The sequence below is a fragment of the Cibotium barometz genome, chromosome 34 (genome assembly GCF_041138505.1).
Source record: "Cibotium barometz isolate CiBa-2024 chromosome 34, ASM4113850v1, whole genome shotgun sequence".
NCBI classification, from domain to species: Eukaryota; Viridiplantae; Streptophyta; class Polypodiopsida; order Cyatheales; family Cibotiaceae; genus Cibotium; species Cibotium barometz.
Genome location: NC_141079.1, coordinates 6,089,177 through 6,233,355, shown reverse-complemented (window position 1 = coordinate 6,233,355; position 144,179 = coordinate 6,089,177). Strand labels below are relative to the sequence as shown.

The following is a 144,179-nucleotide window of genomic DNA, read 5'->3' as shown; positions in this document are numbered from 1 at the left end:
ACTTTAATTTATATATATGATGCTGAATGCAACAGGATACAAGCCTCTTCCATAAAAGCCCCTCTACATAATGACCTACCATCTGCGCATCAACGATCGACTCCGATAAAGCATATACTCCTTCAACCCCATCCTTACCTATGAAGTTCAATGCCAAAACCTCACAATCAACAGCTATTCCTGAAGAAGTTCCCATAGCCAAACCATCTCTCTAATAAGGAACTCAAAGAAAAGGCCCCGGAGCCTATGCATCTTCACCGACAAACCTCACCAAAGGAGACAACCACTTGCTCAAAGGCCTCGTCTCATCAACAACCACTCCACTCCACAAGAGACTCTAGCCTCATCATCGTCAACAATGCCCATGAGAGACTCCAGCCTCATCATCGTCAACAATGCCCACGAGTCTCAAACCTGCAACCTTAGTGCTAACCAAAATCAAGGAGGGCCCCAAAACTTTTACATCAATCCATAAGAAAACTCCACCAAGATAACCACAATCACGATATCTTAATAATATCAAGATGTGGGTGGAGAAGCAGCTACTTGTAGCTCAAGGCTACTATGAAGGTGCCAATCAAATTTGGGTGCCTCGACAGTCAAAGCCTCTTCCTCAATGCAGCACTCAGAGTCCAAGGAAAAATAAAAGCACTCCACAACATAGTCCACAAAAGCCTATGCAAGCTCCTCAAAAAACTCCACCAAGTCATCAAGTGTGGGTACCAAAAACACTGTTGCACGCACAAGGTACTACCAAAGAAATATCAAAGCTTGGGTCCCCAAGCTCTTCACAAAGTCCCCTAGGCTTCCACAATGAAGAAAGCCTCAGCACCAAGCACATCGACCACCAAATTACAATGTTCATCAAAGATGGGTGCCTGTGCATGTGGGTCAACAACAAGGATACTATGATGGTAATTCCATCATATGGTTGCCAAAATCAAACAATGTGAAGAGAGCCTCACCCCACTGACTTCAATCCCAATAGCTTCACCTAAAGTTCAACAAGAATGGAGGCCCAAGCAACAGCAAGCAAATCACTCAACCACTCGTGCATTCAGCACCAACACAAGAGCTTGTCTGTTCAAGCAAACAATCAGTGGTCTTCCCTACTGCCTTCGAGCAGTTCGCTTGGGACGTGCCATCTAATAGATAAACTTAGTAAGATGAAAATCGAAAAATTATACGAAGTCCATACCAAGCAATAACGGACTAGTGGGATGCTCGTCGAGAAACTAATCGCTTGGTACTAACCCCTACCAACAAGATCTTATTGTATAGTCCATGATCAACATGACTCGAAGGGGAGTCAATACCAAGCAATATGGGGCTAGCAGGATGCCAATGAGCCTCTTATTGCTTGGTACTCACCTCGTGAGAAAAATTACATGGCAGTATGCCACAAGCCTTCTATCACTTGGTACTGAAACCATGAGCAAAAAGACCGCAAAAGGTCATCAGTACCAAGCGATACGGGGCTAGCAGGATGCCAACGAGCCTCCTATTGATTGGTACTGACCCCGTGAGAAAAATGACCACAAGGGGTTAGTACCAAGAAAAATGTGACCTACAGGATGCTAACAAGACTCGCGTCGCATGGTATTGACCCCGTGACCAACGTGTCCCAAGGGAAGTCAGTAGCAAGTGATATGGGACTAGCACGATTCCCACAAGCCTCCTATCACTTGGTACTAACCCTGTGAGCAAAAAATGACTGCAAGAGTGCCAGTACTAAGCAAAAGGGAGCTACCAATGAGACTCATGTCGCTTGGTACTGACCCCGTGAGAAAAATGACCACAAAAGGGGGGTCAATGCAATATGGGGCATACAGGATGGCAACAAGACTCGTGTCATTGGTACTAACCTCATGAGAAACATGTCCCAAGAGGAGTCAGTACCAAGCAATATGGGGCCAGCACAGTATCCACAATCCTCGTATCGCTTGGTACTAACCCCGTGAGAAAAATAACCACAAAAGGGGTCAATATTAAGCAATATAGGGCCTATAGGATGCCAACGAGACTCATGATGCTGTTAATCCAATTCTAGGATTAACAGGAGCTATCACCATTACCTTACATCAAGGAGTCATGGTAGATACACCAAAGGGTCATACATTCAAGATATGAAGCCATAGTGTCCAAAGCTACAACTTGGACGGGCGCTCGTAACGGTGTGACGGAGTATTTATTGGCGATTCCCGCTTCAAGATCATGTGGCAACAAGATAGGATAAAGTCGTAAAGTGATGTACTTCATGGATATATTATGATAGTAGTCATTGTAATAGCATTAGGCCTCTTATGATGCCACAGTTTAAGTGAGTGTGAACACTTATGGCCATGTATATAAGTGAATATCTCACATAATACAATAGACTCTCCCATTGTGCAATTGAGTCTTGCTCTTGCTAATCTCTCTCCCTAATGCGCATGCTAGTGAGTGTGTGTGAGTGAAGTGAGGTTAGAGGAGGGACGAGGACCTATAGTGTAACGTGGCGATGTGACAACGCTCGTGGAGGCATAGTGGAAGCTTCTCAAGGTGTTGTAGAGCTTGGAGACCTCAAGGGTTATGAGCTCGGCCATTAGAAAGATCCTCACGATAGTTTCGGTTCACCAGGTAATCTCTTTTTGGATGTGTTTCAACAAGGAGGGTTAGGATGAACCATAACATTTTTGGTGCTGCTGGAGCCATTCCTTGGCTTTTTCCATTGTTTTATCTCTAATCTACACATAACCCATTGCCCATTATTTTGATTAATGGTTTTCCATGAAAAAGATGTGGATTTGATGATAATTTGTGTGAGATTTGGTGTAGAATAGCTCTCTTTTTTGTTTTTGATAAGAATGTTTTTTGCTTAATTGTTAGATTAATTTATTGTTTTTGTTGTTGTTTTTGTGGTTTTTCATGTTCTTAGGGCTTTCACATAGTTTGTCTTAGACTTAGTTTGCATCCATTGCATCAAACAATACAATAGAATGCAATTTTTAGTGAATGTTCGCTCTCTTTAGTGTTAAACATAGAACCAAGATCATTAATTTTAGTTTAATTGTGTGTTTGTTGTAGTCCAAGATTAGTCATGGCAAATGATGTTGTGAGTTGAGTTTGAACCCATTTGAGTAGCTCCAAATTAGAGCCAGTGAGTGTCAAATCATCCACATAAAGCACAAGAATGCATATATCATCATCCACAATAAGCACATAAAGATTAGGATCTGCATGAGTCCTCTCAAAATGTAGAGAAAGGATAAAACTATCAATCTTCTGATACCAAGCTTGAGGAGCTTGCTTAAGACCATAAAGAGCTTTTTGTAATAAATACACATCATGTTCATGACCCTGTGTAATAAAACCTTCAGGTTGTGCCACATAAACTTCCTCCTCTAAATCTCCATTCAAGAAGGCAGATTTAACATCCATTTAATATATAGGCTAGGCATAGTGTGAAGCAAGAGCAAAAACAACACGAATAGTAGAATATCTGGCAGTAGGAGCAAAAGTTTCATCAAAGTCTTCACCTTCTTTTTAAGCATAACCTTTAGCAACAAGTCATACCTTGTACTTATCAAGAGTACCATCAGAATGAAACTTGACTTTGAAAATCCACTTAACACCAATGACCTTTTTATGTGAAGGTCGTGGAACTAACTCCCATGTGTTATTAGATTCAATAGAAGAAATCTCTGCTTGCATTGCTTCACACCAATGTGGTAAGAAAAGAGCTTCCTTAACTGTTTCAGGCTCAAACACATCACCAATATGAGACATCAAGGCAATATTTACTGAAGGGCGTGTACGTAAGACACGTGTAGTAGATTGTTGAGCATCTGAAAGTGATATACCTGAATCTTGAAGTAGAGAGCGAACCCATTTTGGAGGACCAGAAGTCCGTGTAGAATCCAATGAAGTAGTAGGTGTCGCAATCGAAATGGATGGAGGGGATGAAGTAGAAACTGATGGTGTAGATGAGGATGAGACTGTAGGGAATGAGAGAGGCTCAAGCTCAAGAGATGGAAATGGATCTGAGAGATATGTAGAAGGTGGTAACTCATCAAGACCAAAAACATGCTCATCAAAGATGGCATCACGTGAAAGAACAATATCCTCACGAGAAGGATCCCAAAAACGGAACCCTTTGGAGTGAGAAGCATATCCTGTGAAAGCAATTGTACTTCTATAGGTCCTGCAAGATCAGCATGAATAAGCTCAAGTATGCGTGTGGCCCTATGAGTAGCCTCCTCTGGAAAAGAAGCCCGATGTTGCTTTCCTTGAGCACAAGAAGAACAAATGTGATGGTGGCGAGGTTTCTGAAGTTTTGGTAGACCTGTAACCATGTCATGTGAGACAAGATGTTGCAAAGTAGCAAGAGGAACATGGCCAAAACAAAAATGCCATAGATCACTATCTTCATTAGAAACAAGTGCTTTAGGAGAAGCAAATAATTGATGAAGATGAGACTCATGTGTGGTGGCAACTGTGCTGTAAAAGAGCTTATATGATAAAGCCTAGCATTTTTATAACCATGTGCCACACAAGAAAGTGACTGTCTTTCAATGATTTCAATCACTTCATCATCAAACTAAACCCCAAGACCTTTAGAAGTAGCCTTAGAGATAGAAAATAAGTTGGCAAACATCTTAGGCACATGCAAAACATCATGTAAGATAGCATCTCCAAAAGAAACATCACCAATACCAATCACAGGGAGAGACGAAAGATGAAGAGATAGACTTATGGTTTTCCAATAAGGAAGAACTATTCGTCATGTGAGAGGTAGCACCACTGTCGGCAATCCACTCATCCGCAGTATGCGTATCAAGATCTTTGATTACCACAAGTGATGTGTCACATGAAGAAGTAGAAGACATAGCAACATATGCAACCTTGACGTTACCGTCTTCCTTCTTGTCTTTGTCTTTGTCATGAGAAGATGTTGATGTAGAAGAACCCTTAGATTTGGATTCAAGTTCAGCTTTTACCTTCTTGGATGCCGCCTTCTTAGCAAAACAACGATCCTCCGTATGGCCACTACGACCACAGAAAGTGCACTCCTTGGAAGAATCCTTTGATTTGTCCTTGTTGTCACCTTTGGTTGAAGAATCTTTAGCATTGGAATTAGAGCCTTTGCGTTGATCATTCCCCTTGCCTTTGCCTTTGCCTTTGCCCTTGCTTTGGGTTACAAAAGCTAAGTCCTTTTTGTTTTGCTTGCGAGTAAGGCACTTATCATGAAGAAGACCCATAGTCTCTTCAAAGGAAAGAAAGGAACTCGAAGAAAGATGTTATCTTTGAACGATTCAAAAGAAGAAGGCAATTTACCAAGTAGCTTGTGGACTGGATTGCTTACCAATGTACCAAACTCTTCAAGTTGCCACTTGATTCGATTGAATTCTCTAAGCTTCTCCACTATGTTGTCAGATTCGGAGATAGAAAGCTTATCCAAATCTTCTTCCAACTTAGCCATCTTAACCGTTGAAATTCTTCCATATTGTATTTGTATAGCATGCCATAATTGTTGAGCCATACTCCTTGTAGAAAGAAATTGAGACACAACCGCCGATGTAGACATGCCATGCACAAGTAAAGCTTTGGCCCATGCATCCATATAGGTTTGATATTGAGAAGGCACCATATGAGGAGAAGTGATTATAGACCACACCCCGGCACTTTCCAAAAGAAGTTGCATAAACAAGGACCAAGTGTGGTAGTTGTTTGGGATAAGATTTTGTGAATCAGAAAGACTTGGAAGGCTCAAAGATTGAGTGAATGGGTTAAAGGGCTGATATGATTGAGTGGGGAGTGGAGTAGTAGTGGAAGTAGTAGAAGGAGGAATCATAGTAGATGAAGTTGCCATAAAAGGCATAGAAGATGTAGGGGGATATACCATAGAGGGCATAGAAGTATGTGGATAGGAAGGCATAAAGGACAAAGAAGAAAGAGAGAAAGGATCCGTAGAAGGTAATGGATATGACGGAAAAGAGAAAGTAGAAGCACCTACTGAAGAAGGAATTGCACCAACTTTCGTTGTAGTAGTTGCCGGTCCAATCGTCGTAGGAGATGTAGGATCCATAGTATCTTCAAGTTTGCCTTTGTCTTTTGGAGTAGAGGACTTCCGAGATCCCATAGGGAGAGGAGGGTGGGAAAACACAAGGGAAGAAGTGTCGTACCTCGAAAAAACACAGCCAATAGATGGGCTGTCCACCAAGGAAGTATCTCCAAAATATGCACAAAGATAGTGCGAAAACGCAGCCACAAAACGCAGCCGATATATGAACCAATAGACTCCGTAGAAACCACCAAAAGAGGGCTGAGAATGTAGCCTTAGGTAGAAGGAGTATGGAGGAGTTGATTGTCCACAAAAATGCAAACACAAAGTGTGTAGCAAAGTGGAATTTTCAGCCAGTAGAAAGGTATAGAAAAGAGGATGAATATGTACCTCAAAACACCATGAAGAGGGCTGAAGTTGATGATGAAAATGCAACCAAGAAATGGCTACAAATCTCTCCACAAGAAGCCTCCAAAATAACGCTACCACATGTAGGGAAAACTAGTTGGCAATGTTTTCACCGCAAGTAGAGTTGTAGGACTCGGATTGAAGTGCTTTAAAAACACACTTGTAGAGGATGGTAAGGGGCTGGTTTGAAGCCTTTTGCATCATTAAATGAGTGCAAGGATGATGAGTAAGGGCTTCTGCAAAAAACGCAAGCAGAAATTCTGCATGCAGGCAGTTTGCGAAGAATAACTCAAAAACGGTGAGGAATTTGCGAAAAGTTTCTTCTGCTAAGTTGTAGACCACGATGGGTATCGCAAGCACAATCCTCAAAAACACATTCTTTTAGCAGAAAATCAAAAAATGAAAAAACACCATTGAAAGCGGGGTTGTTAAAGAGGACTAGAGGTAGAGAGGAAGAAGGATAATGAGGCTCTATGTGCGCCACCACCTTGCTCTGATACCATGTGAGAAAGAAGAGATGAGAGAAGAGACAATGTACTCAATGAACCACTAGCCAACTTGATTAGAAATGAACTACAATGCCTCATATATATAGGCACAAGATGAACGGATCTCTAGAAAAGTTCCTCCACCCAAAAATGTGTAAATAGGAAAAAATGGAAATGAATGCTATAAATCCCAAAAATGCCTAGAGGCTAAAGAGTGTGCCACTAGCGTGACACCATCTGGAGATGACACCTATCCAACAATTCCTACTAAATTGAATTTATGCATGAAAAGATACATAAAGAATTTATTTTAATCCAAAAGTGCTATTCTCATCAATTTTGATTTTATGCATAAATAGATGCATAAAGAATTTTATTTTTAATTCAAAAGAGTTATTTTCATCAATTTTGATTTTATACATAGAAAGATGTATAAAGAATTTTATTTTTAATTCAAAAGAGTTATTTTCATCAATTTTGATTTTATGCATAGAAAGATGCATAAAGAATTTTATTTTTAATTCAAAAGAGTTATTCTTATCAATATTGATTTTATGCATAGAAAGATGTATAACAGATTTATTTTTATTTTGAAAGTATTATTTTCATTGAAATTAAATTTATGCATAGTAAAATGCATAAAAGATTTATTTTTATTTTAAAAGTGTTATTCTCATTAAAATGGAATTTATGCATAGTAAAATGCATAAAAGGTTTATTTTTAATTCGAAAGTGTTATTTTCCTTGAAATTGAACTTATGCCTAAATAGATGCATAAAAGGATTTTTATAAAAGTGTTATTCCTACTACACTAAAGTTGTCTTTATGCCTAATTAGATGCGTAAAGAATCTTTATATCAAAAAATTAGAATTCTCCTACATTCTATAAATAGATGTGATAGGAATCAAATAGATGTAAATGGATGTATGGATGTGAATGTGAATATGGATGTATGAATGTGGAATGTGGAAATGGATGTATGGATGTGAATGTAGATGTGGATGTGGATGTATGAATGTGAATATGGATGTATGAATGTGGAATGTGGATATGGATGTATGAATGTGAATGTGGATATGGATGTATGAATGTGAATGTGGATGTGGATGTGGATGTATGGATGTAGATGCGAATGTGGATGTATGTATGTGGATGTGGATGTATGAATGTGGATGTGAAAATGGATGTATGGATGTAGATGTGGATGTATGGATGTGGATGTGGATGTATGGATGTATGTATGTGGATGTGGATGTATGAATGAGGATGTGAAAATAGATGTATGGATGTAGATGTGGATGTGGATATATGGATGTAGATGTGGATGTGGATGTATGTATGTGGATGTGGATGTATGAATGTGGATGTGAAAATGGATGTATGGATGTAGGTCAATCAACCAGATCCATACTCGGTTTCAGAAAACAACTCTTACTCCTTGTTCCAATATCTTCCACGACGCACGTGTGGGTATCTTCGGCAACCCAGAGCCCGAGCACCGTCGTATGGTGAGCACCCTCTAGGATCTTTCGCAGGTCACCTAGCGCTTCACTCATAGGCCACTTCCTTGGTCCCTCATCCACCGTACCGGAAGCTCACCATTTAAATCGAACCGAGGCTGGTCAAGACCTCAGCCGACCTTGCTACGCGAGACGTCCATTGACTCTCCGTCAGTAGCAGTTGCAACTTTATCAGTTAGGTCTCCACGACCTTAATCACACAAGACGGTCAAAATGCTTCCCCAGCATTCTTGACATAAAACAGTCATTTACAAACAGGTCACAAATACAGTTTCTATATTGAACTCTCATCTTTCCACATTATCCCTCATCAGTCCACATTACTTATTTCACATTCCATTCATATATGTACTCATTCTCATCCAATCACATCATTTTCCATTCATATATGTACTCATTCTCATCCAATCACATCATTTTCCATCTCATCACCTCAGATTCATTCACATCACATATCATATATTCACATCCCAATTCACATGTCATCACATCTCATCCATTCACTAGTATCGACGACACATCATTTCACATACACATTCGCATTCATTATTCTACATACACATCCACATTCGTACATCCACATCATACATCTAATTCCACATCCGCATTCATACATACACATCCACATTCATACATCCATATCCACATCCACATCCATACATCCATTTCCACATCCACATCCACATACATACATCCACATCCACATCCACATCCACATCTACATCCATACATCCATATCCACATCCACATCTACATCCATACATCCATTTTCACATCCTCATTCATACATCCACATCCATACATCCACATCACATTGATACATCCATATCCACATCCACATCCATACATCTATTTCCACATCCACATCCACATACATACATCCACATCTACATCCATACATCCATTTTCACATCCTCATTCATACATCCACATCCACATACATACATCCATACATCCACATCCACATCCATACATCCACATCTACATCCATACATCCACATCCACATCCACATACATACATCCACATCCACATCTACATCCATACATCCACATCCACATCTACATCCATACATCCACAAGATCCTCAACTGATGAGTCCATAGCTCTCGTATATGGATCTGTTGGTTGATCTTGCTGATCTTCAACGAGGATTCCATCTTGATTTTTATAAGTGATTATCTGCCAGGTACTATGAGCTAGGAACTATCGAAAAGGCCCCTGAGTGAACAGGTGGTGAGCGTTCTGGTTGCCAATGATGTCATAGATACTCCGATGAAGAAATGATTGGAAATTAAGATTCAATCGGATACTTGGAAGTTTATGATCAGTAACACTATGTTTTCATTAAATGATTGAATTAAATACATTTGAATCTAGGAAAAAGGCAATTTCATATTGGGTGTGTAAGTGGTGTGACTGGAGTTAAATTTGCTTGAAAATCCGGCTAGGGGACCTGGAAACTCTTTTCCCTGGTACCCGGGACAAAACCTAACCAAATTCCTAATTGGATCCCATCACTACAGTGGTTGGGCATTGGCTAACCCATGGGACTGGATGGGGCTAGGCTGGACTGATGGATCCGTAAATCGAGACTCAATTTCTGTTTAGTTCGATAGATGAAGTAAATCCCGGACAAAAATTATTCTATGGAAAAGAATCAACGGTTGTGCCTCTCAATGAGGAAAAAAGCGTTGGTCTCTATGATCCAAGTACAATCTTTTTCCCTGATCTGACTATGGGGCTTACGGGTTCGATCAAATGAGCTCAGTTAGTTAAGGCTTTTGACTACGTTAGGGAAAAGTTATCCTGGTGGAATCACCCGTGCTTTCCGGGCAAAGGAAGTTTTTTTCGGGTTCGGTTTTGGAAAAACCGATGGATTAGTCTCTTGTCCAGATATCCGTGGGCGAGGCCCCGAGTGTGGGACCCTGCCCCGTGCAAGAAGTGCTACTTCCGCTGCTAGCACCCCTGAAATTGTTGCGCGGTGGGGACAGGGACTCTTACACACCTCATCTATAGCTACCAAAGTAGTTGCTCCGTCTTTTGCACCAAAGGTGTATGGCGGAGAGAATAAGGAGAAGACACAAAAATGTGTGGATGCCTACCTTAACAAGTGGAATACACACTTTGCTTTTCACCCTTTCACTGATGTGCAGAAATTGCAAATGGCACAGGGTTTATTAAAGGGGAAAGTTTTGACTTGGTAGAAGGATCTAAAAGAAGATTCTATTCCCACTACTACTTGGCTAGGATTTGAAGTTGCATTCAAGAAAAAATTTGTCCAACAAGAGGATGAATTCGAAGTTATTGCCAAGTTAGTTAAAAATAGCACGGCTAATCAATCTTTTGATAACTATGTGTAAAAGTTTAGACAGTTGGCTGCTAAAGCCAAGTCTGATGATCATACTTTGTGTGGTATTTTCATCAATGGATTATCTCGTGATTATCAATACGAGGTGAAGAAGTGCAAAGTTAAAATGGCTGCTATTCAGGCTGCTCAGGTTTTTCATAAGACAATGGTTGGCGCCAATTCATCAAAACCAGCGTCAAATGAAAAGAAACCCACTTTCACTTATTCAAACAATGGACAAAAAAGGAAATTGGTTTTCACACCAAAACCAAAAAATGGTGACAATGCCAGCAAAAAACCAAAGTTTGTAAGGAAAAACTCACATGTTTTAAGTGCAAAGAGAAAGGGCATACAAAGAAATTTTGTTCTTTGAATGAAGCTACAACAACTTCGGTGCCTATTCAAAAGGCAGCACTGAAAAAGTTTATTCCAAGGAAATCTGTTCACATTACAGAACTTTAAGGTAAATTCTCTGAAGCTAATGTTTCGCATCTTGAAGGAAACCAATGTTCATATTGTACTTTCAATCAAGATGTTTATGGTCCAAACAAATTATTTCGTATTTATGGATCAGTAATAAAAGGACATCAGGTTCATATTTTGTTTGATCCTAGTAGTACTCACAATTTTATTGATAAATATTGTGGTACAGAAGATGAAGCTGGAAACCATGCAAAATGATCACATGTACAAGGTCAGGATGGCTGGAGGACAAGTCCAATTTTGGAACAAGAAGGTGTCAAAATTACCATTAGACATCCAATTAAACTCAGATAGGCTTGATTTCCATGTCATGAGCTTGGGTCATATTGATATAATTTTGGGAATGGAATGGTTTCATAGCAAAAATAAGAATTTTTCTATCGATTAGGTCAAACATTTGATGTGTTTTCATCACAATGGAAGCCTTGTAACTCTTAAAGGAAACATTATTGTACCCAAGGAAACGTTTATCAATGAGCTGGAATTAATGGAAGATATTTTTAACTATGAACTTTTCCAGTTGGTTATGGATCTAGTGTCTTCCTATATTCATTTTGATGCAAACACTGTTTCTTTAGATGTTTGGGAAAGTAAAGTGTTAAGTTCCATTAAAAGTGAATTTTAGGATGTATTTCCTGATGAATTGCCTCATGGATTACCTCTCCTAAACGAGAGGTGGACCATAAAATAGAGCTAGTACTAGGGGCAGAACCTTTTAGTATTCCTCCGTATCAGCTTAGCCAATCTGAGGAGGATGAGGTAGCCAAACAACTAGCTGAATATTTGAGGATGGGTCAAATTAGACCAAGTAAGTCTCCTTGGGGTGCACCAGTTCTCCTGGTTAAGAAAAAGGATCAAGGTACCTAGAGGATGTGTATTGATTTACAAACGTCTTAACAAGGTTACAATTAAAAATAAAAACCCATTACCTAGATCAGATGATCTTATTGATAGGTTGCATGGAGCTAAGTATTTTACAAATCTTGACTTGCGAACAGGTTATCATCAGATCCGTGTAACAAAGGAAGATGTTCCTAAAACTTCTTTCTGGCCATTATGAATTTTTAGTGTTACCCTTTGGTCTCACTAATGCACCAGCAACTTTCCAACAGATGATGAATGATATATTTCGAGATCTGTTAGGAAAATGTGTGGTGGTTTTCTTAGATGATATTTTGATATACAACAAAACTTTGGATGAGCATGAGAGTCATCTTAAAGAGGTTCTAGGAAGGCTCAGGAAGAAAAAACTGTATTGTAAATTATCTAAGTGTGATTTCTTTAAAAAGGAATTGTTATATTTAGGTCATAAGATCTCTCGGGATGGCTTAAGTATAGATTTGGATCGGATCCAAAAGGTTTTGGAATGGCCAGTTCTGCGTACGGTCAAACAGCTAAGATCTTTCTTAGGTTTTGTGGTATTTCTTCAAAAATCTGTTAAAGATTATTCGAAGTTGACTGTACCTTTTAATATCTTCTTAAAGGTAAAAATAAAAAGTCCAAGTCTCCAATTGGTTGGAATGATAAGCTACAGGAGGCTTTTGAAATTTTAAAAAATAAAGTTTGAGATGCTCCTGTGTTAGCTTTGCCAGATCCTAGCAGACCTTACATTGTTGAGACTGATGCTAGTGATTTTGCGGTAGGCGCAGCTTTATTCTAGGATGGGAAGCCTGTGGCCTTCGAGAGTAAGAAACTCAATGATGCACATACTAGGTACCGAGTTCACGAGAAAGAGTTGTATGCAATCATTTATGCTTTAAAGGCATGGAGACAGCTTTACGGGTCTCAGTTTATGGTCTTGACAGATCATCAATCTTTACAATATATTTGTGATCAATCGGACTTGAAAGGTAGAAAAGCAAGATGGGCTGAGTTGATGCGGGGTTTCGATTTTATGATTAAATACAGAAAGGGTAGCTTAAATCGCATTGCTAATGCATTGAGTCGAATCGGTGAAGTTAATGAGCTTTGCTTCATTGAGATTACTTCTAACTTGTACGATTCACTCAGGGAAAAATGCAGCGCAGATATTTTCTTTGGAAAATATTGGAATTTGGCAAAATCAGGGTCCAACTCTGAAGTAGATCAAAACCTGGTGAAAGGAAAAGCCAACCAATTTTTTCTTCGGAATGGTCTTTTATTCCAAAATGATAAGGTTTACGTGCCGGATGTGCCGAAAATTAAGTTAAGGATCCTATTTGAGTGCCATGACACACCATCGGGCAGGACATCTTGGCATACAGCGTACCTTGGCTTTAGTTAGAAGGACATTTTATTGGCCAAAAATGAAAGATTTTATTCAGAGTTATGTGGTCCAATGTTATCAATGTCAAATAAACAAGGCTGAACGCCTTAAATCTGCTGGGTTATTACATCCTTTGGATATTCCGTCTAGAAAGTGGGAAAGTATTTCCATGGATTTCATTATGGAACTTCCACATACCAGCAGGGGTCACGATGCCATTTGGGTAGTCGTGGATAGATTGACAAAGATGGCTAGGTTTTTACCCACAAAAACAACAGTTAAAATTTCAGATTTGGCGTACCAATTTGTCGAGCAACTGTTTAGACTATATGGTCTACCTTCTCATACTGTGAGCGATCGGGACTCTAAGTTCACGGCTAATTTTTGGCAGGAAGTTTTCAAGAAATTGGAAACAACTTTAAGTATGAGTTCCTCTGATCATCCGCAGTCTGATGGACAAACAGAGCGGGTGAATCAGGTTGTAGAGGATATGCTTCGTGCATATGTCTCTGGAAAACCATCAAATTAAGAAAAGTATCTTCCACTGATGGAATTTGCCTATAACAGTTCTAAACATACGGCTACAGGTTTTAGTCCGTTCATGCTTATGTATGGGTATCAACCCAGAGCACCTATTGATGTTGGTCTTAAGGACATTAAGCTTGATGCATCGAGGGAATTCTTGCATGATATGCAGGAAATGCTGATCGAAGCTCGGGATTCTATCAGGAGTGCTCAGGATAGAGCACAGTTTTATTCTGATAGAGGACGCTCATCTCGGTCTTTTGAACCAGGAGCGTTGGTTTATTTAAAAGTTCCTAAAGACTCTCTAACTTCATCAACGGGAAAATGCTCGAAATTATCTCCTAGATATTGTGGTCCATTTCGAGTTATTCTTCAAATTGGCACGGTTGCGTATGAGCTAAAACTGCCTCCACATGTTAGAGTTCATCCAGTCTTTCATGTCAATAGATTGAAAGAGAAGCTGGGAGGTGAGGATAACACAGTTACTCCTCAAGAACTCGTTAAAGTCGAAGATTTATCTTATGTTCCACATGAACCTGAAAGGGTACTTGAATTCAGGGAAAGAAAACTTCGTAGTCGACTAATCCCTGAGGTTAAAATTTTGTGGAAAGATAGGGAAATAGAGGATTCGACTTGGGAGTCGGTTGAGAATGTTCAGCGCAAATTTCCTTCTTTTCATTGCAAGAGTGCAATGAAATGTTTTAAGAGAGGGGAAGTATGTTATGTACACATTATATGTGCATATACTAGGAGACTAACCCACATTAGGCTTGTGAGCATGGGAGCATGGGAACAAGCTCTAGTGGAGCATGGGTTAGGACTAACCTTAAGGGTTAAGGTTAGGGTCAGGCATCCAAGGGTCACACATGGGAAATGGAGAGTCAAGAGTCACTTGAGGGCCCTCCTATATAATAGGGGCATGGGGCACACTCAAGGGATGTTCTCTTGTGTAGAGGATTGTATCTACATTCTTGCCATTTCACTGTAGAGCTGAGTGCTGTTATATTGGAGTTATACCTCTTGGTGGTATGGGACACTAAGGTTAAGGTATGTGGTACTCCATTATATTTCATGTGTGCAACCCTTGGGCTCAGGGGTGGTTGGGTGGTAGAGTTTATGCCTGATTTATGCATGTTTATGCATGTTAATTATCTAGAGAGATCTTAGGGTTTTAACAGTGGTATCAGAGCAATCTCTAGTTAATTATTGTTGTTTCTACTTTCTTATTCTAATTTTTGGCATTTTTTTAAAAAGTAAATTTTTATATTTACTAAATAAAATTTTATTTTATTGGTTTGTTTTGATGATTTTGCATGGGGATTGTTGATATGGCGATTGAAATGCATGTTACTACTACTCAATGGACGAATCGACGTTGCGGGGGAATTCCGTGAGTTTAATGCTATTTCTTTCCTATTTTTTATGGTTTAAAATAAGCATTAATGGAAAATTTTACCAAATTCCATATATTTTATTGTGGATATTGTTGGTAGAATGGATTCCCTAAATTTCAAAAAAAATAGAACTTTTTTATAATTTTTTTAAAATTTTTTGAGCATTTTTATGGTAAAAAATATATTTTTAATGCATTTTGCGAGTTTTCTGCGAGCATGTTTTCAATTTTCTGCCAATTTTTCTTGCTGAAAAGCAATGTGGGGCAGTCAATTGATGCGTGGGTTCTCTCCCGTGTGCGTAAAGTTCTTCTCTTCCTCAAAATCTGAATTTTTTATCTTCCATTTCTCTCTCGTGCGTGGGAATGTATTTTAATAAGATAATTTAATTAAATATTAATCATAATTAAACACTAATACCTGATTAATTAATCTTAAATCATCGTTCTCTAATCTCTAACAGAGAAGAGAAGAGAAGAGAAGGAGATGGTAGAGAGAGGTAGTATGGGAGATGGTAGAGAGAAGAGAAGAGAGAGGAGATGTATCTCTCCCTCTCTCTAGGAATCGACGCACAGACAGGCGGGGGGGCTGCGCAGCAGCCGCCGGGCGAAATTCGCCCCCCCCCTTATAAATTTTTTTAAAAGGCTTTAAACCCAAAAGGTTATCAGCATTTTTTTTATTTTTTTTGAAATAGATATATTTTTTCAAGTTATTTTTATTTGGAAAAAGCTTGGAAAAAGGGAAAAAATCTTTAAAAAATATATTATTTCTTTGAAAATTATATTCTTTCTTCTGGAAATTTTTTTCCCCTTGAACCTTTTGGCTTTCCGCATTCTCAGGAAATCTTTTGACTTTCCGAATTCTGGAAAATCTTTTGACCTTTCGGATTCCGAAAACTTTTGACCTTTCATATTCCTTTTTTTTTGTCTTTTCATTTTCCCAAAACTTTTGGCTTTCCGTATTCCGGGAAACCATTGGAATTCTGAAATTTTTTTTGACCATTCGTATTCTAAATGCATTTGGGGTGAATTAAAAATTTCAAAAAAAATTCTAGAAAATTAGTGAAAAATTAGGCAAAGGATATTTTAATTTTTTGGAATATTTGGGATTGGTGACTGGCATGTGGTACGTTCATTCGGGCACCAGTGACCATTCAAATTCTTTTAAAAACCTATTTTTTGGTTTAGAAAGTTAAGAAATCCATTAAAATTTTTAAAATTTCATTGGATTTAAGAATTGTCGGGCAAAATTGGAAATTTCGTGGACGATGGGATTCTCATGAGAAATTAGGAATATTTTAGAAATTATTTTTAGTGATCCTAGAAATTGGTATTTTTTTAAAATATCAATGGTATTTTGGCAAATTTACTTGCTAAAAATTTTAGGTTTGGAGTGCCATAAGATGGGTTTTGGTGGTTTTCAAAATTAACGTATTTTGAGGCCCTATAAAATTAGGAAAAATTAGAAAAAAATGGGTAATTCTTTTTTCTCGAGAATTCTTATTTTCGAGGGATATTTGGTGTTATAGTACGTTTTTTATGTACTCACACTAAACAAATGCAGGTTATTCGCATATTATTAATGTGAGCATGCCTTGTATTAATATTTTATTTGTTTGGATTGATTCTAGACGATGTTTTCATGATTTTTTAGCCAATGTCTAGCCACCAAATGCTAATTAAAGCATTTTTCTTATGTGCAGTTGTTTCTAGTGAATTAATTTGCTAGAACTTTTGGTCAAGCGGGGTCAAGAGAAAGGTGAAGAAAAGTTTAACCCAGATTCAAAGAGAACTCATTTACCATGGCTCATATTGACTTCTCGATCAATGACAATGTCGATGACATGAGTGATCATCCCAACTCTAGAAGGGAAGATCATAAGTTCCATGAAGAAGAAGAGGAGGCGGTAGCAAAGAGCGAATTTTTGGAGGTGACACAACGTCTCGAGGCTACTATAACAAAGTGCCATGATGAGATGGAATCACTTAAGGTGTAGATTTTAACTCTGCAGAAAGCTCTTCTAGCCACCTCATCTATAGCTACCAAAGCAGTTGCTCCGTCTTTTGCACCAAGGTGTATGGCGGTGGAGAGAATAAGGAAAAGACACAAGAATGTGTGGATGCCTAGCTTAACAAGTGGAATACACACTTTGCTTTTCACCCTTTCACTGATGTGCAGAAATTGCAAATGGCATAGGGTTTATTAAAGGGAAAAGCTTTGACTTGGTGGAAGGATCTAAAAGAAGATTCTATTCCCATTACTTGGCTAGGATTTGAAGTTGTATTCAAGAAAGAATTTATCCAACCAGAGGATGGATTCAAAGTTGCATTCAAGAAAGAATTTGTCCAACCAGAGGATGAATTCGAAGTTATTGCCAAGTTGTCTTTCTTGAAGTTGCATTCAAGAAATAATTTGTCCAACCAGAGGATGAATTCGAAGTTATTGCCAAGTTGGTTAAAAATAGCACGGCTAACCAGTCTCTGTAAAATGGGTAATGTTGGTATGTATCGACCATGGGTTTTGTAAAAATTTGAAGCTCTTCTTGAAATTTTTGGCACCTGCTAAAGCCAAGTCTGATGATCATACTTTGTGTGGTATTTTCATCAATGGATTATCTCGTGATTATCAATACGAGGTGAAGAAGTGCAAAGTTAAAATGGCTGCTATTCAGGCTGCTCAGGTTTTTCATAAGACAATGGTTGGCGCCAATTCATCAAAACCAGCGTCAAATGAAAAGAAACCCACTTTCACTTATTCAAACAATGGACAAAAAAGGAAATTGGTTTTCACACCAAAACCAAAAAATGGTGACAATGCCAGCAAAAAACCAAAGTTTGTAAGGAAAAACTCACATGCTTTAAGTGCAAAGAGAAAGGGCATACAAAGAAATTTTGTCCTTTGAAGGAAGCTACAACAACTTCGGTGCCTATTCAAAAGGCAGCACCAAAAAAGTTTATTCCAAGGAAATCTGTTCACATTACAGAACTTCAAGGTAAATTCTCTGAAGTTAATGTTTCGCATCTTGAAGGAACCCAATGTTCAGATTCTACTTTCATTAAAGACGTTTATGGTCCAAACGAATTATTTCGTGTTTATGGATCAGTAATAAAAGGACAGCAGGTTCATATTTTGTTTGATCCTGGTAGTACTCGCAATTTTATTGACAATATTGTGGTACAGAAGATGAAGCTGGAAACCATGCAGAATGATCACATGTACAAGGTCAGGATGGCTGGAGGACAATTCCAATTTTGGGACAAGAAGGTGTCAAAATTACCATTAGACATCCAATTGTACTTAGATAGGCTTGATTTCCATGTCATGAGCTTGGGTCATATTGATATAATTTTGGGAATGGAATGGTTTCATAGCAAAAATAAGAATTTTTCTATCGATTGGGTCAAACATTTGATGTCTTTTCATCACACATTGTCTCATTACCTCGGCCTATCAACCCTAAAGGGGTACAAATATTATGGAAGATATTTTTAACTATAAACTTTTCCAGTTGGTTATGGATCCAGTGTCTTCCTATATTCATTTTGATGCAAACACTGTTTTTTTAGATGTTTGGGAAAGTAAAGTGTTAAGTTCCATTAAAAGAAAATTTCAGGATGTATTTCCTGATGAATTGCCTCATGGATTACCTCCTAAATGAGAGGTGGACCATAAAATAGAGCTAGTACCAGGGGCAGAACCTATTAGTATTCCTTCGTATCGGCTTAGCCAATCTGAGGGGAGGATGAGGTAGCCAAACATCTAGCTGAATATTTGAGGATAGGTCAAATTAGACCAAGTAAGTCTCCTTGGGATGCACCAGTTCTCCTGGTTAAGAAAAAGGATCAAGGTACCTGGGAGGATGTGTATTGATTATAAACATCTTAACAAGGTTACAATTAAAAATAGATACCCACCATTACCTAGATCAGATGATCTTATTGATAGGTTGCATGGAGCCAAGTATGTTACAAAGCTTGACTTGCGAACAGGTTATCATCAGATCCGTATAGCAAAGGAAGATGTTTCTAAAACTCCTTTTAGGACAAGATATGGCCATTATGAATTTTTAGTGTTACCCTTTGGTCTCATTAATGCACCAGCAACTTTCCAACAGATGATGAATGATATATTTCGAGATCTATTAGGAAAATGTGTGCTGGTTTTCTTAGATGATATTTTGATATACAACAAAACTTTGGATGAGCATGAGAGTCATCTTAAAGAGGTTCTAGGAAGGCTCAGGAAGAAAAAACTGTATTGTAAATTATCTAAGTGTGATTTCTTTAAAAAGGAATTGTTATATTTAGGTCATAAGATCTCTCGGGATGGCTTAAGTATAGATTTGGATCGGATCCAAAAGGTTTTGGAATGGCCAGTTTCGCGTACGGTCAAACAGCTAAGATCTTTCTTAGGTTTTGTGGTATTTCTTCAAAAATCTGTTAAAGATTATTCGAAGTTGACTTACCTTTTAATATCTTCTTAAAGGTAAAAATGAAAAGTCCAATTCTCCAATTGGTTGGAATGATAAGTTACAAGAGGCTTTTGAAATTTTGAAAAATAAAGTTCGAGATGCTCCTGTGTTAGCTTTGCCAGATCCTAGCAGACCTTACATTGTTGAGACTGATGCTAGTGATTTTGCGGTAGGCGGAGCTTTATTCGAGGATGGGAAGCCTGTGGCCTTCGAGAGTAAGAAACTCAATGATGCACAGACTAGGTACCGAGTTCAGGAGAAAGAGTTGTATGCAATCATTTAGGCATGGAGACAGTATCTTTACGGGTCTTAGTTTATGGTCTTGACAGATCATCAATCTTTACAATATATTTGTGATCAACCGGACTTGAAAGGTAGAAAAGCCAGATGGGCTGAGTTGATGCAGGATTTCGATTTTATGATTAAATACAGAAAGGGTAGCTTAAATCGCATTGCTGATGCATTGAGTCGAATCGATGAAGTTAATGAGCTTTGCTTCACTGAGATTACTTCTAACTTGTACAATTCACTCAGGGAAAAATGCAGCGCAGATATTTTCTTTGGAAAATATTAAAATTTGGCAAAATCAAGGTCCAACTCTGAAGTAGATCAAAACCTGGTGAAAGGAAAAGCCAACCAATTTTTTCTTCGGAATGGTCTTTTATTCCGAAATGATAAGGTTTACGTGCCGGATGTGCCGGAAATTAAGTTAAGGACCCTATTTGAGTGCCATGACACACCATCGGGCAGGACATCTTGGCATACAGCGTACCTTGGCTTTAGTTAGAAGGACATTTTATTGGCCAAAAATGAAAGATTTTATTCAGAGTTATGTGGTCCGATATGTCATCAATGTCAAATAAACAAGGCTAAACGCCTTAAATCTGCTGGGTTATTACATCCTTTGGATATTCCGTCTAGAAAGTGGGAAAGTATTTCCATGGATTTCATTATGGAACTTCCACATATACCAGCAGGGGTCACGATGCCATTTGGGTAGTCATGGATAGATTGACAAAGATGGCTAGGTTTTTACCCATAAAAACAACAGTTAAAGCTTCGGATTTGGCGTACCAATTTGTCGAGCAACTGTTTAGACTATATGTCTACCTTCTGATATTGTGAGCGATCGGGACTCTAAGTTCACGGCTAATTTTTGGCAGGAAGTTTTCAAGAAATTGGAACAACTTTAAGTATGAGTTCCTCTGATCATCCGCAGTGTCTGATGGGCAAACAGAGAGGGTGAATGAGGTTGTAGAGGATATGCTTTGTGCATATGTCTCTGGAAAACCGTCAAATTAGGAAAAGTATCTTCCACTGATGGAATTTGCCTATAACAGTTCTAAACATATGGCGACAAGTTTTAGTCCGTTCATGCTTATGTATGGGTATCAACCGAGAGCACCTATTGATGTTGGTCTTAAGGACATTGAGCTTGATGCATCGAGGGATTTCTTACGTGATATACAAGAAATGCTAATCAAAGCTCGTGATTTTATCGGGAGTGCTCAGGATAGAGCACGGTTTTATTCTGATAGAGGATGCTCATCTCGGTCTTTTGAACCAGGAGTGTTGGTTTATTTAAAAGTTCCTAAAGACTCTCTAACTTTATCAACATGAAAATGCTCGAAAATATCTCCTAGATATTGTGGTCCATTTCGAGTTATACGTTGAATTGGCACGGTTGGGTATGAGCTAAAACTGCCTCCACATGTTAGAGTTCATCCAGTCTTTCATGTCAGCAGATTGAAAGAGAAGCTGGGAGGTGAGGATAACACAGTTACTCCTCAAGAACTCGTTGAAGTCGAAGATTTATCTTATGTTCCACATGAACCTGAAAGGGTACTTGAATTCAGGGAAAGAAAACTTCGTAGTCGACTAATCCCTGAGGTTAAAATTTTGTGGAAAGATAGGGAAATAGAGGATTCGACTTGGGAGTCGGTTGAGAATGAAATTTTCTTCTTTTCATTGCAAGAGTGTAATGTTTTGAGAGAGGGGAAGTATGTTATGTACACATTATATGTGCATATACTAGGAGGCTAACCCACATTAGGCTTGTGAGCATGGGAGCATGGGAACAGGCTCTAGTGGAGCATGGGTTAGGACTAACCTTAAGGGTTAAGGTTAGGGTCAGGCATCCAAGGGTCACACATGGGAAATGGAGAGTCAAGAGTCACTTGAGAGCCCTCCTATATAATAGGGGCATGGGGCACACTCAAGGGATGTTCTCTTGTGTAGAGGATTGTATCTACATTCTTGCCATTTCACTATAGAACTGAGTGCTGTTGTATTGGAGTTATACCTGTTGGTGGTATGGGACACTAAGGTTAAGGTATGTGGTACTCCATTATATTTCATGTGTGCAATCCTTGGGCTCGGGGGTGGTTGGGTGTGGTAGAGTTTATGCCTGATTTATGCATGTTTATGCATGTTAATTATCTAGAGAGATCTTAGGGTTTTAACACACCAGAACTCAACCCACAATGAATATGTATTGGACTTCCAATCGAGAATGGTCTACAAACGGTGGCAAGCCCACATATATCCTTTGGTCCGCACCAATCTCATATTGTTAGAGGTGTGGAAAGCTCTTGGAAAACCCACACTAACTAAAGGAGAAGACACTTACATTAAAATCTCACATGAAATGCGTCTCATAAGAGTTGGATATTTCATTCTTAAAATTTCTATATAAAATAACCTATTGGAGTGCAGATTTCACGTCATAGATACAGGTACACTCCAAGGCCGGATTATCATTGGAAAAGCGTGGATTGATGCCACTCACTGCTAAATCAATTGGCGCGAACAAACGGCTACCATGGAAATCAATGGCCATAAGGCTAGAATCCTCTTGTGTCCCCAAGAGGAAATCATCCACACACCCTCACCCTTGACTGCCCTTTCCACTCATGCCCCATCCTCATCATCGGCAATCTCCCATGTTCCCCCACCTCATGCCTCACTAAATCCGGTCGAAAGGCCACTGTCGACACCATCCACCATTGACAAACAAGCCTCATCTTTGACATTGCCCCTTAACTCTACATCCTCGACCACCCACACTCGAAGCACCCCAACCTCATATCTTTATCATAACAATCAAAGGTGGGTGCCCAAGAATCTTCTTGCCACTCATGGATTGTACAATGGCTACACAAAACTATGGATCCCCAGACGACCATCTCTAAAACCCAAGCGCAAAAAGCCAACTAAGCCGATAAACACCAACCCTAAGACAAAACTTTAACGTTGGCTAGTCCCCAACCACCTGTTACGAGCACAAGGCTACTATGAAGGCAACACTCGCCTCTGGCTACCCAAGCATGCTACTTGTGCTCATCCACCATAACTCCCCAAGAAGCCGCGGACAAAAGGTCCCACAACGACGGGTTCGGCAACCCCAAGCACAGTGAAGCCAACAACGTTGGGTGCCTACCAATGTGCTCAAAGCACAAGGCTTCCATGAAGGCAACACACACATGTCGATCCTCAAGTCACAATCAAAAGCCTCTCCTCCGTGTCGACAACCACCCCATAGCTGAAAGTCTCTCCTCCGTGTCGACAACCACCTCATAGCTCAAAGCCTCACTGACAAAAAAGCCGAAAGCCTCGCCAACCACGAACCTTCATCACTTCTGCAGCGTTGGGTGCCCACCTCTTAGGAGCCCAAGGCTTCCATGATGGCAATTCCATCATTTGGCTCCCAAGGAATACCCCTCAGTAGTTCACCCAAACCACACCCACCACGCCAGTACCTGTCCAATCAACAAAGATGGTTTGGTGACCAACGGCAGGCAGGCGAGTCCCCTCCTCCTCGACAAAATCCTCCAGACTTTCCCACACCCAACCCATGGGCACTCCAAAGCTTAATTCGACCAACCCTTTCAACCCATGGATCCTCATCCATGAGCCTCCACTCCGCCCTCCCTCGACTTCGTCACCAAACCAAGGGGCAGTGCTACAAATGGCTGAGCTTCTCCAACCACTCAAAGATAAACTCAAAGGTAAGTTCACAACTCTAGCCACATGGGCCACTCAGTACAAAACCCTCTTTAGGGGTGCTGATGACCAATAAACACATGTAAAAAAAAAGAGAGAAAAAAAAACGAGTCTCTAGGTGATTAGGACCACGGGCACACCTTTTGCCCTCGCCCATGCACGACACTTACAATTCTCACTGGGCTCTGTCCTATGCACACACATCGCACAAAGCTTCATCATCGGGAGCCATCCATGTACATCTTTGGATGGGGGGACTATGGTGGACGCAAGCTTGGTCCATAGTATGATCCATCGCCTAGATCTTCTTAATCACCCTAGCTTCACCCGAATAGATGTGCTTCATGCCTATTCAATCCTACCCTTAGCTTCTTCTTTAGCTCAAAACCTATGGATCCTCGCCATCAACTACCACTCTTATCAAAACATGATCCTAGCTCCATGAGCTACTATGATAGAAGAAGACAAAGCACCAAATGATGGCAAAGAGATCACACCGTAACCTGATAACTCAACATCCATGGGAGCCAAGATACCCATCACGGTTTCTTGACAAAGATGCTAGAGCTTCATGTACATTGCCATCAACATACATCATCTCGGAGCGCAAGCAGCATCTCGGAGCCTCCTTGTCCCTCTGGAATTCCCCCCTCGCAACTTGCCTATTAACACCATTGTTTTATTAACCCCTCCTTAATAATACCACCTACCACTTGGATACTGGTCATTAAGTATTCCATGCTAGTATCCTCATTCAAGTACTCCGAGTCCTCTAATGAGGATGTCCCACCCGCAAGAGAACAAAAAAAGAAAAAAACCAAAAATAAAATAAAGAGTACTACTAGGCACAAGAAAGCAAGCTCATAAGAGCCCATCAGACTAGATGGATACTTAGTCGCCAATACTTCACTAACTTCTTTCCATCTCACTAACTCCCCCACTCCCTCTCATTTTCGAAGTGACAGGAGAACCAACCAAGTGCAACACTTCCCCACATGCCTCGACAACCCCTCACTGATCATGAGGACGCGATCAACTTTAGGAAGGGCAGTATGTTAACCACATATTGGTTAACACATTCCTACGACAACTATGTCCACACACTTATGTAATGGGTGCCCGTGCTATATTGTAAATCCCGTCATTTGATGAGGGAAATGCCCTAAATATGCTCCCAACAAGTATTGAACATTGATTGACAGACAAGAGGGTCGTGGTCAGTTGGCCAAACAATAAAGAAAAGCCTTGTAACTATAAAAGCCAATTCCTCTTATTTGTAACTCATTCTCCCATTTGTGCAATAGAAATGAAGTGTTCTCTCTCTTCCTCTCTCTTACAACTCTAATCTGGCATGTGTGGTGTGTTTACAGTTAGGGTTTGGGTTTGGGAGTGATTAGTGCTAATCACTTGTTCCCTCTTGCTTCCCTCTTCCTCTCTCTCTCTCTCTCTCTCTCTCTCTCTCTCTCTCTCTCTCTCATGATTAGGGCTACCAACGCGGTCCTCTTCCATGGAGATCCCACACGATCTTCGCGAGAGAGCTTGCATCACCCGTTGGATTAGAGCAACCATCTCGGTGTGACAATGAGTGCGGAAGGAGCGTGGTTTCGAGCGGTTACGGTGGAGCTCTTAAGCCATGCTTGAGCTCGGAGGATAGGCAACTTCCCACGACACATTTGGGTAGGGTTTCCTGACCAAAGCCCTCAAGAAAAAAGGGAAATTACATGTAGCAATTGTTGAGGTAGATTGTACCCTCGGGGAAGCTGATAAAGGTTCTCGCTACTAGTAGTAGTAACACACGTAATGTGGTATATTGTGGATCACTAGAATCTCTATCAGACTTTGACAAAGCAGCTCCTAAAATGACAGTAGAATTCAAGGGTTAGACAATGACTAGAATCTATATCGAACTTTGACGAAGCAATTCTTGAAGCGACAGTAGAATTTTTCAAGGATTAGACAGTGCGATTGGAATCCTTGTGGATAGAGTATCTAAGGCCAATGATGGCCCAAACCTTAGGAAGCACATAGATGTAGTCAGCACATTTGTACTTAAGATGGAAAATCATAGAAGAGTGAGAATAGTTGGAAATACCATGGTCAAGAAATCAACGTGGCTAGCCACTACTAGTTTTGTGGTCTCGTGAGATAAAGGAGATTTTTGACACATATCTAATGCATTTGGGCCATGCCTAGCTATGATAGAACTGGGAAACTAAATGGATCACCATCCCCATCCAATGTGGCAAGAAGAAAGTTAGTGTATCAACAGTTTCAAAATGAAAGATGGATCTTTCAGTATGTCCTCTATATGCACAATAGGCGTGAATTGGTTGAAAGGAGTGGACGGTGATGAAGAAGAACATTCTAAAGGTTTGGATTTCCTATTTGATGTGGATGTTCCACAAATTGTCTCCCTTCATTAGTACTAATATGATCAAAAGAAGACTCTAGAAGAGGCCAGAGAATTGGATGTTCCAAAAGAGATAGAAGCTTAGATTGGCATGAAAAAGCCGATATGAGAAGAACATGCAGAGAAGTAGCCGAGTTCAAAAGAAGAGGCCATAGAATTGGATGTTCCAAAAGAGATAGAAGCTTAGATTGCCATGAAAAAGCCGATATGAGAAGAACATGCAGAGAAGTAGCCGAGTTCAAGAAGCCTAACTTTTAAACATGAATCTACGGATGGTGCGGGTTGGTTCCAATCTTATAGTAGAGTGGTGAAAGACATTGTAAGAGAAAAAATGTATTTTCTTGGAGCTATACAATAATTTCTATCAGTAAAAGATTAAGCTTAAGAAAGATGATGGTCACGTACTAGCAACAACAATGATACCAAGTGAACTCGAACTATGCCAGGCAAGTAAAAGAAGTAATTGACAAATTGTTGAAGGTGGGCTTTATATTATCCAGTTGTTGGTAAGGCAAGTTGGGTGTTGTCAATTGTGAGCGAAGAAAAATGGGAAGGTGCTGGTTTGTACCCTTCATAAGATGTGGTAGCAGTCAGGGATATAAGATGTGATCATTTTTGAATGGTTTCAGTGCGGCTAGAATTAGGCCAAGATGGTTCCCAAAGATAAACAAAAGCCAACTTTTGTCATAGAATTGGGAGTATTTGCTTCTAATGTGGATTGAAGAATACTCCAGCCACTTTCCAAAGGATGGTGCATGAAATTTTCTATGATTATAACCTTCATGAGAGTGTTTGTTGATGACCTCAATGTTTTTGGCAACAAACGCTCAAAGAATCTACACCATTTGATGTGTGTTTAGAGAAGTACCAGGAGGCCAGGCTCAACTTGAATCCACCAAAATATGCTTTCACAGTTAGCAATGGGGCATTGTTAGTAGATCATATTACTTCAGAGGAAGGATAAGTAGTGGATCCCCAGAAGGTGATTGTTATTGTGAGATTATAGGCTCCGCATAACAGCAAGGAATTGGATAAATTTATGGGGCATATTAAGTGGCATACATGCTTCCTCCGATACTTAGCACATGTGGCATGTCCGTTGTATGTACTAAAATAAAGAAGGACACCCCAATATGTAGCATACATGCTTCTTTCGATACTTGGCGCATGTTTGGTATATTTACTAATGAAGAAGGACACCCAATATGTTTGGAATGAGCACTCTGTTGAAAAGCGTTCCAACACTTTTCATGCGCTTAGCACTCCTATTATTGTGCAGCCCTCATATTTTTCATGTCTTTGTTGATGCCTCAAATATTGCAATTGGGAGTGCCCTTATGCATGAAACAAGAGGAGGATGGTATCGACCGATCTATTATGCAAGATGGATGCTCTCCAATGTAGAAAAGAACTACTCCACAACACGGAGGCCTTAGGAATAGTTTATCCAGTTAATAAGTTCCGACATTCTTTGCTGAGCATTCATTTTGTTTTTCATGTGGGTCATTAGGCCTTATTGTATTTGGTGAATAAGCCAATTTTGGTAGGAAAGTTGGTAACATGGATACTGCTCTTTTGCAAGAATTTGATTTCACAATCCAACATAGGCCCAATAATGATGAACATGTTATCACTCATTTTTTGTCACACATAAGTTCCAAACGAACCAGATGAGTTTGGGATGTAGATTTATTTACCCTCGAAGTTCTTTAAATGGAATGATTAGATGAGATGACGTCTTATCTAAGGCACATCATCATCTTCGGATGGTGTGTGCGAGACCAATTTTCGGATTTAGATTTATTTACCTCTTGGAAGCTCTCGCGGAGGCACATTAGGGAGTAAGCAGAGGCCACTTTTCTGGACACATCACATGACGAAAGATCTCTCAACTAGGATTATGGTGGCCGACTGCATGGCAGCACGCCAAAACATGTGATTTTGTCAGAGGTTAGGTCAACCTGCTGCATAATTCAGTATTACTATCCTATGTGAAGCATTAGATTGGGTCAACCTAATGCTTAAGATAGGATGCTCCATAATTCAGTATTACTCTTAGAACATGGGGACTAGATTTTGAGGGGCCGTTTAAACTAGATATGTTATGGTGGCTATAGATTACTACACCAAATCGATAGAAACCAAGGCCCTCGTAAACAATAAGGCCACATTTATGGCAAAGTTTTAAATGAGATGATTTTTTTTGGGACCAATGATATTTATTTATATTAACTGTTCAAAGTCTGGCATACATCACCCCCAAAGACTCATCTCTCTACTCCTTTTTAACCTCATTCAAGATTTTTCAAAGAAATTCACATCTTTCATCCTCACACAAGAAACAAGACTGGTCCTTTGAGATCTGATACCCAGCAATAAGCAAGCCTCCATCATGAGATCTGATACCCAGCAATAAGCAAGCCTCCATCATGGCCTGAGTAGTGCAGCCCGTGGGACTGTTTTTCTAACATACCCCATAAATTAAATGAGATGATTTTACTCTCTAATTAGTTGAGAGATTTTGGAGTAAGTTCCCTTTTCCCCGTAAGGTTTAGGGTCCTCTTTGGAAGAACGTTTTGGTGCAGCCATGGCGGAGCCACAGCAGCAGCGAACATCATGGCTCTTCATGTAGGACCTCCCAAATGGCGGTCTCTTCTCTCCTCTCGCGCACTCTGCGCTTGGTGAACTCAGAACGCATTACTCACGCAAGTTTTACCTTCTACCCTCCCCCCTCCTCTCTTCTACTACGCGCAGAAACCCTCGCCCTCTCACGTCCCATCGCCAGCAGGTCCTTTGGCGCTCAAGCCCTGCAGGCCGGCGCCTCTGTCTCTGACGAGACCCGCAACGTGAAGAAGAAGGGAAAGGCTTCTACTTCCTGGGACGAAGCAGGTGCTCTTTTCTTCTCTTCACAAAATGGAAAAGCAGAGGAGAAGGGGTCTACTTCACAGGCAGGAGATGGCAGAGCTGAGCAGAAGAGCTTCTCTGCACAGGAGACTGTGCAGAGCCGACTACTTCGGATAGAAAGAGAAGCGGAACGTAGCGGCAATGCCAACGCTGCACGTGGCAGGAATGGAGGAAAGCAAGAGAGAGGTAAGAATGCCTTTGATAATGGAAAGTTTTCTTATGCAAGAAATGGAGAGAGAGGGTTTGCTAAGGGCGGGGAAAGACCCACGGCTAGGATTAGGGGTAGTGATGGCGGCTTTGCAAGAAAACAGCCCTCTGGTATGGATGATGGTAAAGGGATGGCTAGGCATAAGGTTCGGGATGGTGGTTTTAGAAAACAGTTCTCTGATGTCGACGATAGTAAAGGGATGGCTATGAGGAAGGTAAGCAATGGCGGCTTTAGAAAGCAATTTTCTGATGTGGATGGTGGTAAAGGGTTGGCTAGAAATAAGGTTTGGGGTGGCGGTTTTGCAAGAAAGCAGTTTTCTGATGTAGATGATGGTGAAGGGATGCCTAGGAGTAGGGGTGGTGGTGGCTTTGTAAGGAAGCAGTTTCAAGATATGGAGGATGATGAAGTCATGGAAACACAACATGAAGAAGAAGAAAACAGCAGGAAAAAATCATTTGGGCAATGGAAGAAAGGGCCAGCTTCATCATCAGCAGCAATGTCGCCTAAATTCTCTTATGCAAAGGGTAGGGAAAAGGCCTCAGCAACCTCTGGCGATGATGACTCTGAAAGGGAAGAGTTTCCTGAAGCCGGAGATGTTTTAAGGTATAATGAGAAAGGCAGGTCAAGAACTGTGTCTAGATTTGTGGATGATGGCTATGCCAGAAAACAGTTTCGTGGTGTTGTGGATGATGATTATACTGGTGAACAAGAAGAGGAAGAGGAAGAAGAGGAGGAGGAGGAGGGGGAGGAGGATGAAGACGTTAGCAGAAGAAAGACTTGGGGGGGATGGAAAAAAGATCTACCATCAACAGGTTCAACTTTGCCAAATTTGAAAGGCGAGGTGATATATGGTGTTGGTCCTGTGTATGCGGCTCTCCAGGTATCCCGGAGAGAGTTCTTTTGCTTGTATGTCCAGGTAAACATGCCAATAAGTGGTGGTAATGCTGGCAAAAAGAAGGACAAGAAGGCTTTGGAGTGGGTTATACGGTCTGCCATTGATAGGGGTTTGGAAGTCAAGGAGATTTCTAAGCATGATCTCAATATGCTGGTGGATAACAGGCCTCATCAAGGACTGGTTTTGGATGCATCCCCACTAGAATTGGTTCTTGCAAGTGAGCTTGATGCTTCCCTGGAACAGAATGGCAAAGCTCCTGTCTGGGTTGCTTTAGATGAGGTGACGGATCCTCAAAATTTTGGCGCTATTTTGCGCTCGGCCTACTTTCTGGGAGCGTCGGGGGTGGTGGTGTGCGCGAAAAACTCGGCTCCATTGAGTGCAGTTGTCAGCAAGGCTAGTGCAGGTGCCTTGGAGGTCATGGAAGTTCGATCTTGCAAGAACATGATGAAGTTTTTAGCTAAGTCAACAGAAAATGGGTGGCGGGTTGTGGGTGCCGCGGCAGCTGGGTCTGCGGTTGTACCTGTGAGAGAGCTGCCTCGCGGACTACCCACCATCTTGGTTCTTGGCGGTGAAGGCAAGGGTCTTCGGACCAATGTGAAAATGGCTTGTGACCATTTGGTGTGCATTCCTGGGTTAGCCTCTGAAAGCCAGCTGAAACCAGTGCCAAGGACAGGTTTTGAGAATGAGTCAGGGAAGGAAGGTGATGCCGTGGATCTAGATGCGTTCGTGGAGCAGCCCCATCAGGTGGAGGAGAAGGCTCCGTCCACACTATCATTCAGGGAAGATAAGCCTGGACGTGACCTAAAAGCTGTAGGGGAAAATTTTATAGCTGTGGAGAGCTTGAATGTAAGTGTGGCAGCAGGCATTTTGCTGCATGAATTGCTCAAAAGTCAATCAGCTGCAGAACGCTCAGTCCATGTAGAGGCTGTGTCAAGTGATGGGTAGTAAGTGAATGCATCGTAAGTGAGAGCTCTGTGCCTGCAGCACAAAGTTATAGAAACAGAAAGGTGGCTTTGATGTTTTCATTTACCACGTACAAGCTGCGCACAAATTGGAACTCTAATTTTGTTACGGCAATCTGGCTTACATAAAGCAGTTGCCTTTTACTGTTGTCACTCAATTTGTCTGACCAAATATCTCTAGATTCCATGGTCTTTCAGTGGTTTGATGCCCATATTTTAAATGTATTGCCAGTGAGCGTGTGCATGGGTGCATTGTGGGGTGCAGGGGTGTGTGTATGTTTGTTGTTTGTTTTGCACAAGAAAAGGGAGTACATTGTGCATCGTATATTAAAATCCACGACAAAACACTTCCAGGGAGAAATTGCAGATGAGGCGTGTTCTGGTATGCCTTCTCTTGTGGAGCCTGGTCCGCAAGTAGGGGTGCCACACTGGGCGGTCTGTGGCTGGCTAGTTGTGTGGAGATACCATTGCCTAAATCACCAAGCAGCTCTCTGACCTTGCACCACCTTTTGTACTTAAAGAGGTGCAGAATAGCCATCGGGAGGACCATGCTGCACCGGTTGCCCCTTCTGCAGAATGGCCTGACTGGCAAATTCTGATGTGTCATGGACAGAGCTCCCTATTATGCTAAGATTTAGAAGGGTGTTTTGACGGGCACATTCTGCTGTCATGGATGGAGCTCCTCACCACATTAAAATTTGGAAGGGTGTTTTGGTGGTATGTGAGCTTGTGACGTCACAGGGGTTGTGCCGGTACTGGCATCCTCCGCTGACATCCAGTTGTCTGCATTACTTGCCTCTGTTAAACCTCATATTACTTTCCTTTCACCCTGAATTGTGGGGGTTCTGGCTCATGCCCTTCAACAACTTTTCTTTATTTTTGCATTATGCTCTGGGTTTATCATCATCTGTCTTATTTTATTTGCGATTACACTGAATCGACGCCCTGAATGCCGAATGGCAGGTCTAAGAAGAGCTAGTTGTTGATTCTATGTTTTGTAGGTATGCCTATCTTGCTGTACTCATTGATCTGCATGCTTTTCAGAGTACGGATGGACTGCCACAAATGGTGGACTTTGCTGTTGAGATGAAGTGCAAAGGTGAATAATGTGGGTTGTCCAATTGTTTGTCTCATGGCCAACATCTAATGCTAGCCAAGTTGTCCGGGTTACCCCAGGGTCCCTTTTTAACGGAGGCCACCTTTTTCTCAACTTAGCCAGGTCTCCAATTCATACCCACTGCATATCAACTCCAAATTTGGTGTTGCCCAAGTTTTATATGCATCTCTATTGCTTTGATGCATGCTAACATAGAACATGGCCCTAGGACAGTGTATGACCATGAGGCTTGTAATTGAAGAAAGATGACTTGAAAGAGAATCAATCACATCTGAGTCAGCCCTTGTGCTCCTGTACTTGGATTTCATTTTTTTTAAAATTATCGCTCTCCTGGATAAAGCGGATACAATTTTCAAGAGATGTTGTAACAAAAGCAATGATAAGTAGCTGCCCTGATAATGTTAATTACAATGGAGTTCCAACAAAGGGTCAGTATCATGAAGGATTTGGCAATACCTCAACATTTTTTGTTCACTTTTGGAGTTTGGTGGTTCAAATTCTTGAGCCCGCGTAGAATAATAAAGTGGGGGTGGGGCTATCAATGTTTTGGTGGGTCTTTTTTTTAAAGCTACCCTAGAGTTTGCATGGGAAGAGCATTTTCAACTCTCAAGCAGACTCTCTCTATTACTCTCTCTCTCTCTCTCTCTCTCTCACTCACACACACACACACACACACACACACACACACACAGACACATGCGGATGCCAGTATGTGTGCACACGGTAGTGGCATGCATGCATAAGCACAAGTACGTAGAGGACGCATACATACATAGATACACATGCACACAAAGATACCTATCACTATGCACATATTTCCATTTGAAATAATTTCCCTTTTCCAATCATGGATAGCTGAAGATTGAACATTTGTCATGAAAGATTGCATCTACATCTTTAAAGACACAGACTTAATACATTATGCAGAAATTTTGCAAGACATTTCCATTGCTTCGGTTGGTGTGAGTTGAGATGTGAATCCAAGCTTTTGAAGCCGCAAAACCTACAAGAGCCCGAATCAAATGGAAAAAGGAAATTGATTTAAGAATGACAACATCATTAAATAATTTAAAAAACATGCATTTGTTATAATGACAGATGATAGTTATGGCTATGGGAAGCCTTAGTACCTTGTCCTCTATGTGAGAAAGTCTCTCTCCAAATATAGTTATTGTTTTAGTAAGTGTGTCCATTTGACTTACCAAGTGCTGCACGCAGGAAGAGAGAGTTTGTACTTTAAGCAACTTCAAAAGGTGATTGCAAAACTAAGATAGGGAATTCAAACCACCACCAGATCATACAAATAACATTTGATGTGGTGAATCCTGGCCTGCTGTGAGTGGTAACATCTAGGCCTGCTGAAAGGTTTGAACCTTGGCACCTTAGGTTAGGAAATCAACTAAAGAAATATGCAAACATATTGGAGGCTAGTCTGAGATTTGAAAGGTCTTATTCATTTTACCGCTAAAGTCATTCCAAGAGTCTGTGTCTCTTCTGAAGTGAGATGGAGAGGTGTTCCTTTGTTGCTCTCAACAAACTTAGCTACAGGTGGAGATGTTGCCTTTGCAAGGGCACTTGAACCATTGGCTTCAAGGGGCTCTTCTCTGGAGGTAAGCTTTATTTCCTCTACAATTTGTTCGTGAGCATTTTCAATAGTTACTCCACCCTTTGTTTTTGTTCTTGTAGTTTCAATTGGATCCTGTAAGGTAGTAGTATTCTTCTCAGAACAACCCATCTTAATGTACTGTTATTGGCTGATTAGAAGCAAATAATTTTGTCATTAACTAGACTTTTTTTCTACTTGTCATTAAATTAATAAATTAGTCATTAATTGGCTTTTTTGACCTTTGTAGTTATAATAACCTGGCATGGCTTAAGTTTGGTATCTAGGGGAGTGTTAACCCCATTGGAACCTGCTTTCTTAGTGCTTTGAGGAGAAGATTGCTGCATTCGGCTGGTAACTTGATCCGGATCAGGAGCAAAACAAGAGAAATCTCCCCGTGGAGCAGCACCTAAATAGAGATATTAAAGGAGAGAATCAATGCAAGGGACTTGGAGGAGAAAGTAATGGTTTCAGTGTTTTGATAATGGATAGGTTTGATGCCATATAAGAAGCTATACCAGGGTTTACTGCCTTGCGAGGCTGTTTCAAGTTACTTTGCCAAAGCATAACCTGCATGTTTATGTTTATGGGATTAGGGGGTCAATACTCTACTTGATAATGAATCCATAGAAATCAGAAACTTACTTGTTCATCTTGGCTTCCAGATGCAAAATGATCCCCTGAAGGAGAGAATTCGGCACAAGTAGTTGCTCCTTCATGGCCCTTAATCGTGTAGAGGATTTGCCCCTCTCTCAAATCCCATATCTTATACAAACAAATACCATTAGTTTTTTTAGTACATTTGCAACGCCTAGCATAACTTTCAAGACTAGGCTACTTTATAGAGATTAATGCTGGAATTAAAAATGAGGTACTATATTTTGATTCATTGTGATTATAGCGCCCCCCCCCCCCCCCCCCCCCCCCCCCACACACACACACACACACACCAACTTATACTTCAAGTCTAGGTTCAGTACCCTTCACAACTATAGGCGGGTGTGAATATGGTACCAAATTGTTTTTTACATTAATTAATTAAAGAGGTGCGAGTATAGGTTGGCAAGACCTTGGTTGAGTGCATTAGCCCATGTTGTACATTCACATCCTTCCCAACACCACTTCTCTTGTAAAGACAATTGAAGTGTATGTACTACATGGATGTGGCACACACACTTGCAACTCAACCTCATACTTAGGTCATTAACCACACCACCAACTCCATCGCTAGTTCCAAAGAGCTATGCGTATAGATGGCATAGTATTAACCCTTAGTTGTGATTTCAAGTGGGTTAATGTGCTTTGTCGACACCAAAATCTCTGCCTCCTCCACAAAGGATTGCTAGCTAAGACCACTATGGGTATTACAACAAATTGAGAAATTGACGTGTATGGATGGATGCTATCTCTTTGTGGCACTATGATATGAAAACTTGGACTATAGGTGATCAAACTATAAATACATCTTTATTTTCCCATGCTTGTAAAAGGAAGGCCTTAGTGATCTTAGTGATGTCCCAACTTAGACTATAGGTGATCAAACTAGAAATACATCTTTATTTGTCCATGCTTGTAAAAGGAAGGCCTTAGTGATGTCCCAATTTTGTTGCTGAGCAAAAATGAAGAAAATTATTTTTTATCTATCTTTGGGGTTATTTCTTTTTCAAAAGCTTTCTACTTGGTGATCTTTTATATTCCCCTTACCTATGTTACACTGAGTCTCCATGGAAGTGTAGGTCCTTGGACTAATGTTTATTTACATTCATTTATGAAATTTCAAAGTTTAGGTGAATGTATCTTCATGTTACATTGTGAAAACTAACCCACTAGTTGAACTATGAATTTCTCAAATGATACGCTTAAAATGTGCTAGAATAGCAAGATTAAACCATGTAAGTGCCTCTAGATATACTTGTTTTGTGAAAACTTAAAAAAAACATCTCATTTTTTGGGTAGATCTTTTGTTTGGGCTAATGTTAACCCTTATTTTTTGTCCTTGCCTAGGCTATACTCTATCCTTAATGTTGTAATTACCCTCTTAGGCAGCATAGGGCTACTCTCAATTCTTCTCCTTTGTAGCTACACATGTAAGCTCTCTCTCTCTCTCTCTCTCTCTCTCTCTCTCTCTCTCTCTCTCCAATTCTTATAGTTTTAAAACCTAAAGGGAATTAACCTCTAGACCTTAGAGGAATTCAAACCAACATAACTTAAACAAAAGGAAAGCCATATCAAGGGTTGACGTTGTGTAGTGCTCCATAAGGCACAAGACCTCATGAGGGAATTTAAAAAACCAAAGCCTTTGGACCCTCAACAACTTCAAGGTGATGCTCATGTATTAAGCTCCAACAATAAGCTCACGTATCCCTAGATTTAGTTTTTAGTTGTCCCAATAACACATTGGGATGCTCTTAGGCATTATTTGTGCAATGTGCTCTTTTGGTCTCATAGGCGATTTTGGTGTAATTTCAGACTTGAAGGATGTAATCTTCTCTTCATTGGGGCCTATGAGCATCATGCCTTCAGCGCAAAATGATAACCCAAAAAAACTCTTACTCCTCTTTACATAGAGGGTACTCTCAGTTGGACTATTGCAAAAATCATTTGTCATACGTTTGACTCCGGTCCCTTTTGAAGAAAACCACAAGGTTGAGATATATAAACCTCCTCATGCAAGAAGGTAATCTTGATATAAAATTGATGTACATTCCATCCATGATATATTGCTAATACAATAATACACTGGATTGTAGTCATACGAGACGTGAGGGCAAAGGTCTCACCATAATCTATGCTTTTTGAGATGTATCTCACAAAAATGCATTTTAAATCATCAAACTTATTAAGTTGTTTCTCAAGCACAAGAGTATAAGCAAGATAACCAAAAACACGTAAATGAGCCATAGAGGGATTCCTACCATTCTAAGCTTCATAAGGGGTAATTGTCTCTACAAGGCCCTAGTGGGGCATTGTTAGCACATAAGTGTGGCACACCTCCAACAAAAAAACATGAGGCAGATCTTGGCCTTTAACCAAGCATAACGTGCCATCTCTATGAGATATTATCTATTCTTTCACTTAGCGACACCATTTTGTCGAGCTATGTAAGGCATCATGCATTGATGTTTTATAGCTCTTTTAGCCATACATGCATGAAACTCCTTTGACATACCACCCCCAATCCCCCTGCGATCTAATTAAAGGGTGCCAAATTTACATGTAGACACATTTTCAACTATAGAAATAAAGTGCCTAAAGCATGTAAAACCTCTGACTTTGCCTTCAATGGATACAACCAGGTGTGCCTAGAGTATTCATCAATAAAGGTCACAAAGTAGAGATATCCCCTATGATCGATGGTATCCTCGTAGGACCACATACATCACTATATGTATAAGCTATAATTTTTTGATAGCTTTTACTGATCCATCTTTTGGAAATGATGCCCATTGCATCTTGCCCAAAATATACCCCTCACGTACATGCTTGACATGGGCTTAAAGCTTGGCAACTCTGACACCATCTTCTGTCTTCATTCGATTTCAACAAACTGCCAAAATTCAAGTGACGAACACGGGCATGCCATAATTAGATTGGAATGAGTGAAGTACAAGTGACGTAACATGATGATAAGGTCACTTACACACCAACTTATAAGATGTGTACACACGCTCAGGGAAAAACTTCCTAAGCATTGAACAAGTACCCTAGCCCATTATTAGCCTACATCCACACATCACTACCGTATAAATGGCTAGATTGAAAAGGGTGACCACTTTTGGTTATAGACTCCATGCTCCAGGTTCTTTTAAAAAAATTAATTTCTACATTGGTTTTTTTTTCAAATATGATTTATTTTATATCCCTTTTTGGTACACCTATAAGGGGTCTCTCTCTCTCTCTCTCTCTCTCTCTCTCTCTCTCTCTCTCTCTCTCTCTCTCTCTCTCTCTCTCTCTCTCTCTCTTCGATTTATTTTTTCCTTACAAATCTAACAAAATAATCTCAAACAAAACTTATGAGAATATTAAAACTATCAAGCATGTGTAATCTTAAAATTGAACTTGTTAATACTAGTCCTCTAATCAAGGCACAAAAGTGACTTAAGGTTGATTTATCAATTTTGAAGAAATAAAAAGAAAAGTCAGAAGAAGCTAAATAACCTTACTTTGAGGGTGGCATCATCACAAGTTGAGAGAAGGAAGTTTCCAGTTGGGTGGAAACAAAGAGATCTCACTATCCTTGCATTTTGCGCATAGTGTTGGATCAACATCTTGCTTCTAATATCCCATATCTGAGACCTTGTATGAATATAGATGCACAAATGGAATACGCAAGCTAGTCAATAGTAGTGAGAACTATCTTTTCAACTTTTCATCTTCTAACCTTCACCATAATATAATTTTAATGCTAAAAAGGTATTCCCAACATTTAATTTGTTGCAATTTCTTTCAAAGTTGGAATAATTTAATGTGCTTCAATTCCCAACATTTAATTTGCTCTGTAATTCCTTTCAAAAAGGAAGATTTGGCAAGTGGAATAACTTAATTGTGGAAAAATGGGTTTCTTGTAGTTGCACCTGAACAGCTTGATCTGCACCACTACTTCCAATGCACGATCCATGAGGATGAAACCGAGTGCAATTTACCATACTACACGAGGGAATTAGTGAAATATAAAGTAAGCATAACTATAAATCAAGTTTAGATAGTATATATTACATCTTCAAGTAGTTTATGATTTTGCAACAATAAGTCAACACTAAAAAAGATAGTAATGAATTTGTGAGAAGATTAATGTGACATAACACATGAAGTGTTTTGCTAATATCACTATAATTCACATTTGATAAATAGGCATACAAATATTACAACCCACCATCAATAAGAGGAATAGTGAACACAAACCACATTGCATTGGAAATTAGGAGGAAAAACCACTAACATTAAAACTCATGATAGAGAGCCACTATCAATTATTGCAATGATAATTGCTTGGTAGTTTTTTTTCTCTGATGGTATATAATATGGAGAAAGCCTAATAAATCCAAAATGAGGGTTAATATGGAAAAAAACTATTAGAAGGAAACCAAAAATGTTGTACTATTGATTGAGCAAGTCAAGGTATGACTCCATTGAAGAAAGGGAAGATGAATTTTACTTCAACCATGTGTAATAAATTCATGGATATGTACCGGAAAGAAGTTAGATTAATTAATCTCCTATTAATAACAGAATTAGTCATAGTTTATGAACGGTCGGAGGCACGTTCATGTTACAACTATTGAACGTGCCTCCGTTCGTCCGGCTCTCTCTATATGCAACCGTCAGATGCGACCCCCTCCATGTCCTGTAACCCCTCTTGCTTTATGATGTGATTTCTCCATCGGTTGGGTACTCCACCGTGACTAGCTACCCCGTTTCTAAACCTTAGTTGGACCGATTTAATAGTCACTTCCATTAATTAATTAATTGATTTTCTTTTTTTAACTCATTGTGGGCCCCTATAAGCCTTAATCCATTATAATTTTCGATAATACTAGAAAGAAGCTAGATTATTATCTATAATATAATCTCCTATTAATAATAGAATTATGGTGATCTCACTTAGAAGCCTTATTCCATTATAATTTTTGGATAATTAATCTTGATCATTTAAAATTTTTATACCCTGCAACATCATTAAAGACGTGCACACATTCATGTCGTTCAACGTCCCAAAGCCTCACTGTCTTATCATCCCCTCCAGAAACCACTAACCTGCACATAACCATTAACTGCATCAATACAAGCTTAATTCCAATTCGATTTCAGCAAATGAAACGATAAATAATGCTTGATTTACAAAATTTCAATAGTTGTTATAATTAATCACCGTCCATTGGAATTGAATTCAGCCGACCGCACCCAATTCATATGCCCACTTAATCCAGCGAGAAATCTCTCCGTCTCAACGTCCCAAATCTGATAATTAACGGCATTTAATTAAGGATTAATTAGTATCCATTAGTCTTTTGATTCATAAGAATTTGTATCCTCCCTACTTGAAGCTTTAATTCGTATACGCCAAGTTTAATTTGAGGATAGTAGTGGCTTAATGCGAGATAATCTCTTCAACAGTCAACTTAATCACCCCTTCATCTTTGATCATTTTGTATCCGTAATGATTTGATGCAATTTTGATGATGATATGTACAGTTGGACAACGGTTCAATTGGGGAAACCGTTCAACTTCACAGTGGTTTCTATTTACGCTTCTTGTTTGGCTAGTATGAGGGCAACATCTTGGCATTCTGTTAATCAGATAGAGGGTCCCATTTTGTTGGTGGGTGATTTTAACATGGGAAGTAGATTTCTGGGAAGAACAGTTAGTGGTCTTGAGAAGGCTAAATGAGAACTTCTGAAGGTGGGTAAGGACCTTTCAGACCTCTCCCCTAAAAAAGGGTTCACCTGGTCTAATCTTCAAAAAGGTCACTATCACAGGGCTGCGAGACTTGATAGACTCTATGCCTCTAGTTGCCTGGTGGACATGTTCACAAACGTCAAGTGCTTTACAGACACTTCCCTCAACATCTCAGACTACTTTCCCTTGATTTGCAATCTTTCGGGGTGGGGCAGGCTAAAGGTAGGGCTGGCTGGCCACACCTGGACACATCTTGTTTCCTAATACCGTGTGTGCAACAAGAGATAAAAGGTTTCATCTCAGATGCCTTCAGGCAATGTGTTTCCCCCTCCAAGGGTTGGGCTTTGCTGGTCAATAGGGTGCATCTATTTGCAGGGACTATAAGCAGAAAGCTGCTGCTTTTCGTCTGAATCGCATAGTGTAGATTAAAAAACAGATTCAAGTTTTCCTTCAATCTAACAAGGGTTTGGTTGATCATACTCTAATTGATCTAAGGAACAAGCTTAGACTTGAGGAACTGCTTGCTGCCAAGACTACTATGCTTTGGTATAGAGAGGCGTGGGCTAGAAAAATTGACACCCCCCACCCTAAGATGTTTTCTTTACTCAAAAGGAAAAAAGCTAGAGATCTTATTCCTATGGTTAAGAAACCTAATGGCCAGGCTGCTGTTACTGAAGAGGAAAACCTTCAAGTCATCAAGGACCATTTTCTTAACTTGTTCTCTACTGTCTCCTCTCCCACTCCAGAAATTATCACAGCTAGAGCCAAAATCGCTCTCACTAGGAAAAAAATGGTTAATCCTTCATTGGCTATGAAATTAGATGCCCCCTTCTCTGAGAAGGAGGTGAAGGATGCTATCACTCACCTGAGACCTCAGAAAGGGAAAATCCCCTAGGGAAGATGGGATCCCTAATGAGTTCTTCCATGCCTTCAAAGAGAAGCTCGCCCCACACATCTTAAACATCTGGAAAGAAGCCATGAGAAAGGGTTTCCTTGCTGATAAAACCAATGTGGGGGTTATTAAGCTAATCCACAAAAAAGGGGAGAAGGATGACTTGGGGATTTGGAGGCCCATAACATGTCTCTCTTCTCTTTACAAAGTCTTTGCACACATTCTGACTAGGAGAATTAACCCCTACATGGATGCCTGGATCCCGAAGGAGCAAAAAGGTTTTATTAAGGGGAAGTATCTCCTTGATGCTATCATAAGTCTTTGGGAGGGCATGGAACATGCTGAAAGCTCTAGGCAAAACTGCATCTTTCTAAAAATAGACTTTGACAAAGCTTACAACAGAATTGATTGGTCCTTCCTCTTTCAATCTTTACAAGACATTGGCCTTAACAGAAAATTCATCAAGTATGTTCAAACCCTCTTGGGGAATGCTTCCTCAAGGGTGGCTGTTAACGGGGCGGCTCAAACATGATGATATAATCAAGAAGAATTGATCATTTTGTAGATCTCTGGGCGATTAAGTATTTCATTAAGGCTACTGCTAATTAGGTTAAGTCCTTGACTATCTAGTAAGGGTTGAAATTGATTATATGATCATGCTTTATGAACAATTTTGTAGCCTGAATTGAATGCAATCGAATATTTGATTAAGGCTACTACAAGTTGATTAAGTTAGTAGGTCAGAGGATTAATGATGGTAAACTTTAAAGCCTTATGATCAGGGCCTGTGATTAAGTTACTAGGTCAGAGTAATAATGATAATAACCTTTAAAGCCTTATCATCAGAGCCTGTGAGAAGGCATTCTCCGTCTGGACTGAAAGCTACTGTTCTTACAGTGCTGCTGTGAGCTCTGATAACACTGTTTTTTCCTTCTCTGTAAAATCACATGTAAATAATCAAAGCTTTGTACTAATTAGCTAGATTTCGACAAATCAAGCTTTATCCTGCACTAATAAGGAACCTTCGTTAAGAGATAGTCCTTCAATTAGGTTAATTGTAGTTTAGATTTCTCTAATCAAGCTCTATATTGTTGAATAGATTACTAAAACTAAATCCTTCTTGAAATTGATCTAATTAAGATATTATTGAGTTAAAAAGATAATCCTTATGAGCCACTTAATTACTGATTACATTTATCTGATCAAGCCACTTAATCCTTGTCTAACGGGTGTGCAAGGAAACAACCTTAATCCTACTTTGATTCTCTTAACTAGGGTAGGGCGTGCTAAATATCACTAATTAATCCTACCCTACTTCTCTTAATTAGGTCAAATTTTAAAGTCTTTGATGAATGGATTAGGGTTAGCTTTGCCAAAATTAATACGCTTCTGGCTAGTTAAATCAATAAATTAAATGGTACTCACGCTGTGGGTATCCAAAGGCGCACTGTTTTGTCTTTAGAAGCAGAAGCCACCACTGTATCCAAAGGGGAGACTGCAACTGCACAAACCTCACCCTGCACTAAATTAAAAAAGTTAGTATTAATCACATGACCTAATTTTAATCAATAAAGCCAGTAAGCTTAACATATTGGATTAACATGCTCTCCATTTAGCTCATTAACCAGTATTAGGGATTCATATAAACAAGCTTTAAGTAGCTCAGGGATTAACATGCATTCTCAATGTGCTTATCTCATGTGTTTAACGTGGAATTAGCATGTACTCATTAAATTAATCAAGGTTGACATAATCAATTACCCCAAGTGGGATTAACATGCACTCTAACATGCATTAATGTGGGTTTAACATGCATCATGCACTCTACCATGCATTAATGTGGGTTTAACATGCACCCTAAGTATGCTTTACCTCATGTGTTGAACATGGGATTAGCATCCACTCATTAAATTAATCAAACAATTACTAAAGAGAAAGAATGAAAAAAATGGACCTCAAACACCATGTCATGGAGCCCCCTCATTGGGTAAATTGCATAGCTAAAAGAAGTCGTGAAAAAATGGACCTCAAACACCATGTCATCAAGGGTTTACTTGCATTATGTAGACATGCTCGTGCCATATCATCATGCCACATCACATAGTGTTAGTGGTATTCCACTGATGTGTCATATCATCATGCCACATCACATAGTGTTAGTTGTATTCCAGTGATATGTCATAGTATTAGTTGTGCTCCATAGGCATGCACATCGGCATGATCAATTTGATGACATGTCATAGGATTAGTTACATCCCATTCACGCTCACACGCGTGAGCACGATCAAGTTGATGAATGCATGAAGTTACTACCATTGCCAAAACGCGTTAGTTAAAGGCTAATCACAATGTCATTAAGGCTTATCATACTGGCAATGACATAGCTGTGCTTATTTATTGAGATGGTGCTTAGGATCATTGACATCGAAGTAGGACAATTAGGCTAAGCTTAACATGACATGCTAGTGTGGCCTTTCCAACTTTCCAACTAATAGCGGCCTCATCCAATGGCCCATCTAATTGGGTCACACTACTTGCAAAAGCATTAAATACATGGTCTTTTAAACGAAAAAAAGGAGCATAGTTTTTAATTTAAGCATGCGTATTTGTTATATGACAGTGCCTGAACCTAACGGAAGGATGAAAATGGATGAGAAGTCACACTCTTCTCTCTCTCTCTCTCTCTCTCTCTCTCTCTCACATGCACGCACACGCGCGTGCGCACACCCACACAAACACACACACATATGTTTGTTGTAGTACAATGCGTGAATCTAAGGAAAGGATGAAAATGGATGAGAAGTCACATTGTTCCCCTTCTCTCTCTCTCTCTCTCTCACACACACACACACACACACACACACACATTGACAAGGATTGCACATGATGGTTTGATTAGCATCTCGAGTATAAAACTCCTAGTTTGGGAAGGGGAGGAGGAGGTTTGGGTAGAATTTGAAAATTATTTAGCAGGAGAAAATGGACAATGTTAATTATTTATACTAATCTATAGCTTACTTAGCCTTTACCTTAGCTGTGAGGTGGGATTTCTATCCGAAGGGACTTGGTGCCTTGAGGGTATGCTAGCCCGCCCCAAATAGTTTGCCTCTATATGGGGAGGAGGTGCAAGGAGAGGCAAAGCATGGACCCATGGTAGGCACCCTAGGAACACACTCACACATCGGGTAGGCACGTTACACGTTAGGCCTTCCCAGGTGCCGGGCGAAGTTCCGTGCTTTGCCTCTCCTTGCACCTCCTATTCGGGGCGGGATAGCATACCCTCAAGGCACCAAGTCCCTTCGGATAGAAATCCGACCTCACATTAGCTGCCTACTTCCTGCCCTCAGTTCATGTGATATTAATGTCACGTGCCATTCACATGTGTGCTTAGCGTGCTCTCCATTAATTATTCATTAAGAAACGTTAAAATAAGGTTAGCAAATAATTAATCAATCACCGCATTAGTAAGTGCTCCCATTACCAAATCAGTTTTTTTTTGGTAATCCCCCCTCTTTTTATTAATATAGCTTATGCTTTCCGAATAAAAAATAAAAAATCAGTCGGTTAACTATATTTTAGTAACACATTAGCAGATTCATTAATTAATTACTGCATTGAATTATTATGGTAGGTATTTAATTAACCACTGGATAATGGATTACCGCTCCTCAAACATCTCAGGTCATTGTATTAACAAATCAATCACCTTAATTAGTGATCCAGATATCGCTGTATTAACTCAACAATCTATCATTTGCACACGAGTAAACTCAATTAGAGAATCAAATTAGCAGGAAATGGAAATCAATGGTTACCTGATGGCCAAGGAAGCGGTAGGGCCGAATTTGTGTTTGGCGAGCCAGATTAGGGCGGCAGAAGAGGCTCCACATGAGCACAGATCCATCCACACCACCGGAGACGAGGTGTTTCATGAAGGGCCTGAATTTGATGCATGTGACCCCTCCCTTGTGGCCAGAGTAGGAGGTTAGCAGGCGAGGCTCCTGATTAATGGAAAGATTAGAAGAGAATGGTGGTGTATAATTACTTCTATAATCTGCCATTAGTGTGTGGGCGCCCAGCATGGGCGCATTCGTGGTACGGTGATGGCGGTAAGAGGGCATGCTAGAGCGCAAAACACACACACACACACGCGCACACACACACACACACACAAAAACCTGCCAATACTGTACGTAGCCTTGTGAACAACCCCTGCATTTGGCAAGATTGCCTCTTTTTCTTTTATCTTCTCCAACTTTTTTCCTTTTGGAAAAAAAGAAAAACAACCTTTGTTATGTTTTAATTTTGGCACCAACCCCACGATCTTGGCACTTCCATCCAGCCTCTCACTCTTAGCAACCTCTCACTCATACATTTTTCTTAGGCGGATTTAAAAAAAAAAACCTTCACATTGTAATTTGAAGAGGAAATTGACCGTTTTGAGAAGGCATTTCTCTATAAATTTTTGTAAAATATTACTCAACCTTGACAATTTTGAAGAGGATTCTTCTCCTTCACCTGCAAATTTAAGTAAGCTCTGCACAAATTTGAACAAGTTCTGGGCTAAGTCGAACCTATCTTTCCCCGAACCCTGCATGAAATAAGAATTAAGCGAGCAAGTTGTTTCTGTAGATCAATAATATTATGACCATCGCAGTTCCACCTTCCACCTCAACCTCTGGATGCATACAAAAAGGGATGACACATTCAAAATGTCTAAACTCAGCAATCTAGCTTGCGTATCCATAATAGTTTGCAAAGCCTTCGAAGAAGGACAATAGCTAATAGTAGAGCAGAATGACAATGCTTTAGCTACTATAGGCCCAACTACTCCAAAGACGTGATGTTTCTCTTGCCACACAAAGCTTGAAAAATAACTCAACCTTAGTGAGCTGATTGGTGCATAAATTGACAAACTACAAATTATATATGCTTGTATGGCATGTATTGATTTTTCCTTGCTTCTCTCTGTGTGAAGTCAATGTATGTACAATGTGGAAATCCTGAAATTGTGACTGAGTATGTAAGGCCTTTAGCAATCAAACCAGGAGTCCGAACATGAAATACATGGACCCCCCTTGGAATAATAATATTCTCTCTTATAACCTCCCCATTTTCTATTGCTGCTTTTTTAATCCTATCTTTGAAGTCCTTTAATTTAGATCTCCATCTCTACAAGATGGTCGAACATGGCTTGGTGCATTACTTTATTGCATATATTAGGGTGTAATCCCATTATATTAGTGCATTCATTAAACTTAAACACAAAGTTCTTTCTCTCATCCATAGTGATAGATGTTCCACAAGCTACCTTCATATTCCTGGAGTGTTTCCCAGAATACCTTCTATAGAACAATCCACATTCCACACATGTGTATCACAGAGCTATTGCAAACCTACACAAACTATTATGTGACTCCATTTGAATGTTCTCCTCTTCCCTTAAAGAATGGGGTAGGCACCATAGCTTGCACTCCTTCCTAACTCATTTATCATCACTCCACATCTCCTTCTCATTTCTGCCAAGTAGCCAAAGCATGTGACAACATTGTAGGCCTCCATTCTTTTAATTGGCCAGTTTGCTTCATGGACCATAGCCTATTTATTAAAAGGCTAGCCCATTCCCCCCAAGAAATTAGGATGCCTTCTTTTTCCAACAACTCTATTTGTTGTCACAGTTATGTACTCTAGACGACGATGGATTGTCTTGTGCATGAACTTCCATTAGTGGTGCTAAGCCTCATTTTCTTCTCACATTGGTGGCTCAATCATTGGTGTATTAAGTTCAAGAGACTGTATCTGAGCCTCTTCTATCACAATAATGTGTGCCACGTCAACAAGCTTATCTCTATGTGCCTTACTATTATATGTACATTATGTGTGCTATGTTATATACACATTATGTGTGCATATACTAGGAGGCTAACCCACATTAGGCTTGTGATCATGGGAGCATGGGAACAAGCTCTAGTGGAGTATGGGTTAGGACTAACCTTAAGGGTTAAGGTTAGGGTTAGGCATCCAAGGGTCACACATGAGAAATGGAAAGTCAAGAGTCAATTGAGGGTCCTCCTATATAATAGGGGCATGGGGCACACTCAAGGGATCTTGGGGGGCTTGGAGGCTTGGAGGCTTGGAGGTTTATGCTATGGTCTCTTGTGTAGAGGTCCATATCTACTCATCTACCATTTCACACTATAGCTACATGCTATTGGATTGGAGTTATACCTCTTGATGGTATGGGACACCAAGGTAGAGGTATGATGTATTTCATTTATGATTCATGTGTGCATCCCTTGGGCTCGGGGGTGTTGGGTGGTTGAGTTTATGCCTGATTTATGCATATTTATGCATAACAATTATCTAGAGAGATCTTAGGGTTTTAACACTTACTAGATCCACCCTAGATTTGGCCCTATACCCAAGTGTTTTCCCAACATAAAAGGCATGGTAATGAGCACTTTTTAGCACACTCATTGCAAGATCCGAAGCACACGCCTCATATAGTGTAATATGTTTTGCATTTAGTCCCATTCACACACACATACATATATGCTTAGGAGGCCTTGATGACATGTCCTCAAAGAAATGTTTTCCTTTGAGACGTTAAATGGTTTTTGTGTGAACCCTAGAATGTATAGAATAACACTGGGATTGTTGTGAGAATTTTAGATAGAATGAATTTTTTACTATCATATCATCATTGTATATATAGCATGATATGGCAGCATAAGGAAAATAGGGTGGTGTCTATTTTTAAAAATATCTCTCAAGGAAAGATAGCCTATAAATAAACCAAAGCACGATGGTGCTGATATCAAGGTCATAAGTTAATATGAACGGAGCCTCAAAGACTGGTAGAGCTAATGTGTTGAGGTTTCTCATTGTGAAGAGCACCTAAAGATATCAACCCTTTGGTGGCCAATTGTTTCCTTCTTCTCATAACATGAGGACCTGGACAAAATGCCTAGTACATAGACCATATGGGAGTTCATTATTATTGTTATTATTATTTTAAAAGAAATGCTTAGGCAAAGCATTGACATTAAGTTTTTTAAGAAAAAGGGAAGGTTGGTAACTGGCGCATGGAAAGCTGAGAAAATCGTGCAAGAAAGAGAGGAGGAAATCATAGGACTCACGAGAGCATCATAGAGATTAAAGCAGTGGAGAAGGATAATACATGTAGCAAAGGGATAAAAGAATGGTAGCATGACTGCGTACCATAGCCACAGCTATAACTTGAGAAAGATTTGGAAGAAAGTATAGGAGGCATGGAGCCTTGCAATTGGCCACTCATCACACGACTGTAGTTGCTTCGAATCGGAAGGACACATGGAAAAGAAGCGATGCTGGAAAGCCAAGCCATCGTGATCGCCAAGAAAAACTATAAAAAGGGGTCGACCTTGTTAAGAACCAGATTTGGTTGTGTATGAGTTTTTTTTTGGGGGTAAAAAAACACTATTGTTTTCTGCTTCTTGTTTGAGTGCAAGAGGAGATTTCGTGAAGAGAAGGTGTTTGTGAAGAAGGAAAGAGGGAGCTGTTATACTTCTCAAACTCAATTCAGATCATGTTGCTGCTATGAAAGGATCTCTCTCCTACTTTGAGGGACTCTCATCTACTTGGATTGTGTATATATTACATAGACTAGATGCCGTGTGGAATCAAGGGAGAATAGATTGGAGAGAAAAAGTTACGCAGTCAGCATACATTTTTTTTGGTTGTGTTGTTTTGAGTTTTACATGAGCTAGTTATTCATAATTAGGTTGTAAATATTACGAGCATATGAACTTGGTTCATGAGCTTGAGTTGACAAAGACATTAGAGGTGAAGTTGGACTGGTTTGCTGAGAGAGATTTCTATATATGTTATGTTGGAATTGATACTTTGTGGAATCAACCTATTGTAGGTGGCAAAAATCAACTATACAATAAAAAAGAGAGGCTGGTTGCTGCAACCACGGGTTTCTTGGATTAGAGATTTTCTAAGAATTTTACCTCTTAGAAAATAATCGTGTCAACATGTTCCTCTCCCTAGTGTTGGGTACTGAGATTAATGAGGTGGAATGTGTCGGTTTTCTTGCTTCCGTGGTTTTTTCCTTCTAAACCAGCAGCAGCTACAAGTGGTTTATCCTTCTACAAGTATTGGACTCTTTACAAATTAATGAAGTGGAATATCATCTTCCAAATGAAGTCTATCATATAGAGTTATGTGAAGAGGAAGCCATATTTTGAATTCCCATTCTTTTAATGATCCAATATTAAGAATTATATGTAATAAGAGTGAACTCCATGTTTCACTCAATATCAAAGTTTGATGTCATAGTTTGATACTTGTAGTATCCAAGGTTTTTGTTCTTAAAATCTGTGTCATGAGTCTTCTATTTTCCAGTGTTGTGGTTATGGATGAAGTGGATATGATGTGGCATGAAGACAAATAGAGGCTTTGTGGTGCTCTACCAACGCTTAACATTCTGTTTTGGTGCCCCCACTGAGGAATCTTCCTGGGAATTAAGGTGACTGAGGTAAGGACTCAAAGATAAGTGTGTACGTGATCCAAAATGGCTCAGGATTTTCCTAAATTCCCTGGGCTACCAAATGAATATGCGAGACATTTTATTGAAGATTTGGAATTTACAGCTTTAATGAAAGATAGGAACACTCCAGAAGTTCTGCTACAAATTTTGGCTTATTGTCTCAAAGGAGAGGCAAAAACATGGCTGCAAGTTTTTGTTCAAAATTTTTGAAACTCTCACATCCTCCTTTTGTGAACCTGAATATAAAGAAGTGAAGGTCACTTCTCACAATATGCTAGGGAAAGGGATCCTCACAAGATATGGAGAGAGCTTTGCAATTATCAGTAAGCATCTAATTAAGAGGTGAATCTATATATGATTCGGTTTGCTGAATTATGGATTAATTGGATAAACCCTAAACCCAAAATGATAAAGAAAGAGAGATTTGTGGCCGGGCTTAAACCAGGTATCAGATTGAAAGTGGAACTAAGGAATCCTATCCGTTTTGATGAAGCTATTCGGTTTGCTTGAGAAAAAGAATGGAAAATGAAGAGACTTGGTCAATTAAGGTTGCAAAAGAAGGATCACCACAAAGGCCTATTACCAATGAAGTCATTCCTACTGCTAAAGAAGAACCAACTCCTCTTCAAAATCAAAGGGAAGGGATGATTCCTTGAAAGAGGAATTACATGAAGTTGTTAAGTTGATGAAAAATATGAGTCTTAACATGGTTGGTGGTGCAGGTAGAGGACGAGGAAGAGGATCAATTGGTGGTAGAGGAGTAGGTTCTCAATCAAATCAAAATGGACAAGCTACATGGCAAGAAGTAAGAGGTCGTGGATTATAGCCAATGAATTTACATTGCTATAATTGTGGAGAATGGGGACATTATAGTACCTATTGTAATAAACCTCATCGCATGGAGGAGATATGTTTACTTTACCTCAGAACTTAAATAACATAGCAAACAATTTTGGAGTAGAAATCAAAGACGTTCCTCAACCCAGTAGCAGTGGTACTACTACTCATGAGAAAGGAAAAGGTAAAGCAGTAAGTCTTATTAGTGTGGAAGAGGAACCAGAAGTAATGCCCGTAGCAAAAAGAACAAGAGCTTCTATCAATGGGAGAGGCTGAACCCAGCTCAAAGAAAGGGAAGCAAGAGATATTAGAACAGTCAAAGAAGAAAGCGGAAAATAAGAAGATGATTCAAGGTAACAAATTTGCCTTTGGGGAAGGAACAGGAAGATTATAATTTGATAAAAGATTTGGCTCAACAGAAAGCTGATTTTAGTTTTGGTCAAATAATGGGAATGTGTCCAAAGCTGAAAAGGGAATGGAAACGAGCAGTGAATCCTAATAAAAAGTTGTTCCAAATCCATTAAAGGGAGTAATGTCTATAGAAGAATTACCAGAAATTTGTCCATCTGTTAAAACATCAAGGAATAGTGTTGGGAGAAGCTTATATTGATGGAGGAGCTCAAATTTTTGTGATCACTCAATCTTGTATGGAGAAACTTGGTTTACAGATTGCTTCCCAATCTAGTTTTAGGATCAAATTAGCAAATCATGCTAAAGTAAAATGTTTGGGCATTGTAACTAATCTTGATGTGGAATTTTTTAATGTGTATTGTAAAATCAATTGTCATGTCATGCTAGCAGGATTGGGAGCCTATCCTCCCATTTTAGGGAGACCATGGCTGTGCGAAGAGTGGGCGCCATTCAAAATTGGGAAAAAGGGATAATAAGTGTACATACAGGTAGTGGAAAAAGGATGAGTTATGATATGGTAAATCGTATGGAACTGAACGATGAAGATGAAAGAAGTATTGAAGAAGATGAGATAGAAAGTGAAAGTGAAGAAGAAGAAAGTGATGATTCTGAGATAGAAAATGGACATGTATCTTTCATACTTGGAGAAGAAGATCCACACAGGAAGTTAAACTCACGACCATACATGAAGCAGAAGACGAAGGAAGATTTGAAACCATGGAGAATCTAATGCAACCAAAGACTTGCTAGCCTCAATTACAGGAACTAATATAGAAGATGTTGAGTACCAGTCTTACATTAAAGAAGAGAGGCAAGAGTATCTTATTATGTTTGATCGGATTTTCCAATATTTTTATCACTTCTTATGAAAAGATAAGAGGATTTATAGGTAAACCACTCAAGATTGAGTTAAAAGAAGGTGTGAAACCAGTGTTTCCAAAGTTGAGAAGGTTGGGACAAGAGCACAAACTCAAGTACTCAAGGAAGAGGTACAGAAACTTCTAAAAGCTGGTTTTATCTATCAAATAGAAAATTGAGATTGGGGTAATCCAGTTGTGATCAGGCTAAAAAAAGATGGAAGATGGAGGGTATGTGTAGATTATAAACCATTGAATACAACCACAAAGAGGAACCATTACCCTTTACTTTTCCTTGATGACATTTTGGATAAAGTTGAAGGACATAAAAGATATAGTATTTGTGATGGATATTCTCGATACTTCCATATAGCTATTGCACCCGAAGATCAAGAGAAGACAACTTTTATCACACCATCACGGGGATGTTTTTGTTAAAGGGTTATGCCTTTTGGTTTAATGAATTCTCCTTCCTGGTATCAGCAAAGATCAAATGAAGTACTTGCACCATTCCTAGATCACTTTGTTAAAGTTTTCTTGGATGACATCTGCATTTTTAGTTCAAGGCATAAACATTGCAATACATTGGAGCAAGTATTTAATAGGTTAGATTCAAGGGGTGGGCAGATGAATCCAAAAAAATGCTTTATTGGGCAACCAAGAATCAAACTTCTTGGACATATGGTATCTCAAAATGGAATAGGACCAGATCCAGACAAGGTCAAGCCTCTAATTTTATTATCTTCTCCTACTTCTACAGAACAACTACATACTTTTATTCCAAAAGTGAAATATCTATTAAGATTCATTCCGTTATTATCACAACTGTTATATCCACTTCAATAAGCAGTGAACAAAGATCAGGCTTCAGTGGGATGAGGAATGTGAAGAAGTTTTTGGCAAGGTTAAAGAAGTGTTGGGAGGAATTTCAAATATAAAAGCTTTGGAGTTTGATAAAATGTTTTTTGTAAATCCTTCTATTGGACCAGATGCAATAGGAGCTATTCTGTTGTAACAAGAGAATGAATCCAGGTACATGAAGCTAGTGTATTATGCAAGTAGGGTGAAGACTGAGATGGAAAGAAAATTTTCTGAATCAGAATTGGTGGTAAAGCCTAGTTTATGCTTGCAAAAAATTCAAATCATACTTGTTACCCAAACCCTTTAAAGTGTTGACCAGTTATACTCTTTTACCAAAACTTGTTAATAACACCACTTTGTCAAGAAGTATGCTCAAATGGATAGTTGAACTTCAAAAATTTGAATTCACATTTTTGATCGAGGAGTCCACTAGAGCTTCTTTAGCCGATTTACTCACATATAAAGAGGGGCCAATTCTGGTAAAAGAGGTAGAAAAACAAAGTAAAAAGATGGAAGGTCAAAAACTTGCCAATGCTTATGTACTTTTTTTGATGGCTCATTCAAAAAGGTTTAAATCAGGTTACTAGAGGAATGGTGGTTCTGGACTCACAAGGAAAAGAAATACAAAAACCAAGATTTCAACTAGAAGCCAAAAGCAATAATGAGGCAGAATATGCAACTCTATGCCAAAGTTTAAAGGTATGTCTTAATTTTGGAATTAAAAGAATTATAATTAAAGGAGATGCTTTGTTGGTAGTCAAACAGGTACTAGGAGTATGGAGAACCAAGCATACCCATCTCAAAGCTTGGGTAGGACAAGTAAAGAGATTACTTGGACATTTTGAAGCATGGAGAATTCAACACATTGATAGGGAACAAAATCATGGAGCTCACGAAGCTGCTCAAAGTGTAATTATGTCGACACTTTATGCAGCTAAGGTGGATGGACCATTGTATCAAGGAAGAGAGTTCCTTTACAAAGAAGAAGCATATCTTATGACAGGAAAAGTGCTTCAAGATCTGCCAAAATCAAAGAGGTATCACTTTGTTAAGAGATGTCAAAAATTTTGCTTGATTAATGATGTTTTACTCATGAAAGGACCAGATTTAGTGCTGAGAAGAATTCCTTGGAGAGAAGAAAGCTATCGGATTTTGGAAGTGAATCATGAAGGTGGTTGCGGAGGACATTTTTCTTTCAAAATCACATTACAAAAGATATTATTGGAAGGTTTTATATGGCCTTCAATCCAAAAGGATATACATCATTAGTGTAAATCATGTTTCCAATGCCAAAGAATGGGAAGAAGAATACTAAAGTTTGAGCCCAGGAATGTTATACTTGCTTTTAACATTTTTTAAAAATGGGGGATTGATGCCATTGGGCCATTTCCCATGACTGCACGTGGAAAATGTTATATACTCACATCCATTGATTATCTCTCAAGATGGGCAGAGGCTAAAGGTACAAAAGCAGTCAATGCAAAAGAGGTATCAAAATTTGTATATGAGGGAATTTGTTGTCGTTTTGGGGTACCACTAGAGCTACTTTCTGATAGAGGACCAAGATTTAGAAGTGAACTAATGGATCATCTATGTGGGAAGCTAAAAATTCAACATAGATATGCTACACCACCCCCAATGTAACGATTTGTCCACACTCTTCAGAAGCACTGCTAGTGCCTCATCATCTTCTACCTTTTTGCCAATAGCTACCAGCTGTTGCTTAATGCTTTTATATTTGTTCAAGTGTGTGATTAAAGGTTCACTTTCCTTCATGTCCAATTTGTAGAACTGCATTAACAGATTTATCTTTGAATTTTTTGCTTGTGTACCAAATAATTTATTTTCATCCCATGCATCTTTTGCCCATTGTATCCCTGTGATGTGATGAATGATTTCATCATTTAAACTGAGTGCAATAAGTCCCAATGCTTTTTCATTCCTGATCTTCCACTCATTTTCCCCTCTCTCTGGGCATTCATCTCTCCCTTCAACTAATCCCCACAGATTTTTCCTCATGAGCAAATACATGGTTTTTGTCTGCCATGTGTAAAACTGCTCCCCATTAAATTTGGCTATTTCCTATGCTGTACTGTGAAGGGGGTCTTACCTCTTGATCCAATTTCAAGATTCAAGGGTAGTGTCTACCCTTTTACAACTCAATCTGGTGTTTAAGAGATGATTACAATAAATTTATTAGCATAAAATCACCAGAAATTACATTAAATCAAGAGTAACCAATTTGTACGGAATGGTTGGAGTATCAAACCAACTCCGAATTGCAATCTGAAGTTATAGGGATCTGTATCAGATACCTAATGGTTAAATTGAACCCTCAATTGTACCAAAATACAGTGATTAGCAGCACTGATTAATCACTAATTAGCAAATTAATCCACTGTTTTGTGTACAAAAAAAAGAGTATGCGGGGAGTCCAGATCTGGTGCCTTAGACTTCAAATGAGCTCAAATGCTTTCAAAGGCATCAATAGAAATGAGTCTAGTAGAGGATTAAGCTAAGAACACAAGATTTGACCAAATATTGAAAGCTTAATCTCTGTTTTACCAAAGTCACCTGCAGATTTGATGAAGAGCTTGGATCTCACTGTAGACTTGATGAAACTGAATTCTATCTTACTAGCTTGTAGAGCATGCTTGAAAACACCTTGGGCTAAGAGGAATTGAAGCAATTTGATTTGATGAGCACAAGATCTACAATTTCATCAGAAAAGTCTGCGCTGGCCAAATTCGCGATTTCTCCTCAACGCTTCGGCAATTTGCTGCATGGAGTTGATGAGCTTGAAGAGTATTGAGGTGGCTACCATGTGCTAGAAGGGTTTGACCTAATTGTGAGTATGTAAGGAGCTAGAGCTCCTCCACCAGCTGGGGGTACAGAGGTGAGTTGAAAAAAGAGGGAAAATTATAATTTTCTACTAATCCTAATTAGCAAAATAATTAGCAAGATAATGGGCTCACAAATTAACATTGCTCTGATACCATGTTGAAATTTGAGCATTGTGATGTGCTATGGTGGATCAAACACTAGAATCAACATCATTAACAAAGTGATTAGTAAATAATTAAGATATAATGGGTAATTAGCAAATAGATTAATGTAGGCATGGATACTCAAAAATCAACAAATTCTCATTAGGGCTATGCCTCAATTTATAGAGTTTACATCAAGCATCAAATCCCACTGATTTCTCCATGATTCACTCCACCTCTTTTCCCTGATTCTCTCCACCTCTTCACTTTTCCCAGAATATCTCCACACTTCCTAAATCTTCTCATGTTACCCTTTATTCTCTCCCAGTAGATTCTTCTCACCTTTTCACAGGTTCTTTCACATTTACATCTTCTCTTTTATAGCCTCTAACCAAGGGCTTGTTCCCGCACACACCCTATTCACTTGTATTTTCAACAGAGACAAATGAAAGATTTAATGGGGAATTGATACGCATGTTAAGTAAAATGACACAATCTCATAAAAGGACTTGGGATTTAGAGCTTTCTTGTGCACTTTGGGCTTATAGGATTGCAGTCAAAGAAGGCACCCAATTCTCTCTTTTTCATATTCTTTATGGTGTCGAAGCGTTATTACGTATTGAGGTGGAAATGCTAGCTTTAAAATTCTTAGTAAAAGAAAGTGAAGAACCACAACATATTTTCAAGAATAAGCTTCTTGCACTACAAATAGTGGAGTTGGATAGAATGCATGCTATAGAACATTATCAAAGGACTCAAGAACAAAATCAACAAAGAATTAACAAGAAGATCAAGGACAGAGGCATTAAAAAAGGTGACCTGGTACTCCAATATAACAGCAAGCTGGACAATACATTTCACACAAAGTTTAAAACAAAGTGGGAAGGTCATTTTAAAGTATAACAAAGATTTTCCAATGGCTCATACCAGCTAGAGAATTTGGATTGAACTTTGCACCAGAGAAGAGTCAATGGCTATCGACTAAAGAAGTATGTAGCAACAAGGATGATGATTATTACCACCAATCAAACAAACAAGGAGAGAAGGGGTGAACAAGTTCATGTGAAGGCAACCAGGAAGACAATGGCTCCATATATTCAATGCATCAGTTATTTGAAAGTTGTAGGACATGAATGTTCGCAGGCTAAGGGGGGGTGGCCAAAATATGTTAAATGGTTTTTGTGAACCCTATAATGTATAGAATAACACTGGGGTTGTTGTGAGAATTTTAGATAGAATGCATTTTTTACTATGATATCATCATTGTATATATAGAATGGTATGGCTGCAGAAGGAAAATAGGGTGGTGTTTATTTTGAAAAATATCTCTCAAGGAAAGATAGCCTATAAATAAACCAATGCACGATGGTGCTAATATCAAGGTCATAAGTTAACATGAACGGAGCCTCAAAGACTGGCAGCTAATGTGTTTAGGGTTCTCATTGTGAAGAGCATTTACAAGATATCAACCCTTTGGTGGCTAATTTTTTCCTTCTTCATAAGATGAGGACATGGACAAAATGCCTAGTATATAGGCCATATGGGAGTTCATTATTATTATTATTAAAAAAGAAACGCTTAGGCAAGACATTAAGTTTTTTTTTAAAGAAAAGATAAAAGGGAAGGTTGGTAATAACCAGCGTATGGAAAGCTCAAAAATCGCGCAAGAAAGAGAGGAGGAAGTCATTGGACTCACGAGAGCATCATAGAGATTAAAGCAGTGGAGAAGGATAATACATGCAGCAAAGGGATAAAAGAATGGTAGAATGATTGCATACCATAGCCACAGCTATAACTGGAGAAATATTTGGAAGAAAGTAGAGGAGGCATGGAGCCTTGCAGTTGGCCACTCATCACGACTGCAGTTGCTTTGAATCAGAAGGACGCATGGAAAAGAAGCGATGCTGGAAAGCCAAGCCAGCCAAGAAAAACTATAAAAAGGGGTCGACCTTGTTGGTTATGTGTATGAGTTTTTTTTTGGTTAAAAAACATTGTTGTTTTTTGCTTCTTGTTTGAGTGCGAGAGAAGATTTCGTGAAGAGAAGGTGTTTGTAAAGAAGGAAAGAGGGAGTTGTTATACTTCTCAAACTCAATTCAGATCATGTTGCTATTGTGAAAGGATCTCCCTCCTACTTTGAGGGACTCTCATCTACTTTGGATTGTGTATATATTACATAGACTTGATACCGTGTGGAATCGAGGGAGAATAGATTGGAGAGAAAAAGTTATGCAGTAAGCATACGTTTTTTTTTTGTTTTCAAAGGCATCTAGGTCAGTAGGGCTAAATTGGTTTTGTCCTTTACATGTTTTTGTGCACATGTTCAATTCCATGCCAATGCACCAAACAAAAACAATGTATATTTGTAAGGAGGTACGGTCTGACCTCATTCAAGGATTATTAGGAGAGGGTTGGGAGGTTAATGAGGGGTCACATCAAGGTGATGTGTACAAGTGAAATGTAGTAGATTCTACAGTGTCTTTCAAGTTCTTGAAGGCACGCTCTATTTTGTACATGCGTCTGCACTACCAAAGATGGACGCAAAAGCACGGGACATGGATCCCACTTCAAGCCTCAGAAGAAGAAATTATGCCTATTGAGGTAGCTGTGATGATGCAAAATGGATGGATTGAGCGAGTGGCAGCAAGCAAGCATTGGAGCCTAACAGACCTGCGTCAACACTTTAGAATCATGGGCTTTGACAATGTGGAAGAGTCAAGTTTCAAGTTGATGAGAAGAAAGGTATATCTGATTCCACTGCATGTCTAGAGTTAACCCTTACACTTTCTGGTTATTGTGCCACTTTATATATTTTTACAGATTGGGAAGTGTAAGGAAGGGACAACCATGGTCTCAGAATCATGGCAAATGGGGGACCTTGAATTTTCAGCATAGCCCTACCAACACATAGTAGGCATGTGGAAGAGCTTGAAGATGAACTGAGTATATGGGAAAATAGCCTCTGTTTTGATGCACGTGAGGGGCAAGAGTTTCAGGATCGAGGTGAAGGCAATGACAAGCTTTCAAGTCAACAAGGAGATGGAGATCAACATGAAGTAAATGTCACAAGAGGGGCAAAAAATGAAGACATTATAACAATTTTAGATTAGATGACATGCTTGTAATTTTGTAGTAGGCTCTTTTTTAACCAATCTTTATTTAATTGAAATCTTAATATTTTTGCAAACTGTAATTTTTTTGTCTAGCGGTCTAGTGTGAAAAGACCAAACTTTAAATTTTAACCTATAAATAGCCAAAGGTGCCTTCTTTCTCATTTTCACGCAATAGAAACCAAGCACGAGTTCACACTATCTCTTTGCATTCACATGGCTACCCACTTTGACAACTTGTGTGAGTTCCTCTCCACCACCCCGTGGTGGGTGGGCCGTGGGTGGGCAAGAGTGAGCTCTTTGTCATGTTCTCTCATGAAGTCGACTTTGAAAAGTCGCTCACCATTGCATCCCAACATTATGAGACGCAAATTGCATACATGGAACAATACTTGGCTCCCCACTCCATCTCCTTTCCCCATTGCCCCAATGATCGATGGGTGCCTGTTAAGCTGCTTAAGTACATTCAACAATATGCCCTCCCCTACATCCAGCGCCTTGACCGCTTCATCGACATCTGCATCCCCACAGGAGCTTACTGTACCTTCAATAAGTAGGAGGTGAAAAGGTTGGGGAAAGGTAATTTAGAAACTAGGTTCCTCTCGTGGCTCGCCACTTTTGGGTTTCTCATCAGCGCGATGAGGATTCGGATGAGGAGGTAGAGATGCCTGCATTGCAGTTGGTAGGGTATTTGAGGGATGACAAGGAAGTGAAGGCAGTAGGAACGAGTGCTGGTGTAGAAGAGCAGCTTGCATTAGAGCACTTTTGAGAGGGTGCACAATCTACAGGCTGAACAGATCCTTTGATTGCAGAGGGTGGTTGAAATTGACACATTTGCTGGGAGAGGCAGCGACAGCAGAGACCAGGCCAAGGTCCATGGACATGATGCTGCGTTGGCGCACTATCTTGGTCAACTTCCTATGGATGGCATCGCCATTATCCACAGGGACTACACCCCTCAATCTGCTTTCTCTCTCTTCTTTTTGAAAGCCCTCTCTAAGGTGCTCTGTGTAGCCTCTATGGCACAGAGCACCAAATGTATAGTTCTGATTAAAAAATCCCTTGCTTTTGATGTTTTTGGTTTTGGATTTAGGGGTAAGCTTCTTGCTCGTATAGGTATAGCCAAAAGCATAGGCATAGAGGATCCTCAAGAAATAGCCCAATCACTCCTTGAGCACACTTTGCCCAATAACAAGAGAAGGAAGCTCAATATTGTAAGAAAGCTTTTGTAAAGATGATGTATCATTTCTTATTATGAATATAATACAATTTTTGCAAACTTATTTTCATCAAGTATTTCATTGTTTTTTCTAGTTTGTACCATCAATGTTTTTGTGAATGCATCAGAAATGACCCTGGGAGCGTGGGGGAGTAGTGCCAGAACAGTGCAAATTTTTAACCTGCACCACTGCTGTAGAGCCCAAATTCGCACTGTTTTGGCACAGCTTCCCCAGCCCTTCAGAAGCAATTCTGATGCATTGGATGATAAATAATGTATTTTTACACATGATTAAAGGTATTTTTATCTTGTAAATTACTGTTTCTCATAATCAATGTACTCAAATTGATTATAAATGCATCAAAACTGATTCTGAGTGGCTGGGGGAGCAATGCCAGAACAGTGCAAATTTTGAGCCTGCACCACTGCTGATGTAGAGCCCAAATTCACATTATTCTGGCATAGCTTTCCCAGCCCTCCAGGAGCAATTCTGATGCATTGGATGACAAATAATGTATTTTCATACATGATTAAAGACATTTTTATTTTGTAAATTACTTTTTTTATAATTAATGTACTCAACTTTATTATAAATGCATCAGAAATGATGCATTTATAATAAAGTTAATGCATTTAATGTACTCAACTTTATTATAAATGCATAAAAAATGATCCTGAGAGTGGCTGGGGGAGCAGTGCCAGAACAGTGCGAATTTTGAGCCTGCACCACCGCTACAAAGCCTAAATTTGCACTGTTCTGCCATAGCTTCTCCAGACCTCCAGGAGCAATTCTGATGCATTGGATGATAAACAATGTAATTTTACACATGATTAAAGCTGTTTTTATCTTATAAACTATTATTTCTCACAATTAGTGTACTCAACTTCATTGTAAATGCATCAGAAATGATCCTGAGTGGCTGGGGGAGCAGTGCCAGAACAGTACAAATTTTAAGCCTGCACCGCCGCTGCAGAGCCTAAACTCGCACTGTTGTGGCATAGCTTCCCCAGTCCTCCAGGAGCAATTCTGATGCATTAGATGATAAACACTGTATTTTTACACATGATTAAAGCTATTTTTATCTTATAAACTAATATTTCTCACAACAATTAGTGTGCTTAACTTCATTATAAATGCATAAAAAATGATCCTGAGTGGCTGGGGGAGCAGTGCCAGAACAGTGCGAATTTTGAGCCTTCATCGCCGTTGTAGAGCCTAAATTCACACTATTCTGGCATAGCTTCCCCAGTCCTACAGGAGCAATTCTGATGGAGTGGATGACAAACAATGTAATTTTACACATGATTAAAGCTGTTTTTATCTTACAAACTATTGTTTCTCTCACAATTAGTGTACTCAACTTCATTATAAATGCATCAGAATTAGTGTACTCAACTTCATTATAAATGCATCAGAAATGAACCTGAGTGGTTGGGGGAGCAGTGCCAGAAGAGTGCGAATTTTGAGCCTGCACCGCTGCTTGCAGAGCCTAAATTTGCATTGTTCTAGCATAGCTTTCCTAGTCCTCCAGGAGCAATTCTGATGCATTAGATGATAAACACTATATTTTTACACATGATTAAAAGTGTTTTTATCTTATAAACTACTATTTCTCACAATTAGTGTGCTCAACTTCATTATAAATGCATCAGAAATGATCTTGTGAGTGGCTGGGAGAGCAGTGCCAGAATAGTACGAATTTTGAGCCTGCACCGCTACTGCAGAGCCTAAATTCGCACTGTTCTGGCATAGCTTCCCCAATCCTCCAGGAGCAATTCTGATGCATTGGATGATAAACACTATATTTTTACACATGATTAAAGGTGTTTTTATCTTATAAACTACTATTTCTCACAATTAGTGTGCTCAACTTCGGCCAAATTCGCACTGTTCTAGCACAGCTTCCTCAGTCCTCCAGGAGTATTTCTGATGCCTTGGGTGACAAACTCGCACATGATAGACACTCCATGTTAAACAAACATGATGACACCGAGACATTGTAAGAGAAACCTAAAATTTTAAGTATCAAAAGGTTACAAATGAAAGCTAGATAGGCTTGTTACAAAGGGGGGTTTGAAACAAAAGAGTTGCTTCAAAAAAAAAGTTAACATCTAAGATCTCTAGATCGTGTCTCGCTCGCCTCGACGCTCGCCTCGCGAATGCGCCGAGCTAGTTGCATGTCCTTGGCAGATATGGTAAGGTGTCTTCAAAAAGCCCAACAAGGTAAGCCTCAGAGGCTTCTTACAATGCTTCAAGGGCAATCCCCTGCACACAGAACTCTGTTCTATATCGTTGGAGAATCTCCTTCACTGTGTGAGCAAAAGGGGCTCTTCTTATCAGCAACTCAGTGTTCCTCTGATAAAACTTGATTTCTTGTAGAGCCCTATGCCCTTGGCGCATCCTTCTCCTTGGAGCTCTCTGTGTTGTGTTAGTGCATTGGTGAGGTTGGGACTTCCTTGGCTTGAAGAGCTTGACCTTTCTACGCTTGTGCGCACTTGCAGGAACCTCCTCTTGGTCTCTCTCATAGTCTGAATCCTCCTCCTCTTGTTGCTGTGGTACTTGTGTATCAAGTTCCTCCCGGGTAGGTAGGGGACCCTGTCCTGGTAGTAGGGTCTTGCCACCTATGGTGCTGTGCAATGTAGGAATGTTTTCACCAACCTAGTCGAACTGCTCATCATTGGCCTCTCTGTCTTGATCTCTGGGGTGGCTGCATTGAGGGGTCTTCTTCACACGCTTGCTCCCACTAGAAGGGCGTGCATGTGTGTGTGCTGGTGTTGCTGTGGGAGGAGGGTTGCACTCTGGTGATCCCATCGGGCGTGTCCTAGAATCCAAGGGATCACTCTCTTCCATGGTGTCGCCAGTATGTGGTCATTGGGTGCCTTGCACTGTGTTTTGTGAAGGCATGGTAACACGTGCAATGTTCTTGGTGCGTGCCATATCCATGTACGACTATGCTAACGTAGTGATGTGCTGGTGTCCTTACATGGGTGTCTACGTAGATCTTGAGCTCAAGCTCTCTAAAAAAGTGAAATGAAAATGAAGTGAGAGAAGGAACTATTAATAGTTTTTTTAAGAGAAAAAAAACTAACTAAACTTATTTTCTTAGCCTTATTACATCTAGATTTATGCTGGTGCATGCACAACCCAACACCTTCCTTGTCTCCTCATTTGTGCACGCGAAGCAATCGATCAAAGATTCTCATGAATGCATAATCGATATGGCACTTAAGCAATCGATCAAAGATTCTCATGAATGCATGAAGTGTGCAAAAGTGAATATTCTTTAGTGGAAAATTAATGATGGGGCTCCAATTTGAATTCCTGTTTGGTTCTCCTAGCATATCATGAGACATGACACCTTCCACCCATCTTGCATTTGGTTGTTCCTCATCTTCATCATCAGTTGACTCGGTTGGATCTACTGCATCTTCTTGTTGCTTCTTCCCTTTCTTTTGCTCGGTTGGATCTACTGCATCTTCTTGTTGCTTCTTTTGGGACCTTTCGAGGCATCCTTCCCAATAGAACCAACCATCTGTATACCTTTTCCATTTGTCTTTTTTTGCCTAGGAATATCAATCTGAGCATTGCAGTATGGACAAGGCCATCTTGATGTCGCGCCTTGAGCACAACCCATCATGCATTTAATTGTCTTCAAATCTCCCCCAAGATGCCAATCCACCTTGAACTTTCCTATGTTTTCTACATCTAAAAGTTGACCATCAATTTGCTTTTTGATTACATATGTTATCCAGGGAGTCGTTTCAAACATCCATGTCAATACCTCATGTGTCTCCTTCGGTACCTCGAATGTACCAAGCCACCAGACCTCTTTCTCAGATTGCACACTAAAACTTGGTTTGGTAGTCTTTTCCCATGCACAAATCATGGCCTTATTCATGAGCGTAATGCTCATACATTCTAGCTTCCGACCTTTCACAATTTGGCACTCATCTAGCTTAAGCATGAAAGTGTGCTCCCCAAAACTGCAAATAAACGGTAATTTACAATATTCAAAATAAAATAATTGTCTTCATTTTCTACTGAAAAACATGAATAGTAGCAATTGCAAGTTCTCACCTTCTAGTGAAAGACCATAGAACTTCACCATAGCTTGTTGTAGTCTCTCAATATGAACAAAGATGTTATTGTAAACATCATAGTGAAATTCTGTACTTGTTGTCTTGATTTTCTTTCTGCTTGACCCTGTGTCTAATGTTAGTGTGCCCTCAACATGATAAAACTGTCCTATAGCTCGCTGCACATCATCATTATTGATACGCTTGACATTGTGAATCACCTTGAGTGTAGGAAATAAAGTGCCAGTGATTCCTTGTCTTAGAAATGCATCTTTTACAACCTGACGGATTGCTTGGTACCCTTTCATGATGCTGATTCCAGCTGCATCACAAGCATGTTGAATTAATGAAGAATTGATGGAGGTGGTAATCTCGCTCACTACATTGCTGACAATAGCTTGGCGTATTTTAGGATGATGAGGGCCAGTAATAATAATTGAGAGAATATCCTTGGTATTGAGAATGGCTTTGACCAAATCCTTCCATCCCTCTTCATTAGAACCATTGCAGAAAATTCATGCTAGAACACAAATCATGACTATTTTGTTTAAATCACTGAGTGCATAATGAAAGTTTATGTTACTTTGTTATACGAATCCTTTTTTTCCATGCTCCACCTTTAAACACAAGAGATTCTATACCAGCCAATGTCTTTTTGCGTTCACGAGCACCATTTGGCGTTGCTTTGAGTCGTTTGATAAGTTCCTCTAGCCTTTGAATCTTTGCATCCTTCTCCACATTCTCTACGAGGATCTCTTTCATTTTATCTGATGATGTTTTAAGTCCTTCTTGACATTGTAAAAGGTTGAATTGTGATGCTTGCAAATTGAGATTGGAGAATATGGGTTTGCCAAAGCAACACTTGTAGTTAATCTTCTGCAGTATCCTAACAAGCCAAGCTCCCCTTCACCAACAAATTGCATAAAAGATGATAAATTGTGGAAAGGAGGGTTTGCTCTTAATGGAGGGTCAACTGGATAAAGATGCCCATCAACCCAAAGATCTACATTTTTCTCCTTAGCTATCCTACGAGCTTGGACAGATTGTGCATCAGTAGGATGGGTTTTTTTAGAGTTGCCATACTCTTCAGGAATACGAATGTGTAAATCAACCTTCCGTTTTCTAGCTTCACAAGGGGCTATACACACAGCTTGCAAAGGCTCCATAGCTAAGCAGAGGAAGAAGCTAAAGCAAAGAGAGAGAGAGATAGAGAGAGAGAGAGAGAGAGAGAGAGAGAGAGAGAGGGACTGAGTGAGAGAGACTGTTAAAACTTTGTTGTTTTGCAGGTTTAACACAAATCCGTTTTTCTAAGTAGAAAATGATATTTTTGATATACAAATATACTAACATGGAGTTTTTCATCAATAAATTGCATTTATGAGAAAATTTAAAAAATAATAATTTTTGGGGTCCCCACAATGTCGGGATCTGATAGTTAGTTATGTTTATGGTGTTGTGGGGACCTGACAGTTAGTTATGGATGTAATGGCTCCTGACAAGCTTCTGATGTGACCCTTGAATTACAAGCTTTTTGGAGGGAAAAAATTATTTTCATCATACATATTGGTTGGGTGGTGTTTTTTCCACCTCAAAATGTATTTTAAAAAAATCACTTTTTGGGGCCTACCTAAATACGAGAATGTTTTGCTGATGTGGAAGGGAGATATGGTGGGAGTTAATGAGAAAGAAGATTTCAAACTGACAAGAAAGATTCAATTTATAGAGAGTGAAGATAAAAAATTCAAAAAGTAAGAGAGTATGAGAAAAGTCAAAAAGTAAGAGAGAGAGAGTATGAGAATATTCCCTTTAAAAAGTGAAACTAGGGAGGTATGGCTGATGTGGCAAGGCAAAAAATAGGGGTCATCATAGCCTTTGTCTCCCTTAAGCCCAGCTTTTTAAGCTCTAATCCCTTAAAATTAGGAATCCTTAGGAGACCCTTTTTGGGTCCAAAAAATTCCTAATGAAATCTATTGGTTGTAAGTGGGTGTATAAGGTGAAACATAATAGTGATGGTAGCATAAGCAGGTATAAGGCTAGATTGGTAGCCAAAGGATATGCATAGACACATGGGATTTATTATGAGGAGACATTTGCCCTAGTTGCAAAGATGGCAACTGTGAGAGTTGTGATTGCGGTGGCTGCAGCTAAAGGCTGGTTTTTACATCAGATGGATGTTAAAAATCATTCTTGCAAGAAGAGGTGTATATGGATCAGCCACTAGGTTTTGAGGATACAGGTCACCCAGAGTATGTGTGTAAGCTTCGTAAGGCCTTGTATGGGCTGAAGCAAGCTCCACGAGCATGGCATGACAAGATTGCTAAAGCACTATTGGTTTTCATATGGCAAATACAGATCACTCTTTGTATGTGCGCAAGAGTGATAAGGGTATTGTGATCACCATATATGTAGATGATCTTATTGTTAGGGGGTGACAACTTGGATGAGATTAAGTATGTGAAGCAGTCTTCTTAAATGGAAGTTTGCGATGAAGGATTTGGGAGATCTGCGCTAATTTTTGGGAATTGAGGTCATTCGCACACCTGAGGTTATCTGTCCTCACAGAGACAGTATGCATTGGACATGTTGTCCAAGTATGCGATGGCTGATTATAAGCCAATCTCGGTGCCATTAGATCAAAATGGCAAGCTTAGTGCAGATGCAGGTTATATGTTGGAGGATCCCACTATGTATAGGAAGATTGTGGGGGGAGTCTGATCTATGTCACGAAAGCTGGCCAAATTTAAGGTACACTGTTTGCTTTAGAGAGCCAATTTATGCAAATTCCATGCAAACCACATCTTGATAGTCTGTGACACACACTTCGATACTTGAGGGCCACTGTTGATTCTGCATTGTTTTATGGAGCAGGTGTACCATTGGAGCTATATGAGTACACAGATGCAGATTGGGTAGGTAACATCTCAGACAGGAGATGTACCAGTGGATCTATGTTTTCATTGGGGAGTGCTGCTATGACATGGAGCACCAAAGAAGCATCCCAAAGTTGCATTGTCAAGTACAGAGAAAGAGTACAGAGAGGAGCTATGGTAGCAGCATGTGAGGTACGCAAGCTGCTGATTTGGGGTTGCATGTGGAGAGAAAGACTGTCATATATTGTGACAATCTTAGCAATATACAGTTGGCCCCAGGAACCCAGTTTTTCATGTGTAGACGAAACACATTGAGGTGATTACCACTTCATCAGAGAGAGAGCTTGGTAAGTGACATAGACTTGGCCAACGTCAGCACACAGGATTAGGTCACTGCATCTTCACGAAGGCCTTGGGAGAGCTGAGAAGCTCCGCAGATTTCGAGATATACTTGGAGTTCATGAGCTGGAGTTGAGGGGGAGTGTTGAGATGTCAAGCTCAACATGAGCTGACACTCACAAGGCACCTGCATGACTGTTCGACATTTATATCACTGGCAGGTTTGGTAGCTGGCACCGACGTATCTTTGCCAGAGATTCGACAGCTGGACTACACTGACTAGTCCACATCTACCCACTCCTCTTAGCGTGTTCACATTATGGACCGCTTGTATATACTCTATTATGTGTGTTAGTCACTTTATCATCTTTGTAGACCTCTTCATCAGAGAGAGAGTCTTGGTAAGTGACATAGACTTGGCCAACGTCAGCACACAGGATTAGGTCACTGACATCTTCATGAAGGCCTTGAGAGCTGAGAAGCTCTGCAGATTTTGAGATATACTTGGAGTTCATGAGCTGGAGTTGAGTTTGAGGGGGAGTGTTGAGATGTCAAGCTCAACACGAGCTGACACACTCACAAGGCGCCTGCATGACTGTTCGACATTTATATCACTAGTGGGTTTGGTAGCTGGCTATCTTCGCCAGAGATTTGACAGCTAGACTACACTGACTAATCCACATCTACCCACTCCTCTTAGCGTGTTCACATTATGGACCGCTTGTATATACTCTATTATGTGTGTTAGTCACTTTATCTTCTTTGTAGACCTCTTTTGTTGTGTGAAGAAGAAGAGGAGTTTTCAGCCTCACCTTGTGTGCTCTCTTCTAGGGTTTGTGTGAGTGTGTGTGTGCTTGCAAGAGCTCAAGCTCTCTTCTCCCTTGCATCTTTTCAATTGAGGGGTCATTGTGCATGGCATTTAGCTAAAGGTGTGCTTATATGGAAAATCCAGTGAAAATTCCAACATACTAATTTTTCTTTGCCAACTCTTTTTCTTATGTGCTTTCTTTGACTGTTACATATGGTCTGGGATAGGAGGAGATTCATTGTTGATGTGTAGTGAAATTGGCCAATAAGGCGGTAACAAATGCAGTTAAGTGATCCTCAATGATACAAGGATAATTTTTAGCATCATGCACTTAGTAGTATGGGAGTCTATGTGATGATGGGTTGTACCATGGGCCAGTATGCTTGCACCCAGTCATGGTCTCCTCATCTAAAAATATACCTAGACTAACATTATGGGAATATATTTTAAGCCCTCTTAAAAATATTATTCTACCCTCTTAGATAATTTGGGGACACTTAGATTATCTTTGTGTCATGCCAAATTATGTTAATATCATGGGTGATACCATTATAAATATTAATACATTTGCTGGATATTGACGTATGCTTGGAGTCTCCAATGTTTGTTTCAGTTGGTTCATATGTAGGGGTGATTCTCGGGTTACTTACGCCTAGCAAATATGTGTGTGATGATGGTTTGTATGGTTATGGAATATTTATTTCACCAATTTATTGTTGGTTATTATATAGGTGAAGAGGATTCCGAGGATTGAGGAGAAGTCACACCAATTTATTACTTGGCACACCATTTTTGTAAACAAGCTTTGTAAATACATGTGCTAGCTTGTGCACATTTTTACTTATTTTGTAAAAGCTATAGTTTATCAAGCATAGAATTGATCTTTAATATTTGGTAAAGCGTGATATGCTTTAAACAACCCAAGCCTCAATTTATGGGCACTCTATTTTTTAAGATAAGAGAGTGTCGTGCAAGAAAAGCATCCCTTTTTATAGTTTTGGAGGCTATGGCCTAAATTGGAATAAAGTATCTCGTAAATACTCATGTGTGGGGAAAAATAGGCTATACACACGAGGGGGGATGATTGCACCCCACCTTGGAGCCGAATCTTTGTGAGCTAAGTATTTTATTTGTTTTTGAATATTTTAATCATGGTCATGTGATGTTTGATGAATTGTTGAATTTAAATCAATTTCTTGTAATTTATTTAATTTCTATCTCGTTAGAAATTTAGATCCCGTGATGACAGTGGTATCAGAGCTAGACACCTTGAGAGAAGGAGATAAAATTGACTGGTGGAAAGCTAAGCTCAAAGGTTTTTGAAGGATTGCCTCTATTAACCAAAGGATAATAACCAAAGGTTAAGAGGAGGGTGGTAAACCATTTTCAAAAAAACCATGAAACCACTCTAAAATTGAAAAGCGGTTTTGCTAAATTCTTGACCTCTTTCTAATCTGTCTCTATATTGATGAATTCTAAAATGGAGAGCAAATCTTGCTTAGCTTTTAGGTTGCTAAATCGCTGAGGAAGGAAGAAACCTATAATGGACAGTGTGTGAATCTCCAAGAGTCAATTTATGGGAGTGTGCACTCTGGAAAAATTTTAAAAAATATATTTATTTAATTAGAAAATTTTCCTTCTTCCTTCCCTTTCCAACTCACGGCCACCGGTTCTCAAACTCAAGGGGAATTTTTTTAAAATCTTTCTCAACACCACAACGGCTCGACCGGCACTGCGAATCTTGGGAAGGACTGACTGTTTGCGCCGATTTACGCTTATTGGGCCACAAAAGCTTTGTAAGCTCATTAAATAAAAGCTTTGTTAAGCTTTAATTAATAAAGCTTTGTTAAGCTTTAATTAATAAAGCTTACATTTACTCAAATCTTTGTTAAGCTTAATACTAAAGCTTTGATAAGCTTTATATATATATTTATATAATTTTATACCTTATCCCATTACCATCTACCTCTCTCTCTTTTTTGTGCATTTTTGTGACCAAACATTCAAAGAGAGAAAACCCATAGCTTCTTTAAAGCAAGTTTTTTGCTAAAGGGTCTTAATTTTTTTGTATAAAGCCTATCCTCATCCCTTCAAAAGAAAAACTTTTTAAGAAAACTCATCACTCCCCACCACAAAAGGCAACAATTCAGAAAGAAAGGCTACAATGGCTTCTTTACCCATTCCGCCCACAGTTCAAGAACAAATCTCAGCGATTCAAGAACAAATTGCTAATAAACGAGAACTCCGACGCAAACTAGAGCGTCAAGTCAAGCGTAACAAATGCAAACACGAGGCTTCTGATTCTTCTGACTCAGATGATGGGGAAAGTGATCAAGTTAGATGCACTATTAAAGCTACATTGTGTAGTCAAAATTCTAAGAAATACTCACGAATCAGTCTTGAAAGGCATTCACTTTCCAAAATTATGATGGCAAGAAGGATGCACGAGTTCTCATTGCTTCGATTAGCCAACTAGATGACTATTTCTCTGGCGAGAAGTTCTCTGAAAAAGATAAAATTAAATGTGCTTATAATCATTTAATTGAAAGTGCGGCTTTATGGGTGGAATGTGATTAAGCAAGGTAAACATCGACCTTCAACATGGAAAGAGTTTCAAAAACTCTTAAAGAAACATTTTCTACCATCACAGTACAAAGCTAAAGCACGTCAACGATGGGACACTTTGGGCTAGATTGATAAAGAGAATGTCCAAGCTTATATCGATAAGTTTTGGGATATTCTTTTATAGGTTCAAGTCATTGAAAAAGTCAAGGAAAAAGAGCAACGTAGAAAATTCATTGCAGGTCTTAAGTCTATCATTAGGACTGATGTTAACATGTTTCATCCACATGACCTTAGCACTGCTATGGACCTTGCCCTAAATTCAGAACGTGAAATAGCTACGTCTAGAGATTTCAAGATTCAGGATAAATCTTTTACAAAATCTACTAAATCTTCTTTCCCTGCTAGTACTTTTGATAAATCCAGGATGCAAAAGGGTAAAGATGTAGTTAAAGGAGGTATTCGGAAGGACAACAACAGCAAACCTTCAAATGGACAACCAAAGATTCAAATCTTTAGATGCTACAATTGCCATAAGGAAGGACATCTTGCGCAAGATTTTCCTAACAAAAATAATAATTCCACATCGAGGGTTCGACTCAACATTATTGAAGAAAACGACGAAGATTCTTTCGAGCAAGAGGGTAACTTTGATCCCGACTATTCAGATCAAGGCAAGTTTTCAATTCATGCTTTATTTAAAATTCAAGGAAAAATAAAAGGAAAATCAATTTCTATATTGCATGATGATGGTAATTCACATGATTTCATTTCTGAGAAAGCATTGAAAGCACTGCATCGTACTCTAGTTACAAAGTAAAAGCTACATTTCAAGGTACTAAGTACAACTACACCAAGGAGGTTAGAAATTTAGAATTATAAATGGATTCACTACTAAAAGAAAAGAGAACATTCCTAGTGGCACCTTTACAAGGTGTGGATGCCATCTTAGGTATGCCATGGAGACATGAGCATAACCCCCATATTGACTTTGACACCCATACCATGTGGTTAATAAAAGATGACCAAGAAATTTATCTTCAATGCCAAAACAAAGGTTAATTAGGCCCATTTTTTACTCATACTCAAGTAAAAAGAGTTGTATGGAAAAAGGAGAAGACATTTTTTATTTTTGTCAACCAGCTTACTGCCGAGGATGACTCCGAATCAAATATGCCTCATGACCCTTTCATCTCTAAATTCTCTAATTACTTCATAGATGATTTACCACCTAGCTTACTGAGACCTCGCTTAGAAGACCATAACATTGAAATAATTCCTGGTAGCTCACCGCCATGTAAAGTTCCTTGTAGAGTTAACATGCTTGAATAAAAGTAAATTCAAAGACAAGTCAAAGAACTATTAGATAAGGAATTGATTCGACCCAGTAGTTCTCTATTTGGTGCTCCAATTCTTCTCGTTTTAGAAGAAAGAAGAATGGTTCATATCGATTGTGTATCGATTATCGTGCACTAAACAAAATTACTGTTAAGAATTGATATCCTATACCTTGAGTAGATGACTTGCTAGATAAACTTAAAGGAGCCCGAGTCTTTAGCAAGATCGACCTAAAGTTGGGTTATCATCAAATTAGAATGGACGAAGGAGATATCTACAAAACTTCCTTCAGGACCCAAACTAGCCATTATGAGATTTTAGTTATGCCATTCAGTTTGACTAATGCTCCAACTACTTTCAACAGAATGATGAATAGGATATTCTTGAAATATCAAAACTTTGTTGTAGTGTTTTTCGATGATATCTTAGTTTTCAGTAAGAATCGTCAAAAACATGAACAACATCTAGAAAAAGTATTCTCACTTCTTCAAGAGAATCAACTCTATGTCAATCCTGAAAAGAGCAAATTCTTCCAAGAAGAAATTGAATATCTAGGATACATTGTCTCTGTTGATGGTATTCGAGTAGATCCCAAAAAGATCAAAAGCATTACTAATTGGCCTAGACTACGTGATATTCACGAACTCCGATCTTTTCTTGGATTATGTAGTTACTATAGGAAGTTCGTTAGAAATTTTGCATATCTCTTGACTTAACTTCTTAAGAAAGCTAGACATTTTGATTCGACTAGTCGACAGGATCATTCTTTTGCTGAACTTGAGAAAGCATTGACCCGTGCACCAGTTCTTACATTACCATATTTTTAACGACCGTTCTTCGTTGTAGTTACTGATACTAGTGGACAAGGCTTTGGTGCTGATCTTATGCAAGATGGACATCCAATTGCTTAGTCATAATCTTAAACCAATAGAAAGAAATTATAATACATATGACAAAGAATTACCTGCAGTTGTCCATGCTTTAAGACTTTGGAAACATTATTCGATGGGATCTGAATTCTTAATTAAGACAGACCAACAAAGCATTCGTCATTTGTTGACTCAACCTTTGATTTCTGATTGACATATCAAATGGACTTCAGTTATCCAAAGTTTCCAACCCATGATTCAATATCAACCAGGCAAAGAAAATGTCGTGGCCGATACTTTAAGTAGACGTTATTATGCTCTTTATACATGTATAGAGAGAGCATATAGATTTCTATTTAAGCTATTTATGATCCCTTTAAGCATCCATAGAGAACATAGAGAGAGAGCATAAATAGTTAATCATAGAGAGATCTTTAAGCATGCATAAATAGAGCATGTATAGCTTATAGTAGAGAGCTCTTTAAGCATGCATAAAGAGAGCAAAAAGATTTGCTCTATATACATGCATGGAGAGCATAGACCTCTTTTATGCTTCTTTTATGCATGCATAGAGAGCATAGAGAGCTCTCTTATGTTCTCTTTTTTTTTTAAATCTTTGTTTAAACAAATTGTGTTTTTCTTTCTCTCTTGTTCTTGACTTGTGGAGGTTCTTCTTATTGAAAGTGTCTTTGGTTTATGGTTTTTTTTGTTAATTACTGTTTTGTTTTATTTTCATGTTTGTAGAGAGATCTATATGCATGAATAAAGAGTATAAATCTCTTTTATGCATACAAAGAGAGCATAGAGATCTCTCTTTATGTTCTTTATACATATGCATAGAGAGAGCTCTTTATACATGTATAGAGATCATATAGCTCTTTTATGCATACATAGAGATCATAGAGCTCCTTTATGCATACATAGAGAGCATAGAGAGCTCTCTTTATACTAGAATTATGTGGGAGCAACACCATGCGTTACCCATTCAACTGTACAAGAGTTCCCATAAAGATGTTGCAAATGATCTCCATGGAGTCCAAAAATTATATAAATCGATATAATTACATTGTTTCAAAGGCATTATGAAACACAAGGCACTTTTGTTCATTTTCTATATAGTAAAAAAAAACCATTCACTATATAATTTCCTAGATATAAACGAGCATATCTAGGAAAAGTGCAAACTAGAGAAAATGAAACGCTTTCCTAGATAGCTAACTAGGAAATGCAATGCATGGATTTTTCTACATAGGAAAATTTATCTACATAGTAAAAATTTTCTATATAACAAATTTTCTTACAGAGCAAAAAATCTCCTATATATGTAGGAAGATTTCCTCTATATAGAAAAATTTGCTTACATATGAAATTTTTTCCTATATATATGTAAATTTATCTATGTAGAGAAATCCATGCATTGTATTTTCTAGGTAGTCTATCTAGAAAACTGTTACATTTTCCCTAGTTTGCACTTTTCTTAGATATTCTTATTTATATCTAGGAAATCATATAGTGAATCCATTGTATCTCTATATAGAGAGTGCTTAGTAGCTTATCCTCTAGATAGTTCTATGAATCGTGCTAATATACTACTTACAACATAATAGATTAAGTAGTTCTATAAAGCATTATAAAATAAAAATCTCTTTATTTATCAAAGATTAAGCAAACAAATGTCTTGCATATTTAAAAAGAGAGCCAAAAGTAGTCAACGTACATCATGTTCAAAATAAATAGTACTTCAAGATTATCTAAATGTCATGGAATTATGTTTACATCTTCTAAACTAATAGGTGTGAATTGTGCATTAAATTTGACTTTCTTATTGGCAATAAGCCAGTGCACAATGTCACGAATCATAATGTCACTCCCAGGCCTTTTCGTATCCTTAGAGTAGTTTTTGAAACTAATATTCTCCTTCTTTAGATAGACATATGTACTCTTGAGAGAAAAGTACATGTCTTGGATCCTATGCACTCTCATGTACTTTAATAAGATTGTCTCCATATCCTCCTTTGAAATGTGGCTCACCTACATTCATGATAATAAAATATATAAAATTTTAAAGCATATTCAATTTACCTAAATAAAAAGATTCAAAATAATAAACTTATCAATGATAAATTTCTCTAATATAATATCACTTACTTGTAAAGGTTCACATGATGCCTCTACATTTGATTTTCCAATGTGTTCTACATCCTATTTGAAATAGAAAAATCAAACCCATCATGTTAAAAATAAAAAAATCAAATCCATTACGTTAAAAATAGGAGAATCAAAACATTATATATCTATCTAACAATACCTTTAAAATGGTTGTTGGTATAATATTTTCACCCTTTTGGTGACTTCTTTCTTCCAAGTGAGTTTTCATCTTCTCACTTACCTTTGGAACAAGTCCAAAACTAGCATTAATAATCGCAAAAGTAAAAAGAGAAAGAGAAAAAAAATAAGAGTACAAAGAGATAGTAGAAAACTTTAGTAAGTTTTGCATTACCTTTCTCTTTCTTTGACTTTTTCTTGAAACCTCATTCGTATACTTAGCTAAATTCAACATTGGATCCTACAAGTACAACAAAATATTAAAAGAAATATTGACAACTTATCACATATTCAAAGAAAAGCTCAACCAAACCTTGTCTTCACTTGTCATATATACTCTCGCTTCAGAGTGAGAGCCATAAGAAATCAAGAAGCGAGAGTATATATGACAAGTGAAGACAAGGTTTGGTTGAGTTTTCTTTGTATATGTGATAAGTTGTCAATATTTCTTTTAATATTTTGTTGTACTTGTAGGATCCAATGTTGAATTTGGCTAAGTATACGAATGAGGTTTCAAGAAAAAGTCAAAGAAAGAGAACGGTAATGCAAAACTTACAAAAGTTTTCTACTATCTCTTTGTACTCCTATTTTTTTTCTCTTTCTCTTTTTATTTTTGTGATTATTAATGCTAGTTTTTGGCTTGTTTTAAAAGTAAGTGAGAAGATGAAAACTCACTTGGAAGAAAGAAGTCGCCAAAAGGGTGAAAATATTATACCAACAACCATTTTAAAGTTATTGTTAGATAGATGTATAATGTTATGATTCTCCTATTTTCAATGTAATGGATTTGATTTTTCTATTTTTAACATGATGGATTTGATTTTGCTATTTCAAATAGAAATTAGAACACATTGAAAAATCAAATGTAGAGGCATCATGTGAACCTTTACAAGTAAGTGATATTATATTAAAGAAATTTATCATTGATAAGTTTATTATTTTGAATCTTTTTATTTAGGTAAATTGAATATGTTTTAAAATTTTATATATTTTATTATCATGAATGTAGGTGAGCCACATTTTAAAGGAGGATATGGAGACAATCTTATTAAAGTACATGAGAGTGCATACAATCCAAGACATGTACTTTTCTCTCAAGAGTAATTATGTCAATCTAAAAAAGGAGAATATTAGTTTCAAAAACTACTCAAAGGATACGAAAAGGCTTGGGAGTGACATTATGATTCGTGACATTGTGCATTGGCTTATTGCCAATAAGAAAGTCAAATTTAATGCACAATCCACATCTATTAGTTTAGAAGATATAAACATAATCCCATGACATTTAGATAATCTTAAAGTACTATTTATTTTGAACATGATGTACGTTGACTATTTTTTACTTTCTTTTTAAATATGCAAGATTTTTTTGCTTAATCTTTGATAAATAAAGAGATTTTTATTTTATAATGCTTTATAGAAATACTTAATCTATTATGTTGTAAGTAGTATATTAGCATGATTCATAGAACTATCTAGAGGATAAGCTACTAAGCATTCTCTATATAGAGATACAATGGATTCACTATATGATTTCTAACTAGGATATCTAGGAAAAGTGCAAACTAGGAAAAATGTAACAGTTTCCTAGATAGGTTACCTAGAAAATACAATGCAAGGATTTCTCTACATAGATAAATTTACATATATAGGAAAAAAATTTCTATGTGTAAGCAAATTTTTGTATATAGAGAAAATCTTCCTACATAGGAGATTTTTTTCTTTGTAGAAAAATTTGTTATATAATTTTTTTTTACTATATAGATAATTTTTTTTATATAAAAAAATCCATGCATTGTATTTCCTAACTAGCTATCTAGAAAAGTGTTTCATTTTCTCTAGTTTGCACTTTTTCTAGATATGCTCATTTATATTTAAGAAATTATATAGTGAATGGTTTTTTTTTACTATATAGAGAATGAACAAAAGTGCCAATGGTTTTTTTTTACTATATAGAGAATGAACAAAAGTGCCTTGTGTACCTCTTGTAGGTCTTCATCATCCATCGCCGACTCCAAGCTGTCCATGTCCCTTGACCTGCGTATCATTATGACTGTTAAGCAAGTGATTATCACCAAGGTGACTGCAGCAGTGGCATACACCACTGCCTTTACCGAGTGATTAGAGTGGCTGATACGAGCTCTTGAGGAAGAGAACGGTAATTTGATATAGGTAGAGAAATCCGGATTATCTAAGGCAATGAAGGAGACTTTAGACAAGCCTGTTGTGTCACTGAAGGGTAAGCAGTAGGAGGTGCCATGGTGATAGAGGAAGCCAGAGCAAGAGCAATTAGAAGTGCAGCGGGCGATGCATTCTTGAAGAGGGAGTGTATTGAGCATGAAGGTGGTTCCAAAGACAGGATGGATGGATGAGAGGGTGGTCTTCTTGATCTCAATTAGAGTATACTTAGCATTTCTAGCTGGGCATTGCAATGGGATGGCACGCTTGCAACCCTGAGAGGGATCAGAGGGGGTTAAATGCATTGACAAATTCTGGATCAATCAAAAAATCGGGGTTATCTTGTAGTGGCACGTGTGTTGCATGCCAATCAAGTACTCAGAACAGATCCCATACGCTCCGCACGAGTTCGGGGCCAGGCAATAGCTGTTATCGGATTGAACTGAGAAGAGGTAATTGGCTCCCTGTTGATGAAGGTAAGTGAAACCTGCTGCGTACCCATTGTTGGCTAGCATTAAGAAGTGAACATACCCCCTTGGCATCATCTCAGCTGTGAAAACAGAGTTGTTGCTCACTAGTTTCTTCCCCAGGGCCAGGGTTTGTCCTTGCAAGAGAACATGACTTGGATGATCAAAGCTTTGCCATATCACCTCGTTGTTGGAGTTGTATATAGCCCAGTTGCCATTCTCTTGCATCTCCATAGCCTCCACATTACTCACCCTCCACAAGACAGCCCCATCTCCATCTCTGAGAACCAAGTCCTTGTTGGTAGAGTTCACACCAAGAGAAACAAACCCTGATGTCCCTACCTGCTTCAATGGCCTCTGGCTATCCAAATTCCATACTGGCACACCAAAGGATCTGCCCTCTGAGTCAGTCTTGTTGGTTCCCAAGCGAATTGTGAGGAAAATACTGGTGGGTGATGGCTTTGGAGAATCGAACAAACTGAAAAAGTGAAAAGCCTTTGCCAGAGGAGAATTTGATGGAGCTTAATAACGGTGTAAAGAGGCTAATGGAAGGTGAGGTGTAAGCATTGCGAGGCAAAGGGGAGGACAGGGAGAGGTCAGTAGAGAAGCTCCAACCTTGGTGCAAAGGGATGCCATGGGCTTGTGAGACAGAGCAGAGGAAAAATGCCAAGAGACAGAGAAGAAGCAGGTGCGTAGCTGCCATGAGGAAGAAACCCTAGCAGCGTGAAGGTGTGCTTGAAGGTGTGGGTAGAAACGCTTGCATTAAAGCCTACCCAAAAACAGGCTAGCGTCTTCAATATGGTTCAATCCGTTATCACACCTAGCATCAGCATCCAACACTATCCGAATACTACATGAAATCTAACTCTCTTTCTCGGATGGAACGAGTCACTATTATCTATTTATCGCTAGGACCTTTGGTGACTTTGAACTAGTCTAAGTAGTTTTCCCAACCTCGTCACTAAACCACACGGGAATTGAATGAAGCTAGAGACATGCGATCGGCGATGGTGAAGTCCCAGCCCGATTTTCGGAGTGACGAGAGTCGTCGGATCTGAGGTTCTAAAAATGGGCCTTAGCTTACTATTTTAGTAAACAAGGGCAAAAAGGGTGTTAGGGTGATCAACAATGGGTGACTAGCGCAAACTTATGATATATCTCCACCGTCCAGATGGCAGGCACCTTCTACACATGCGGACTAGGATTGATGTTAAAAACAAGCCCTGGTAAACGTTCTCTACTACCCAGTGTAGCTACATCCTTGGAGTCAACAAAATTTTAAGAAGTGGCACAGACAAACAAGGATCTACAAGTGTATGACAACTATTTACTTCCATTTTGTTTGCATGAGAAGAACACTTCAAATATCAAGTGATGCCATTAAAAAACATGTATGATATCATGTAAGTTCTCAAGATATGTTTTTTTGAATAGATCTACTTACATTGTTAGCATATAATGAATTTTGGCTTGCAATAGTGTGGTACTTTAATTCAACAAGTAAATGATAGGGCTTCACTTTTTCATGATATTAAAATTAATATTGTAGAAAACAAATCAATGGATAGTTTATTCGGGGTGTTCACTCTATAGTGAATTTATACATCACATGCATTTAAGGTATCATTTGAAAATCTCTAATTTTTTATTTTTGAGTATTTAAATGACTCCTTTGTCTGGATATGAAACTCACATTTTGAGTATTTAGATGACACCTTTCTCTAGACATGAAACTCACATTTTAAAACAACCCATTAAAAAATCTCTTATGTAAGTACGTTTTTATAATATGTCCTAGATATCTTTAAAAAAATACCTTCTAGTGAACTAACTTGATACACTTATAAAGTATTTATAAGTGAAGCCTTCAGATCAACAGGTAGATACTAGCGACGAGTCCATGAATCAGCTCTTTTCAGAATTCTTAAGTTTGGGTGGTTTTTCACACTTCACCATCATCTTGTGATTACGTATTATGGAAACATATATTATAAAAACTGTACTAACAAAACCATGATACAAAATCCTAGAATGGGTATGCCATACTTAAAGCAGCGAGACTTTACCAAGGGGGCAACTTTGAATTTTGAATTTTAAAATATCAAGCATTATCAAATCACATTATGTAATAACAATTATTAGTGCAAGGATTCTATCACCCACATTTGACCACAATGAGAAATTAAGGAAGGGAGTGAGGGTGAGGTCAAAGCATGGACAAATAAAGATATAAAAGCCATTTCCATCATTGGGTAAGCCTTGGGGATAAAATGATACATCAAATCAGCAACAAAGAGCATGCCAAAGAAGCCTGGATGAGCTAGAGAAAATGGTCGGGGCTAGGGTAAGAAATTCATAAATAAAACATGAACACTGAGTTCTATGGGCTTGATATGGAGATCAAAGACTCAAAGATTGAAAGGCTTATAGATATCGGTGATTCTATTTGATCACCAGTAGATGAGAATGCTATAGTATTAGTGACCTTGAATGATCTTGGCAAGGAACATATTCAATTTCAGACCCCTATTGTTGGAGTTCGAGAAGACTTTCTTAATTTTCAAGAATTGATTCTTCTCTCCTGATCCCTCGAGCGGTTCACCTAAAAATATGTAAGTATAGCATGTAAGTTCAAATGAAGGGGTTTTTTAATTCAAACTTTTAAGGTAAATTTACAGAAATACATTTACAGAAGGGGTTCTTTAAATCTATTTTGAAAAAAAAAACCCATAAATCCATAAAGAAAAAGGGGTCATTTTATTCATGGAAAAATTCATAAGTTAGGGGTTTTTTAAATACCCCTTGAACACATGTGATACATAGGGTTTCTTTTAGTAGTGCACCCCCTGAGCCTCATCCATGAGAATATATCCTCTGAAAATTCACATGAGAAAGCCTTCTACTTACATATACTCTAGGAATCCTTGCATTAAGCCTCTAGCCAAAGTAGATGGCCTCTAACCAAGTCTCTTTGACATGTGGCATTTTTATCCCTCTATAAGTTGTTACCTTTCATAGCATGTGTCCGTTGCCCCACACTCTACACTCTCCACTTTCCACTTTCCACTTTACTTTATCGTCCACAAGTTTATTCTTACAATTATGTACCGCACTTTCTCCCTCAACACTCGTCCTCAATAACATCTTTGGTGACACCATATTTTCTAATACTTGGTTGACAAGGTTGCCAACAACAAGCCAACAACCAACACCGAGGGGGTAACAAGGTCTATAGACTATGGCATCTACAATAACCAATGAATTAATGTCACCGCTTGGGACGATGGTGGCATCACTTTTGTTTTTTAGGCTTCAAGAGTGTATGGCGACAAGCTTGTAGAATTTTTTAGTGAATCTGCTTCATAATTGTATTATGAGAATCACCATTAATTTTTAGTGAATCTGCTTCATAATTGTATGAGACCATGAATGAGCCAAAATATGTCTTGGGCACCCACCATGGACACACTTTTTATGTGAGTGTGAACACCTATGCCCTTGTACATAAGTCTATTCTCTTTCATAATGCAAAGGATCCTCCCATTTAGCAATGTGAGCCTTTGCTCTTGTTAATCAGCCTTTGGCATCTTCCTAGCCATTGTCTAAATCTATGCTAGCTAGTGTGCTTGTGAGAGAGGAAGTGTGTGTGAGAGGTGAGGAAAGGGAACTAACCATGAAGATGGAGTCGTGTTGGTGTGACAACGGATGCAAGAAGGAGTTCTTTACACTCAAGGGTGACATCCTTGGCTCAGGATTGGCTTATCGACCAATGTCGCATGACATTAAATAATTACATTAGTGATCCTCTGTTTGCCTTAACAACATTTGATGGAGTTTCCCTCAAGGCCTCAAGGCCTCAAGGTCTCAAGTTCTCAATGTTGTCCAACTCACCCAATTAGCGAACCTTAGAGAGGGGAGAGAGCAAGTAAGTCATGCTACTTCGGGAGCCTCAATAAAGGACCTGGTGGTGGCTACAAGCATGCGTAGCTATCTTTGACTTTCTTTTCTCAAATTTTTATATTTTACAAAAAATACTAATACATTATAATTTATAGTATGTATTTTTTTCACCAATTGAAATTCAAAAAATTTCCACTAAACTTTGACCTTGTCTTGAGAAAAACTGATAAAAATTTAGCACTTTTAGTTGTATAATCGGCCAGTCATAAGATTTTGCACTCTAACCTTACCAAGACTTTGATTAAAGAAAACTGATCACACTCTAAACTTGACCTTTTTCTCACCTGCTAAGAAAAAAGTATTTGGGTAGGAGTGGTGCACTAGTACTTCTACTACGGATTCCTCGCTCTTTGTGTTGCTAGAGGTGCGTGACCCTCGGAACTAAACCATACGGGTATTTAAAAAAGTGGGAGGCATAGGATCTATAGTGGGGAAGGGATGGCACAAATCGCGATGCGTGAGCAGTCGTCGGATTGGATCGGAGGCTTGGATTACTTTTTGAGTAAACTAGGGCAGCAGGGAGGTGGTGGGGTGTGATTCTGGCCATTTGAGTCACCGAAAATTGAAAAGACAAAAATATATATTCTTTATTGAGCCCTTTCTATGTGATAGAGAGTATGGCCTAGTGGTCGTAGCTTTGGCTCTAATCGTGAGGGTCGTGGGTTCGAGTCTCACATCCTCCTTTTACTCAAAAAGTAAATCCAAACCCACATCCTCCTTTTACAAAAAAAGTAAATCCAAACCGGGGGGTGCCCGAGTTTACTTTCGAAGAGTGGGGTCCACAAAACAAAACCCGAACGTGGGGATAAGGATAGGGACTTAAAAAATTTCTCAGCGAAAGTGTGGAGCATGGCAAATGGAGGATATAGGACTCGAACCCAAAATCCTTGCTATTAAAGCCGGGTAATCTACCACTAGGCTACGATACCATCTGTCAAAAACGGTAGATGAATAGAAATTTTGACCTGGTTTACTCAAAAAGTAAACCTGGCGGGCGGCCGGCCCATCATACGCCCTTTATCTTCGTGCCACCACTTCCCCACCGTAGATCTCGAGTCGCCCACTTCATTAAATGCCCGTGTGGTTTAGTGCTGACAGAGCGCGACCTTCGCGTAGCCCTACCAGTCCCACGTGGCTATAAGGAGGTAAGAAGAAGAAGAAGATGAGCACAATTGCAAATAACCAAGGCGAGGCCACGTGGCATTTGGCGTGCGAGGGGTGCGTCTTGTTGACTCGCGTACGGGAGGCTTGGGCCACTTGGGGTGTCCAAGTGTTCACTGATGTGAAACACGGCATTTGAGAGAGGGCAGGTGATTCACCGGCCATATCTGTGCGAAAAGCAGGAGGAGGTCGTGGTTCACTGTGGGTTCGCAGAGGGAATCGAGCTAAGGCATGCATGCAACAGTGAATGCCGCAATGATCCAAGACAAGGTCCCGAGTTCCAAGAAAGGAGGGCAACCGTAGGGAATAGGAGAGTGGCTACATGCAACAGTGCATGCCTTTGTGGTGGTCCAAGACATGACGTACCAGGGTCTCCATTCCAAAAAAGGAAGGCAACTACAGGGAATAGAAGAGCCTCGGGCAGAGATTCCCTGCAAGATGTTGAGCACACGCAACAACACATGAAAGCAAGGGTATACACAATGTTCTTTACTTCCATGGACCACTATCATTGCTACTTCTTCACAAAGACACCATAGAGAGATGCAACTTCCATTAGATTTCAAAGAAAAATTGTAAAATTGTAGGATATTATGACAAACACTTACGAATATGTTGAACACATGCAACAATATATGAAAGCATTTTGGGCCTCAACTATCATCTTAGCCTTCCCTGTCCACCCTAAATTTGCAATGAAGGTGGCAACTTCTACTCAATGAGAATCCTCCTTTTCCTCTTCAATGATGCCAAAAGCTCTCCATATCCCAATAGTTGTTGTTACTTTCACCTCTAGCATGTTCTTGTTTGTAAGGTCTACCGCTTTCTCTGGTGTGAGCTTCTTGTAGAGCTCCTGCACTTCAAAAATGTTGTTGTCCATGCTTCCACAAGGGCATCCGATCTAGGTTCCTTTTCTCTGTTGTGAGCTTCTTGTAGAGTTCTTGCATTTTAGATGTTGTTGTCCATGCTTCCATAAGGGCATCCAATCTAGGTTCTTTTTCTTTGAGGTGCATGAAAGATTTACGAGCTTTACTTAAGATGCTTGCAAACATAGTAGTATTAGAGGGATTGCTGGATAAAGCCATAATAAAAGAGTTTATGCCTATCCTATTGCAATATGAACATATCATTGAAAGATGTGATCTACATTAGTTGTAGGTACACTACCTTAGGTGGGTGGTTTTAATACTTTGTAAGCTATGGGTCTATGATATGATTAATCATAGTGGTCCAAGGTGATCTTAGATATCTTAGGCACCTTTTGGATATGTGGTAGAGGATGATCTTGTGGAGACAAGTGGCATGCCCACTTGATATAACTTGATATAGGCGGCCCCCCCCCCTCGCTTGATGTATAAATACCCCTACACCCTATGTGGGTAGATCCTTCCTTGTTTTAGCCTTCGTGGTGTACTTCTTTGGAGCGCAATATAGAAGTGAGTCTTTGAGCACTCTCTTTGTTGACGACAATGACCTCTAGTAGCACCATGTCAACCTAAGTACTCAGAGCATTCAATAAACTAAGTGTTAACCTTCTCCAGCACTCAGAGCATTCAATAAACTAAGTGTTAACCTTCTCCAGCAGTAAGTAAAGATCTTAGCTTTGAGAAGGATCAACATCAGGAGGCTAGCGAGGTTTTGGGCAAACCAAGATGTCGAGATGCAAGGATGGCCAACTGCAAACGGCATTGTAGGCTATTTCCTTCTTCTTTTTCTGTGTGAAGACATCGAGGCTTTCCATCGTGTGGTGATTGGTTCTTATTTCTCTGAGAACCCGAGGGAACGCACTGAGAACTTGAGGACCCTGCAAGTAGCAAGCGAGGAACTCTGCACAATAGTAGCACTCGACGGCCAGCTTCAAACAAGACGTGGTGGGGTATGGCGGTGAGTTGTGCACTGGTGGTGGCGGCATTAAAGAAGCAGTAGTGGACTACTTTTTTTTTTTAGCAGGTACAGGAAATTTTTGTAGAAATACTCACACACCCCCCAACCCCCGTATGGTGGAAGGCACCCCCCTCGGGTATGGCACAAGCCGGGGCCGAGGCCGCCCACATATCAACTTTGGACTTATAAATCTCCCAAGGGAGATGATACCACATGAGGCCCCCACAAGATTCGAACTCACGACCTTGGGGATTAGAGTCCAACACTCTAACAGTTAAACTAGCGCTGGGCGTCTCATCAAGGCGGCAACTCCAGTCGGCGGCATGCAACGCTATCAGCCAGCTCGACTGCAAAAGCGATTCTTTCTTCTATTTTTGTTTTTTTTTTACTAAAACCTTAGTTGGATTACCAATGAGCGCTAGTTTAACTGTTAGAGTGTTGGACTCGAATCCCCAAGGTCATGAGTTCGAGTCTCGTGGTATCATCTCCCTTGATGGGAGATTTATAAGTCCAAAGTTGATATGTGGGCGGCCTCGGCCCCGGCTTGTGCCAAACCCGAGGGGGGTGCCTTCCACCATACGGGGGTTGGGGGTGTGTGTGAGTATTTCTAAAAATTTCCTGTACCTGCTAAAAAAAAACCTTAGTTGGCATTAAATGCCCTCGTTACTATTTCTTTGAGAAATTTCCTGTGTGTGGTGTAAAGCCCATTTTCTATGCATATGTGTTCACACTCTTTGTGAGTGGAAAAACAAGAAAAACAAAAACAAAGGAAAAGATGAAAAAAAATCATTATAAAGAAGTCCTCCTTGTGTAAAGAACTTTCATCCATCAATGGTCCATGTTTCTCATGAGATGAGAAAAGATGGCACAGCCTCATGTGAATCCACCAATGTGGTAAAACCAAAAGATAGATCTAAGGGTCTTTACACACCGCCTAAGGGTGTCACAATATTGTCCAACATGTGGGCAGCCAAAAAGTGCCTTGTGCGCTCTTGAATGGGCGTACCCCATTACACACCAACTGCCCATGCCTGTGTTTATTAAAAAAGTGACTGCCCATGCATGGGCGCCCCCTTTACACAACTTGCATGTCCATGTACCCAACAACCCCAGCAGCCTGTTGACCTACATATACATGCATCTCCACTAGCCCCAGCAGCCTGTTAACCTACTTGTGCATGCATCTCCCCACCAGCATGCTTACGTGCGTATACATGCATTAGGACATTTTGGAGATCATTTGTAGGGCCTTCTAAGAAATTCACGAATTCTTATTTTCTCTCTCTAGAAAAAATGTACAAATATAAAACAACTGAATTTTAAGATATGATTATTCTACTCTTGCATTTATGAATAGCTACAAGCTTTTCATAAATTCGAATCCTAATATAACCTTATTCTACTATAATTCTTGTCAGCTTGTCATAAAGTAGTTATTTTCGTATCTTATACACCAAGATAGGGCTCTTTAATAAAGTATTTCGCGCTTGGAATTGAAATTCTAATAAATCTCTTGATAGTATAAGCAAGATATTATCACCCTATCTTCACCCGTACACGTAGTCCATGGAGAGCAACAGTGTAAGCAACCATTCTACTAACGTGCTTAACGAAGTAGATAATAACAGAAAATATCTTCTCCACATTGATCTTGATAGTGAGTATGAGCCCATTTAAAAGCGCAGAAAACAATCTGCAACGCTCTCATCAAATGATAAGGCAAACATGAGAGGGTCTGGTTTTTGCAGCACATAGATCTTTGGTGTGATGGATCAATCTATCCTATTAACCCTACAACCGCTTCCCATCCTCCATTCTCTAATCCCGCAACTCTATTACGTTTTACAGGAGATGGAGTCAATGGATTGCTAGGATACTGGTAATCCATTGCTACCTATGCAAATAGTGAAAGGCAATACTCTCAATATACCAAGCAGCTCAACTTCTTCGTTCAACAGAAGAATGCAAGGTACTAAAATTGAGAATGGAGAAAAATGATGTAAAACTTGCAAGACTACGGAAACAGTTGAGGCAATAGAAAACAAGCGTTGGACTACGACAAAGGAAGATAAAGCTCAAGCGGCATACTCACTTAGCCATTCAGGTTCCTTAGAACCTGAAGCCTGGATCGGGTGGGCTAAAGAAAAGAATCCAAGCAATAAAGTAAGAGATGCATTTAAAGCTCTGTTTATTTTGTATTCTTGATGTTAGAACTTATCATTAGGTGGCTTAAAGAAAAGAATCCAAGCAATAAGGTAAGAGATGCATTTAAAGCTCTGTTTATTTTGTATTCTTGATGTTAGAACTTATCATTAGGTGGCTTAAAGAAAAGAATCCAAGCAATAAGGTATGACTATGTTAGAAATTATCATTGACTGTGTTCTTAATGTGTAAGATATTATCATTGTTATAACTACAGGGTTGTACTACATCCTAACAAGGAAAATATTAATCTGAATATGCATCCAGCAAAGTAATTTAAACCTCTGCTTACATCAAGAATGGCAAAGGAAATGTTGAAGGAAAAGAAGTTCAAGGTGGTTAAAAGAGATATAATAGAACAATTTGTCAGTAGTAATGCAGTCTCCACAACAGAAATATAGGATGCTATGGACAGTAATGGAGTCAGTCGAAGAGGTTACAATGCTATTCAGAAGTCACTATCTTCAGTTCTTGATGCCAAGGGAATCAAAGGGAAACTACTTCCAACTCCTATAGATGCCTCGAGATTTCAGGACAAGCTGAATGCAAAGGTATTGCAATACATCGGTAAACCCTACCACATTGAAGAGGAGTTCAATGGAGAAAGTGGCAGCATTCAATACAATCAATTCAACAAGATATTCCTAGATATGGAGCTTTTGCAAAAGAGAATGGTAAAGTTCTATGACATCACTTACGAGGAGACAGGGGGTGTGCTTCAATTTGTCATCAAGCTTGATGAATGTGAGATTATCAAAATGAAAAAGGTAGAAAGAGTGACAATAACACTGACGAATAGAGCACTCAATAAATGCATGAAGGATGATAATCCGCAATATTTCAGCGTGCAATCTGAAACAAATATATGGTGGCTAGGATCATTTGAGGTAAATCATATTGCATTTATCTACAGACTTGTTTTTCTCTTGTTTAGGAGGAAAGTTGACATTATCTATTTATTTGTACAGGTCAAGAAAGAAAATCATGAAACATTGTTTTGGGTGTTTCATCATACACCCATTCCTAAATTGATTAGCGAACAGATGAAGGGAAACAGAATCATAGCGTTGACAAGAAGGGAGACTTCCAAGTTTAGTGGCATCTTGCAGGTGACCTCAAGACACTCAAGTTCTTATTCAATTGCACTAATAGAGCTAACGCAAGGTCACCCTGTCTTTATTGCATGGATTCTGCAAAAGATCTAGACTCTAAGTGGTGGAGAAGACCACCAAACCGAAATTTGATTGATGAGAACTTTCGCCTTGTATTTGAGATTCCTCTCATCAATGTACATATTTGTACCCTTCATGCGTTGTGCCGTATCATTGAGAAATTGGTGTTTCTCTACATTGGATTTGCTTGGAAGATAAAGAAGGTGCCAGAGAGAAAACAAGCCCTTTGCCCATTGGAAAAGGTGTTGTCTGAGATTGGACTACATGGAGGGAACTTTTGTTATGAAAGATACTAAGAAGTCAACCAATGATAAGGATGTACCAATGAAACTATAAATTGGAGGTGTTAAAGCAAGAAGATTTCTATCAGAACCCCTCCACAGCCAGAAACACAAAAGCACCAAGACAGGAAAAGTATATAAATCAAACTACATTAGAAGAATCACAAGTACGAACAATGGAAAAATCTCCATAATGCAGTGAAAGATCAAGAGAGTGAATCAAGGCATGCAAAGGCAGAGGTTTGGCGATCAATTGATGTTCTTTTCAGAATGTGTGACAAAGTTAACTGGACATAACAAGATAAAAAGACCTTTCAAGACAACCTGCAAAATTTTCAAAAGAGTCATGAAGATAGCTTGGACAGATTCCAACATAACACACTACATGGTAAGGTTCATGATTATGTTCTTTTAGTTGACATGCACAACTGATTCATGCACATTTGATTCTCTTTTTGTTGATATGTAGCATATTCTCTACAACCATATGCCATTTTTTTATCTAAAAATATAGAAACCTTAGTACTTGGAACACTCAAGAGATGGAAAAGTCACACTATATGGCACAAAATGCATATTTCAGGCATACACAATATGGTGGAGGAAGGAGAAAAGCAAACAGCATGCATGAAGTATTCCAATGGTTCTACCACAGAATACTCCAACAACTACACAGGAAAGAAACCTTAAAGTCATCTAAGATGCTTCCAATACTTAGAGGTATAGAAAAGAGAAAACAAAAAAGATCTGAAGCTTTTAAAAACTCAAGTGCTATCCAAGCACAAAACAAATGGAGAGAAAAAAAGATTTATGTAAATCACTGTTGGATTAATAGAATGTAATGATACAAGAAATTTTTTAATACAATCTCAGGATTCTCTGTCCCTGAGTAATTTATTGCTAACACGGTGTGTTGGTTGCTTGAATCTGAGTAGAAAATGTTTTCCATACTCATCTAACTCCTCAGGATTCTCTATACCTTATAAAGCATTAGCAGTGTATGTAAGACAATAAGCTCTCCTAGAAGCTCTTAAGCCAGGGTAGTATCCAAAAATATCTACTGCACTTACTTTCTCTAAAAGAATTATCTTATCATATGTTTTGGATATTATTGTACTGCCAAAAGAAACCGAGAGAGTGTCTTGAACAAGAAGTTTGCTAAGACACCCTATTGGCTCATAGAATTATGGTAAATCAAAATCTTTGTAGTTGATAATCTCTTCAGGTAGTAAGATAATGCAGCATCTCTACCACGGTAGCTCTGATTGTGCCTCTGTAAAAATTGATCTGGCTCCTCCATAAAGGTCTTCAAGAAATTTGAATACCATAGAAATATGAGAGAGAGAGAGAGAGAGAGAGAGAGAGAGAGAGAGAGAGAGAGAGAGAGAGAGAGATTCCAGTACCTGAGTGCTTTCATCTGCCTACAAATGCGTTGTTGATCCAGAGATCAATTGAGCTCTCTTTTGCCGGCATCTTCTTGTCCACCCAGCCTCGTGTAGAGTCCGCCAGCTTATCAAAACCGTGATCCTCCTGAAACTTTTTGAAAGACTGATTGTCGGGGACTAATCCATCATCCCTATACTGCCTTGTCTTATTGAAACACTTCCTTAGACAGTCTTTCCCATCAAAATTCAACTAGAGGGCCTCTTCGTCTCACTAGAGTCCTCTGAAACAAATCCCTCCTCTCCATCATAAAAACTGGCTATGGTAGATAGAGCGTAGTCTTCACATATCCTAAATGTATTCTGTATGTCACTCAAAAGGAGATACACCTTCCCACTAATTTCGAACTCCGGGAGTACAGGCAGGATCAACTGGCTGTCTTCAACATTGAACTCATGTAGATCATCTGGCATCTTCAAACCTTGACTCCTGAGAGAAGAACGAGGTCTAGGGTCTTTTCTTCTTCTGCCTCCCATTCAAGTTGGACCTTATTTAACAACTTCCATGTCTTCGCCATTAGGCCGGCTGGTCTCATTTGCAGGCACATCCTCATAAACAGTCTCCTCGTAGAACACCTCTTCCCCTAATGAAGGAAAAATAGTGTATAGAGATAGTGAAGGAAACATAGGAATCTGATCGATTCCTCCAACAGCCTATAGTGCCTAGGGTGTACGGAGCATGTCGCTTTGCGGTCAGAAGGAAATTGCAGATACCTTTTTTGGAGAAGATTCAGGTACTTGGAACTTGGAGAGCAATCCATTAAATGTACATAAGCTCTCCCACAAATAGGGACTCTCCCATTCCTGAGAGAAGCTTCAAAATCAAACCTCTCCTTTGATTGAAAATCTTCATACTGCTCCAAAACCAATGAAATGTCAAGTGGCCTATTGAAAATATCAGCCAATATGTGATACTTCTCACTAGCCCTAGAAGCGTAGATGAGATCAAACAATTTTTCATCATGATAGTGAGTGATCTTTCAAAATCCCTGTTACAACCTCCTGTTCCTTACGAGTTCCTATAGAGAAATCAACATCCCTTTTTACTAGCTTCCTTGCCCCATGACAGGAATCAAGGACAAGTTTGGCATATCCTTATTAGCTTCTACCATAGAATCTAAGCTGTCGGCACTACTGTCATAATCCCTACTGGCCTTAATTTGTTCCTCGGAATCGGGATCCTCTACTTTAAAGGCACAAATATTTGGAATAACACTGGAAGGCCTGCTTAATTCTGCAGACTCACTACTATAAAGTATGAGACCTACAAGACTCTTGACATGCCCGTAATCAAATACAGAAGACATTGCTGCATTTGGTTAAGCAGATTCAGGTACTTCACTCTGCACTATAAGAGGAGTGTCGCTTGAAGAAACAATTGAACCTAGTTGTTATGGTGAGCACCCAAGAACCCGACAGTTCCAAGTTTGGATGGTGGCCAAATGTGGCTAGATGGTTAGAAGATGGATTATGTAGACTTGACACTTTGCCAAGTAGGAGGATGCATGCTTATACGGGCTATTTTGTGAGCACTATGGATAGAAACAAAGAACACACTGTTCTTGCCCAGGTTGGAAGGCTTATTTGCACGAACACACTCATATGGTCATGGGAGCTATGCAAAGTTTCCAATGCGATATTGTTATCGTCTAACATGGTCCATGTCTGATGATATGGTTGGTTGATCATTTTGGAGTAAGTCATGGGTTGGTTGATATGGCCGACCTATGTTCATACCGACCCTAGGCACTATATATAAACTAGTTTGATAGCCCTTATTGGCATCATTTTGGACTAAGTCATGGGTTGGCCAATATGGTTGACCTATGTCTATACCGACCCTAGGTAGAATAGTCTGATAGCCCTTGTTCATCATCGAGTTCATTGTGTTCAAGGATTCTTGTAAGAAAAACATCCTCTAGCTAGAGTCTATCTAGATTGCCGTCAAAGTTCTTACCCAAAGCATATGAAGCCATCAGTTTGTAATCAAAGTGCAAGCAATAACACTGCTTATGCTCCACTTATTTCTACAATTTAATGATTTGTGTTATGCAGATTCTACTTCTTTTATTGCGTATTCTTACATAGAGTTCATGCATGCATCAATTTCCTTAAGTACTTCCGATTACTTGACTACAAAGCTTACTCTATGGGAAATATAATGAATGCTTAATATAAATGGATTAAATTTATTTAAACAAGTAGATAAATGAGTATGATGACCAATTACTGATGAAGCTCCATCTAACCTAAAACAAGCTAGATTTTTAGCATCAAGTCCAAGACTTGATAAAAATTTGAGTGTATAAATCATACAAACACGATGCCATTTCCACTCTCTAGTTCTAATAATCTTAAAAAGATGGTCACATGCTTATAATTTTCAAGAATTGATGCATAAATAATGAAATTTTGGTTAGTTCCTATGTTTGTAGACTCATTCATCATTAAACTAAAAAAGATGACTTTGTTAATCTACCAAGCTATGGTTTTAACAAAAACTCACTAATATAATATATTGCACAAAAATAGAACAAGCCTTATTGTTATGATACATGTATCAGTAGTAGGAACAGAGGAGAAACCAAAAAATAATAGTAATTTAGAGACTGAATTATACTTACTAATAAATGCTAATCTTCTCTTGAATCATGATAAGATGTAGCAAAGAGAATCCTAGTCACTAGCTTAGATTTATCTTTACTCTTCTCCAATGGTTCCTTGGAGTAAGAACTTTAGTGATAAGCAATAAATTTATGAGAATTTGACTTTGTATGATGAGAAAGAGTGCTTATTTGAATATTTAGTAAGCCAGATTTACCAAACTCACTCTTGCATTTTGAATCAATTTTGTAAAAATAAAAAAATTAATATATGGCATACCTGTCTATCAAAATATGCCTAATGAAATGTTCTTTCAATCCCTTGTTGTTTGTCTTCTAAGTTCCTGTGCTTCCCCAACAAGTTCATTGATCTCTTTGAGATTATCATTCTCTACTTCAACAACATCATCCTTAACAATGGTAGATACATGTTACTTACCTTTCCTTTTTTAGATCATGGTGGTGCATCCAATCAACATTGTCCATCCTTGTGAAGCCACACATCCTGAAAAAAGTTGGAACATGTGGGATGAGACAAGATTGAGAGGTATCTGTGAACTATCTAAATAGAAAAGTTACAATTTGTAGGCCTCTATAAGCCAATCCTGCCATGAATTATTTTCATAAGAGTGTGTAGGTGTCAAGAGAATAAAAGTTAGCCAGTCTTTCATGTTGCAGTGGTAGGCAGATGTTAAGCTCTGTGTGAATGCAATATGCCCGTTATGGGTAAGATTCATATGGATCTTCTAAAGTTTGTGGAGATCTATTATGTTATACCGATTGATTGGGTTTACTTGCATTATCATGGATATTGTTGCTCTCCTGCCGCGTAGCTCATATTCCTTGTCCTTGATATCTCCATAATCAAACCCATTATTGTTGAATAGCCTTTCTTTCATCATGGTGTCAAAACTTGTGCTCCACCTTGTGTGTTCGTGTTACTAGTGGCAATTACATGGCTTGGTAGATGCCATCCACTTTTATGACTCTCTTTTTTGGTCCCATCCTATAAAGTTACCTCTCCTACCTTTGTCCTTTTGTCATAAGCTTTTATGAATTCTATAAACATGCTTGCATTGATTGTGCGGGAAGCTACTCTGCATACTTATCAAGTCCTATTACCTCTAGCTTTACCTTTTCTTCTAGGCACTGTTATAGGCGGGTGGTATTTAAATGTTTTTTTCAATGGCAATGAACATGTAAAAAATCTCCAAAAGTGTCAATATGCACGACTTCAATATAGAATTGTCAAAATGCGTATCGAAATATATGCAGAAAAATGCATTGAAATAAATGTTGCTAAAAGAGTAAAAAAAAACTCTTATATAACGATGCCGTTTTTGACACTTTTTACGACCCTCTTTTCGATGCCCCTTGTGACCTTTAGTTCGACTAGTATTTCAACAGGAACATTGACACATATTTTGATGGATGTAGGTTTTATTTATTTTTTGAATAATGGTACACGTAAGTGGTGCAATCTTGCACTTGAATGCACCAATATGCAAGTTTTAAAGAGTACTCCCCTATTGTGTACTCAAAGGTCACAAAATTTGAATTTATATTAAGTAGAAGAAGTTACATAACTCATGGAACCAACAAAAATATGTCTACAAAATACGTTCATGGAGCTGGCAAAAATGTAGTTAGAGGTCCTGTACATCAAGAAAAAAAGAACCTTTATCCTATAAGGTTACCTCTCCTATAAAGAACCTATTCATCATCACTGGGTGAAAGCATGAAACAGTGTATGTACTATTGGCAAAAGGGAGTTCTATACTCAATCCCAAATAAAAAGGGTGAAGGGACTTTAAATGAGGTCTTCCAGAATCCATTCTCCTTGCAAGCGTTGTCGCCAGAGCAGGGTCTCTCTCTCCGTCTCTCTCTGTGTCATTCTACAACCTTATGAAGTGCAGGGTAAGCTCTCTCTCTCTATGTGTGTGTGTGTGTGTGTGTGTAACTTTTGGTTTTTTGATTGTCTAAAGTGTTACAGGTGAATTATGTCTCCAAAGAAGCAAAATGTTACTCCAAGCAAGAAATCACCAAAGAGGAATGCAGCTTTGTCTCCAAAGCAAGATGCAACTCCCTCTCCAAAGAAGAATGTAGCTATGTCTTCAAAGCTCTCCTTAGCTAAGGGGAAGGAGAGTAAGAAAGATGGTGGCAAGAAATGTTTGACAGTACCAAAAGGCTATAAGCTCCCGTGGAAGTTCTTCTATCGTGCCAAGCCAGATGAAATTCAGGAATGGTTGGCAACCACTTAGGACCTTGAGAAGTGCAATAGACGTGGTTTCCACATCAATGGCTTAAAGGAGAGCAATAAGGATCAATTTCTAATCGTATATAAAAAGATATACTGTGCAGAGTGTGAGTGAACAATGAGGTGGGCACGATGTTGGCATGTGCTTATGCAGCATTCAAGCATGGCATTGACGTGGATTGGGATGCGATGCCGTAAAAGGTGTAAGTCATGAGGGCAGTTCTGTTAAAGAAGAGGATGGAGTAACACCAACAAAAAAATGAAAACCAGAGCGAATGCGGATAGAAAGCTATGAGTAGCATCAGAATGTCTTCGAGAGTTGGAAAGATGTGTCAGGGTGGAGGACTAGCAATTTTCTATTAGACCTGAAGTTGGGTAAGACAATTGAGAAGGAGGCGCAAAAGAGGTTTGATTCAATTCAGTTTATAGCTCAATGGGTCCGTAATAAAATTCAGAGTGCTCAACAGTCATCAAGCATCACTAGTCATGCTATCAATGGGAGTTAATGAACAACTTAGAGATGTTTGAGGCAGATCTTAGTATTGCCAAGGATACGTTGGAGGAATCAAAAATCAACTGCTCCTACATCGAAAGAAATTTGGCTGCTGCTACAAGCTCTATGGCAAGGTTGATTCAATTGTCTGAGCGCATTAAACAACATGGACTGCGCAGGCTGAGCCCCGCACCGATTGAGCATCCTGCTGGTTTTACATATATATATCTGCAAATAGAAAGGTAAGCTCCTTTTGACATGCTTGAGATGGATTATGGATCTTAAGATGATTTCAATATCACATCACAAAGTTTAACCATTGCTATATTGTGCTAGGTGCATGCTTTGTGGATTGGGCTTTTGCAAGGAGACATTAGATGTGGTGCTCACTCCATGTTACCATGCCTACCATTTGCTATGTGTGGCTATGCATTTTTCTAAGAGTCTTCAATGTCTTGCAGCGTTTTGTGAAGCTGAACATGTGCTCGAAACATGGGCAGCTGCATTTGGCTTTACTAAAACAAAAGGTGAGCAGTTTTATTTGAAGTACAGGTTTGTTGAAAGTCATGATGTTAGTAGCAAGTATCAATGCTCTCTAGACTACTACTTTAGTCTAAATAGATGGCAAGTTTTGATTTAGTAGCCCTAAGTCAATCAAAAGTTGTACTTAGGCATACTATGCTAGTAGTGATATCTAGGATAGCAGTTTACTAAAGTGATGTGTTGCCTTAGAATCATATATGCTGAAAGTACTAATCAATAGTAGTAAGTCAGCTCTAAATACTACTATGTTCAAGGAGACTTATTATCCTGATAGTACCAATTGGTATTATGTTAGTACTAACAAGTACTACTATCATGCTACTGTTTATTACTAACATCTTAGTAATATTGTTTAGTATTGATTAGTACTATATTAGTACTAATTAATAATATGTGACTACTAATTAGTAGTCACATAGCATTATTTAGTGAAATAAGTCAGTACAATTGTTAGTAGTAGTGCTAAGTAGTATAGTACCAAACAGTACGATGTTAGTACTCTTTAGTACTAACACATTGGTAGTACTATTATTTAGTACTAAAGCACTATTACCATGGTAGTACTACTATGATAACTAGTATTTCTATTTAGTACTACTTAGTAGTCCGTTAGTACTAATTAGTGAAATAGGATAGTTGGTAGTATGATGTTCCCAATCATTGTTACTTTTTTAGAAGCAGTGCTAATTGGTACTATGTTATTGCTACTTAGTACTAAATTTTTACATTTTAGGACTGTTATTACCTAATTGACAATAATATTACTACTATTTGAGCATATAAGTTAGTACTAACTTTGTGGCAATTGTTGTGGGCACCTTCATATACTACTATCTTACTACTACTATATATTGCAATTTAGAATTATATATTGATTAATACTGTCTGAGAGAGCAGTACTAAGGTAGTACTATCTTAGTACTGTTTAGCTTTAGTACTATCATACTTCTATTAGCTATATATCTTAGTACTAACACAATTGTTTAATAGTATCTTAGTATGTTACTATTGTTTGGTACTATCATACTAATATGTGCTAAATTTGTGCAGTTGCACCTTCTTCTACCACATGCACAGAGAAGAATGATGGGAAATTTGCATCTATTGATAGTTTAGGGTTTCTATCTCCTAGCAGTTCTAGTGAATACAAGAAAGAGTGGGTTGGGTTGGCACATGGATTATCTGCAAAACTAAGTAGAACTGACGTTGAAGAGCACAGTGGTGTTGGGACAAAAGATGGGACTAAGAAGATTCAAATAGAGGAGACTTTTGTTTCCAATGTTTCTGACTACATGGATGATGACAATGGGAGCAACAATAGAGAGCCTAAAGACAATGACGATGAAGATGATGATAGCGGGTATGATGAGTATCTAGTCTTGGAAAGGGTGATAAAGCAACAGGAAACCCTTAAGAATAAGGGTTTAGCCACCCTTGACCAGAAGGAAACATGTCCAACATCTCATGTGGTTGCTGAAGGTAGGAATTGTATTTTCAAATTTTTTTGAAATCATAATTTTTTGTTACCTGGGTGTACTTATTCATTTCTGATTTTCATATTGTATTTCTTGACTTATGGTGCTTTCCAAAATTAGGTTAAAGAGCTCAAAAAATGGGGGTTAAGGTCAACACATGAAGAAACAGACAAACCCAAAGAAGAGGAGTGTTGTCCCCCGATCAGAAGGAGAAGAATGCAAGCCCCCAGCTGATTTGGAAGCTATTGCAGAGATCACAGTATTGGAGAGGACAATGAGTGTGCTGAGGCTGGTGCCAAAGGCACATTGGAAGCTACCCCTGCTAATGAGGGTGCTATAAAAGATACATTAGAAGCCGCCCCTACCAATGAGGATGCTGTAGAAGACTCATTGGAGGCTGCTCCATCCAATCAGGGTGTTGTAGAAGTCATCCTTAGGTCTTCATCATCTCTCCATAGTCGTGGGAGAGAGCTATCCACATCAACAAGAAACTCAGAAATATATACAAGTGACTCTTGTACCAACCCTCGGCCATGCTACAACCAACCCTCGGCCATGCTACCTTCGGGTCTTGCATTTTGTCTCACGAAACCCTTCAAGGTCTTCATGAAGCGCTCGAGGAAGAACAACCATTGTGCATGTATAGTACCGCATATAGCAATCTCATCCACCAAATGCACTATGAGATGTAGTTGGCTTGTGAGAATAGAACGTGGAAATGTCTCCTCCACTAAACAAACGACCTCCACTGACATAACTCAAGCATTCTCAAGCGTGGTGGGATCTATTTCCTTTGAGCTCACATACCTAGAAATGAAAAAGTACACCATATTAGCAATATGAACACCTTGCATGGAGCATTGATATGCATCACATTTTGTATCATGTAAAGTACCTCACAAGCTCGCCCATCTTGTAAATACAATCTTTCACGTCCTTCGATGCACTACGAGAAATGCTAGTAGGTAGTATGAATTGAACACACGAGGAATGGTTGATTAGTTGCTTCTAATTCACTCACAAATTTGAAAGGAAAAAGATATTATGCACATAAAATACTTTACACCTCTTTTCTTGCTCTTTGTAAAGGCCCCCTTCAAACACCTCATGCATCCAGTGGGAGTACGAATTGTAGTAATAGCACGCTTCACCGCCACTATCTCTAGCTTTGATAACCTCCACGGTGCACAGGTAAAAAAACACGCCCATTTGGTCTCTCTTGTGGCCAAGCTTCATGCATCCTCCCTGTGGTACGTAGATCCTCCCTTATGCCTACGGAATCTCATGTCCCATTCAAATGTTCCCAAATGGTAGATGCCACATTCTTGAAGGTATGCATGGGATCAAGCAGGTGATTGATCTTGAGGTGGGACCAATATGGTAAACGATAAAAGATGGAGTATCTAAACAAAAGCTGGTGTTAGCGGGCAATCTTTATTTCCAGCCAATATAGCATACAATAGTTACAAACCCTTACCGGCTCATGCCAAGTGGTGGAGGACTCGTGGAACCGTCCCAAATTCTCATCCAATCTCCCGCAGTGAGTGATTGTAGGAGGACTTCATTCCAAGGGGCAACATATCTAGGATGATCAGGTGGGAGAAATCGATGGTGATTCTCATAGATGACCTTATTTAATGCGTCTGTCCGTGAGGCAACAAGCGAAGGAACACAAACAGGACATGCATGGTAACCCGATGTAGTGAGACCTGAACAATAGACGTAATTAAGAGTTGAAGGTGGGTTTAGGGTGCCATATCCTTTGCCTACTTATAATTAGAAGTGCAATGCTTACCTGAACACTCGCCATAGCCTGGGAAGTCATGCATCGTCCACATCAAGATTGCTTTGTAGTTGAAGTCTCGTGAGACGAGGGAGGCCTGCTCACATCATGCACCTCGATACCTCTCCAAAGTATCTCTAGCTCGTCAATCAAAGGCTCCAAACAAACATCAGGATTTTTGACTTTATGTTTCCCTGGAATTAGAAGGGATAACATAACATGTCCTTTCTTAATCGCCATAGAGGGTGGAAGATTATAATTCACCAATATCACTGGCCATACACTGTAAGAGGTGCTTTTGAGACCAAATGGGTTCACACCGTCCATACCCAATCCAAGTCTCAAGCTCCTAGGTTCTTCCTTGAAGCTTGGCCATGTGTCTTCAATGTGCTTCCATGCAAGAGTGTCTGCGGTGGGAGTTCTCCACTTGCCATCGGTTGATCGATGGCAGGAATGCCATGACATGAGCTCTGCAATGTATTTGCACTTGAACATATGTTGGATGCGAGGGATTATGGGAAAATGTCGCAGAACCTTACGAGGCACGTCCAAAGTTTTGAGATCTGCTCTATATCTTGCCTCTCCAAAAGTAGGACACTCTCTTGCATCCTTATGTAGTCCACGAAACAAAACGCAATCGTTGACGCATGCATGGATGTGCTTGTAATCTAATCCTCCAAGAGAGGTCACATGTTGCCTTTCCATATCTCTTGAGGTCGGTAATTTATTCTCCCTTGGAACCATTTTACACAATAGCCTGCACGTGAAGACCATAAATGAGGAAAAGCATTCGAGTAATTGACCCACTAGCATAATTCACCATGTGTGCAAAATAGACTTTTAAGCTTACTTGAGTAATGCATTCAAACTTGCATTGCTCCATCCATAGATGGTTTGCAAGTTTAGTAACTCAAGGGAGGCACTTAGAACAGAGAATGTGCACCCCTCAAACAGTGGAGTCGATGCTATGGTAAAAAGATCATCCTGCTTCATGCTATCATCCCTCCCTTCGGATTGATGGACATATAAATCCCACACCATATCATCAAACACCTCCTCCTCCACGGCTTCATGAGGTAATGGCGGAGGGCTACTATCACCATCACTCCATGCATCCGTAAAACGGTCCCTCCTGAAGATCCCACCTCATATCGACGACGCTTTGCCTCCTCACGGGCGACGAGCATAGGGCAACATATGCGGGTGTGGCACTGCATCCTGTATCAAATTAAAACGGGATCATAACTCAAACATATGAACACCCATAGGTATCTCAATCAACCTTAACTCTTTAACACTTACCATGTTTACGGTCGCATCCCATTCTCCATACTTTGAGATGTGATTGAGTGTAATCTTGCGTGCACGATACATGTTTTCTCAACATCGATCACACATACATTTGATTTTTTGCTCCAACCACATTTCGCGATGGTGGATACGGAGGGATTCATCCTCACTGGAGCTACTTGTTAAAGATGAAGACATCCTACAAATAAACAACCCAAAAAATTACTCTTGTATCAAATATTTAATCTAAAAACTCTGTGGCGTGTCTAAAACCGCGTCTATTCTGTGTGGTGCGCGTCTATAGGCACGTCTAAACCGTGTTATAAACACGCAATTAAATGCACATTTAGATGCGTATATAGACGTGCACTACACAGAACAGACGCAGTTTTAGACGCGATATTAGACGCAATATTAGACGTGCTTTTATAGACGCGATTTTCAAACCTACTTTTAGCACGCTTGCTTTTCTTCACATACTTTTAACGGGCTTGCTTTGCTATTAATGGACACAGCCTAGCATCCACACTTATCTCCAAGCACCCACACTTACCTCCAGGCTTACACAATCATCTCCAAGCACACAAGAGAAGAGGGTGAACAAGGAAGAGAAGAAAGAGAAGAAAAGGGTGAACAAGGAAGAGAAGAAAGAGAAGCAGCTTTGAAGAAGGACAAGAAGCTTCCATACCTCTATCCAAGATAAGTCTCTTTACGGTTGATCTTCTTTGAAAGTTGCTCTCTTTCGTATCCAAGAAACGAATGTTTTTGGTACAACTGTTGTGCTTTTGTGTCGGACGCATGTCCTTTTCGAGTTTTTAGAATAGTCCGTCTGTCTGTCAGAGCGTGTCTATAGACGCATCTGAGAGCATGTCTAAAAGCGCGTCTATAGACGCGTCTACTCTATGTTGGAAACAAATAGCTGTGTCTCTAGACGCGCTGTTATACGCGAAGATAGACGCACTTTGTTATCCTCTCTTTTTGTCTTTTTTTCTCCTCTCTTTTTCTGTCTTTTCCTCTCCTTTCTCCTCTCTTTTATCCTCACTTTTTCTCTCTTTTTCTCCTCTCTTTTCCTCTCCTTTCTCCTATCTTTTATCCCCACTTTTTCTCTCTTTTTCTCCTCTCTTTTCCTCTCCTTTCTCCTCTCTTTTATTCCCACTTTTCCTCTCTTTTCTACTCTCTTTCCTTCTCTTTTTTTCTCTCTTTTTCTCTCCTTTCCACTTCCACTTCCAAGAAAAGGATTGCATATTGAATGATGGAAATAAGTGATTGCATGAATGAAGAAAGGGATTGCATGATTGAAGAAGGGGATTGCATGAATGATGGAAAGAGAAAGCATGATTGAAAAAATGGATTGCACTCTATATTTTCCTCTCTTTTTCCTTCTCTCTTTTATCCTCTCTTTCCTTCTCTTTTCGTCTCTCTTTCTCTCTCTTATCTCCTCTCTTTTTCTCTCTTTTTTTCTCCTCTCTTTTCCTCTATTCTCCTCTCTTTCTCTCTCTTTTATCCCCTCTTTTTCTCCTCTCTTTTCCTCTCCTTTCTCCTCTCTTTTATCCCCGCTTTTCCTCTCTTTTCTACTCTCTTTCCTTCTCTCTTTTTCTCTCTTTTTCTCTTCTCAGTTCATCTTCTCAGTTCATCAAGTAATCTTCTTTTTTTCTTTTTTCCAGTTCATTATGTGGCCAGGAAGCTCTTCAGGCTCACTTGATCTTCAGGAGACCATCTTTCGGGAGTTATATAACCTTTTGGGGCACCCTCCTAGTCCTGGGGAGTTATACGGCTACATGACGGGTACTCTAAACACCCCCCAGGAGTCGGCACTACAGACTCCAAACCACCCCAACCCCACACCAGCTGAGATTACCCCAGCGGAGTCAACACAGCCCAGCCGACTACATAGCCGAGCCCCTTCCCCCATGCCGTCCTATGCCCCTTCCCCCCATGCCATTCTTAGGAGGCCCTTCTGCCTCGCAGAGCTGTCGACGTACTCCCGTGCAGTCGAGACTTGGTTCTCTAGCTACGAGTGGCCAGCGTACTAGCTCGACATGACACAATAGCAGGCGTAGTAGCAGGGAGAGCGGTGGGCGATGCATGGCATAGTGCTTTGGGAGGGGTGGTGGTTGGGACGAGAATGATTCAGATGCTTTAGACGTGCCTCTGGGTGATGGTACGATCTACTATGACATCACTCAGACAGGAGGCATCTTGATGGATGCACGGGGGAAGGACATCATGGCCTTCATGCACTCTCCTTCATGCGCTCTGTAGTTGCTAACAATTACAAAGATTGTTTTATTCACTACAAAGATCATCCAAAGACGGCTGATGAGACCCTTGCTGCTGTTCGCTCTAGGTATCCTAAACCCCCCAATGCTCAGTTCACAGATAAATGGGCCAAGTCAAAGATTGTTACGATACTTAGCAATAAAAGATCTTCGCTTAAGAGGCATGCACTAGCGGAGCTTGTCAGGCTCCAGGGAGGTCAACCACCACCAAGGGGCCCACCCCCTCCTACACCGCTCACAAGCGTGAGTGGAAGAAAGCAATGAAGTCAGCGAAGGAGGAACCCAGTCTAAAGCACGTGGAGGCACGAAGGATCCAAATGGAGCAATATGGAAGCGTGCATTTTGGAGCAGGGGGTGTTGAATCATGGAAGGCCCAGTTGGTAAGTATCGATCTCAAATTATATTATTTATGTAGTTTATTAGGAGGTTGTTTCTTTGTACTAACCCCTCCGCAAATTGTGTCATCTTGCAGCTTGATATCGTGGGCAGGTACCCTACTCCTGTCGAGACAGCCTACCACCGCCACCATCGCAGAGGAGATACATGGAGGCACTTCTATAATGACGGGTTGATTACAGAGGAGCAGTATATCCGAGCTACTGGAGAGTCCCTCGAGGTATTTGAAAGTAATTAAATAATGTCAATATTATAAATAAAGATTTGATTTTTCATACATTGATATATGTTGTCCCTTGTTTACAGGACCCTGCACAAGAAGATGAGGAAGAAGACGAGGAAGAAGGAGGCGGAGAAGGGAGCGCAGAAGGGAGCGAGGACGTGGAGAACTTAGATTAGTCATAGAAGTAGTGCTAGCTACTCTTTTTTGTACTTAGCCACTGGCTTGTGGCTTCGTGCCTCTTGTATATACACTCCTCTTATTTTTGGTACTTGAAGCCACAGGAAGTGGCTTAGCTTCGTGCTATATGTACATACAAGCACTTTTTGAGCTATGAATTAACATACACTCTTTTTATTTTTTTGGCTTTCAATTTTCTTGTGCAACGTTCTATCAATTAATGCCTTGTAACTAAACGTTTTGGAGTTGTAATGTTTTATTTGGAATTGTAATTAATGTCGGCTATAGACGTGCTTGCAAGAGTGCTAATTAAAATGTGGTTGGCTGTAAGAATTGAATTACACAATGTGGAAATGGGGTTCCTGTAACTACATAGCATACACAACATACACAGCATTCTGTTCAAGCACACAAAATTTAAAAATATTATGTAGTGCGTCTATAAACGCGTCTGTCTGTTCAAGAAGCGTCTATTTGCTCGTCTACAAATGCGTCTATAAATGCATCTATAAACGCGTCTATGCATGCGTCTGTTTGTTTTTTAAAATTTCTAGCAGAGCGTCTATTTGCGCGTTTATATGCGTGTCTATAGGCGCGTCTGTTTGCTATCTTTTAAACGCGCCTTTAGACGCGGGTCTGTAGACACGCTAATAGACGTGCAAATAGACGCGCCCGTAAGTTTTTTTTTAGTTGAGTAAACGCGTCCATGTGCGCGTCTGTAGGTGCTTTGTCTTGTTGTGGTGTAACTAGACCATGTAATAAAGTATAGGCTCTAGGCAAAGCTTGTTTTTGCACATAGATGGCCCAACTTGCAAATAACGTAGCCTCTCTTTTGGTGATAGAAAGTTGGATGGGATAAATTACATTCTTTAGAAGTTTAATATTATGTTTATTCTTAACTCATATGCATTGTGGAAAACCACAATGGGGGTTGATGCAAAGTCAAGTCCTACTACAAATCCAACATATCCACTATAGAGTATACCACTAGATCATACTCTCGCTTTGGTGTGGAGGTGAAGGAATGAAGATATGCTATATGCAATTGTCACCAACATCGCTAATTTGATGATGACCCTAATTCAATATGCTACCATAGCTTCTAAAGCATGGAAAGTTTTAAAGAACGAGTATGAGAAGAGAAATCAGATAAGGATTTAAAACCTTGAGAATCAACTTATAGTAGAAACGTATTATGATGGAGGCATAGTAGAGTAGTTCATATCGTAGATAAAGAATCTACAAGGTTAGATGATAGGCAGCAATGGGGATCACTAAGACTAGCAAAGAGCTTGCACGTAGGTGCATTAGAGTGTTAACCCAAAAGTAAGATAGTTTGGTGACCTCATTGAACATGCATGTTCATAACCCACCTCTTAATTTTAAGGAGTTCGATGCAATACTGATGGATGAAGAGATGCGTTTCAAAGCCAGAGATGGTCGCTACATGGCAATCTCTACAAATGCAAAGAAAGGCAAAGGAAAGGGATCTGGTAACCCCAATGCTTCTTAAAAGAAGAAGAAAATCTAAGGCAAAGTGTTTCTACTGTGAATAAGCCTGGTCATGTGGTTAAAACATGTAGACTAAAGGAAGCCAATGAGAAGAATGGCAGTTTGAAGGTTTGGAAGGAGTTTGGGAACAATGCTCAAGAAGAATTGGAGTTATTTATGGTAAGAGAAGAAATTTATATTAAAGAAAACCATTCCTCAACATCCAATGGCTTGTGGATGATTGAAAGTGGAGCATCCCAACATATGACCCATTCAAAAGAGTTGTATGTAGTGGGGTCCTCCCAAAAGCTCACATGCATCTATGGAAAGCTTTGCGTTCTGCTCCAATGGCACTGAAATAGGCTCACAACATGTTATACCATACTTGGACAACATGTCCATGCCATATTGCCCCTGTAATAACAAAATTCCATGAGGTGATCTCACCACCTCTATGCCCAAAAAATATCACAGCTCACCTAAATCTTTCATCTCAAACTTTTGCTTCAAAAGCCTCCTGACATCATGTATGCCAACATCACTATCACCAGTGATAATCAAGTCATCTACATAGATGACTAATAGCGTGAAGTGTGATCCATCTATTTGTCTGTTTCACATAAAGTGAAAAATCTGCATTGGATATCTAAAATACAATGGTATAAGATACTCCGAGCCCTTCTTTTCTCAATTGATTTTCATTTTCTATGTATCGTTGCATCTCTAGTTCCAATGCATTTAACTCATTGACGGCATCCACTTCAAATTTTATGCTTTTTTTAAAATTTTGATTATACTCCTCAGCCTAGTCTTTTGCTCTCTCTCTCTCTCTCTCTCTCTCTCTCTCTCTCTCTCTCTCTCTCGTGGATTGCATCTCTTAATATGTCTGCATATTTCTTTGTGGGTGTGGCTTCCTGCAACTCTCCTGCTGTGTAACACTTTGTTCCTTTCAGCCTTAACGTCCTTGCTTCTTTTTCCCAATGCTTTGATTTCCAAGTGGTGGCCTTTAATGCCTGCATAAGACTTTGGTCTCTATTTTCTGTTTGTTTCTCCTTTTCGGAAGTGCTGGTCTTGGAAGATTCATGACCCATTGACTGTTGCTGCTGTTGTTGATGTTGCTGTTGTTGTTGCTATTGCTGATGTTGTTGTTGCTGCGGTTGTGGTTGCTCTCCATCTCCATCATCATTGTCGTCCAAGTCATGGTGATGACCAGTTGGGGTTTGCAAGACAATTGCTCATGGATTACTACCAGAACCTGCACGCCTGATCCCATACTTTGTTCAGTCTAGCCTTTGTTGTGTTGATTACCACTTCTTTTGCATCTAGCAAAAGGCACGAGACTTCCGCTTCTTCTTGGGTTTTCAGGGCTTGTATTTTAGACTAGGCGACTGCCAAGGCTATTGTGTTGTCCAGCACTTCATCCTTTAACCCCTAGATTTCATCGACCCAGGCTTTTGCTGGCTTCCTTGCCTCTTTCAATTCTCCTTGTAGCCTTTCTATCTGTGCTTGGAGAAATTGCCTCTCGCTAATGAGAGTCCTAATTTTTCCCTCACTTAGCTCTTTTTGGTCTACTAGGGCCCTTTCAGCCGGCCACCTTCTTTTGCAACTCCTCATTTTGCTGCACCATGGACTGTGCCTTGCATTCCAACTCCTTGGTTTTTGTTGTGGTGCTCATCAACATTCCATACTGTTTATGATTTAGTGCACTCAATTGATTAATTGCATTTTGGGCCTTTGTTTCATACTCCTCCATTGAAGAGAGAGAGTATGTGAGAGAATTTTTTGGGCCATAGTTATTAGTGCTTTGTCCATGTGTAGCTGTTGGGTGGGAAGTTCTGCCTCCACTTTTTCAGGTAACTTGTCTTTGTGACTTGGACCTTCTTGTTCCTTTTTCACGAGTGGTTCCACCCCCAAGGCTACAATTCCGCTGGTATGATCCGTTCTATTCTTGTTGCGGGCATCTTCCCCTTTTGGGATGCTTCTTGTTTCTTTTTCTATTGTTCCCCTTCTCTTCTCTTCTTCTCTTCTTTTTCCTTCCTTTTCTTTTCTTCTTCCTCCTTTTTCTTTTTCACCTCCCTTTTCCTTTCTTCTTATGTCCTCTTCTTCTTGGCCTATTCTGGGTCAGGCAACGTTTCTTCATCCACCCTGTTCTTCCTCTTTTTGTTGGATTTTTGGGTGATTTTTTGCCATTCTTCTTTGTCATCCACATCATCCTCAAATGAACTGAAGATTACTTTTGCAACCCTGGAGGATCCTATGGCTTCTTTGTTTTACTACTTGTCGGAGATGTCTCCTGTCCATTGATCCACCGATCTTGCCGCTTGGGCTATTGCCCTTAGGTGTGCATGTACTACAAGACCATAAAGTGCATGACTATTTGTTTATGTCAAAACCAGCCACATTAGGTGCATGTCGCAAATTGGCCATTGAATTTGAGGATAACATGTTAAAGTTACCCTAGCTTGAGGAAAATGATACCCTATCCTTGGCTTCATTGTCTTAAATCATGACTAAAGCACTAGGGAAAGGCAAGTAAAAAAATATTAATTTTGATGAATTGATCACAGTTATCCTTGAAAAGGCTAAGCTAACGGAGGTAAGGAATCCTCCCAACAATGCACACTTATACGCAAGAAGAGAGCTAGTTTAGTAAGTTCAATATGTAGAAAAAACTGTATAAGCACTGAAATGGCCACATATGTGACCCACACCATCACTTTATTACACACATTGTATATGCTTAGAAACAATGAAGCATCCATGAAGGTGCTTATCCGCCGCTAGCATAAATATCGATAGCTATATCAACCCTAGCTGCCACACCAACCTCCCCTGATGGTGGACCTACATCATGACAACACAAGGTATAGGGTGCTTGATCTGCCCTTACCACCACTTATCCTACTAGTACAACCACCTCCACCAAAGAGTACCTTGATCAATAAGAGCCACTAGTGTTAAATTTGCAGCAATGTGATGAGCTATGGTGGATCAAATGCAAGAATCAACAGCACTAACAAAGAGATTAGATGATGATTAAGATAATATTAGTGAGCAATTAACTGATAGCTTAATGTAGGCATGGATAATCAAAAACTAGAAAATTCTCATTAGGCCAATGCCTCAATTTATAGAGTTTACATCCAAGCATCTAATCCCACTGATCTCTCCTTGATTCACTCCACTTCTTTTGCTTGATTCTCTCCACCTCTTCACTTTTCCCAGAATATCTCCACACATCCTAAATATTCTTATGCTACCCTTTATTCTCTCCTAGTAGATACCTCTCACCTTTTCACTGCTTCTCACTCATTTACAGATTCTCTTTTACAACCTCTTGCTAAGGGCTTGTTCCCGCACACACCCATTCACTTGTATATTTCAACACCTCCCCTCAAGTGAATAATCCTAGCACACATGGACCTTGTACCAAGTTTCCCTCTTACTTGGTAGCCCGCGACCAGTGCCTCAAGTCCCTAAACTCATAGTCCTTGACACACACTCTCTCTCTATGTGTCCAAGGTTCTACAAGTGCCCGTGTGACCTTGACTAAAGTGCTCACACATACATCTACCACATGTGGCCTACATCATCGATGGCTCAGAGGTGGTTTTACTCTATTGGGATAGGTTAAATTAGGTTGTGGGGTTTCTCTCTCTCTCTCTCTCTCTCTCTCTCTCTCTCTCTCTCACAGAAAAGATGATCTGATTCCACTTCCTTAGGAGTCTCCATGAAGTTTGCCGATGTCGTTCCTTCTCCATTGGGTTTGCTGTAGCAGTCTCTTGCCATGTGTCCGGGCTTCCCACAGTTGTGGCAAGTGAAGGTCCTTCCTCCTACTCTACCTCTTCCTCGTCCTTGTCCCCTCTGAGAACCCTCCTCGGGTGAAGAATGCTTTTTCCTCTCCAACTGTTAAGTCCAGCCATTTCTTCTCTTTGACCTGGTCTCTTGCTCTAGTAGAGCTCCTTCTATCTCATGCAGATTCAATGCAGGTACATTTTTTAAGGTTGCTACAATGTTTTCATATTCACCTTTGTCCACACTCTTCAGAAGCACTACTAGTGCCTCATCATCCTCTACCTTCTTGCCAATGGCTGCCAGTTGTTGCTTAATGCTTTTGTATTTGTTCAAGTGTGTGATTAGAGGTTCACTTTCCTTCATATCAAGTTTGTAGAATTGCATTAGCAGATTTATCTTTGATTTTTTTACTTGAGTGCCAAATAATTTATTGAGTTCATCCCATGCATCTTTTGCCCATTGTATCACTGTGATGTGATGAATGATTTCATCATTTAAACTGAGTGCGATGAGTCCTAATGCTTTCTCATTCTTGCTCTTCCACTCATTTTTCCCACTCACCTCTGGGAATTCATCTCTTCCCTCAACTAGCCCCCACCACAGATTTTTCCTCATGAGAGCAAATACATGGTTTTTGTTTGCCATGTATAAAACTGCTCCCCATTAAATTTGGCTATCTCTTGTGCTGTGCTCATGATGATATGAAGGGGGTCTTACCTCGTGATCCTATTTCAAGATTCAAGGGAACTATCTACCCTTTTACAACTCAATCTGGTGTTTAGGTGATGATTACAACATATTTATCAGCATAAATTCACCAAAAATTACATAAAGCCAAGGGTAACAAATCTGTACTAAATGGTTGGAGTATTAAACCATCTCTGAATTGTAATATGAAGTTATAGAGATCTGTATCAGATACCCAATGGTAAATTTGAACCCTCAATTGCACCAAAATACAATGATTAGTGCTGATTAATCATTGATTAGCAAAATAATTTCTTGTTTTGTGTGCAAAAAATAGAGTGTGCGGGGAGGCCAGATCTGGGGCCTTAGAGTTCAAATGAGCTCAACTACTTTCAAAGCCATCAATAGCAATTAGTCTAGTAGAGGATTAAGCCAGGAAACAAAAGATTTGACCAAACATTGAATGCTTAATCTCTGTTTTACCAAAGTCACTTGTAGATTTGATTGTTGCACATTTGATGCAGAGCTTGATGCCACTTCTCCTTGAGGAATTTCACAAATCTGACATCACCAACATGTAGAGCACCCTTGAAAACCCATGGGGCCAAGAGGAATTAGACCAATTGCTTTTGTGGAGGAAGAGAAGATCCGAGTTTTGCTTCAGAAAGAAGGTGCCAATGAATTCGTGATTTCTTGAAGCATCCGGCGATGGTTTGGCGATTTGAGATGATGGGCTGAAGCGTGGACAGCTTGGCTAGATGTGGCTAAGAGGGTTTGGGCTACTGTTATGGGGCAAGAGGGAGATCAAGCCCCTCCACTAGCTGGGGGTACTGAGGGCTTGTTGAAAATTGACTAAAAATTTGATTATCTACTAATCCTAATTAATTGGATGATTAGCAAGATAATGAGCTCATACATTTGATGGATTCTAAGCTAGGCTCTGATACCATGTTAAATTTGTAGCAATGTGATGAGCCATGGTGGATCAAATGCAAGAATCAACATCATTAATAAAGAGATTAGACGATGGTTAAGACGACATTAGTGAGCAATTAACTGATAGCTTAATGTAGGCATGCATAATCAAAAACTAGCAAATTCTCATTAGGCCAATGCCTCAATTTATAGAGTTTACATCCAAGCATCTAATCCCACTGATCTCTCCTTGATTCACTCCACCTTTTTTTCTTGATTCTCTCCACCTCTTCACTTTTCCCAGAATATCTCCACACATCCTAAATCTTCTCATGCTATCCTTTATTCTCTCCCGTTAGATACCTCTCACATTTTCATTGCTTCTCACTCATTTACAGATTCTCTTTTATAGCTTATTGCTAAGGGCTTGTTCCCACACACACCCATTCACTTGTATATTTCAACAACTAGAAGATTCAAGTGAGTATCCTCATAAGTACGAATTGAATCATGACTATTATGAGGACCTACTCAAAGAAATTGAATATCCTCGTGAGAGTATGAACTAAATCATGACTATTATGATGAGCCACATGATATTGTGGCTGATTTATATACTCAACAAGCCTCTTCATGATAAGCATACAACCAAGGCACATTATATGGCCACTAAATGTACTAAAATGATAGTTAGTACATTTAGTGACACGTTGATAAGTATACAACCAAGATACATCATAGTGCCACTAAAGGTACTAACTTGTACCCAAGCCCACCAATTGAACAAAGACAAGGCGGATGTTCACTAGTCATCAGATTCTACCTCAAAAAAAGATAGGATAAATAGGCAAGATTGACGCAATTGTCCTTATCGAGGATGATTCACATGTTTTTCATTTTTTTTCTTATATAGTGACCATCAAATTAAACTCCAAGAGTAGAAGCAACCATCATGTAATCGAGCTATGGATCAAGGTGTGCTTATTAAAGATAGAAATGGTGTTTTATTGGAGTGATAAAGTATCTCGATACCATGCATATGATTTTTTACAAGATTGACCATTGACCAAAGATAAGATGTGACAACTTATCAAGCTAGCTACACCTTATCAATTGATAGTGAGATAATTATATAGGTTAGGCAAAGATGATATATTAGTGCGGTGTGTTTATGAGGATGCATTTATACATGTGTTTATGAGGATGCACACTATGAAACCATAGGACACTTTGCTAGAGAAGTACGGAAGGCTCTCCAAGAAAGACTATGGTGGCCAACAGTATCGACAATATAGTGAAATTTGTCAAAAGTTACAATGAGTGTGTTATAATTCAGTATACCACAATAAAGGGAGAGGATCCCCCTCACTCTAGAGTGAGGGAGAGGATCCCCCTCACTCTAGTTATAGTATAATAACCCTTTGAGAAGTGGGGATTAGGACTCATTTTTCCTACTGCGCACACAAGGCCTAAGCCCATAACATCATAGTAGGAATGATATATTTCACGAAGTGGGTAGAAAAGCCAGGACTACCAAGAAGGAAGATGCTTGTACCACTAATAAATTCTTAAATGAGCAAGTCATTTTGAGGTTTGAGTGCCCATGCCTTTGGAGATAGTGAGTGATCAAGGGTCACACTTGGTCAATGAGGTGATTGATTACCTCATTAAAGGCTTCATGATAGTTCACAAAAAGTCATCACCTTACTATCCCCATAAGCTAATGGCTAGGCAAAGCTAGGCAAAGAGTACATGAAAAAATCTTTGTGGAATTTTAACAAAGACTATTAAAGCGAGTAGAATAGATTCGGAACACAATCTTACAACTACTATTCCATGGGCTTATCGGATGTCATACAAAGTAGCAACTAGTTATACCCCGTTTCGATTAAACTATAGGGTTGATGCTGTGATGCCCATCAAATATATCATTCCCAATTTGAGAATTTTCATTAGTGAGGGGTTAACAAGAAATGCTATGATTGTTGACTTGGAAAAACTAAAAGAGACCAGACTATTAGCCATGCATGGGCTAATGGTAGAAAATGTCCAATGCAAAACATGGTTTGACTAAAATGTTAAGGAGAAGGAGCTCAAAGAGGGAACTTAGTGTTGTTATTTGGTACACAACGCAATACACAAAAAAATCTTGTACTCTGGAGATAAAGACTTTTAAGAACCACTCAAATTACTTATTTTTAAATACCCTTTGAACACATGTTGTATGTATCTCTTCCTAAAAGTACACCCCTTGTGGTAAATTTTTGTCAACAATATCCCATGCCTATGGACAAAAAGGTATATGTTATGCATGTAGGTGTTATGGAAGAGTAGGTAATGTTGGAAAGAGCATGGATTGGTGGAGCTGATTGTTTTATATAATGAAAAGGACAGACGATCCAAGTGCAAGCAAAGGAAGGCATAATAACGGTGCCACTTTGGTCCCCAATTTCTAGAGAATGCTTGTTTTCGACAATAACTCAAGGTTGCTTGATCTCAAAGGATGAACCAACAAGCTAAGAGATCTACACTCAGGAAAGACCAGTCAAAGTAACAACTCCAATAGCTTCCAAGATCTATTAGACCAACAAGCAAGGAGATATGCATTGAGGAAAGACTAGTCAAAGTAACAACTCCAAAAGCTTCGTTGGGCTAGTATCCATTAAACTGACCAACTAGAAGATTTCCAACTAGAAAGTTGTGGGTTTTATGATGAACCTCCTAAAGATAAAACATTATTATGAAGGAAATAAAGAGATTGTTGAAATATAGAGCATGTGAATAGCTTGTAACCCTAGGTCATAAAAGGGAGCATAAGACATAAAGAGTAAAAAGCCAAAAGTAGAAGACTTAGTGATGTTGCAGTAGGGTCACATGAGTTGGCAGGAACATATGAGTGTGCAAGTTGGAAAGTGAGAGACTACAAGATGGCAAAGGCATGTGGGGTAGTAAATGCTATAGTCAAATGAGTCCTAAAGAATTGTACCTAACCAGCAAATGTATTGAAGCCTATTTAAGAGGCACCAAGGGTAATGGAAATCTAAAAGATTATTATTAATCTTTGCCATGGAACTTGCATTGTCTCTTACACGTGCATGCATGCACGCACACATGCGTGCATGCACACACACACACACACTATTGGATCCATCTGCTTTAAATTTTGTCTTATATACCCACTTACACTTAATGGCAGTACGGCCAGGAGGCAGCTTAGTGAGTATCCATGTACCTTTAGAGATAAGAGAATCGTACTCTGCTTCCATAGCCTCTTGCCATTTATCCTTTTGTGGAGAACATATAGCATCACTGTACGTGGCAGGATCTTCAGAAGTAGAGAAAACATCAGCATCAAAATCTTCATCATAAACATGACAAGAACCATGCTCAAAATCAATAGGCAGATCAATAAAAATGTCAACATCATCAATGACAGCATTCGGAATCAATGGTTGTGAAGAGGAAAGTTGCTCTTTAGATGGTTGTGAAGAGGAAAGTTGCTCTATAGAAGAAGATTCATCATCACACAAGAATGGAAAAGCTTGAAGCAAAGATTTAGTATCATCAGAATCATCCATGGACCATGTACCGCCCATAAGCTGTTCATTGAAAATAGCATCACGATTCACAAGCACTTTCTTGGAGGACGGGTCATAGAATTTGTAGCCTTTGGAAGTGTCAGAATACCCAATAAAAATAACTTTAAGCCCAGGAGCATCAAGCTTTGCTCGTGTTTCTTTAGGAACATGAATATAAGCAATACATCCATTGAAACACCATATTGGGGAATATGGGAATTTCCCACAAGTTTGGGACACGTTGTCAAAAGTTTGGATTAACCATAACTTGAACACCACTAATCCAAAATGAGTGCTTTATAGCTCTTTAGATTCCATTTTTCAAGCGCTTTCCAACGATAGGTCATATGATAGGGTTTTGAGAAACTTACAAACATGTTATCCATGTCTCCCTTTTTTAAGTATTCAAAAATGGGAATTGGGAAATTCCCAAATTCACTAAATGATAGTGTTCCAAAGGTTCGAAAATGAGATACAGAAGGAATTTCACCTGTCCATGCTGTGATGGGTATCTTACCAGAAGGAGCAGTAGTAGGAAGATGATTCTCAACAAAGACTACTGTCAAGAGAGCTTCACTCCAGAAAACACGAGATAACCCAGAATGAATCAGCATACATCGTATAGCATTGATAATAGTGCGATTCTTACGTTCAGCAACATCGTTCTGTTGAGGTGAATATGGAATAGTATGTTCATGATGAATACCATGGTCCGTACAACTCTCAAACTCACGAGACACATATTCTCCACCATTATCGCTGCGAAGTTTCTTGAGACGACGACCAGTTTGAAGTTCGGCAGCCTTGTGAAATTGCTTAAAAACAGATAACGCCTCAGATTTTTGTCGAAGCAAGAAAACAACTGTATACCGTGAGTAATCATCAATAAATGTAATGAAATAACGATGTTGTGTTCTCGATGGAGGCAAAGGTCCACAAATGTCGGTATGAACAAGATCCAATAAATCATGAGAATGAACTGAATTCGAGAGAGGAAAGGGTTTACGATTGTGTTTGCCAAGAGCACAAAACTCACAGATTCCCATATGAGGATGAGCTTTAAGATCCATACCACGTACAAGACCTTGACGATGAAGATCAAGAAGCTTTGAGAAATCAGCATGAACAAAGCGATGATGCCATATCTTGCAATCATGATCACCTGGAGCAGTGACAACATTTGCTACAGCATCATTGAGAGAGAGCTCAAACAAATTACCATTACGAGAAGCAGTTGCAATAATGTGTCCATCTTTCTCAATGCGGCATTTGGTGTGGTCGAATCCAACAAATAAACCAAGATCAACAAGTCTTGCAACTGAAAGAAGATTACATTGAAGTTCTGGGACATGTAAAACCCCTCGTAAAACTCGAGTTGAAGAAGATAAGGTGCCAAGATATAAATCTCCAATGCCCTTGACTTGACAAGTTGTATCATCAGCAAGATAAACAACACGCTTAACAGGTAAAGAATGATAGTTATGTAGCCACTTAGATTCATATGTCATATTTCCTGTAGCACCAGAATCAATAATGAAAAGTGAACCATCACGTACATGAAGTATTCTATCTGGGGGAACTGAACATAAAACACAACTTGTTTCAGGCACATCATTATCATGATGCTCGGCTGCATATGCTCGACTTCGATCTACATCAAATCGACGCTTAAAGCACATGGAAGAGGGATGATCAGATTTTCCACAATAATCACAAGAAGAAGAATCTCTAGATAAACGTGGTTGTTTTGTGGTAATGTTGTGTTCTTCATCATATTGACGTGCCCAACAGTCATCTTCAGTATAACCATTCCTATTGCAGTAAGAACAATGCTTGTTAGGAAATTTGAGACGAGAGAAACTACCACCACGACGACCACCTCTGCGGTTTCCTCGTTGAAAAGGACGCTTTCGCACATAAAAGGCCCGTTCCAACTGTTGGGACTCAGGCTCCTCTTGTTGTGAAAACATAGCTGCATCATGACCAACGCTACGTCGTTGTTGATGTTGAGAATACTCAATCAAAGATATGCAAGTTTGGTCAAAATCAAGACCGTCCTTGTTAGAAAGAATGGTAACAATGTTGTCATAAGACGGATCCTTTATCGTATCAAGAAGAATTGTAATAAGTTGCTTTCGTGGAACAGGATCACCCGCAGCAGCACCAAGTTGATTAATAATAGATTTGAAAGAATCAATATGCCCCGTCATAGCAGTACCAACTTCATACTGTAACTTTGAAAGCAAACCTCTCAAATAAAGTGTTTCTGTAACAGACTTTTTCTGAAAATTTGCTATAAGATACTCCCATACATCATGGGAAGTAGGAAAGTCATACACATCAAGCATGAGAGAATCACTAAGAGCAGAAAGAATGTACCGACGAGCTGCTTTATCACGCCTTTGCCAATCCATATAAGCAAGATGCCATGCATCAAAAATAGGGCCTTCCGTGATAAGAACGTTGTCAGAATCCGGAATAGTAGGCTGAGACGGACATAGAGAATCGCCAATAACAACATTTGAAAGCTCATCGCCTTCAAGAATTAACAGCATCTTTGCTTTCCAACCGGGAAACCCTTGGCCTTGAAAAGAAGGAATAGAACGTTGGCCAGAAGGAAAACCATTGACGAGAACAGTCATAGCCATATCTATCAGCGAGAAGACGTATAAGATAAAATCACAAAATCTGCACACCATAGACAAGGACGACCGCAAGAGATAAAAGACGTCAATAAGAAAAGAGTTCTCAAAATAGCGAGACGTGGGACGCAAGATTCATTGATAGACGCTTGATGAAAAAGCTAGATTGGTCGTTTTGCTAAAAATAGCAAAATAATAAGAGACGCTTGACGAAAAAGCTAGATTTGGCGGTTTGCTAAAAACGCTTGACGAAGAAGCTAGATTTGGCGGTTTGCTAAAGACGCTTGACGAAGACGAAACCTGTGTGCTCACAAAGATGCTTGACGAAGACGAAACCTGTGTGCTCACACAAAGAACCTGTTTGCTTATTCAAAGAACCTGTTTTGCTGTTACAGATGCAGTTTGCCTGAACTGTCATAACTTTTGACTCACAACTCCGTTTGACAAACTTTTTTTGATAGGATTCACCAGCACAATACAATCTATGCACCTGCTCTGATACCATGTTGAAATGTAGAGAGAAAGAGACGAGACAAGAGACACATCATGTACGCTCCCAAAGACTGATTCATATTGAGGACAAGATACATATATATAGGTGAGACCAAGTTAGGTAGAGTGAGCCATATATAGAGCTCCAACACAAACAGTGACATAAGCTTGTGGAAAATGAGACAGGAAAGAAGGTGAAGAAGTTTTGTACAGATCGACGAGGAGAATTCCTTTCAATGGAATTTGACAGCTACTGCAAGGAGAATGGCATTAAGTGCCAACTCACCACTGCTCACATACCTCCACAAAATGGTGTTCTAGAACGCCGCAATCGAACTGTCATGAGATGGCTAGATGCATGTTGAAGGTAAAGGGTTTGCCCAATACATTTTGGGTTGAAGTATTTTTAACACCCTTTAAATGCACAATGTTTGTATGTATATCTTCCTACCCTCTGCCAAATCCATGATCTCATCTTTTGGAGAAAACTTATCATCCTCGTTTGAAGCCAATCCTTAGAGAATATCTCCATCAAAAGGGTTGAGGAATCTTTCATTTAGTCACATGTGGACATTTATAGTCAAAATATTGAGTGGATTGTTGTTCCCACCTCTTAAAGCAAAACTAATAGGTGGAGTTCATAAGATGTTTGAAGAGAGTTATGAATGGCATGCTACCAGACTTATGCATGAAAACTTCATCACTCCTTACAATTTAGTACATGTGTCCCTCTAGATTTAGGTCTTTAGAGGAAGGCAAATCGACCCTCTCACTCCTTCCCCTAAAACAAACACCTAGGCAAGAACCTCCCCCACCTCTAGTTGAGGACCCTCCCCAACCTCTACTATCCCTATGACATGAATCAGAATAGTAGGGGTTTGAAGAGGAGTAGTGCAGGCACTAGGGAAAGCAGAGGAAATAGTTGTTTGATGGGTAGTTTTGGAGGATTGGTTAATAGAGAGGGCATTTGGGCCAATGATGATGTTGCTCCTTTGAAATGAGCCATATTGTGGATAGATAATCTTTGGCTGGATTCTTTTGAATGGGCCATTACTTGTTTTACCTCGAAACTAGATCATCTCAAGAAAGTGGTGTATGAAAACTACTACTGTTTTCTTCCATATTCTCATGACAAGTTTTTTCCATATTGGAAATGAGTTCTGTTGAAATTTGAGCATAATGATGAGCTATGGTGGATCAAATACTAGAATCAACATCATTAACAAAGTGATTAGCAAATGATTAAGACGTGAATAATTAGCAAATAGATTAATGTAGGCATGGATACTCAAAAACCAGCAAATTGTATATGAGACTACCAAACAACCATCTTCCTGTACATAGAAGGATCATCCAATTCCTTGCCATAATCAGCCCGCAACTTCACATTTTGCTCCAAGGGTGTACTCATAGGCTTACACCCTGTCATGCCATACTTTGCCAACATATCTAATGCATATTGGCGCTGTACTAACCATGTACCTGCATGATCTTTGACCACTTCAATTCCAAGGAAGTATCTCAACTCACCAAGATCTTTCATGTCAAATTGCCCACTCAAAGCTTTCTCGCGGTAGCGCGAGTGCTCGCACGGTGCGCTTGCGCGTCTCCTGGGAATGCGAGTGCCCCCCCTCCCGGACGAAGGGGGTGGGGGGAGGGACGATGTGAGAAGTCTTGTGGTGGACCCGAGTGCGCACGCATTCTGATTTTATGCATAGAAAGATGCATAAAGAAATTTATTTTTATTACCAAAAGAGTTATTCTCATCAATTTTGATTTTATGCATAGAAAGATGCATAAAGAAATTTATTTTTATTTCAAAAGAGTTATTCTCATCAATTTTGATTTTATGCATAGAAAGATGCATAAAAGATTTTTTTTAAAAAAAGTGTTATTCTCCTTAAAATTGAATTTATGCATAAATAGATGCATAAACGGATTTTTATAAAAGTGTTATTTCCCACTCAAGTTGTTCTTATGCATAAATAGATGCGTAAAGAATCTTTATATCAAAAATAAGAATTCTCTTACATTCTATAAATAGATGTGATAAGATGTGATGTATGAATGAGATAGATGAGAATGAATAGAGGATGGATGTGATGAGAATAGAAGTGATGAGAATGAGAGGTAAATAGATGTGATGATATGTGATGCGAATCAGATAAATGTGAATGAATAGATGAGATGTGATGTCATGTGAATCAGGATGTAAATAAATGACATAGGATGTGAATGAATGTGATAACATGTGAATCAGGATGTGAATGAACGATAAGGGACGTGAATGAATGTGATAACATGTGAATCGGGATGCGAATGAATGATAAGGGACGTGAATGAATGTGTTAGCATGTGAATCGGGATGTGAATGAATGAGATGTGACGTGAATGGATGTATGGATGATGTGGATTGATGTGTGGGTAATGTGGATTGACGTGAATGGATGTATGGATGATGTGGATTGATGTGTGGATAATGTGGATGGATGTATGGATGATGTGGATTGACTTGTGGATTGATGTGGATGGATGAGTGGATAATGTGGATTGATGTGGATGATGTGGATGGATGTATGGATGATATGGATTGATGTGTAGGTAATGCGGATTGACGTGAATAGATGTAAGGATGATGTGGATTGATATGTGGGTAATGTGGATTGACGTGAATGGATGTACGGATGATATGGATTGATGTGTGGGTAATGTGGATTGACGTGAATGGATGTATGGATGATGTGGATTGATGTGTGGATAATGTGAATTGATGTGGATGGATGTATGGATGATGTGGATTGACGTGTGGATTGATGTGGATGGATGAGTGGATAATGTGGATTGATGTGGATGATGTAGATGGATGATATGGATTGATGTGTGGGTAATGTGGATTGACGTGTGGATTGATGTGGATGGATGAGTGGATAATGTGGATTGATGTGGATGATGTGGATGGATGTATGGATGATATGGATTGATGTGTGGGTAATGTGGATTGACGTGAATGGATGTATGGATGATATGGATTGATGTGTGGGTAATGTGCATTGACACGTGAATGGATGTATGGATGATATGGATTGATGTGTGGGTAATGTGGATTAACGTGAATGGATGTATGGATGATGTGGATCGATGTGTGGGTAATGTGGATTGATGTGTGGATTGATGTGGATGGATGTATGGATGATGTGGATTGATGTGTAGTAATGTGGATTGACATGTGGATTGATGTGGATGGATGAGTGGATAATGTGGATTGATGTGGATGGATGTATGGATGATATGGATTGATGTGTGGGTAATGTGGATTGATGTGAAGAATGGATGTATGGATGATGTGGATTGATGTGTGGGTAATGTGGATTGACGTGAATGGATATATGGATGATGTGGATTGATGTGTGGATAATGTGGATTGATGTGGATGGATGTATGGATGATGTGGATTGATGTGGATAATGTGGATTGATGTGGATGGATGTATAGATGATGTGGATTTGGATGATGTGGATGGATGTATGGATGATGTGGATTGATGTGTGGATGATGCTTTTGGATGTGATTTGATGTGGGAATGATATGATGTGATAGGGATTAATGAAGAAGAAAAAAAGTGGGAAGATGAGAAAAGATGGGGACTAATGTGAAAGGATGTGGAGTGATGAGAAAAAATGGAAAAATTGTTGGAACTGTATTTGTATGTGAAATCTGTTTTTAAATGACTGTTTTATGTCAAGAATGCTGGGGAAGCATTTTGACCGTCTTGTGAATGAGGTCGTGGAGACCTATCTGTTAAAGTTACAACTGCTGAGACGGAGAGTCAACAGAGGACGTCTCGCGTAGCAAGGTCGGCCGAGGTCTTGACCAGCCTCAGTTCGATTTAAATGGTGAGCTTCCGGTACAGTGGATGAGGGACCAAGGAAGCGGCCTATGAGTGAAGCGCTAGGTGACCTGCGAAGGATCCTAGAAGGTGCTGACCATACGGTGCTGACCATACGGTTCGATTTAAATGGTGAGCTTCCGGTACAGTGGATGAGGGACCAAGGAAGCGGCCTATGAGTGAAGCGCTAGGTGACCTGCTGCGAAGGATCCTAGAAGGTGCTGACCATACGGTGCTCGGGCTCTGGGTCGCCGAAGATACCCACACGTATGTCGGGGAAGATATTGGAACAAGGAGTAAGAGTTGTTTTCTGAATTTGGGTATGGATGTGGTTGGTTGACCTTGCTGGTCCTCAACGGATGAGTCCATGGCTCTTTTATATGGATCCGTTGGTTGATCTTACTGATCTTCAACGGAGATTCCATTTTGATATGTGAATATATTGCCGGTTACTATGAGCTAGGAACTATCGAAAAAGGCCCCTGAGTGAACAGGTGGTGAGCGTTTTGGTTGCCAATGATGCCATAGGTACACGGATGAAGGAATGATTGGAAATAAGGACTCAACCCCAGAGATTTTGAGGATTATGATCAGTGATACAATGGTTTCATTAAATGATTATTTTAAAGATAGCTAATGCTGAGAAAAAGGCAATTTCATATTGGGTGTGTAAGTGGTGTGACTAGTTTTAAGTTTGCATGAATATCCGGCTAGGGGGCTTGGGAACTCTTTTCCCTGGTACGGGACAAAACCTAACCAAATTCTTAATTGGATCCCATCACTACAGTGGTTGGGTGGTTGGCTAACCCACGGGATTGGATGGGGTTAGGCTGGACTAATGGATCCTTAAATTGAGACTCAATTTTGTCATGGGATACGATAGATGAAGTAAATCCCGGACAAAAATTGTTCTATGGAAAAGAACAATGAGGAAAAAAGCATTGGTCTCTATGATCCAAGTGCAATCTTTTCCCTAATCTGACTTGGGACTTACGGGTTCGGTCAGATCAGTTCAGTTAGTTAAGGCTTTTGACTATGTTATAGAAAAGTTATCCTGGAGGAATCACTCGTGCTTTCCGGGCAAGGGAAAATTTTTCGGGATCAGTTTTGGAAGAACCAATGGATTAGTCTCTTGTTCGGATATCGGTGGGCGAGGCCCCGAGTGTGAGACCCTGCCCCGTGCAAGAAGTGCTACTTCCATTGTTGCTAGAACCCCTGAATTCATTGCGCGGTGGGGATAGGGACTTCACAGTTGGTATCAGAGCGAATTGGCTAATGAGGATCAACCGAGAAGCCAAAAATGTCAAAAAATTATGAGGAAGCAGTAAAAGGTTGTAATTGTGTGAAAAAATTCATACGAATTGATATTCAAACTGAAATTCATAAATTGGTAATTGGGTCTTCAGATGGAAGTACCGCAATTGTATGGAATCCCTGACTTGCTTGAGGCCTAGACAAGATTGGATCTACCTTATAGTTACAAAGGACCATAACTACCCGTATATACCGAGGATATAACTGCGGCTCTTTATTACTGGCAGTATATATGAGTAAATCTGAGACTTGTATTAATACTATCCAGATGATGAATTCGAATGTGGTTGATATGATTTTAAATTTTGGTTGAGAACTCGATGAGTTGATTTGGATTCTGATTGAAAAATGAAGATTCCTGAATTTTGGTTGAAATGTAATAAACTAAGCAAAACCACAATGAGGATGAATGGGATGAGTCCCTGTGATGATGTTCGTAGTTGGAATGATTTTAATGACTTCAACAAATCACTATGAGATTAGTGGATTGTGCTGGCAGATTGCTGGTGTAAACACTTGACCTAGTGGATCAAGTTAAGGGATGTCAAATTAAAAATCTGTATAATTGAAAATTTCCATGAAGGACTGTTCAGATAGAAAATTTGATCTAATGGACCATTATTGTGATAAGGATTTGAATGTTACGATCTGAGTGAATTATTATCTGATGATGAGTTTTATATAAGGGATCTTTATCCCAGGATTCTGTTGGGTTCACCAGACTATAAGGAACCCCAGAATCAGTTGGATCTTAAGGAAAAGAGTTCTCTAATTTTGCAAGATGAGGACATCTCGTGTTTTTTAAGTGGGGTAGGATGTAAGATTCCTCCCTCCGGCTTTTGAGGTGTGCAAGTGTAAAAGCCTCCCCTTCTGATCTTATAATTATTCCCCTCTCTGAAATAAAAGAAAGATCCTATTTTATCCTGTTTTGGCCTAGAGAGAGAAAATGTCTACAGGGAGGTAATTCAAAATTGAGATATTTTTGGATATAAAAATCCTCCTAGTGTCTAAAATGGTTTCCCTTAACACAGATATTCAAAAAGAAATTTCTAATGTGTAATTGGAATAAATTGAAATCAGGTAAAAAGGACCTTAGCCTAAGAGTCCAGATGTTTTGAAATTTTTGAATTAAGGTTCCTATGGACCAATTAGATTAATCCAAATGTAGGGAGGAGATAAATTGAAGAATAAAAGAAAATTCTCCCAAAAATGAGTAAATACTGAACATAAGATAAAGAGTTGACTAAGGACAAGGTTATTAGTTAAAAAAGAAGAGATATTTAGAAGAAATGATGCATTTTTGACAAGGGAAATTCCCCTCATGAAGGAGGCACCTATTTCACATGTGTGGTTGAGTTTTAAACTCACAAATAATGAGATATTCTCATCTTTCCTGTCTCCTGCTTCAACTAGATCCAAAAAGTAAGCTAAACTGATCGAAAAATGGTCAAAAATTGACCAAACTGATCTGGAAAATTCTAGAATCAATTTGCTTGGTTATTGGCTCACTTTTTCCTATAAATGAAGCCTCCCACTTTGTAAATGGTTAATAGTGTTTTATGCATTGTTACTTTACTCCTCCAGAGCCAAAAACAGTGAATTTATTGATAGTTCATTAGTTTTTGACCATTTCCTCTTCAAAAGAATTGGTGGCCACTCTTGTTGCAAACAAGAGTAGATCCCTAAAACCATCAAGCCAAAGGAGAGCTCACAAAAATTCATGTAAGCTAGAAATCCTACTTTGGGAATATTTTGATTATAAAAGTGTTACTTTCATCAAAATTGATTTTTATGCATAATTTTTTTTTAATTATAAAAGTGTTACTTTAATTAAAATTGAATTTATGCATAAATAGATGCATAAAAGTTTTTTTTTATAAAAGCGTTACTTTCATTAAATTTGATTTTATGCATAGAAAGATGCATAAATTTTATTTCAAAAGAGTTATTCTCATCAATTTTGATTTTATGCATAGAAAGATGCATAAAGAAATTTATTTTTATTTTAAAAGAGTTATTCTCATTCACTACAAGAGTAGAAACTTGTAGCGACCCTTACGGGGGTCGCTACAGAAGTCGTTCCAAAGGTCGCTCTTGACCTTCGTTTAAACGACCTCTTTAGCGACATTTTTGAGATGCATAAACGACGCTTTTTGGGTGGCACAAACCACGTTTTGAGGGTGGCATATATATCGTGTTTGGGTGGCATAAACGACGTTACGAGGGTGGCATAAACCACATTGTTAGGTGGCATAAATGACGTCGCAAAGGTGGCATAAACGACCCTATTTGAGTGGCATAAACACCCAAGTTTGGGTGGCATAAGCGACCCAATTTGTATTATTTTTTAAAGCCGTTGGGGTCGCTTAAAAGACCTTTGTTCTGAACGTTTTTTTTAGCCGATGCGCATTCTCTCTCTCTCTCTCTCTCTCTCTCTCTCTCTCATACACATTATCTCCACTTGTGTCTCTTGCACACACATTCTCTCTCTCTTTCTCCCTGTCTTTCTCTTTCTCCCTCTCTCTCTCTCTCACACACACACACTTCACATGAACATTAGTCTCTCTCTCTCTCTCTCTTTCTCCCTCTCTCTCTCTCTCTCACACATACACACACACTTCACATAAACATTGGTCTCTCTCTTTCTCTCTCTCTCTCTCTCTCTCTCTCTCTCTCTCATACAGACTTGCCTCTTTATCACACACACATCCGTACGTATACAAACATCATAAAATCTCTCTCTCTCTCTCTCTCTCTCTCTCACACACACACACACACACACACACACACACACACACGCACGCGCATTCGTGTACGACAAAAGACCCAAGAATCGACATACATCAACTTTTGAAAAAGCAATGGCCGACATCGATTACGGTAAGTATAAATTAAATTTTGCAATCAATTAACATTTAAATCTGTAGATTTGGGAGGTAGACATTTCAAGAAACTCTTGATAGATGTAACACATGTGCATCATGGCCAAAAACACACATACATAAAGAAAATGTTAATGAAGGAGTGCCATCATTCTGAATGAGCGACTATATGTACCAAAAAATTATGTCTACAAAATTAGCACTAAATGGCTCTATCATTAATCCGAGTCATTGGAGGAAGAGTCCTCCTCTTGTACGTTCTTGGGTGGTTGCGATGTTAACCCTGCTGCTACCTGTCGAGCAACCTCGTCCATGTCGTTCTCACCATGTTGCTCCTGCAATTAAAAATGTCTATTAGCTATTTGAGTATAAAAAAAACCACATAACATATAACACATGCAAATCTTGATTGGCATAAAATAATATTTGATAGAATTACTTACAAAAGCATCGGGTGTCGGCATCTCCTTCTGTAGCGCTCTGTAGCCGTAAATTGTGGCTCTTCGTATCTGCAGATGGTGCTCGACCATAATCCTTTCTCTGTCATTTAAACATTGCATATATATAAGTAAGAAGTGAATTGAATGCATATGAGATCATAGATACATGGATACATACATACATATATATATATATATATATATATATATATATATACATATATATATATATATATATATATATACAAATAGCTATAGATAGACGAACAAAAATTTGTGCACTTACAAAGAGTGCTCGAAAGCCACTAGAGCCCATCCGGCCAAGCCGAGAGGTGTGCCCTGACTGGACACGAGCATGTGCTACCTCCTGCAAATTAAATGCGCTTTTATATGAATATATAATTAATGCTATTCGAGAAGTACCTATCATATGCATTGAGTGAATTAACTTTGCGTACCTTCTGTTGAGGCCATGTCACTCTCAAGCGAATCTCTTTCTTGAAGTGCCGCCAAGAATCTCTGCACATCGCAGGTGGGCGTGTATGCTAAGGGACAGCCGCAAATTTCCTAAGCATTTAACAACAGTGTGTTATTACAAGGTTTCACAATTTACGATCAATAAACATATAGATGGATATATAAACACATATACATAGGTAGGTGGATAGATAAATAGATAAATGTATGTTAACCCATGGCGGACATGGCGACGTACTATATTTTACGTCATTAATTTAAATATTCTGAGTCATGGGCCGGGCTTGTCGGCACTATATGTTAAGGATGAAGGGATTGGGTGATCGCCGATGAGAGGCGCACCTTGGATATCAGTAGGATAAGGGTTAGGGTCGGCCGGCCATGTATGGGCGCCCAAGTGTGAACGGCCAAGTCACCTATATGAGTCAAATGTAACCCTAAAATCCTCATTCTCATGTGTTGTGAATAGAAGAGTGCTCTTGCCTTATCTCCTTGTTTTCCTTCTCCTGCGTGTGAGAGAGAGAGAGAGAGAGAGAGAGAGAGAGTGAGAGAGCGATCGAGCGCACTGTGTAGCGGCACGGCGAGGCGGCGGAGAGGCGGTAGAGCGGCGACGGCGGCTCCTCCTTCACGGCTGCAACGCGGGAATCCTTCAAGGCGGCGGTTGAGCGGTGAGTGACACACCCTTTGGCATTCTGTTTGAGCTTCCTTCCCTGGTTGTATGCTTGTAGCCATTAGTGGCTCGCATACGGTGTCTGGCAAGTCCCCAGCTACGACCTGTGCGGCAAAAGCGCATATTTTTGGCGCCGCTGCCGGGGAGTTGCCCTGCACCAAGCTCCAGTTTGCAGCTCGGCTACTGCGTGAAGTTTAATCTACACTGTAGGAAAGCGACTGTGTGTTTGTTGTTAAGGTGTTTCTGTGTTTTGCAATCTGTTTCTGCAATTTGTCTGTTGCATTTCAGTTTCTTTTGTTATATTTTCGCTCCGCGTGTGGGCGTGCGTTCTGTTATCTGGTTTCTGCATGTGAGAGGGATTTCTGAATCCCCAGATCTGCGTTGTGTGTGCGAACTGCACCGCGGCCAAGGCTGAACCCTAAGGAAACCCTAGAAAACTTATCTCACAAAAAAAAACAGAAAATAAAAAATAAAAAAATTATAAAAAACAAATAAGAAAAAATTAAATTTTATTTTCAAAGAAAGAACCAAACATGTGGAGAGGAAAGATTTTCTAATTGGAGAAAAAATTTTGAAAAGAAAGAACCCCAATTGACCCACGACCCACGACCCACGACCCCGGCCCCGGCCTCGGTCTCGGTCTCGGTCTTTTGATATATATATATAGGAGAGTGAGCCTCCATAGCTTTCTCTCAAGTGAGAGCTTATGGGAAGTCGTGCCCTATATGTAGCCCACTCCCCAAGGAGTAAAGTGAGCATGTGGGATAAAGCCCTCACCCTTTCCTCCACAAGCAAATAAGCTTTTGCCCTTTCCCCCCAAAGGAAACGGACTATTTTGAGGATTACAGGAGCTCTAGATAGGCGAACACGGTGCTGTAAAGCACACTAGGACCCTTTAAACGATACGCTCGTTTCGAGCTATCACACGCTCTAGTCCAAGTTCGACCGTAAGTAAGGGGGTCAAAAACGGGTTAAAAACAACACAAAAACAAGTAAAAACGGGGTGCGAAACACCTAAGAAACCACTTGTGTGAGTTTCAAGGGTAGTTACCAACGCACGTAGGGTACCCACGTCACATGCATCTACGTTCTGGTCGGGTACTAGAGCCTGAGCCACTAGAAAGCGTTTCAGTTTACGCAGGCTCACACCATCCCTCCACGTTGGCATCTTGGCCTTCGGCTGGAACCCAAGGGAGTGCAACCCAAGATCCACGAATAGTGGATAGTGACTCATCTTCTGACTCAGAAGCCATGGAAGGGCACCCTACCAAGAACCCTGAGGAGACAAGCCAAAACATGCCAGTGTGGGCCCCACAGCCCGGATCTAGCATGTTTAGTCGTTTAATAGAGACCTTTAGTAGAGCTACACGCTCTGAGCATGCGACAAGCGAAGTAAATGAGGAAGGAGGGGTAGTAGATTCGCCATTCACATCTTATGTGGACCCTACCCCCCCAAAGAGTGTCCATGTGGATATTCTACCCACTTCGTTTAATGAGGGCCCTACTGAGCTACCACATTCCGATGCTCTTCCTAAAGTAGAGGTTCCTAGAAGCCAATCCATAAGAAGTGACATTGCGTCCACTTCAAGAGAACCGTTTGGCACACCAAGTCTAGATGGGATATTTCTCAATGAAAATTGGGAATATGATCTACACACAGAGACTCTAACGGACCTATACACGGGTTACACATACCATGTAGGTTGGTTAGAAGTCCTACGATCTACATCTAGCGCCACTAATCTAGAGGAGCAACAACACACGATATGTGAGGTGATTCATAGAATTATCCAAATTGAGAGGCAAAATAGGGGAGTGGACCTAGTTTCCACTGGCCCTATGAGGTTTTTGGATACGGGCAAGGCCAAACAACCAACCCTATCACAATTGGAGACTCCCTTGGTGAGTCCCATAGACCCTTCGTATGTTGTTTCGCCTGGAGTCTCAATGCAGGTTGAGCCCACGAGCAGTAACTTTAGTTTTCCAACCTTGGCTCAACTTTCCATTAAGGAATCCGCAATGCCTACCCCAATGATGAGCATAGCTGAAAGTGCACCTGTTACCGCTGTAGTTAGTACGACACCGCTACCTAGTGGAACAGTACCTACAACAGTGCGTGCCAGTGCCTATCGACCTTATGTACCTATCGCTACTCATGCTCAGGTAGCTCCTACGCCTCTTAGTATGCCAATGGCGTATGCTCCACGATCGCCTTATCATAACCATTATCCAAGGGGAGCTAGGCCTAGTCACATATCATATCCTACGTCATTTGCCAACTTACTCAGACCAACGCCAACTCCTATCAGCCAGGCTATCCCAGAAGTGCCTCCACCAACTATGCCTGCTCACTTAGGTGATCTCGCAGCATTTGCTCAGACGATCGGACGATCCATTGCAGAAAACATGCGGGGTATGCCTGAGAGAGAACCTAGAAGCAAGGCGGTACAAGTGGCTAAGCTCACTCAAAACTTCAGTGGTAACGAGGATGTTAGGAAGCACATTGAAGTCTTTGAACACGTGTGTGATTCCTTGGAAGAGCACAATGAGCTGCACAAGTGTAAAGCTTTAGGCTTAACCTTGAGTGGGAAGGCTGGAGATTGGTATCGAACCTTAAGGGTTGAAGAGCGCACTCACTACCCCACTCTCAAGAGACTGTTCTTGAAGGAATACATACGTGAGGGTGTGCTTTGGGGAGTAGCATCTCAACTCCAAAAAGCTGAACGCGAGGAAGGGGAGTCAGTGAGAGACTTTATAAGTCGATTGAAGCATCTAAATTCTCGCTGCACTCCCGATGAACGCTTCAATAACAACCAACTCCTCGATAGATTCATCCGAGGATTGCGCCACGAGGACATTTACAATGGCCTAGTCATTAGAGGTCTTACAACGTGGGAAGCAGTCACTGCCAATGCAATCCAGTTAGAAGACAACTTGATGATTGCAGGTAAAAAGGTGTCTTCGGAGACAAAATCCGTTAGTTCGCAAGTATCTGGGCACGAGCCAATGACGGTAAAACCTATTGCAAAGGAGCCCAAGATATCTGAAATGTCTATGACCGACCTTACTAAGGCTCTCCAAGAATACTTTAGGGGTAATCGAGCTCCTCAGAATAGCCATATGTACCCAAGGAGAGAGCAACAATGGTGTTCGGTGTGCTTAGGACCACATAGCACGAGTGAATGTCCCACATTCAGAGTCAAATTCAATGGGAATTGCAATGCATGTGGTAAGTATGGCCATCAATCTAAAGATTGCCTAACACTTAAGCGAATGTTGGCAAACCAGGCACCACTAGCTTGGTCAAACACACCTCAAGTACCCGCGCTAATGCCTGCACAACCTGTCGAGCAACCGTCACAGCACATAGTTCCAAGGAATCCGAATGTAGTCCAGTCTGTGCCGTTACCACCGCCAGTGCTAGGACCACAACCTCCACATCCAAGGATTACCCCTGTAAACCAGATGGGTTGTGAGTCACATAGTGCATGTGGGGATTATGAAGAGGAGATAGACCCCACTGCTCCATACGGGATTGATACGTTTGAAATGATTCCCCAGTACTACATGGAGGATCATTTCGGGCAAGTCAAGCCTGTATATCAAGCGGTTGCTCTTGCCACAAGAGGGCAAAACCTTAATACCATGGCAAGGAGACCACCTCTTCAATGCTACGAGTGTGGTGGACCGCATCGTGTAGCGGAGTGCCCTAATAGGCTACAGAAGATCGCCACTCAAATGCAACCAAATCAAGGGAGCACATCGGGAATGCCGGTACTTACATGTAATCGTTGTGGCATAGATCATTTGATCGCTCAATGTCCACATAATCCTAATGCACCCAAGATTACACCATTGAATTTGGTTGAGGTCACCAACCAAGCACGAGGAACCACACCTGTTGTACCCGCGAACGTAGTTACACGGTCAATGCTTCAAAATCAAAACTACATTCTTGAAGAGAGGGATACTGCATCAATCGCTCAGGCAAAGAAAAAGAAAACACGACGAAAGAGATCGCTTAATGCCACGAGCTCCAAGCCCAGTTCAAAGACCAACATAGGGACAGGAGATGACCCCGTGTATATGAATGATCCTGAAGATGATTCTGATTCAATAGAAACCATGGGGACCAAAGCCACTACCTTAAGGGAGGAACCCACTCGGGAGCTCAATGAAGGAGAATCAAGCGAGTACATAAATAAGGGAAAACAAAAGGAAACTTCCTCGGTCCCACAACCAAGTCAGTTAATGCCCTCTCGACCACCCAAACCGACTAAGACTCCCCAAGACAAGCCACGTGGGCCAAAAACCCTCAAGAAAAAGATTGGTACTTACCCAAACCCAGTTGAGGAGATTGAACAAGTGCAACACTTAAGGGGTTTGGTGGAAGAAACACAAAGAGAACTGGAGCCAAACCCGAGAAAAATCAAAATTCCAGACACAGTGTTTCCTACGCAAGTTCAGCCTCACCGGAACCATAAACCGTTAGCTATACCTAGTATCATTCGGGAAGAAAGTGAGGATAGGACATCCGGAAGTGGGCAAACACCCTTCTTGCTGGAAAGAATGTTTAGTGAGGGAATCCCTGACCCCATTGAAGAGGAAGTGATTCCATCTTCACCAGTCCCTAGTCAAGGGGCGATGTCTCGAAAAGTACCGCTGAATGTGTCCAAGCTAATGGATTTCATGTCCTCCGAGATCAGAACCACGATCATATCCAAATTATATGGAGATCCTGAGCTATTCTTAGCTCTTCGAGCATTTCTCAATGGAGAACTAAAGGCGGGGCTACCACAATTTGCAAATATGGATAGACCCGACACGCTTCAAGATGAAGGGGAACATTGGGATCTACAACCCAACCTAGATGAAGACTCGGTCGTGGAAATACCTGTGAACAAGTTGGGACAGTACTTTGAAGGGGACGAATCTAATGCCACCCTCCCCATTACTACCAAGGGATTAACTCTAAAGGGAATCCTTGATGGTGGTGCTGGAGTGAGCATTGTGACTAAAAACTGTTGGGAATCTATGGGAAGACCTCACCTCGAAGTCACAAACATAGTGGTTAAGATGGCAAACGGAACCATAGCTAAACCTATTGGAATGTTAAGGGACCTTAAGATCAAGGTCCTGGGATACAAGGTAAAACATACCTTCATTGTAATGGATTTCTCCAAGCATCCTATGTCATATCAAATGATCTTAGGACGTCCTTTCATGAGGGAAGCACAAATGGTGCATGACTGGTCGAAAAACCATGTCTATCTACAATTCCAGGACTCTGTCATTCGAGTTGATCTTGAGAATGGTCGTGCGCATCCTTTAGGAAGCAAGGTTATCATTGATAATCGATCAGATACCACTATTCACTCCGCCCCATTAAGGTATTGCTATACATGCAAAAAAGAGACTGATGATGGGAAAGATTCTCCTTACATGGATGTCCTACCGGGTATGACTGAGTCGGATAACGTGGATTGGGTACACCTAGCGGCAACCATAGACACATGGGGAAATAGAGGCACAAGTTGGGTAACACCTGAGGGGCAAGATATGCCACCGTTAGTGCCAATAAACATGATAGGTGTTATGCACATGACTCCTGATGGCGAGAACGTGGCAAACTCCACCGACACTGAAAGTAGCGAAGACTCTGACCAATGCAACTCTGAGTATGAATCTCAAGAAGAAACTGACCCTGAGCTTGATGGAGAAAATGAATCAAATATTCACCCAAATGTAGAAGCAAGGTGCTCAAGGCCTAGGACAGTGGCCTCCTGCAGTTCATCCGAAAGTGAAGATCGACCAAGTGAGTCCGAATCCGATAGAAACAAAAATCAAAAACTTGGTAAGAAGAAAACGAGACATAAGCGCCAACGCTATCGAGCTAATGTACGAACTGCAATAAACAAGGAAAGATCCACTGCAGAATGGCTTAGTTATGTAGGAGCCATTGATGCTCATCGGAAGATAGCGGATAATTGGGGACAATACCTCCAAAGTGTCATGTGGTGTATTCCGCAACCTCATGACGTCGCCCAATTAGAAATCGAAGAGAAGCCGAAACTAAGTCGTACTGCAAGAAGGCGGCAAAACCAAGAGTTGGCGCAACAACAAAAGGAAGCGGAATTGAAAGAAAAAAGTCTGGCACAACAAGAACCAGTAGACTTACACCCCGCACCCGGGCATTTCAAATCATTCACCACAGGGGAACGTAAAGTAGTCTACACAAAAGCCCAACGAACGCCTACCAATGGGAGTAGCGGTGTCTACGATGGCCCTGCGGTAGTTAAGGAGATAGACTTAGCAGATCCGGGTGAGGAGTCTAAACCAGTTTATATTGCTCAAGACCTCACCAAGGCGGAAGAAGCTGCACTTACGAAGCTTCTTAAAGAATTCAAGGACATATTTGCTTGGACATATCATGATATGAAGGGTGTTCCACCCTCGGTGGTGCAACACACGATTCCAATGATTAGCACTGCTAAACCAGTCCAGCAACGTCCCTACCCAATGAATCCTAAGTACGCAAAGATTGTACAAGAGGAAATTGAAAAGCTGGTAAAATGTGGATTCATATACCCAATTGAGCACTCAGAATGGGTTTCTCCGATAGTCATCGTGCCAAAGAAGAATGGGAAACTCAGAGTGTGCGTTGATCTCAAAAAGGTTAATGCAGCCACCAGAAGGGATCATTACCCCTTGCCATATTCTGAACATGTGCTTGAAAGAGTGGCAGGCAAGGAGGCATATAGCTTTTTAGATGGGTACTCGGGTTACAATCAGATCACAATTGCAGACGAGGACCAAGCTAAAACAGCATTTATCACGGAGTTTGGAGTGTTTGCCTTTCGCGTCATGGCTTTTGGCTTGACCAATGCACCTGCAACATTCCAACGATTGATAAACACGGCCTTTAAGGAATATCTAAGGGACTTCTGTGAAGCTTTCTTAGATGATCTTTGTGTTCATTCCTCTTGGGACGAGCACTTGATGTGTTTACGAAAAATATTTGAAAGGTGTAGATTATATCGCATCTCCTTGAATCCTTTCAAATGCCAATTCTGGGTTAAACACGGAGTTATCTTAGGGCATATAGTGTCCAAAAATGGCATTTCCACGGACGAGAGTAAAATCAAGGTCATTCTGGAATTGCCACCACCTACCAACTACAAGGGAGTCCAACGCTTTATGGGCCACGTTGGTTATTATCGAAGGTTTATTCTCTTCTTCGCCGAGATAGCTCGACCATTGTATAAGCTTCTCATCGAGTTTATTTGGACCGAAGAATGTGACCGTGCCTATGAGCTATTAAAGAAGGCCTTGGCGAGTGCTCCAATCTTGAGAATGCCTAACTGGGATTTACTCTTCCATGTGCATATTGATGCATCAAACTTTGCTATTGGGTGTGTGTTGACTCAACCTGGAGAACACAAGCTAGACTACCCCATTAGCTTTGCCAGTCGCCAGTTGAACGATGCTGAGATGAACTACACCACTACGGAGCGAGAAGGGTTGGCAATGATATATGCAGTAAGGAAATTTCGTTATTACCTCCTTGCCACCAAGTTTGTTTTCTATGTGGATCATCAAGCATTGTTGTATCTGGTAAACAAACCATGCTCCACAGGAAGAATCACACGATGGCTATTGATTCTTCTTGAGTTTGATTTCACTGTTGTTGTGAGACCTGGTAAAAAACATGTTATGGCTGATCATTTGTCTCGCATACCTAATGGTGAGGCTCCTACGGGGGTTGATGATGACTTACCGGACACTTCCCTGTTCATGGTTGAGACAATGCCTGAATGGAGTGAGAAGATTGTTAACTTTTTGGTTAATGGCTTTCCACCCAAGGAGCTTCGTAAAGATCTAGCTCGGAAGCTGATCAAAGAATGCGAACCCTATTGCCTGATAGCCGGGACTCTTTATAAAAGAGGAAAGGATGACGTTCTTAGGCGTTGTGCCTGAGAGGATGAGTATCTATACATTTTGCAAGAGGCACATATGGGCGTAGCCGGTGGTCACTTCTCTGGAGACTTAACTGCGCGAAAGATCTTACAATCAGGGTATTGGTGGCCCACTATGTTCCAAGATGCATCACTCTTTGTGAAGGGTTGCGATGAATGCCAACGATACAAGAAACCCCAGAGGAAAGACCAGATGCCCCTACATCCGATCAAAGTAAACCAACCATTTGAAAAGTGGGGTTTAGACTTTGTAGGTCCAATTAGTCCAGCGGCCCGAAACACACAATCTCGCTATATTATTGTGGCCACTGACTATATGACCAAATGGGCTGAAGCGAAAGCGACACGTAAGGCAGATGCAAGGACAACAGCCAAGTTCCTCTTGGAAAATATAATCACACGATTCGGTTGTCCTTTTGAACTTGTGAGCGACAATGGTACGCATTTTATAAATGAAGTGATTAAGGAGCTCACAACAAATTTCATGATATCCCATCATAAATCTACTCCTTACTATCCGCAAGCGAATGGCCAAGCCGAGAGTACCAACAAGACTTTAATCTCTGTTTTGACAAAGACAGTTGAAGCTCATCGCACGGATTGGGATCTAAAGCTTACGACAGCTTTATGGGCCTATCGTACTGCGTACAAAGTGGCTATTAATTGTACACCATTCAAAATGGTATATGGCCAAGAAGCAGTCATGCCGTGGGAATTTGTCATTCCAAGTCTTCGTGTTGCTACTCAAGAGGGTTGGGATGGTAATCCCTTAGCAGAACGTCTGTATATCCTTGAGCGGCTAAATGAAGAAAGACAATTGGCTGTATACAATGCCCTTGTGGAGAAGGATAGGAGGAAAAAATGGTTTGATCGCCATCTAAAGGACAAGGACATCAAGGTTGGGAATAAAGTCCTGATGTATGGAGTGCGAAACGAAAAGAAGAAGCTCAAATATGCTGGTAAGGGACCATATAGAGTATGTGAAATTACCCCGCAAGGTACCATCAGAGTGGAGACTCTCGACGGAGTTGAAACCATTGGATTCCTTAATGGGAGTAAATTCAAAAGATACTATGACCCCCTAAGCCAGGAGGAGTTACATGCAATCCATCAAAAGAAGGCAGCTAAAGAACAAGCTGAGCTTAAAAAGATACAAGCGAGAGTCGAAGCCAAAGAACGTCAACAGCGTGCTAGGCGACAACGAGAAGCCAACTTGGGAATTACGCAAGTATTTTTCGAGGAAGTAGAGGAGGATGCACTGGAATCTGAACCACCTCTAAGATACCCAATTGAGTTACAGAGTCCTTACGGGGAGGTGCTGTATAATGCATTATTGGATACAGGAGCTCAACATAATTTGCTATCATATGGCGTGTGGTGTCAACTGGGAAAACCACCTTTAACCAAGAGTTCTATCCAAGTTCAAGGAATCAACAAGAAGAAAACCCCTGTATCAGGAATTCTGCACACTCCGGTTGCCTATGACAAGGGAACCATAATTCAAAGCTTTTTGGTTATGCCTACTGGTACCATGGGAGGGACTGTAATCTTAGGGCGCAAATGGATGATGGCCACCAAGTGCAATATCGATTGGGCAACCAGACAAGTCACAACGCAAGAACCAACACTAGGTCTGACCGCTCAAAATCCCGCACCTAAGTCATCCACTCAAATATTAGATAACGAAAAATCACAAAGTCCAGTGGCAAAACCATCTTTGATTGTTGGCCACCCCTCTAACGCTTCAATGCCAAGAGTGGAAACAGGCAAGGTGGTCCCTAAAGCTTCACTTACTATGCCAAAGAGTACATACAAATGGGTCCCCAAAGCTTCGTTAACAGCTACTTCCCCTGCTCAATCTCGTTCAGCCACCAAGAAGCCTCGTAAAAGGAAAGCAGCTACCCACCCGAGAAAGGGCAATGTAACATCGCGATGGATCCCTAAAAAATTATTAGTAGCCCAAGGGTACTACGAGGGGAATGACCAGATTTGGGTCCCTAAACATAAGGTGAATCCCTCTACATCACCTGTAAAACCTTGCAAACCAATTGTTGCCACCCCAACGATAATTCAAGATCGTGGTAAGGGAAAGGTAACAGAGTGCTCCACACCACTTCTTCCAGAGTTAGTTTGGATTCCCAAACGATATCGATCATTACCACCTAGCTCAGGAAGGGGGGAGCCACATGAAGCTTCTAGCTCCTCATGCCAGGCACACGCTGATATAGAAGTTTCTACGTGCTCTACACCTACTCTTGCCAACACCCAACAAAAAACTGATGAGTCTACGTCTCCCCTTGTAATAGTATCATCGCAAACCATTTCCTCCATTCGTCAATGGGAGCGTACACTACCATCTCTGCAATTGGATGTAGCCACAAGGGTCATAAAAAGCTATCTGCCCACATCACAACCTATGACCCGCTGGACAAATTGGTTCCAAGAGGCTGCAACATCATTGCAAATAATATGATCTACCCAAGGAAAGGGGGAACATGTACTCACACTCGACATTCTAATGCTTCCTCCTTATAACCTTCTCCCCTGACCATGTAATTGCCAAATTCAAGGGGATGTATATATATAGCTTCATACATTAAAAAAAAAAAAAACAAAGAAAAGAAAAACAAAAAATAGTAAAAAGAGCAAGAGCACAAAAACAAGAGAAATATCCGTATACAATCAAGAACTAGATTGTCCTGTCATAAACCTACTGATGCTATATCTGTGTTTGCAGATATGGCAGATGCCCGATCATCATACACTTCATCCACTCCTACCTTTGGTGAGAGGTATCATCTGTACCTTTCTCAGATATTCCACATGTGCTATCCTGTAATTGAAACTGAATGGGATCATATAGATGTACTAGCCAGAGAGGAAAATATTGAGGAATTAGAATGGCTAATTCGCCTATTGACCATGACTGACCCCTACTCCGTAGAGGACATATCCCCGATAGCCCAATGCTTTCCTTTTCCACAAGATGACTATCCTCGTATGGTTACATTTTTGATGAGTTTATGTGGATGGGAAAATGAAAAGGAAATATCTGACAATGATGAATGGACGGATGAAACTCATGGCACTACTGAGGTTGACTTTATTTGTTTGGATGATGCGGATAGAGGCTTAGCCTTAGGGCTAGAGCCAGGACTCTACAACATCCTCTTACCGTATCCTCAGTAGTAGTGTGGTGACTGGTAGGTAGGTTAGTGTTTTCAAGTTTTTTCTAGTTTAGATTCCTTAAACAAGTCTTGAAATTTTCACACTGATGTGCCTCTCGAGGTATAGTGCTTGTTAGTTGATTGTACAGGTTAAAAAGTTTGAGGTGGGTTCGCTTTCAACTCCTGAGACTACCGCAACGTTCATCAAAATATATCTACATCAAATTGCAAGCTATCTCATCGAATCAAGGAGATCTCCAATTACAGGTGTAATTCTTCCATACCCACTCTCTTTCGTTTTTACTGTTCAATCAATTGCATAAACTATAATGCATGACCACATGGAAATTGTCAATGTACTACTTAGTTTTTGAAGTTGCTTGCATGCTAGTGTAAAACATTAATGAGCTTAACTTTATTGGAAATATTCCTAGGCAGCATGATGTCTTTAGTTAACCTTGGAATACGATTGTCTTAGGTCTAGGGTCAAACCATCTTAATGTTTGACACCTGGCCATGTGTGTGTTGACCTCTAGGACATAGCTATTACCCCTTTGTCGAAAGGATGCAAGACAAATAATAGTTCAGGAGCAAAGATCAAAAGAAATAGTTTTTTTTAAAAAAAAAAGCCTACAATAAATGGCAATACAAGTCTTAATGTGCTTTAATGTTGGCCTATCGCCTTATTGATACTTGGTAAGCGAGGAGTATTCTACTCCAGACCGATGCCTTGGTTGGTAGGGGGTAGCCTTGCCTAAAGTGAGCTAATAGATTCCTGGATAATGCCTTGTGTTAAACATGGTACCAGGATCGATGTTAGTTTTGCCTTAAGAAGGTCGCCATTGTGTGTAAAAATTGTCACGTGCATTTAAAAAAAAAGAAAGAGGCAAAAGGCTCCTGTAACTCTGATGTTTCTTGTGTCCCTAGATGCGTGGTATTAACTTGTTCTTAGAGTAGACACAGTGTGGTCATCTGTTTATTTATTAAGCTTGGTTATTTTCCTTGACTTAGGCCAGTTATAAACCTTGATTAACCTTTGACACCTTGCTAACTCTTGAATTCCTTTCAATAATTTTAAACTCCTATTAATTTGCTACACTAGCTCACAAGTTCTCCTAGCAACATCCATTGTGGTCTAACATGCTTGAATTTATACACTTTATATCTTTTGAATTCCAACATACCTTCACTCTACTTCCCTGTTTTGCAGACGGTCTACCACAACACCCTCTCGAGCTTACCATACCATAGCTTCCGAGGACGGAATCTACATCAGGAAGGGGGGCATGTTAACCCATGGCGGACATGGCGACGTACTATATTTTACGTCATTAATTTAAATATTCTGAGTCATGGGCCGGGCTTGTCGGCACTATATGTTAAGGATGAAGGGATTGGGTGATCGCCGATGAGAGGCGCACCTTGGATATCAGTAGGATAAGGGTTAGGGTCGGCCGGCCATGTATGGGCGCCCAAGTGTGAACGGCCAAGTCACCTATATGAGTCAAATGTAACCCTAAAATCCTCATTCTCATGTGTTGTGAATAGAAGAGTGCTCTTGCCTTATCTCCTTGTTTTCCTTCTCCTGCGTGTGAGAGAGAGAGAGAGAGAGAGAGAGAGAGTGAGAGAGCGATCGAGCGCACTGTGTAGCGGCACGGCGAGGCGGCGGAGAGGCGGTAGAGCGGCGACGGCGGCTCCTCCTTCACGGCTGCAACGCGGGAATCCTTCAAGGCGGCGGTTGAGCGGTGAGTGACACACCCTTTGGCATTCTGTTTGAGCTTCCTTCCCTGGTTGTATGCTTGTAGCCATTAGTGGCTCGCATACGGTGTCTGGCAAGTCCCCAGCTACGACCTGTGCGGCAAAAGCGCATAATGTAGCGGTTTGTATGCGCTATGGATGCTCAATTGGGTGCATTTGGAGAGCGTACTGGCTCTCCGAATGGACCAATTGCACATCCATAGTGCATACGGACCGGCTGACGATCCGTATATGCTATGCTAACGCATTTGGGTGCATGTCAATTACACCTTGAAGAACTATTTTGTGCAAGGTTACTGTAAGCCTCTAATATGGACATAAGTACAGTAAGAAGGTATGATTACAAATTAACTAGTTTCTGCTGAGGGAAGAACATTATTCCTAACTTGGGGATAAGCAAATATGCATTGTGCACTACCATAGCATTTACAAACACTTCTAGGATGATTTTGTATGTGTATTATTTTTGTTCAAGTTTTCTTTGATTTTTAATGATATTAATATGACATTAATATTTTATGAATGCAGATTCCGAGTCATCCTCTGGGACACCGCCTCCTCCCACTCTTCCTGTGCGTCCATCTGTAGTTGCGAGAGGAGATGGTTCCTCTTCTTCCACATCATCTACGACACTAAGCGACACAAACATATTACGTTGAAAGAATCCCATGTTGGTGTGCAGCATGCCATGATGGCACTCATCGACGAATGCGACGCATATGTTTTGCCCATATGGAGCAGTATGGTCCATGTCCTGATATGCCACCATAAGAGGAACGGGAGCATCCCATGGTAAGTGATGTCATTTTAGAACTATGTATAAATTCATATCCAAGTTTACTCCGCACTATTAATCGTGTTCCATGTGTGTCTCACCCTTCATATAATCAACAATGATGCATTATTCAGCACGTACCAGTTCTACATCCGCGATTTCATGAGGATTGTGAAGACCATGGAATTGATCCTTCATTCCTTCCATGCACACGATATGGTCAAGCCGTTTTTCAGTTGCAAATAGAGGCATCATCAACTTCTTTGCCCCTCGGTGGTGCCCAATCAGAGACATTGGGTGATCATCCATTGCATGATCGTCTTCTATCTCTCATTCAAACGTACGATTGTAGACGCTATGGAGGATGGTTGGGAGTAGCCCTTCCAGCAAACAGAGAGGTTTTCAGCTTTTGGGGTGCTTGATATGTGATTGCACCATCTACCATTCCCAATGGTGGACGAGGTCTCTTTATTGCACAGGATTTACGTGTGCCCGCAAACTCAGAGGTGACTCTTATGTCATTTTGTGGGTCCATTTATGGTTGGAGCGCATGGCATGCACTTGTTTGCTTTATCAGAAGTATGACAACATATGGGCTTTGTGCTAATGCGGCCTCACTCACCGAAAGAAACATTAGATATAATTGTGGATCGCGGCTTTATATTGATGGAAGACCTATGCTCAAGGAAATATAGCAGGGCTAATCAATAGTAGTAGAGGGAGAAATGAGAGAACAAATTGTAACTTTATGGAGTGTGAGAATAGTCACGAGCCATGTTATATGATTAGAGATGTACCCATATATATAGTAGTGTGTGCTACAAGATCATTACAAGCTGGAAAGGAATTATTTGTAAATTATGGATGGCGTCGGCCATCACCAGCCCCTCTTTGAGAATGAAATTTGAGATAAAGTGTCGGCCTCTTAAATTATGTATGTTTCAAATAATGTATCCAGCTTTGTAGCCCAATCAGCATTTAATTTTGACAAATATTTGATGATATATTTCATTGTCTCATCAGTAATACAACTAAGGGTATTTTAGTGTCTTGTCTATGGTTATCTTGAGTATAGATTTTTGCTGCTAATATGCTTGAATTGTGTTGTAAAAAGGGTTTTAATGTTATGATTATATCACTTAATAATTCGATTGTTGTTACTTTAAATCATTTCTTCATGTAGACTATGTTTATACATGCAGTGTCCAGATGTTAAGGGTGTATCTAGCTCTCACCGAAGTCACCATATCTTGCCAGAGGAGTACATGAGGCTTTTACGTACACAAGATCCAAGCACATATCAACGACTTAGAGATGAGTACAATGCAAAATGCAGAGAAAAAGAGACCAATGAGGGACATGTTGATGATGACATCAATGAGTTTAAGACAATTGGTTCCAAGCAAGTAGTGAAGAAGAAACTTGTCCGCATGAAAAATTTCTACGACAAGAAGCTTCAAGGCCCATCTACGATGGTGCATCCATATCAAGATTTAGTGTGACCTTACTCATCTTGAATCTCCAAACATGCTACCAATGGAGTAATGCATCGGTTTCTGCATTACTATCATAAGCTATATTTGTATTTTATTTGCATAAAAATAATGGCTCTCAATCACTTTTGTGCTCATTAAATATTTACAATTGAGTGGTAGGCTTCTTTCAAACAAGATTCTACCATCAAACAATGTGATCCCAAAGTTGAGGGACGAGGCAAAGAAAATGATCGCATCCCTTGGTCTCGAATACAACACAATTCATACATGTGTCAATGATTGCATTTTGTATCGTGGAGAGTATGAAAATGCAACCACTTGTCCCAAATGCGGTGTTGCTCATTTCAAGGCAGGAACCTTGAATGTCCCTATGAAAGTTACGTGACACTTTCCCTTGGCACCACGAGTTGAACACATCTTCTGCAGCCCCGAAATAGCCAAGCTTATGGATTGGAGTTCGAGAAGTGCAAGTATAGATGGAGTCATGAGGATTCCAAGCGATAGCAAAGCATTTAAGCATATCGATGCTACATGGCTAGAGTTTCATTGGGAGCCTCGCCATATAAAATTTGGAGTTGGCTTGGATGGAATCAATCCCTTTTCCATGCGATCGAGCAAGTGGTCAACTTGGCCCGTAGTTCTTATCAACTACAACATCCCACCATTCATGTCAATTAAGAAAGAGCATTTAATATTGTCTTTGTTGATTCCTGGTATGTGACAAATATTCTCATTTCTAAATAGCACACTCATTTCTATTTGAAAAATGTCAAATTTAAACGATGCATCAATGTAGGGAAGCGGCAAGTTAAAGACATCAACGTATATCTTGCACCGCTCATTGATGACTTGCAACAAATATGGAAAGGAGTAAATGTTATTGATATGTCAAAACCTGTGGGTAATAGGAGTTTCAAGGTTCGTGGCATTTTAGTATGGACAATATATGACTATCCTGCCTATGGCTTTGCATCAGGTACAGCAGGGCTCTTTAGTTGTTTGTTTGTTTATACAATCAAAAAATTTGGATGTTGAAAACATAAAAATAATTTTTGTTTCTCTCAGGCCTATCAACAAAGGGTTACAAAGCATGTCCACCATTCGTTGATTGGCTACGCTCCAAATATAGTCGAAGTTTGAGTAAAAATATATACCTTCGACATCGACGATTTCTGCCTCCAGATCATGTGCTACGTTCCAAAGCGAATGCGAGACATTTTAATGGCAAAGTGGAGAATGGACGTTGTCCAACATGAATGACTCCAAGAGATTGGTACGTCAAGTGGACAAACGGACCTCTAATAGATCCGGAGGCAGAACTTGCAAGCGATAATGCACACACACACTTGGCAGCCCTTCTCTCTCTCTCTCTCTCACTCACTCACACACTTTTTTTATTTATTTGATAGGATGATACAATCAACCCATAAAGAGCGAGAGCCTCTGCAAATATGAGAATAAGAATCATGCCCACAAATAGCTTTGGCTGCTATGCATTAGCTCCAATGCCCCCATCCTCGACAATGCCGATGGCCATTCCAGCAGAAAGACCAGCTAGCCCGCAAGCAAGACCAGATGATAGATGCGCATAACCATCAAACAAATAGTAGGCAGTGCTTTTAGGATTGATACCCGTGCTTATAATGACAGCAATAATAAGGCCATAAATACCCGGCACACCAGCCATGACAATTGGTACAATAGACCTAGCTCAGGCCTTCATAGAAGCCAAAGCATGAAGAGGGAGAGGATGATTAGCAAAAACTGAAGATTGCAAAGTCCAATCCCTTAGTCTGTCCTTTGAGCAAGAGGAGGAACAGGGAGGAACGGATGTAACAAATGACCAAGCTTCCTCCAAATGAATCTATGATGCATACCCATGATGCATGATGCATACCCAGTGAGTATCTACGAGATGCCTCTGGGAATGATAAAAAATTTCCCTGATCATTGATCACATCTTCCACCTTCCTTATGCCCACCAGCTTCATAAGATTGTAAGCTCTGATGGGCTCCTGAAGAGCTAATGGAGTGATAAAAACAGCACTCCAATGGAGACTTTCCTGCCGTAAAGAGTTGGAAGAATCCTCATTAACAGGAGACCATTTAAGTGAGGATAAAACCTGTTTCCAATCTTGCAACAAAGAAGTGGAAAGGGGA

The 144,179-nt window shown here is 39.8% G+C and overlaps 2 protein-coding genes across 2 annotated transcripts; one reads left to right on the top strand and one right to left on the bottom strand.

Annotated features, from left to right (window-relative positions):
* The first annotated feature begins 28,844 nt into the window (after positions 1–28,844).
* LOC147618655 (uncharacterized) lies at positions 28,845–31,547 on the top strand. The gene has a single exon (XM_086773684.1). It carries the CDS (start codon positions 28,977–28,979, stop codon positions 31,284–31,286), a length of 2,310 nt encoding a protein of 769 aa, XP_086629810.1. The 5' UTR covers positions 28,845–28,976; the 3' UTR covers positions 31,287–31,547.
* Positions 31,548–33,302: 1,755 nt separating this feature from the next.
* Positions 33,303–84,990, bottom strand: LOC147618654 (uncharacterized). Its single transcript, XM_086774353.1, has 17 exons — positions 84,727–84,990; positions 78,066–78,416; positions 77,876–77,977; positions 77,295–77,765; positions 45,128–45,313; positions 42,738–42,829; positions 42,139–42,247; positions 39,893–39,981; positions 39,688–39,777; positions 38,598–38,670; positions 38,187–38,312; positions 34,669–34,788; positions 34,542–34,593; positions 34,284–34,432; positions 33,883–34,119; positions 33,551–33,628; positions 33,303–33,423 (listed from the first exon to the last, which is right to left on the bottom strand). Exons 1-17 carry the CDS (start codon positions 84,988–84,990, stop codon positions 33,340–33,342), a joined length of 2,673 nt encoding a protein of 890 aa, XP_086630479.1. The 3' UTR covers positions 33,303–33,339.
* Between the last annotated feature and the right edge of the window lie 59,189 nt (positions 84,991–144,179).

Excerpts from the sequence above, each read along its gene's own strand:
- LOC147618655 (XM_086773684.1), top strand. The coding sequence starts at position 28,977 with ATGGCGGTCTCTTCTCTCCTCTCGCGCACTCTGCGCTTGGTGAACTCA.
- LOC147618654 (XM_086774353.1), bottom strand. The coding sequence starts at position 84,990 with ATGCCGCCACCACCAGTGCACAACTCACCGCCATACCCCACCACGTCT. Across the intron at positions 77,978-78,065 it reads TGGCCCTGGGGAAGAAACTA|GTTTCACTTACCTTCATCAA; the intron begins GTGAGCAACAAC and ends GGTACGCAGCAG. Across the intron at positions 38,313-38,597 it reads GTGCAGATCAAGCTGTTCAG|ATATGGGATATTAGAAGCAA; the intron begins GTGCAACTACAA and ends ACAAGGTCTCAG.